The sequence below is a fragment of the Sebastes umbrosus genome, chromosome 21, assembly GCF_015220745.1.
Source record: "Sebastes umbrosus isolate fSebUmb1 chromosome 21, fSebUmb1.pri, whole genome shotgun sequence".
In the NCBI taxonomy this organism is placed as follows: Eukaryota; Metazoa; Chordata; class Actinopteri; order Perciformes; family Sebastidae; genus Sebastes; species Sebastes umbrosus.
The window spans coordinates 3,935,462-4,079,640 of record NC_051289.1 but is presented as its reverse complement, the minus strand read 5'-3'; the positions used below and the strand labels follow the sequence as shown (position 1 = coordinate 4,079,640).

General features: G+C 40.5%; 1 protein-coding gene across 1 annotated transcript; it reads right to left on the bottom strand.

Annotated features, from left to right (window-relative positions):
* Positions 1–31,141: 31,141 nt before the first annotated feature.
* LOC119480787 (cadherin-18) lies at positions 31,142–122,863 on the bottom strand. Its single transcript, XM_037757351.1, has 12 exons — positions 122,504–122,863; positions 101,881–102,445; positions 86,534–86,828; positions 79,074–79,193; positions 67,352–67,519; positions 65,971–66,158; positions 64,063–64,316; positions 59,262–59,398; positions 54,469–54,590; positions 51,202–51,319; positions 39,284–39,535; positions 31,142–31,965 (listed from the first exon to the last, which is right to left on the bottom strand). The coding sequence occupies exons 2-12, from the start codon at positions 102,109–102,111 to the stop codon at positions 31,469–31,471; spliced, it is 2,382 nt and encodes a 793-aa protein (XP_037613279.1). The 5' UTR covers positions 102,112–102,445; positions 122,504–122,863; the 3' UTR covers positions 31,142–31,468.
* Between the last annotated feature and the right edge of the window lie 21,316 nt (positions 122,864–144,179).

The window sequence follows — 144,179 nt, the reverse complement described above, 5'->3', positions numbered from 1 at the left end:
ACACACAAACAGACTGATTTTAGAGCTTCCTCCATTGTTTAGAAAGAGTTTGGAAACCTTTCTCCAATTTCTGCTGACTGGGGGATATTCAAGCAGAATTCTATGTTTTGTATGCAGACAAGAAATGTAAAGCTAGCTGCTGCCAGCTTGTCAAGTCAGGATGGATGCACATGGTACATGCCAAATGGAAATGACTAAACAATAGTCAGTAATTATCCTCTGCATGCTGTTCCCAGACATACAGTACATACATATGTAGTGGGCATGTTAGTGCAAAACTCTGCATAATGCAGACAAAAAAAATCAATAATCCACTCTGATTAAAAGTTGTAACACATGAAAAAGGCCAAAGGGTGAAGAATACTTTTTTTTTTATGAGCATCGTACTGTACATTCAGTATGATTAATCCATTATGAAAGCATCCATAGGTGAAGCAACTATTACCATTTTCTATTAATTCATATGTCTCAGCTGCAACCAGTGGAATGTCTGTCTGTACATTAAAAGACTGTCTTAATTATCCAAGGTGATTAAACACTGTGAAAGCCTTTCAAAACCCGGTCATTATGGCACATTCAAATTCAATCTACCAGCAGGCAAAGGCTATTACAGCCAGCGTGGCCTTTGATTACTGATTATATGCTTTGATGACTTCAAACCTTTTTCCCTCTGCACATTACTTCACACAACTGGAAAGAAATCCACCTTTCATAGCCATACATTCATTGTTACTGCTCCCTTTTTCACCTGCTGGAGCAAATCTCTCCTGTCAACCTTTAACTTTGTGATAATGGACTGCATGGGGTTGTGCTGTTTTTGCTTATGGATGATGTGGGATGATCAGTTTCCTGCTCAGTAGAGCTTTCCTAATATGGAAGCCATCCTATCATTGCGTCTCCAGTCTTGAGGAATACAAGGAAAGCCAGGTGATACTGGACATTATGTGGCAGCCCGAGACTGTGAAATAGAGAAAGGCTGACAAAACAACCACAGGGGGAATGGAATCGTTAGGATTGACCATTGCTATAGTCACAAATAATGACTGCTGACCATGTTAGTTTAGATACTGGTGTGAAGAGAACACTGGCAAAGTCATGGTCAGCCAGCAATAATCAAATGAGAAGTGGTTTCATGGTCTAGCAGTGTGCGATTTTAGATAAACTCTCCAGAAGTCATTTTTTATCAAAATGCCTCATCTGCGGCGAGGCCGATTTCCACTTCGCAATTCTTACTGCATTTGATGAAACTGTGTCAATTACATTCTGATCTAATCAAGAAACAAGTTAGAGGCTACCTTTCATTTGGGTTGATAACCTTCCTGGAAGGATACACACAAAGACACAGTTGTTATCAGCCACATCTACTACACGCTTTCTCTGTAACTCAGAAGCCCCGCTTGTCTTTGATGTGCTACAAGAAATAGGTTCCTAATAAAAGGAATTTCATGCTCATTTATAATTACTCTTGTCCTGCAGTATGTGAAGGTTATTCAGGGATGAATGTGATAGAAAGAAGAAAAAAAAAGAGAACGACAATGTCAGTGTGCTTTTCTGTAGATCTAGGCTAGCGACACACTCCGGCTCCAGCTGTGTTAGTGCAGCCTAAGCATAAAAGTGTCCTACTATTATTGCCATTTTCTCCCGTCAGGACACACAGCTACTGAATAGCACTTGAATACGACACAATAAGGTGACAAAAACCTTGAGGAATCTATTGAGAAAGTAGTGGGCGGTAATTATTTGCAGAAATGTGTGTGTGTGCGCCCTAATCTTATGTAATCTACGCTGCAGTGCTACACAGCAGTTCTCTTTATCCCGGGCTTTAGCAGGCCCGCACCGTGTTGTCAGAGTCACATGGAAACAAGGAATGGAGAGCACTGCGCTAATCCCATTTTTGCATTTAATTACCCGCTACTTCAGAATGCTCACTGCACCCTGGCTGCAGAGCTGTTTGCAAAACCTAGGAACACCACTCTGCAGCACACTCTCCCCAGGGGAGAAGGGCTTGGCTGAGCAATTGTTCATACTCCTCACATACGTGTCACATTAGCATATCTGGCTGCCTGCACAGACATTAAATGCAGGTGAAGCACAGCCAGGGTATTATCACTTTGTTTATAACACAAAGGCGAGTGTGTGCGTGCTCTTCCTCTCACTTCATTTCCCACAGACAACATCAGGCAGCACGCTTTGCATACTTTTTTTTTTTTAATTTCCTGCTCGGATTCTGGATTCTGACCCATAATCTCTGTTCTCAGCTGCTTATAAGCCATTTCTTCTTTTGTGCCGTCTTTTATACGGACGTGTTGTTTTCGCTGTTGCTCGTCAAAAGCGCTCGCAGAACAATCGACTGCACAATGAACGGAGATGTTTACGTGCCAGAGTATCATGTTAAATTCAATGCTGAGTCAATGACTGAATGAATGAATAGCATTAATGGTGTTATGTGTTTATTCTGAAGACCATATCTAACAACACATATTTCATCATGAGCACAAAACCAACAATAATGACAGCATTATTCCAAAAAAAAGCATTTGTGTCCTCGGAAAATAAGTAATACACCTCCACGGAAAATCATATTTCTTTCACCGTGCTGAAACCACAAAAGCTGCCAACTTGTACCTGAAAAGAAGGAAAAGAAACAGCAATGTTCAGTATATTGACTCAAAAAGGCAAATGGCTAATTTGACAGTTGGGAAATTACCTCTACGGACAACAAAGAGACCCAAGACGGGGATTGAATAACACATCAAAAGCGTGGAGAAATGGTCGGTGCATTACGGATAACAATTTCGTATCATACAACGATCCAATTACATAGCCAACAAAGTAAGGAACAATGCTCAACTTGAGGCAATTATTAATTCAGGACAACATTTCAGGGAAAGAAATAGGCTCCCTTTCCACACTGCATGTGTAAACACCGACTAATATCCATCCATGCCAAAAAAAAAAGAGGGAAATCTTTCTTCTGCCTCCTTAAAACCAACAGACATTCACAACGTTAGCAGAGTGACGAGGCTATTTGCAATTCACAGCGGTGGCAGTCAGACTATACCAACAATTGAAGCTGGAAAGATCTAATTAGTGGTGACACCTCTAAACACACAGCCTGTGTGATAGCATCCTGATTACCGCACCATCGAGATAGTGCAGTCAGGCTTCTCTCCGCCTGCTGTGTTCCCTCGCTTTGACACCTACCTCATAAAGTGATGAATCATTCATTCATTCATAGCCAACACATGTAAACACCAGGCCGTTGCAACGTGCTTCTTCCTCCTCATTTAGTCAGGTTTCACCCAGGTTTATCCACCGAGGGGGTTTTGCTGAGAAGCTGAAGGCTTGTAATAGGATCTGGGAGAGCATCTGGATGAACACGGTTAGCTCTTAACTTGTATGAAGCAGGGCGTACCTCAGCAAATCGTCTTATGGATGATACTGGATAAAGAAAGGGATAATAATTTCTTGTAACTTATACTGAAAGTCAAATTTAATTGGATCAGCTGCTGTATTTGATGTTAAAAGAAATTCCACCCTTGGATTTTTCCACAGAGTTAATCTGAAACGGACAAATCCCAGAGAACAAGGTGTATACTATAGGGATGTGAAGTATCTTTATTCTAGGCAAGAAGAAGTGTCAATGGAAAGAAAGCAAAACACAGTCTTGTGATGGGATCACACGTAAGTATAAGTGGACGTAGTCACTGTGACATCACTCATTGTTTCTCTTCAATCGTCATCTTAGTTCTTTGCATCCAGAAATGAACGTTGAAATAGGCATTTTTAAGCGACCAAACACTTCCGGCGCCTCTGCTAGGACCACGGCCATCACGAAATTTTGATCTCAATACACACTTGTAATGTTTTGTGACTTCAACTTATATCGCGGTGACAACATCTGTTCACAGAGAGACAGAGATATAAACACCTGGCTCACACGCTGACTCACAAGGTGAAAACAATACCAGCATCACGGTGGGTTATTATGATGTGACATTCCTGGTTGCTGACCATTTTATTTCATGCAATACCAATGAAAAGCATGTGGCTGCCTTGGATTCTGGACTTCTTAGGCTGTTGTCTGTAGGACAGGCCTGTCTTTCTTCTCCTTTTGCCTTCTTGTCCTCCTTTTTCATCATCATCATTCTCCTCCCTCCCTTTCTTCTCCTTCTTCAGTGGAATAAAGAACACAGAAGAATTTAAACAACATGCAATGTGTCTTATCTACCAGTCCAAGTGTTGTTGCTGATGTTCAAAAGTCTGTCCCCAGTCTGTCTGAACACACATGTGGCCATTTCTTCTCTGTGCCTGACCAAGAGAAAAAAGAAAAGCTGTAGTTCAAAGGAGAGGTTCCATCACACACCTACAAGTTTTCACTCATGATGTCATGCTGTGTGTATTCAGGAGGCTGTGCTTGCTATGGATCCCTACATGGCAATATGTGAAGGCCATCATGGTAAACATCTCCCACTGCAGTCTCTTTCTCACACACTCACTCACACAAAGCATTATTAGTACCTTGCACTTTTGTTATACTGGTATATGAATGTTATATGGGAATTGCACGCAGTAAAATGTTATTTCTTATAGATTAACGATGCAAAAATGTATATAGCACTTTTCAAATCAAAAGTTACAAAGTGCTTCACAATAAAAGCATTGGGTTTCAGACAGACAGGATAGTAAACACGAAAACAACAGAATAGAATTTGTGGTTGACAGTACTTGTAATGTCATTTAAAGTTTTGTCAACATAAGGACATTGTTCCTAATTAACTTCAATATTGTTTATTTTGATCATATCCCTTTAATATAGCAAGGATATCATTGTTACAACCTACAATTTAGATCGTAGATTTGCCAAATAAACACATTGAGGTCATTTTAAATGTTTGTTCTTTAATTAATAAAACATGAACATAAAATTGATTCAAATATAATACAACCAAAGGCTTATATGCGGTGAGAAACATTTTTAAAAATCCCACCAAAAAAATCACGCTTACACGCTGCTTGAACTAAAGTGACCACTTTTTTTTTAGGAATATGTGGAATTTCATTTCACTTGATTCATGCAGAGGAAACTATCATTCATATTAAAGACCTCTGGATTTTTGTATTGCTTGGAAATGTATTCATAAAATCTAGTATTGCCATGCAAAGCAGGCGTATAGTCTGCTCACCTAGCTTTCAGAACAGCAACCTCTCCATCCTCCAGCCTGAGTGTATTCTAAGGTATGCTGAGTTTATCAATTACTGTAGACTCAGGTAGCTGTCTAGACGGGGCCAGTAGGGCCCTGCAACATACTGACATTAACGATGTAATTATTCCTTAGCTGGATAATGGTTTATTTACAAAACCCAGCCATTGGTGGGGTCACGTTCATTCCAGATAAAGCAATTTGCTTTGATAGACCCTCAGAAGCTGCTTGTGCATGCAAATGGCAGCATTCATTAATATGTGGCTGCTCTCTGCGTGGCAGAGAGAGCCTATTACTACCAGACACTGGGTGCCATTACCAGACAGAAGAAAGTGAGATGGATAGACCTTTGTCTTCACACTATACATGGTTAATGTTATTAATTTGGGTCCTTGCCTGTGGGAGTGGTGTGTTTTTCTAACAACCCCCTCCAAGTTGGTAATTGGCCAGGACATGCACTGCAGACGAGTTCCTCCGCTGGACTGTGATGTTTGGACTGTGCAGCCAGCGAAGACTGGGCTAATGTGTGATGGAGTGCTCGGAGCGCACAGCACAAACACAAACACACACACACACACACGCACAGTCGGTGCCGTTGACGTGAGCTGAGACGCCCCCCAGGACACACTGACTCATTAATCATAGAATGTGCTGAAAGTGGGATGTCAGGCAGCTAAGAGTGTACACATGCAGAATCAACAGTGTAATGACATGGATTCCACAGGAACGCCTTGACACTATGCTCCGGTTGATAATGTAGCAGCTCGAGTGTAAACAAGCTGAAATCTACGTGATAACTCCAGTCGGCCTATTGGGGGTTCACGTTGGTATCACACTCTCACTAATTATGTGACTGTGTTCCTGAATCTGGTGACACTTTACAGTGCGTAGGTGGAAGACAAGTGTGCTATACAGCGGATATATTCAACACATTCTCACTCCCAACTCGTCAAAACCCGTGCGTCGGTTTCCCTCTTGCATTACTTTTGGACGGGCCAGGGATGGCGTGCAAATGTACGCTAGTTACATGCATAGTGTCCTTTCAAAAATAAACGTCCGGTTTCACAGGAAGTTAGATTTAGGCAACACAACCATTTAGTTAAGTTTAGGAAATGGTCATGGATTTACGTTAACGTCACTGACTAGCGACTCACGTGACTCATGGGGCTGACGATACTAAACAACTCACGTGATTAAAGACCGACATGACAAAACGAGTCAACGTTTCACACGTCTCATGGTTGAAAGTCTTGGGTTTGTTTGACCCATCCACCAAGACTCCAACCCGCCCTTAGCGGACTCTCACGCTATTAATACTACGACGCTTGCTCTGACCGTCGAATAACACCGTGGGTGGGTTTACATTGGAGTTAGTTGAAAGCCCAGTTCATCACATACTGTTGCTGAAAGGTACCTCTGTGCGTCGGTTTGGTCTGATGCCGAGGGGCGCTGACCAAAACGGAGGCATTTGACGAGTTGGGAGTGAGACTTGGTTGATATATTCGGTGTTCTGTTATTAATAACCTCGTGCAAATGTTGTGATACTGTAAACAGCAGTCCAGAGGAGACTGCAGACTCAGGTGAAGGTTAATTGACATGACAAAACAATATACTTGTCAGCCAACAAGGATGTAGAGACAGTCACTCCAGGGTGCGAAAAACAGAACATGATAGGTGAAATCAGTGATTGGAGCAGCTCTGTTGCCGCTGACAGCTGCAGCATCAGGACCTTGGTCAGCGCTGCAGTGTGCAGTCCTGACAGATACATGCTCTATATGCTATACAACTCAGGCAAAACTGTATCCTTCCTTTTCTATAACATTTTTTTTTCCCTCTCTGGAACTGGCAGTTCATCCTTTTATGTCTCTTTAATATTTGAATGAGGTCAAAGATGTTGTGTGTTCAAAAGGTTCAGACTATTATACACTTTGTTTCATCTCAGTTGTCTTTCTAAAGCCGTGTTCAGGCTGACATTAGCATGCATAAAAAAATGCACCCTCTTCATGCATTCCAATATGGGGATGTATCCAATAAGGGTTGTCTGGCATAAACGTTAAACCCACTCAACATTTGCTGCAACAGATTGCAGCGTCAATCCTTTGTCCCATCAAATACTGAGTTACTCAGCTACACCTTAATCATTCCTGGTATCATCTGGAGCATATTGCAGACCTGAATCATAAAACCATTGTTGTCTATAGTCGTTTTTTTTTTTTATTTGGCTTGATATGACTCTCTCTTACCACATGACTAAAACAAATATTGCCAACAAACATCTCAGGATTGGCGAGTCGCTCGGTAAATCTCGGTGATCTGTCATCCTGCCAGGTTACGGGTGTCGTCGGCAGGGGTGTGTCACAACAAGTCTGATTGCAGCCTCTGTAACTACAGCTAAACGTGATGGAGTGTCTGCTGCTCTTTGCAGTGATTTACCTTCTTCGCTGCTCGTGCCAATTAAGAACACATTAATCAAAACCGTGTTTGACCTTGGTTGATTTCGTTATGTCGTGAGCAGGTGTTCAAGTCTTATAATCGTAAAATTGGTAGTAAATGTCATTTGGAAGAGGAGTTTTTTTTTCCACTTAATCATGTCTTAAAACATTCACAAGAAGAATTGAATGCAGTTTAGTTTTCCTGAAAGTTTAGTTGTTTAATGACAAGCTGTTCAATAGCATACCAGACGACACTGACATGCATGATAGCTGGTATTTTTACAGTTGTTTCATCACTTAAGGTTGTCACATGGAAAACGTGTAACACTGTTCCTGCCCTTTCCCACTCTTGTATATAAGTATCTCCCCCATGCTGCATTCCATTGCAGAATATACTGTACTGTAAGTCAGCAATCTCCAAGGACTGTGCAGGTGGGGAGCCAGACAGCTTTAGCTTCGCAGGAAGGGTGATAGAGGAGACAGAGGAGTGTATGTGTGTGTGTGTTAAAGTCGAGAGAGGGGAGGGAGGAAGTACTTAAGAGAAGATGAGAGACACGCTTGCATCGGAGGGGGGTAGAAGAGACGGGTATTTCCAGACGAGAAGTCCGAGAATGAATTGGGGGAGAAAAGCAAAGAGGCAAAAATAAGAGCCTGCGAAACCAGAGGGAATATATAAAGACGGTCAGGGGTAAGAAAAATAATAATGGGGAAAAATGTTGAGCCCATCTATTGGTGTCGAGAGCTAGAAAAAAAAAAAGAAAGCAGAGACGGGATAAAGAGAGGAGAGCGAGTTCAGGGAGGCAGGTGAGACAGAATACCTGTTTTGGGAGAGATCACAGCGCCAGACCTTGTCACAGGCGGCCAGTGTGCAGATGTTACAATGTACAAAAGGTCCCAGTCCCCCATGATCTGGAACAGCTTGACTACGGCTGCCAGGAGTGGTCAGGTGGGCGAGAGATAGATATAATAAGATGGGCTATTGTGTTTGGATGGGACTGCGGCGAGCCAGGGCACTAAAGGTCTAATGAGGCATCGTGTTCCTACAATCACACATAAATACACTACAATGTGGCCACCTGATCGCTGCAGCAGCATGGCCTGCAGAAATTGAACAGCCCGTTGGAAATAATGGAGTGTGAAAACCTTTGCCCTTGGACATAAATAATGATAGCATAAAAACGAATCTTAAAAAAAACTGACAGATGTAAAAACTCCTGTGTGTGTGTGTGTCTCAGTGGGGTTTGTATACATGTCCAAATGTGTGTTATGAGAATTCACATCCTGCAGTGTTGTAGTGTTGGCAACCAAGCTGTTATTAGAGCATTATGGGCGTTTGGATCCACATAACTCAACCCGTCTGTATTATCAGTTTGTTACCATAATATAGTCTGTGCTGCCAAGTGTGTTGTTGGACATTGTTTTGCAATCTAACACAAGGCTATGTTAATATTATTTTTTTAAAGAACAAGACATTTCAATAATATCCAGCATATTTAGGCAACATTCAATTTGGAGCATGTCTGCACATGATTTCATTTCATAGGAAAACACATTCAGTACCGTGATTGACAAGGTCAACCCTATGTATTTTAAACACAGTATCTTTCACACAATGCTCTGCCCAGTTAGCATTTAGTTGGACATTTGTGGGTCAAAAGACAAAATTTGGTATTTGGTAAAGTGAGCATTTTAAGACATCAAGGTTACCTGGTTTCAACAGAATTTCAATGACTTTATTTCAACATGTAATTCAGACTTAACCTGACCCGCCAGATGGTTTGTTTCACAGAACCGTCTGAGAAGCCGTCATTGAAAACTGTTTGGAAAAGGGCAGGCACTTTCAAAACTACTTGGCAGGTGATTGGATGAACCATCTGTCAATCAAACTCTTGCCAAAGCCAGTCGGGAGAAGAGCGAAAACATCTTCTCCATTGAGAAAAGCCTTCAGTGCTGTTCTTTGCTCTCCAGTTCTGAAATAACTGAAGCTATTGCAGCAGCTATGCTAACCTCTTCAGGCAAACAAACCAAATTTAGACTGCTTTACCCTAGATATCTAAATGTCTCACCAAATTAAAGGTGAACCAGGTGAATAAGAGCGAGGACTGCAAGTAATAGCTGCATCTGGGAAGCTGGATCATACGGTTTTCTGTTTCAGATAAAAAGCAAAATAGTTCTCCTTTTGTTCTCAGCTTGTGATCAGTGTATGTATTATTACAAGAAACATTAAAAGGGGTGATGTAAAGTTCATCATTCTCTGTCGCTATCAAAAAGAGTCTGATCAGAAAGAGTCAACCGAGGCCTTAAAAACAAGCACCCTGTGGGATTTTCACCACTAATGATGTTATTGAGCAATAGTTTTGATGCACATGTACAAGTATGTGGGTGATGTAGTGCACATCTGTGTCCTCTGCAGCGGTCACTGGACTGTAATAGAAATATATGGTGCATGTAGAGTACATTTCTGATGTGTTGCGGTCATATAGCTCACATGTGTGGCGGTACAGTTTTTGTAGGAAACTCATACATGTTATAAACCGTTCTGCTCTCGGCTGTATAGGTGATCCGTCATGCAATGATGAGTCTGGCAACAGGGGCTCAAATGTGCTCCTCCCATACGTCTCATCATAACAGCACCATTAAGAAGCTACATGTCACAAAGTGCGACCATCGGCCTTTTTTATATTGAAGTGCCGGGCTAAGAGTCACTGCTGGTATTTTCAATCTTGCTGCAATGAGGGCCCATGGGTATTTGAACACATTAGTGCTTTAGAGGGTAGCTCCAAGCCGTTACCATGCCACTGTGTTTGAACTCAGCAGAAGTAAGGTATTTCTCTCTGTAGTCATTATTGGATCCATTTTTTTTGTAGATATGGTAATATTTCTGGACCGCGCCGAGCTTTGATGGCTTCAAAGAGGTGTGATGGAATGTAAGGGTCAGGCGTAATACACTCGGAGGTAAAAGGGTTTAGTGTCGGAGCGTAGGAAATAAAACACTATTTTGCATTGATGTCTTACATTAATGTACTGTAGTTCTGTCATTCACAGGAACGGCCATTAATGTTAAAGCCTGACATTTACAATTTATCTCTTCCACCGTGACGTACAATCGGTGACTTGTTAGTTTAATGTCTTTACTTCCAGAGGAAAATGTCGCAGGGGTCGCAACTAAGAGCTCAAGGAGCCTCATCTCGAGGTACAGAAGGTTAGCATTGTAAAGGTTTTTTTTTTTCATGTGCATAGAAATACATATGACGACACTTTTGATCAGTTCCAAAAGAGAGAAAAAAGGCAAGAATACAAGGAATGGACAAGATGCAGATGAGGCAGAGCTGTTGAGAGCTAATGATCGTTTTAATTGAGTGTAACCTAAATGGAATGAGAACAAAGAGGTACTGTGTATCTAGTCCTTTTCTAGTAATATTACACTCTAGCCAAGTATATCCCGTGTCATCAAGCTCATCAAAGTCCGGAGAAATCTTGGCACAGGCATTTGACCCTCCTGGTTTTCCTGAAGAATTCATGGGGCATCACAATATTGTCCACCCTCTATTGGTGTCATCTCAGGGAGGAAATTCTCCAGATTTTCATGTATTATAGAACATATTCATTAATATATATGTGTCTTTTTGTGGATGTTAGTGCATGTGAGCGTGCCCCTCTGGCTAGCTCACGGGCGCCACTCTGCACTGCTCTCATACGGCGGTTACAGCTGATAACGCCGTCCCAACAGACAGCGTCACTGTTGTCGTTGCTTGCACAGTTAGCGCCATTAGCAACATTAGCCATTAACATCAGCCATCGCCATGTTGAGAGCCATGTGGAGGCAACAGATATGCTCAGAATTTTGTATTAAGCACCTTTAATTGTTTTTGTCCTTGTCCAAGCCCTTTTTTGTTTTGCTTGCCTGATCTAACTACCTTCCCACTAGCGCTGTATGAAAGAATCTGGCAATATGATATGTATCATGAGACAGGGGTTACAATTAAATATATTGTGATATATTGTGATGCTGTAAGCAAGGTGATATATTGCAATTTTTTAAATCTAATTTAGGAAAACTGTCATAGTATAAAGAAGACAATGTGCAATCTGTGCAAAGGAATTAGTATTTGCCTAGATCAGTAAAAAAAATACATGAAAGTGCTTGCAGGATTCTTTAGGTGACTAATTAAATAAATAAAAAATGCAAACAGACATCGATACAGTAACATAATATTGGGTTACTTAAGTGTACCCCTATCTCTCACTGCCTTTCGACTGAGTAAAAACTTAACTTCATTAACAATTTGCATTATATACACTAAGGGGAAATTCCATTGTTTTTAGGGAATTCAAACCAGGATTCCTGTTTTCAAAGTACCCACTCAAAAACAGAACAAAAGGTACCTACCAATCTGTAATAAATACAGATATATGAGGAAACACTGCAGCTGAGTGCACTGTTGTATATCCAGCTTTACAGCCCTATATAAAGCTTCTCTGAAATGTTTCTACTGTGTTGGTAGATAAAATACAGGTTTTGTGTTCTCTTGGTTTGTTTGTTTCTCCGATGCGTTCACCCAACCATACTTAGAGTATAGCCATCACCACTGAACACCAGCTGTAACATGTGGATGTTATTTATATAGCACAGATGGCAAGGCATAGAACACTACCGGTCTTACTTAATGAATGTTGGCAGTAATAAATGAGTCAATTCTTCGTGTTTTTAGCCAAGAGGAAGTGTGTCAATATTCCAAAGAAACTGACGTGAGAAGAAAAAGGATAAGAAGAAGATTACTTCTTCAGTGCACGGCGATGCTGTGATCAGTCATGATAAGTTATGTCACGGTGAAAAAAAACAACTCGGTTGGGGATCATTATAGAGCAAACAACCAGCAGCATGGATTCAGCCTGCTGTGAGGAGTCACATGAAGGCCAGAGCTCAGTTTATTGTTTTGTCAGGCGCATGATGGGGGTGTTTTATTTGCCCTTTGTGAGTCGGCAGCCAGCGTGATTATTTTCTTAACAGCCTGTAATAGATTTTAAAGCATTTTAACAGGTATTAAAATGATTTTTATTGAATTTTAGAGGGTTTTAAACATATTTCAAGCTGTTTTACCAGAGTGTCAGGGGATGCAACATGGTCAAAAATATGTGGACACCCAAGCATTACACACGTTAATGAATCTTTGACGGCTCATTTAAAACTCATGTGCATAAATCTTTTGGCATAACAGCCTCCACTCTTCTAGGAAGGCCCTGGCTGCAGGGATCTGCTCCTGTTCGGCCACAAGAGCATTAGTGAGGTCAGGCACTGATGTTAGGTGATGAGGTCTGGCTCACAGTTGGTCAGTTCATCCCAAAAGGTGTATTGATGGGGTTGAGGTCAAGGCTCCGTACAGGCCAGTCAAGTTTTTTCCGACCAAACTGGGAAAGCTGAAAGTATACCATCGCCAAAATTACCACTGTATGGTGTCAAGAACTCTGTGGTGCCCAAACCAAATGTACTTAAGTTTGTAGATAGGCGTGTCCACATACTTTTGGCCATGTAGTGTACTGTATGTGCTAAAGGCCCATTCATACTTTCCTCATCTGCGTCTGCGTTACGTAAATGTTGCCATCCGCCCATGTCCGCGAGGGTCCATGAGGACACTATGTGGACGTCTGCGTGCAGCCCAAAATGTGGGACCACTCAGACTGTACGTATAGCAATCGTACAATCATGCCGACTGTGCATGCTCCACAGTCCAGTCCAGTTGTTGGTGCATGCACTTCTAGCTGGTTTGCCAAGAAGAAGAAGAAGATAAAGTGTTGTAAAGAGATGTGTGCAAGGAGATCTGACCCACATTTCTATAATTTAAGGCGGCCAAATAGCGTTCAACTCCTGGTAAACAATGTATGATGCGTTACTTCTACCAACTGGAATGTAGTGTGGATCAGGAAATGCTCTTGTGTGGAACGCCAGACCGATGACGACCCTCAACTGTAGTATGAATGGAACCGCGTGGTTGTCCGCACAACTGGTACAAGTACACAGCTGTCTGCGGACTTGGAATGCAGAAAGCGTATGTCCGAGGCTTAAATGTGGCTTAATAGAGCTATGGATATAAGATGACACAGCCTCATATTTTCTATAATATTTTATATTAGAATTGTTTGCAGCAGAGTGTATTGCATTTTTACAGACTTCTCACAGATAAACATTTTTTTTTAAATATATTTCAAAGCTTTTATCTTCATGTGGCGCACCTCGGCTTGATTCTGCTCTGTTTTGAATACAACAAATTTCTGTTGTACAGATTTATTTCAACCTTACAATCGTGGATTAACTTCTCTATACCTAGATGTGGGTGGGTTTGAAAGCAACCATTTCCCTGGTACTGATATTGAACATCTTATTTTCTCCAGTGAATGATACTGATGAAGGCTACACAACTAAAACAGGTTCCCTGTAAGTGCTACCAATCATATTTCCAGACTTCGAGCTGTTAGTTCAGTTTTTGCTCATATTCAAACTCATTCCGCCTCAATTTAGTCTTTATTTGGTCTGTGAATAGAGTTTGAATGCGCTGCCTCAGTGCATGTGTTTGACGGCGCTCGATGAGAGATTAGTTTCTCAGACACGTCGAGTTGTGAAGAACTCTGAGTGGGAGGCCTCCATCCTGCAGTAGAGGTTTCATGCAGCAGGAGGAAATGACTTAGCTTCCTAATGAAGTAATCAGACCAGGGACGATGTTTATCACTCCAGCAATCACAGTCTGAAATCCTCTGAAAGAAAGCCAGATGAGTTACATGAAACAGCCAACCATATCAACAGCGTTTAGATTGACTTTCTCTGGTTGCTTTTTATCAATCCAGGATGTCTCAGAGCTTCTTTTTCATAATATGCTAATATTGCCTTAAAAACTATGCTACCAACTCAGATATGTAAAGTCAATATTTTACAACTTGTCTTTTTTCTGATGTTCCAAAATAGGCCTTGCATTTTAATCTACAAAGAAGTATAAATTTCCTTTGTGGCTGGAAGATTTCTTTATTTAATAACGCAAAATGGATGGGAAGTAACAACTTACAGCTGCAATTAATTAGAGTTTAATCCACATGCAGATCATATTGTGATTTGTTTTCATCAAATTTTGAACCTGATTTTAAAAAACTTGAAAATAAAACAGGTTTCCTTGAATTGAAACCATTGCACCCAGTCAATTAACAAATCATTGAATGTCCAAGTTTTACACTTCCTGCCACATTCCTATGACGTGTCAAAACCATTTTCAGTTCATGTAACACAATTTTAGCTCAAAGGGGTCCACTTAATAGCTATTGGAGCTTGCTACCACATTTCATGGTCTTTATATAGCAGACGGAGCTGGCTCACTCTAAGTATGTCACATGGGGTGGTTGTAATTGGGGGGGGACGATCGTAACCCCTCGTCTCTGTTCAAAGATGGTCTCTTGGCATCGGATGGCATCCTTGATTGGTCTCCGCCTTCCACTGACTACCAGTCAATGACTGTGACCCGTTTTGGTTTAGTGTTCACAGAGAGCCTCTCTGGGGGGGTTCATGTCTTTAGGGTTTACAAGTGAAGACTGTAGATACCCACTGGGATGTTCCTGGTGGTCTCCTTTGAGTCACCGAGTCAGTCCTGGTCTCCTGAGGACACTGTGCCCCCTGGACATGTCGCACTTTCCCGTCTCTATACTCCTCCTCTCTGACAAGAAGCTCTGTGTTGGAGGCTCCTCACCACTCACTGGTGTTATGTTGTAAGTGGTGGTTAAGAGTTAAGATTGAGATATTGATTTGTGCGGTCAATGGGGTTTTAATAATCCCATCAGCCTTCTCATGAACGAGGGTTAAGGAACGGAAGCTTGATAGTGTTGAAGCTCTGGAGCAGTGCTGTCTGGTAAATGTGTCATCCACGTATTGGTATGAGATTTCGCCAAGCGGCAGCCTCCGGTGATGAGAAATGAAGACAACGCGGAAGTGACAAAAACTATAGTTCCTCATATTGCCACTTGAGGCTGGTTCCAAAAGCAAAAAATGTAGTTTTAAAGGTGCAGTGTGTAGGATCTGTTGGCATCTTCTGGTGAGGTTGCAGATTGCAACCAAGGGAAACTTCTCCCGTGTGTTAAGCATGTAGGAGAACTATAGTGGCCAATGCAAATGGTCATATCTAGAGCCAGTGTTTGGTTTGTCCATTCTGGGCTACTATAGAAACATGTTGTCGGACTCCATGGAGAGGACTCGCTCCATATGTAGATATAAACGGCTCATTCTAAGGTAACAAAAACACAACAATTATTTTTTTCAGGTGATTATACACTAAAAAAACATACTTATTAATATATTCCATTTCTGCCAATAGATTCCCCCAAAACTACACACTGTTCTATATTATTTCAAATATTGTGTTTATATGGTGCACTTTATTCCAAAAATGTGTACTTAAGCAATAAAATGAGCGCTAATGTCTACAGTACTTTTTAATTGCTACATGCACAATGCACAGAAATAAAAGGGAAGTGGTATGGGTAAGGTTGATTTTGCCAGGAGCATCATAGTGTCAGGGGAACAGGGAGAGGGATGCAATTGCAGACCAGGGGAATCTAAAAGTTAATCCCGAAGGTTAACCACAAAAATCGCAAGCGATTTAAGGGGAGAGGGGAAACACCAAATGAAAAGGAAGGCTCCCTACACTCAATATATCTTGAAAAGACTAAAACTAAAACCCTGCTGCCAAGCAGCTGACTAGAACATAAATGAAATAAGAAAGAACCAGCGAAGGCAGGCCTCACAGACCTAACCCATTCTAAAAGAGACTCCAGAGAACAGAAGAAGCTAAATGGTGAGCAAATCCCACAGATAGGTTCACATGGTACTTTTACAGATTCACACACTCCTATACAGCAAAAAACAGGACAGCAACTCTCACCACCTCTGACAAAGAGACAATGAGTCAGCACCCGAGCACTGAAACCAGGGGTAGATATAAGCTTCAATCACCTGATCCTCATCAGGGACAATCAGGCTCCACAGCTGCCTCTCCTCAGAGATCATTAACCCAACCAGCCTGCTGAGTGGCAAGTGACCCTCACAACACAGTTCCTTAAAGCCTATATTATTTCAAATATTGTGTTTATATGGTGCATTTTATTACATACATTTGTACTTAAGCAATCAAATAAGCACTAAAGTCTTCATACTTTACATGAACAATGCACAGAAATAAAAGGCAGGTTGATTTTGCCAGGAGCATCACGGTGGATTAATCGGACTGGTTACAGTTGAAAGCTATAATAAAAAGAGAGAATTGTGGAGCTTTGACTTTAGATCATTTTGTTCTATATATTGTCCCCTAAGGTTGATAATAAACTTTAATTCTCATATTTTCATTTTGCTGCAAACTTTGCTTTGTTTAATGAGAGTAGAGCCAACCCTCCAAACTGTCCGCATTCACATTTTCAAAAGGCTCAAAAGTTAAATGGTCACATTGAGGCAGTTTTATTCTGTGAAATGTAAAGGGTTTTTTTTTTGTTTTTTTTTGGAGAGAATATCAAAGACAATCTGGAGACTCTGGCTGCTCTCATCATCAATTGGCTACTTGTTTCTTTTGCCCCTTTTGTTGTTGTTCTTGTTTTGGTTGCATCACTGAGGGAATACAATTAAGTGGGAATGGTAATAAAAGTGTTCTATAGCCGGGTTTCATTTATTTGTTTATTCCTTCTCAAGCATCATATTAAATAAACTTCCCTTGGAGACTTGCCTCGTCAGCTGGGACACAACTGCGCTACGAGGCAGCCGCCGTGCCGGCTCCACATATTAGCTTTGGAGTAACTGGGACAGGATTCAACGCTGCCGTATGATTTCAATATGTCATCCACACATGTGGGTCGCAAACATTTCCCCAGAGCCTCGGAATTGGAGTGTGGAGAACCAATTGTGTTCCTCGCACAACACATGCTAATGAAAAATGATCTTGCCCGGTTCTCCACAGGGAAATCTCCCACTTATTCTTTGTCCACGTCTGTTTGTTTTTGAACATATTTTTTAAGCTGCTTTTTTTTGGGTTGTAAGTTTTTGCAAAAATATTCTAAGAAATGCTTGAAACACTGATGTGAGAGCATTGTTTGTGTGATGTTCCCATGACAGATGCCTCAGGCAAAAGAAGAAAAAGCCTAGTGAACAAAATCCTCAAAACAGTTTCGTAAACAATTTCTCAAAGCACAACAAAAATCACCATCCCATTTCTAACCATTTGATGTACCTTCTTAATCTCCGTATATGTTATGCTTTTCACCTTGTGAGGCAGAGAGAAGGTATTTAGCACACAGAGCGTGTGAGTTCTGCATGCAAACGCCACAGGAAACACAGACAATGGCGGCAAAAAAGACATCCCGAGAGGTTTTTTTTCAGGCTGGCTTTTTATCTGCAGATCAATAATAATACGGGATAATGGCGGGACCCCAACATGATTATACATAATCATGAGACTGCAAACAGCGATGAACACGAGTCCTTTGCATTACCTATGGCATGTTGTTGCTGCTCCCAGCAGGTTTTCACAGATCGCTCTGCATGTCGCCGCTACACTTCTCAACTCTACAAACAACGTCACCGCTGTGCAAACATTGCTTCGGGGGGATCTGTCACCCAAAGGAATATTCTGCCATGCATTTTCATTCCTAACGCTGCTGTGTATATTGTACTTGTATGAAAAATGGTGTTGTTGACCAACCATGTGCATGGAGGTTATAAAGTATTAAATAAAAATGTAAGTTCTGTTTCAATCCCTTACAACTATGAAAATATACAGGTTTTATGGTTAGAATACAATAAATCAATGTACTCTATTGTTTTGTAATGACAGGAAATGACTTTGGAAGACCAATTAAAGGACTAATATGTAATATATTTACTGTAACAAATCATAAAATGACCTTGATATATCATCAGAGATTAAGGAAACATGCTGAATTGAAACACTGACTTCTCAGACAACAATGCTACAGCCAGTATGTTCTCCTTTGAAATTCCCATTCTGGTACAGAACATCTGTTTTTGTTGGTTGTTGGTGTGATCCCGTCCACGACCCATTTCAACACCCCGTTGCCACATATGAAACAAATTGGCACACTAACATATCCTTCTGCAGCCATGGAAGCAAGCAAACAAACTAGATCAACAGAGATAACGTTAAAGTTAAAGTTGAAAAGCCTCGGCACATCTCTCTGTGGTCCGTGTGTTATCAATGCAGCGAGTATTTGAGACAAACAGCGGGTGAAGTGATTCCGTCTACTGCTGCTGGTCAGAGGCTAACACGGTCGTGTCTAGAAGGTAACCCTCAAATTGAAAATGTGTGCCAACTGCTCTCAGTCACTATCGCAGCTCCAGTGCTTTTAATTTGGACTGCTTTTACCCATTTTAAACGCTAGCTGTCTGTTCTACATATTGTTCCTTTAAAGTTCACAAGGATAAATTAAATCTGTTGCCAAAGATGTTATAACATCCCCAAAATTGTACTGGTATTATCACCATCCACTTTTAATTTCTGGGAGTAGCTCCTCTGGTGTCTCTGTGTAGCATTTAATGGTGAGACAATAGGCCTTTTCTTTTTTTTTTTTTACAGCAGACATTTTTGACATGTAGCAGAAAGATCTCAGGCGTAATTAATATCATTAATGATGGTTGAATCCTATTTTTGGTATGGTTTCAGCGCCCCGCTGCTGCGCCTCCCTGCTGCTCACCGACACGGCTTACTGGGACACTCGGAATAGAGTGGAGAAATTATTTATTTCATTAGTTCCACCTGTGATTTTTCCTGCTCTGAAAAAGTCAAAAGTGAAAGTAGCATAAGAATGCACTAAGGCCACCAGGAACTGTCAAACCAAATGTAGTTTACTACTGTCGTTGTTATGCAGGCTCACAAACAAAGTAGGCCAGTGTAGGAGAAACATACAATATTATGTTGTGATTATTTTCAATGAATAATGAACTGAGTAACCGAGTTGGCTTTGTCGGCTCCTTTCTGCTCACATTTCCTTCATTTATTCATTAATTTGAAATATATGGCATATATAATAGTCTCTGCAAGGGATTTGCCATCATCATAGAACATGAGTGGGAGCTGGTTGCTCCACCCAGCTCAAAGCAACTAGTGCGTTTCCACTGTTAATGACAGTCTGCGGGGCTCAGGGGCCTGCTGGTTAATGTTGGAGCTATATCTCATCAGTGAATCATTTCCACCTGGGACACCAGGTGAAGGCAATTAACTGTTAACTAGCTGGTAGGACAGAAAAACAGCACGAGGAGCAGCAATGGAAGCCACTTCTCTGACTGCTTGATGTGGGAACACTCATACTTCAACACTTCTTTTCTTTAAAAAGGCAAAGGGAATCTTAAATTAAAACAAGGAATTAGGCCTATAATAAAGTGGATTCTTTTTATCAACCCGCGTTGATTCAACCAGAACACTTAATGCTGCCAAAAGAGAAAATATTCAATTCACATCCAACTTCACAGTGCACTGAATTACTTGACCGTTCAGTATCTGTTATCATCTATTATTGTCATCACAAGTGAAGTGCTGCAGTGCTCTCTTTTCACAAGCATCAGCTTGAGAAAACTCAACGGTTTTGTCTCTTGTGAAGGCAAATCAAAGTGGTATATATATCCTGTCCCTCATTCAGCTGAATGTCAGAAACACTCATCGGTGTCTCCCCAAAGACCTCATTATCCTCTTAATTTCCAATTATTTCAAAGACAAATGAGTACACCTGGCATCCAAGCAAACCTGTCAATGATGAACACTGGAGACTGTGCCATCCTCGCTTCTCTCACTGGAGATAAATGGGCTGACGATCAAACCCTTTTTATTTCTTTCTTTCTTTTTTTTTCATATTCCAACTAGGCTACAATTCAAGTAGGACTTTCGTCTCATAGCAGCAATTTTCCTTTTTATTCACATTCACGAGAACGTTTCCATGCCGTCTGCCGTCTCCTGCCGTTATGTTGTGGCGCAGCTAATTTGTGGTTGACATTGAAAGGGGATCTCCCCAGTGTTTCCTAACATGTGTGCAGACGTCCTTGTGGCTCAGCTGTTTGGGGCTGTTATACTGTGTTCAGCTTTGACCCGGAACCTCCTCTATCAGTTAACACCCTCCAGTAAACGCAGTTATGCCAATACAGTTCTATAAGTACTTATGTGCAAATGGGTCTTGGATAAAGAGTGAATAACAGCTGGAGAATTTACATGTTTGGCCGTTGCATTTGGCCTAAACATCTCTTTTAAAGTAAGTCAAAATGAGGTTAAATATGCACATAAATATTCTGCAGTTTAAATGTGAGAGATTGATTGTTTCTAATTTCTCTACCAAGACAAGTTCTCCCAGAATGCTTATGTTACAAAACTTCAGCATCAAAGTTGTGCATCAAATGAGTGGGAGAGAGGATAACATCTAACATTTTGGCCTCAAGATAACAAATTAGCCATTTTTTTTTTTTCTGAATAAATCTTGTAAACTCAAACTTGCAAATGAGATCAATTTACAGATCATAATTTGTAAGACATGTAGGTATTAGTGAGAGTAAAAATTATATTTAAGATGTCACAAGTATCTTGTTTTTCGGCGTTTCCATCATTACAAGCTAGCAAAGAAGGTGAATTTGCTTGTGACTTGACTTTTATTTGCAGTCCGGTCCCACCAAATAGAGTATGAATGACACGGCAATTTGAAAATCATTTTGCAATAACCACACCATTCTAGCTTTTGGCGTGCCATTTCACGCCATGTAGTCTGTACTAACTCCAATGCAAACGCATTGATGATGGACGATGAGTCCAACAAACACAGGACTTTCAACCAGAAGACTGGTGTTCGTGTCACTAACTGTTTATGTGTTTACGTGTTTTCCGTACTTATGTTTGCATACTTAAAGCCCAACCATGATGTTTTTCCTAAACCTAAGTGGTTGCCTCAACATAACTGCGGCCGTTTTGTTTCCTAAACATAACCACGACCGTCTAATGACGTGGAATGTCCTTAAAAATGTGCTAATTTTATGCCTCTCCATGAAATCAAGTTGTTAATTTGACTTGTATGTAAAATGTATTCTGAATTGGACTATTTTTTTGGATTGGAAAACATTCTTCCAGTTTGTTGTCTTCAGAAAATAGTGATGGAATTTGAGTTAATTCTTCTAATTGCAAGATAGTGAATACCAGGAGAGACGGCCTGAACCTAAATCTCATACCATGCCTCGAGTACACACTAATCTAGTGTGCTTTTCCTTAGATGAGGCTCCGATTTGCTCGGTCGGGATGCTATTCATATTTGATTAAGTTTTGATATGTTACCGCCTGTGGGCCACAGGAGTGTGAAGGCCAGTAGGTAATGGGGGGTACATTTTTTCATCATGCCTGCACCCACATTAGTAATTCACTCCTTCAAATGAATAATTTCTGGCCGAACCCCAGGCTTCAAAACGTCTTTCAGAAACCTGGAAGTGATGTCACAGATTACTTACTGCATGAATCACTTTTTGCACGATTCACTGCATACATTATTTATTTAGTAGGTCGCATAAAACTTTTAGCTAGTGTTGCTTTTAAGGAATTTAAGGAGTGGGGGAGAGACGGCATGTGTAGCCTACTTGCGGGTAGCAAGTGTGAATCTCCCATCACAGATGTTTAATTGAATTAAGCCCGCGAACACTGATCAAACCTTCGACACACTCATACTGTGCTGACGGTGCACCGGCTTATATTAAGCCCACAAGAGGCCAAATTATTATTATCAAGTTAAAAACACACCTCATTTGAAATCAGTGCAGTAAAGCATGAGTCCACCCACTGAGCACTGGGAATAATGTTCTAAAACATTAGTGATGCCATGTGTGCGCTACATGTGGCTTGCTTCACACTTAATCATTCAAGCCGCTGTGACTTCCGACTGTCAGAACAGCGGGGAGCAACGGAGCACCTAGATGAATTTTAAATGTTCGTAATGCATTCACAGTAATCATTTGTTTTGTTTATGGGGTTGTTGACAGTAGGGAAGATATCACCACACTCTTATTAGTGGAGAGCTGTGAAAATTGCTTGCAGCTGCAGACGCCACTCGCGTATTAGCAATTTTCATATCTAACATGCTCTTTCAGAAGATGATAAACTCATGGAGTAACTTCAACTACAGGTTCCCGCTATAGAGCAGGTGATCAAATTCACATATTAAAGCTTCAGTAGGCAACAAGGTTTTGGCATCATTGGGCAAAAGATCCATAATAACCTTTCAGCATATTGTAATTCAAGTGTTCTGAGAGATAACTAGACTACTGAGCCTCCTCATGGCTCTGTCTTCAGGCTTTAGAAATTTATGGGCTATAGGCTTTGACCAATCACAGGTCATTTCAGAGAGAGAGCGTTCCTATTGGCTGTGCTCCGGCTGGTGGGCGGTGCTTGGTATTTCCTCAACAGATCTCAACATTGCTGCTGGGTCAGAAACTCTTATTTTACAGCTAAACAACACACTACAAGATGTTTCTGAAAACGTTTGAGGTGAGAAATAAGGCATTACAGTAACAGAATATTGATTAATATTTGATCAGCGCTGCCTAGTTTGACCTGTCTCATGCACTACTGTCATTTTCAATCATATTTGCTCCATTTCTACCCACTGCAGCTTTAATGGAGGGATATTTGATCATTAGTAGACTAATGCTTCAACATATGGAGTATAAAGTAATAATTTGCATGAGTTATGAGAGGACAAACACAGCACAGGGACCAAAAGCCTGACTCCACAACAGCGATCGCATCCAAAAACAAGACAAATGAACAAACACATCATCATAAAGACATTTAAAAAAAAAAAAAAAAAAACTATTGGCAGACTGCATCCTCAACTAGAGAGTTTACAAAGTACATCTTCAGTGACAAAAACACCGCAAAACTTTACTGCTGAGAACCGATAGAAAGTCCTGTTTTCGTAGATGAATCAAAGTTTGAACTTTCCGCTTTCAATTGGGACGCTTATGTGAGGAGAAACCCACATCAGGGACTAATTAGTGCATTAAACCCACGATGTATATAAGGAGATTAAACCATAATGTTGGTGGAAAGATTCAGGTATATGTGATTGTTTTACCGATTCGCACAGAATCAGTCCTCGCTCCAGAGAGAATTGTCCCTTCATTCTGCAGCGGCCCATCATCCCCGGAGGCGCAAAGCTGTGTGAAAGAACATTCATTCTCCAGGAGGACAGTGACTGTAAACTTGCACTGAAGCCATGCCACATGTATTGAGAGGCTAAAGAAGAGTAAGGACTTCTGACTTGCATATCTTTCTTGTTGGATGGGAACCTTGGGGACCAGGTCAAGCCAACATATAATAACTGTGCACAGGTGGAGGATAAAAAACAGTCCACAGCCACACGGATCAGTCCCCAGCTACCGTGCTTTGAGCTTAGCGCTCCATCAAAACAGACTGGCAGTGTCTGTGGGTGTGAAGCCACTGAGGATCCTCGCCGGGGCCTTAACAAATCTCCCAGGGCACCTGTAGGGTGAGGGATGGTAACTACAGTGGGTGAAACATGAATCTTTGAACATGTTATACCCTCACAGTGCAAAGTCCTCAACCTCAGATTAAAAGACTTTCTGCATATCAGAGGAGGCACATGGCGGTCTGCAGCCATCTCTGAGCAAACAGGCTTCAGATGCCAGACAGTCTTCAAGCTATAATGAAGGAAAACTGTGAATGTATCACATGCCAAGGCTGACTCTCACTAAATACTAAATTAACTGATTTTAACTATGGAAAAAGGAGTTCTTGTAAGTCTAAAGGCGTATTCAGACTGAACATGAAGTGAATTTTGGAGGCAGTGCAAATGCTTAGTCAATGAAAAGATGAAGTGAATTCCATCCGGAGGCTCAGGTTGGAGTTATTCACCACTAATGGCGCTATAAAGTAACATTTTTATGAGTGGGTCCCCATCTTTTGTAGCTTGCATTTGAGCTGACAATTTCATGCTCTTCCACTACTTGACGGTTGGTGGCGGTAAAGCAAAAACTAACATAGTAACGAGCTAGAAAAGGTAAGGAAGAATATTGCTAGCTATCAAACCTGAATGTAGACGAAGCAGGTTTTAAATAAATGCATAAATAAATAGGTAAATAAATTAAAAACAAAACTACAATAATCTTGTTCAACATGGTTCAGGCCTCCAGGAAGTCAGCCTAGTCGCCCAGAAAAAAACAAAATTGGCATTGTATGTTTGTGAAACCATGCATATGTTGAATGATGATGTTTCTGCATTCGGTGAGAGCAAGAAACGTAATATATCGAGTGACCGTTATTGAAAGATATATATGGTATAACGAATGAGAAAAATCCACAGAGTTCTGCTGGGAGAGGTTGTTGATGGGTCCAACAAACACAGGACTTTCACCCAGGAGACTGCTGTTGGTTTCACCTGTAAAACCAAAAGTAAACGTTGACTTTACGTTTGTTACGTAACGTTAGGCTGCATTGGCATAGCTGGTTATCTTTAATACTGTATATATTGGGGGATTATGGTGGGAAATTAGCCAGGCCAAATGTGAATAACTACAAAATTGGTGAGAAAGGATTTCCACTATTCATTTAACTTCTAGAGTTTTCTAAAATAAATCAATACAATTCTGAAGGCAAATGCAATTATCGAAGTCGAGCTAACATACGGGCTGAATTATATTTTGAGACAGAGAATTTGTAGTTCATTCCATGTGCATTAAGCAGCACATGAATCCGTCTCATATTCATGAAGAGGTTTCAATTTCATGATGTAGCTTTATATTAGTCACACGCTGGTGAAGAAAGTCTGCAGCAGCCTGTCCCCACTCCTCCCCTGCATAACTTTTCAAGGCTATGTAGGTCAGCTGTCTCACTGAATGGTGCTGTTTTGAACCATGATTTTTTTAAATTCTTCATTGTTTATTCTCTCATGTCATTGGAAATTATGTATTACCGCCGAGGTGACGTGCTGGGGAGACGAATGCTAATCAACACATTTATAGCCTTATTTCCCCTTTCCCTTGGAAGCAGTGGAGGCATAAAAGCTCCAGCAATCAGCATTATGTAATTGTGCTTTCTAAATAGACTCATTTTCAAAGCCTGAATTCACAGGCAGTACAGTTTTCCCATTATGGCCTCTCAACCGACATAAACATCAGTGGAAGAAGATGTGACACTGATGAAGTCCTTTTTGCATCTTAAAGTTGAAACTTCTACAAAGAACTTTTTAACAGCAAACAAACCTCTGCTTCTTCCCCAAACTTTGGGGTAAAACAACTTTAATGATCGCGAGCTTGAATTTGAAAGGATTTTTAGTCTCTTTGATCTTTTATTTCCAATTCACCTTCACATACTCCAGAGTCATGAACATTTATAATATGCAAAGCTCTCCTCCATTAAATCACACTCTATGTGAAAGCTTCAAACCTTCTTAGAAGCCTCTGACCTCAAACGGTATGAAAAGTAGCACCGGCTGGCTCTGCCGGCCCCGAGGTCTTAGCTTACACAACCCACTGAAAAACAAAAAAAAATGAAGAAAATTACCCTACACACATACAACCCTTACCTCTCAGGCATTCAGATACATAAATGCACATCCATCCTTGACCTGATATGCAAAGTGCAATTAAGGCTGTTTTGGTATGCAAGCATGCTCTGTCAACAAAGTCCACTGTATGATGCATGGCTGCTCATCTAAAAGATATGAGGGTGTAAAGGGTGAAGGAGGCAGTAAAACATCATAGAAGCCATCACCACTTGCAATAGGGCTGCTATTTTCTTAGATAATCCATTCTGCTTCTTTTGACAAAAGATAAAACCTCGGGAGCTATTTCCCCAACACATATCCTCACACGCCTGTGAGATATTACCCTAGCCTTATCTGGGGAACATATGGGGAGAGCTTTGATAGATTGTGGCTCTAAAAGGAAGAAATCTTTATTCAGGGAGTGACGGTTTAATCCATGTAAACCCCCTCTCGGTGTCTAACACTTATCTCGCCATTCATTTTCTGCACAAAAGCGCAATTTGGCACTCTGGAAACTTTAACACCACTTTTTAATTAATTAATATTTGGGTTAATTTCTCCGCTAAAAACTTGTTCTATAAGTCTCACATACGCTTAATTACGTAACAAGTAACTTAATTGCCTCGAGATTAGTTTTTACAGTCATGGATGAAGCCCCTCCAACCCCCCTGTTAAAAAAGCTTTATTCTCCACAAGGTTTATCTTCTACGAAAATTGCATGCTATATGGTTGTGATAAGAAAACGCTGTGTACAATAGAGCGGCGCCGCAACCGCCGAGGAAATTATGTTGATTCCATGTCATTAACGGATACTACACTGTAGTGGGCAGACCGCGGCTTCCATTAGGGGTCAAATTCAGTGCCTTCAAATCGAATGGGATCCTTTAATTACACGTAGTAAAATTGGCTAATTGCACAACTAAACCATTTAGAGGTCGTTAATGATTTCCTGCTCCAGGGCTGTTTATTGACTTGAACATCATCAACTGTACAAAAAAATCGTGTAGGAGTTTTGAAATTATGAGCTACAAAATTTAAATTCCTGTTGGATACTTGTGGGTGAATTGGTCAAAAATAAAGCTTAATTTTCTGTATAACTATTAAAAAAATACAGAAACTGAATATTGTAAATAAGAAAATCAGCGCTGATAATACAGATTATTTCAATTATTGATCTGTTTCTTTTTTCTTTCAATAAAATCTTGGGAAATAGTGAGAAATTTCCATAACAAGTGCTCAAAATTTAAGGTTATGCCTTTTTTAAAATTCCTTGGTTTGTTCACCCAACAGTCCAAAACCAAACATATTCATTGATACCATATAAAACAGACAAACATCCTCACACTTGAGAATATTTGGCATGTTCGCCTGAACTCAAATGATTAATTGACGATCAAAATTGTCAATCAACAAACTCCAACTCTATGGTTTGTAAAGCAGGGTCTGTTAATATATCTGTTATTTAAAAAAAAAAAAAAAAAAAGCCCTTAACAAAAACAAGCCAGTGCTTTGATTAAGGTCACAATAATTGAATAATTGTCTGTATTTTCTAGCTTACAGACAGTGTTACCTTTAGAGCCCTCTCCTGCTGTATGGAGGCAGCTCTCCGTCTTCCACAGTGAAACTATCTTTGTCCAAAACTGCCTTAAAAATGTGCAGTTTTCACTTGTTTACTAACCCAGCCCTCCAGGGCAGCTACTCGGATATCTGTTGCCTGAGGGGAAAAAAAGACACTTAAGGAGCCTGGAAGTCATCAGAAAGTTGGTATTCCCCTTGGAAAGCACACTAAGAGAGAATGATTTTGTGAAGAATGGGGGAATAAATACTGGATGAAAAGGAGGGGGGATGAGTTTGACTGACTGCCTGCTGCATTCATCTAATAATTAATTCATTTAGATTCAAATCAAAGACAATTCATGCACTTTAAAACTTCAAATGCCTCAAAAGAAACATAAACACAAAGAAATATACTGACTGAGTTTGAGAACTTCCATGCTTGACTTTGGCTAACTTATATGACCTTTGCCGTGGGCCAGCCCTCGGGCTCCTCACACATGTTGGAAGAATTTCTGCTCCTTGTTTCTATCCAATTGTGAAAAGACAAAAAACACAGTCATTCAGTGAGCAGAGGAAAATAATGAGCAAGCAAACGAGGAAGAAGAATGAAACGGAGGATTGTTATGTAGAGAAGACCGTTGTTATGTCAGGAGGTACGAGTGGAGGGTCTAAAATATTCATCATCTTCTCCTTTGTCTTTCTTAAGACCATCGTCAGCGTTTCTGATGCAAACAACACGGAACAAGGGCATGACAGGACAGAAGATTCAAGGCTGGGTTGGACATAACTAATCAGCATGTACAAAACCACCATGTATAATTGATACCGTGTCTGTGAGTTAGTGCCCGAGCACTTCTTGTTTCCCGTCATCGTTACACAGAGAGCCGGAGAGTTCTGTTGCAAAATGAGACACTCACCATTTGTGGCAGCTGCTGAACTTTCCAGACATGACCCCGTTTTACAAAAAGCTTAATAGCCCAAAATGAAAGCACATCGTACTGGATGGAAGGGAACTGGCTACTTTAACTCCCCGCTGAGAAAATTACAGCACTTTGAAGTTTTAGTTTTCTTAGACATTACGTAATAAATGTGAGATGGTTCTTTGTTCCCTAATGGATGGGAGGGACGGTGATGCTCCTTCCATTTAATGTCATATAAAGTATCGTTAAGATGTCACTGTATGGTACTTTGAATAGGATATCTCAGACAAGATATCTTACAGAGAAGGCAAGACTTCACTATCACACAGACAAGAAATCATATAAAATAAAATGTAATGAATGTTCTTACTTGGCGGGTACCAAAAGAATTAAGACTCTTTTGAAACAAATCACTCAATGAATGTTAAACGGCTATATCAATGTTTTTATATTAACAATGGATCATATGAATACTTGTCTGTGAAAAGGGTCACTTGCAGTGATGGAACCCAACTCTGCAGTTCCCCTCAGCTCTATAGACCTTTATAGCACCTTTCAGCTCATTGTTTTGGTATTATGGTCCATTACTTTGCTGTTTTCAGTTTTTTTTTGTGAAAAACTTAGCTCTAACAACCCACTGCATGCAACCTTCCCAGCATCAGATGGCAGGGAGACAAAGTTAGCAACCAGCTGGTGAACATAGTAGATCATTTGGCAGCTAAAGAGCCAGAAATATCCCTCAGGAGCTGGTGGAGACCAAAACAGAGCAAAAAAAGTGGCCTTACATATATCAAGAGGCCAGACACACGGCTCCAAATGAATAATAATGTTGCTCTGTATCTCCTGAATGTGGGGAAAGTGTTTGCTAACATGTTTGCTATATGTCAAGTGGTGATAAAATGTTCACAATGGGGAAAAATGATTTAATACACACTAACTTAGCCATTGCAGGTAGACAATAAGAGTCCTAGATCTTGGTGAAGTATGATGCACTAACCTACATGTATGTGACTTGGGTTTCGTATAGAAGTGCACACTGTTTTCCCCTAATGCATGACCCAAAAGAACACAACATACTATGCAGTATTCACAGAATACAAATTTTGTAATTTCAATCTGATCTCATGGGAAGGCGTATAAATAGCAAAATATGTTAAAGACATTCCGTGAAAAGGTTGCGGTTATGTTAAAGCAAAAAAAAACAACTTAGTTTGGTTTAGGAAAAACATCGGGCTTAAAATAAGTATGTAAACTAAGTAAAATATATACATAAACAACGTAACTTAAGTACGGAAAACTCATCACCAACGTAACTCAACAACAGTTTGGGACACAAACACTGGTTTGCTGGTTGCAAGTCCTGTGTTTGTTGGACCCGCCCACTATAAGCAGTCTTTCGCACTTTTTATTCTATGCCACTAGCTCTGAGCGTAGCACATTATCATGGATGTGTTTACATTGCCGTCAATACAGACTACATTCCGTGAAATGACACACCAAAAGCAACAACGGTGTTGTTATTGAATGCAAAATGACTTAGAAATTGCTGTGTCATTCATACTCCATTTGGTCGGTAGCTCGCAATTTGTATGCCAGAAATCATTTCACATAATTATTTTTTACTGTACTAACAAGAAATGATACAAGATGTGCGCTTAAGAATGTCAAACTATTGCTAGTTTGAACGTGAATAGTGAACATCAGCACTTAAAGACCAAACAAGTTCATTATGCAAACTGAGTATGTACTCTCTTTCACACTTCTCCAGCGTCAACACTTCACACTGAAAAGCTTGTTTGAATTAGTATGATGTGCTAAACTTGGGACACAGCATCGAAGTTCCTCTGCACCATCTGCAGAGTGTCTCCCTACGCGGTCCCATTGCAAAAAGCGTCACGCACCAACAAATTAATGAACCAGTGCAGAGAGACCGGCTCCTATAGAGGGGCTCACGGACACCTAATGAATTGGAAAGCTGACCATGAGGAGATCCTGGGGGAACTTTGGGATACCATGTGGTACAAGCAAAATGTTCTCTTGATGGGATCACAGGTTAAAGCATTGGCTAAAAGATTTTGGCTTTGGGGAAAAAAAATCAACTATTCATTGTTCTCTTTGCCTTAACTGATGACTTTAATCCTGTAAAGATCCTAGTTGTGATAATAGTATCCCCTTAAAGTTGTATTTTATAAAAGTAATTCTATGTTGCCTTGCCTCCCTTAAGTTCACATGAAAGATGCTTGGGAAAATGTACATATGTTAACAAATATGGCTGATTTCAATGAGCAACATGGAAGAATTGGCACGAAACATATTGCAAGACTGGAGGTGTCATTATTGTGTGCATATGGCTGGCTCAGCATCATCCTCTGCTTGGTGAATCATAAACACCTTATGCCTCCCACCATGATAATCTTTACTGCATGCTCTACTGTACATCCACTCTTGGAGGAAGAAGACAAATGTACAATTCTTTTTCTCACATATCCACTCATATGGATTTCAGGACTTTATTGAGCAATAAAAAATATACACCAAGGAAAAATATCATTTTCCTTTTTCCTCATATTGTTGTTCTTCCATCTCAAAATCTGATTTAATACTTCCAGATGAGCGACCCACGATCCAAAGCGACAAAATGAAAAGAAAAAAAGAAATAAAAATAGAGCAGTCTTTAGTTCAACAGTAGAAGTTGTAAACCACCGGGACAGTTTGAAAGCATCTCTGTCTATATTGTTCACTGAAAATTTGAAAAACGGGTTTCAAACAGATTTAGTTTGAACGGGAGTGAAATCACAGACTAGGTCGTCACATCTGAATCTGCCTCTCCGTAGAGTTCTGCCAGTTTCTGGAACTCAGGCCCCCAGTCGTCCAGGTAGTTATAATCCTGCTCTGATTGCGTGCCGGGAGTTTCTAAAGGGCTGACGGATCCCGTGGGCGAGCCCTGACCCTCGTAGGCGTAGGTCTGGAGGGAGTCGTAGGGCGGCCCGCTGGTGTCCATGTCGGCCTCCACCAGTCTCTGCTTGATGAACTCGTGCACATCCACCTCGTCCGGCTCCTCCGACGCGCTCCGGCGGCTGCGGGGCTGTTTTCTCTTCTCAGGGCGAATGTCCCGTCGGAACTTGAGCTCTTCGGCGGCGGCTGGGTTACGGAGGGCGATGATGTCGAAGGCCTCGGTGTCCTCCTCGCCTCCGCCCTCGTCGTCGTAGGTGACCACGTTCTCCCGGATGTCCTCTTCGGAGATAATAAGGGGCTCTTTCTTGCTCCGCCTCAGTGTGATGAAGAGAACCACGATGGCTGCAAGACAGAAGAAGAATTTTACATTTATAAAAAAAAAAAAGAGAAGTGTCGAAATGATACCCAGAAAAAACAAACATATGTTACAATATATAACTTCATATAATAAACTGACATATTTAAAAACACAATGTCTAGGATTTGGCGACATCTAGTGGTGTGGTTGCAGATTGCAACCACCTGAGTAACCCTCCGCTCACTCCTCCCTTTTTAAGACTGCAGTGACATGAGTTGCCGCGTGCAAAACCAACCAAACATGGCAGACTCCTATGTAGATATGAAGGGCTCATTCAGATGATTATACACTAATGAAAACATAGTTATGAATATCACATCCCATCTCTGCTGATAGATCCCCTGAAATGCTACAAACTGTTCCTTTAATAGTTGTAGACAAAAGTCAGACAGAAAGAAAATTGCTTTTCTAAACAATTCAAATGACAAACCGCTTAACAGAAGAACATCCCATAACACAGAACAGCTGCATGTGGTTACAGTACTCAGCCATGTTTTCGTAAACAGCCAACCAAATGAACACAATGTGCATATTTATCCCGATTTTCCATCAGGACAATAAAACTAGCCAAGCGTTGAAGAGTTGTAAATCAATAACACGCATTAGCCGACATTGGCTGTGATGCTACTTTGAATGCAAGCTGTTGGGAGATGATGACAATACAAACATTATCATCATTTGTGGAGCAAATTTGATCTCAGATGATCCAGCCAAAACATGCAAAACAGCCTGTAAATACAAAGCGAACATGTGTCAACACATGGAGGTCATGTAATCATCTTTTAGTTTGAGGTGAAGCCATTGAGAAAGAATGAGACACTTGTGCCACATTAAAGTTCCAACGTGTCTCTGCAGATAAGTAGCTTGCAGTGTGAAATATCCTCTCCAACTGTTAATGAAGTCATGAAGCCGAGTAATATTTGATGACATGCTACAGCTTGGAACTTGTTACTACAACTAATGAGAGTTATACTTCTTTGGGTTAATGATGACCTCTCTGCAAGATGTTAACACTAACATCTATTTAATAAAACGGCGTGAGCAAGGGAAGTGCATTTGTGCAGCAGTGCAATATCTAAAAGGAGTTCATTATACTGCATTAACGGAGACGAGCGAGCTAGATTGGTGCTCCTGCAGAGGCTTCTTTGCTTCACAACGGAACCGCATTGATTATTAGTAGAATAAACCTTTTTTTCAAGGTGATACAAATGTTTTCATCATCTTGGCGTGCCACATCAAACTGTTAAATGCTATATATAACTAACCAGCAACACGCTACTGTGTTAGATCGGCCTCTCGGGACTCCTTATAACACATACGAGGTGAGAGCTCCAGGAAGGAGGTGGTGGTGGTGGATTAAGAGCAGGTAGAGGTTTCAGCTTTCATAATGTCAAGGATGCAATGATGCATTTGGCTAATCTACTGTATTTACTCAAGCATTAAATTTTTTTGTATACATATTGTGGCGACTACGGCAGGCTGTAGACAGACTATAAAGCAATTTTCAAAGAGAAGATTTAAGCCTCAGAGCCGACTAAAGGTGCGCTGACACCAAGCTTCAGCTGTTTAGTCAAACGCCGGAGCTTTGACTCCTTCAGTTCACTCGGGCAGGTGAGAATAATCCCATTCAAACTGCGGTAGCACTGAATAAGTGGACCAAAGCAGACTGAAAATGCCAGACCTCTTCCAGTTTTTGTCACAACTGGGAACCTGAGCCAACTACAGTAGAAGAAATCCCTCTTTTATGGGGGTAATCATGGACATATGAACTCGTCAGGGAGCCCTCATGAACAAAAATGAGATGAAGTCCCCTACTACTGTGTGGTCACATCCATTTGAATTAGGCCACTGCGCTGACACAGTGTGGGGATGCCAACACAGAGGGGCTCCGGGATAAAACGCAGGATCGGCTCAACTATTTTACAATGTAACCTTGCAAAAATGATGGATAAAATGATTGCCACTGTGATTGGCCTTCAAACTCATGGATGTGTTACTTAAAGAGTAACTTAACACCCGGTTTAAAAGCAGTGTTTTGCTGCCTTCTCTGGTTGCGATTTCCAAGTCTATTTAACCATTGAACACACTCCTCAGTCACGTTGGGTGTGTTCAGAGGTGAAACACACATGAAAATTGATTTGTGCTTTGTTGCACTTGTAGCCACACCCAGCAGTGATGTCGCAGCGTCCTGGTGTACACCTGTGCATCACCGCAGCAAGGTGAGAAGTGAAACCACTGGAGGTCAGCAAAGACGATATTTTCAGGGGGTGGTATTCTTTAAGATACTTAAGATATTTACAATGGGCTTCTGTACAAGACAAGTGGACAGGTAATAACATCCTTACATTTCTGTTGATTTTGTGCATATTCTCCCCCAAGAAATAATCAATTAATGAAGTTCCCTTAAAGCAAATAACAAGTTATGAAGGTGGGTCTGAGACCTCAGGGCATTCTCTCGCTATGTCCAGCTGATAATCCAGCCCCGGGTATATGAGCAGACGGATATTGTCCTTGGAGCCTAAAATAATGGAATTAATTAATGCAGTCTGGATTCATACTCCTACAGCTATTTCCCCTTTATGTTTTAACTCCAGGGCGGATCACTAAAACTCACTCTGAACTACCTGTGAGGCCACGAGGCATTTTCCCTCAAGCCCTGATTGAGTTGCAGTTGGATAATGTGAAAAACTAAAATGTCGAATGCAACAAAGTAAACTTTTCCATTATGGACTAAAAATGTGTTTGACAGTAAGACACCTCATGACTAAAATAATTATGCACAGATTCATCTATCTACATAAATTTCATTGTTCAGTGCCGTTCCTTGCCCGTGTGTTTTAATGAAATGTCCCCTAACCGGTATGCGATTAATCTCTGCAAAAAAATCACTTTACTCCACCTGGTGCACTGGCACTGCCCAAGTGGGGTTAGAGAGGGTGGAAATGCAATTTTTGTGGGACAGTGCTTATCGCTCGACTTGTTTAAAGCAACCAATTACACAATGCAAGGATGTGAGAGTGTGCGAGGTGAGCCGGGTCATTCACTGTGAGCAGAACTAGGAAATAAAGAATTTTACTTTTGTTATTTACTGCCACATGTATATGTTTTTGGCCGCTCTCACTATCTACAGTTTATGACCTCGCTGTTGCTTAGAGGTAAACAACCTGAATATAATGACTCAGTTAACGCACCTTTATTATTTACCAGCAGTTCATACATTAGACTGCACTTTCCGCAGTTCGTGATCTACTTGTATTTGTATATTCCTATCCACTGAACACACCATATTGTATTACCTCCCCACATTAATGCTCCCTCAATGGTCCATTCAGGTCATTTCATTTGCCTAGCCAAGGCTGGTTGAGGTCTAACTGTTGCTCAGTACACCACTTATAGCACCGGGGAGCATTACCCCGGTCTACAGATATCTATTTGCTGCAGCAGAAGCCATTGCAGAAGTCTCATTTATGCAGCATTTATCCTGGTTATGGAAGATTACACTGGACGACTAGGGGACTGTATCGTAGAAATGATGTCTCTAATCCAAACCAAAGGCCATTCCATGAAACCTCTGAAGGCACAAACCTCTGCTCAAAGAGAGCAGAACTTATAAGACATAAGTAAAAACACTGACAAGTCACAATTGCAATATTTAAAGTCAATCTGTCTTGTTTTTATTTTAACCCCCCTGGGACGACGGTTGGACTCAGAGAAAATGTACTAATCTGTCTGCTACTTCAGCACCACGGACAGCGCCATGGATTCATCAATACACATTACATTTAAACGAATATAATATACTCCGGCGCGCTGGTGGAGACTACTAACTTGCACAAACCTCAGTCAGATAAAGGATCAATGAGTCAGGCAGACTAGACAGAGATATTGAACTAAACAACCGCTCCGCCCCTGTGCTCTCTCTGCTACTAAGGGATGGAGAGCGGGGATTGCAGGTTAATAAGAGGAATGCATTTTGGTTATTTTGCTAACAAGGTGGATGGCATCCCCTCTCAAATCACTACTAGCCCTTTAACTTGTTGCTGAGGCACTGGACTGGAGGAACTACGAAGGATTATTATTATAAATCCTAAAATTAACAATAAATGTTATATTTTACCAAAGATATGGTGTTCAAATTGCCATTAGTATTTTGTTCTGTTTTGATACGTCACTTGAGTTCATTCTACATAGTTGTATTTCTAATCCCATTCCTCTTTTAACCCAATTAGTACTGTAATACTGTACCATTTCCTTGAAACTAAATTATTAAAACCCCAAAAATGATCTACTTATGAATATTTTATGTTATTTAAGTCATGTGTAAAAGGCCGTAATCAACAGAGTCAGCCGAGGGATAGTTTGCATCCCTTTCTGGTTTCGCTGCGGGCTTAATTAGGAAGGCTTATTAGAGGGCACGGAGATAAAACATGGGCATTAATCGGACAGACAGAAAACAATCAGACACAAACAAATCACACTGACGAGCAACAATTAAAAATGTGAGTCACGTCTGTGTAAGTGCTATAGACACTGATGCGCTGGCTCTCACCACTTTAGTCTGTCAGCCAATCAACTTTAGTTTGCGTTTCTAAAACCGGCTTGGCACTCGTTCACTCTTTGTTCAGCCTTGAGCAGTTTGCTCTTCAAGTTCATTTTGGCCAACAATGCTATTTAAACACAAACTATCTCAAGGTTTTGTGAGTGCAAGGAGATGGATTTGGACAGTTTCTTGGTAAGAAGCTGGTACATGTACTCTGGCTTACATTAAATATTTGTTAGTTTGTTGTAAGGTTTTTGGAGGCATTTTGGGACTTGTTTGACAGTATATCACCTCTGGAGGTGCTCTGGCTCGCACTGTGTTGTGTAGATGGTGTGTTCCATCCAGGAAGTTGAAAGATAACCTAACTTCACCTCTTCCCTCTCATAGCTTAAAGCTGCAGTGGGTAGACATGGAGCAAATGTCCTCCAGTGCTTCTAATGGCATCTGTAAGATTTTACAAACCGGAGGAAAACCGGAGGAGCCTGCCGTCTCATAGTAGCTGTCAACACTCGCAAACTCCGGTCAAACTAACCAGCGCTGATCAAATGTGAATCAATATTTTGTTACTGTAATGCATATTTCTCTCCTCAAATGTTTTCAGAAACATCTAGTAGTGTACTGTTAAGCTGTAAAATGAGAAAGTTTGTGACCCGGCAGCCATGTTGAGATATGTTGAGGAAATCCAAGCACCGCCCACCAGCCGGAGAACAGCCAATAGGAACGCTCTCTCTCTTCTGTCACAGGCTTTGTTGAAGCCTGAAAACAGAGCCATGAGGAGGTGCAGAAGTCTAGCTTTCTCTCAGAACACTTGAATTACAATATGCTGCAAGGTTATTATGGAATGTTTGCCCAATGATGCCAAAAACCTCATACTCGAGCTTTAAGCAAACCCGACAAAAGCTAAAAGTATAGCGATAGTTATCAAGTCTTCCCTCGTATAAAGTGATTTGAAAATAAATGATGCCCACTCTTATTAATGCCAGATATAAATGCAAAGGATGTCATTATATAGTATAAGATGACATGTTAATACCAGGTGTAAATGGGGCCAATAAGTATTTACTATGCCTTACAGTTCAGAGAAACAAACAACATATGGAGAGAGAGGTGCCTGATATGCAACAAAAGTCCCCAGTGAGATTTAAACTGGGGATATTGCAGTTACTTAGCATACAGTGTGTCTTAGACCACTACTCCACCAGGACACCCACATTTCTTCATTGCAACTGCTATGAACACCAGAGATGGCGAATTATGGAAAAATGGTGCAAATGGTCGGCTGTTAAATGGAGTGGAATCTGATTTATTTTGACCGCGACCCACTGACAAAGTCTCTAATCTCTCGGGGTGACGGGGTGACCAAACCTCTGTCCCGTAGGGTGAGCTATGTGAGAGACACTTCACTTGTAGCTGGAAAGTGTGAACCCAAAATGCAACACGGGTCAGGAAAAAAGAAATAGGTGTGATCTGTCTTTCGGTGCTGTTCCTCTTTCTCTCTCTCTCTCTCTCTCTAGTATCTGCCTTGTGCTTATGATTAGGGATTCAGCGAGCGTCTCTCACTCAAGCTCCAAACAGTGGTGATGGCCTTTTGTTCGCCTCAGCCAGAGGCTTTGGCATAGAGGAGGAAGACAGCCAGTATGAATATGCATAACCTTCACGCACTAATGTCCACAGACAATCACCGAGGAGAGGAGGGGAGAGCAGCAACGGTGAAGCCGTGTTATTAGACGGTTTTGTCTAATCGTGTCTGTACGAGGAAGGAATCTGTCTGAGACATCTCTCACGCCCTGTTGTTGACTTTGGTATATTTGATTTAAGATTTTGCGTCATCTTTCAGACATTTTCCAGCCATAAAGTTGACTGTCCACATTCATAACTCAAAGATCATATTTGAAAGTTTATATATAATCATGTGCTGTCACTGCAAAGACCAGTTGCTATAGTAACAAGGCACGCATTGACTCAGGACATGGTCTCAGGGTGCTGCAACGTGCTGGGAACGCGGACGCAGCCCTGTTTATTTTCACCGTATTCCTGATGGAGTTTTATATTCATGCCGTAGAGCCCCGTCCGTCACACATGAACTCAACAAGAATGGTATCTATGTCGGCTGTCACCACATCCCTCCACGCTTGTCCTCTGCTCCTCTAGTCACAACATGTGATGTCAGACATGCGCCGGGCAGGGAGTGGTGCGGAGGAGGGAGATTCATAGTAAAAGAGCAGATTTGAATTGAATTTCAAAGCGTCAACAAATGTGATTTAGGTCTAATCTGATTTTCTGATTCGAGCTACCTGCCTCGACGTGAATCCAAGCTGCTCGAGGATTCAAGTCCTACTCTCCAGCCACTGTGGGTTTTATTCTCAGTATTCTTTCAGTTGTATACACCTCCTCCCTGAATCACTCTGACCCTGAATCACGCTGACCCTGCATCTCTATTCCACTCTTCTTTGCCGTCTTTGTCCTCACCAATCTCCTTTCTAGTCACCTCTCCTCCAGCCTCCTCTGTGTCCTTCTTCGCATTCCGTCCTTCATATCCTTTTCTTTTGCTTCCACCTCTGCCCTCTCCAACTCATTCTTAATTCTCCCTGTGCCCCCGCATGTCTTTTCATCCCTCTCTCCTCGTCCTGCCCTTGTCAAACCCTTCCACCCTTCCCTGCTCCTCTATGGTTCATCTCCTCTGTCCATGCCCTCAGGATATTTGCCCCCGGGCAGCTCCCCCCCCCGCTGCTGCAGTCCCCACAGCGGCTGTCCTAACTTACCCAGCAGGATGACGATGCACAGCAGGATGGCAATCAGAGCCCCCGTGCTGAGACCCGCCGAGGAGAGGAACGCCTCGCCTTGGCACATCCGGATCCTGCCGTGGCGCTGGCACGGGCACACCCGCAGGGTCAAGGTGCTGGTGCCGCTCAGCGACGGCTCCCCACCGTCCCACACCACGATGGGCAGCTCGTACAGCTCCTGGATCAGGTGGTTGAAACGCCGCCGCCTGGCAATGATGCTCGCCGTGCTGTCTTTAATGAAAAAAAAAAACATGTTTAGGAAAATTAGACCCCTCGACTGAAAAGACTAATTGATACTTTCCTCTTTCTTCTCAATTGCTTCACTCTTTCAGCAAAGCCTGCAATCACCTATTTATACAGACAGACATTTAGGTTAAGGGTAAGAATAGTCAGCTAAACAGAAAAAAGAAACAACAACCCACAGCATTTCCCATTGTGAATTGGATCTTTGGCTTTTGAAGTTCTCTCAAGCTGCTACATTTCTTACGGTGTCTGACTGCGGCTTCCCTGTGCGTGCCAAGGCTAATTAATTTCAAAGGTGTTTGTTTAATATTTAAATGTGTTGAAAAAGAGCGGTTCACCTTGGCCTCTACAGAAACACTTCTGTTAATGGAACATGTTATGTAGATAAACAGAAATAAAAAAAAGGCTGAATTTGTAAAGAAGAAAAAGCAAACAAGAAAAGACCTCGAGAGGAAGGTTTTATGAAAAGATTCAGCAAAGAGGAGGAAGCAAATAAGCTCACAGATGCAACACAAAAACAGGTGGATTGAAAAGGAGCTTGTGGTGTTACTTTTTATTCCAGTACTCTTTTCTGGGTGGACTTTAACCAGGCGGCTTGCTACGGTTCTGCCTTAGACTTGCAAGCAGGGGGAAACTCCTCTGGTTGCAAAAAAAGAAGTCTGATTGTATAGAAGTCTATGAGAAAATGAGCCTACTTCTCTCTTGATTTATTACCTCAGTAAACATTGTAAACATGAGTTTATGGTCTCAATCGCTAGTTTCAAGTCTTCTTCAATACAGCATGATGTTCATTTAGTAAATTATGGTCCCATTTAGAGTCAAATAGACCATAAAGCAGGGGATGCTTTAGGGCGGGGCTACCTTGTGATTGACAGGTCGCTACCACGGCGTTGTCCGGTCTGGGAGTCATCCATGCTTTCTTCAACTTTAACCCTTTCACAGTGTGTTTTTAGTTCATGAAAGTTAATTGTAACATTTGGTCGCACAGAAATGTCTTTTTTAGCGTTGGGTTGTACTTAGGTACGCCCTATCTAGTCACTTCTGGTTGCAAAAAAAGGTCAGAAACCAAGATGGTGGCGGCCAACATGCTGAACTCGAAGCTTCAAAACCATAACCAATGGGTGACGTCACGGTGACAACAATCACTTCTTATAAACAGTCTATAACTTTAAGCTTTTACCTGAATGACATAACCACAACAATGACAGTGATGAAACAACTCTAATTGGCTGCAACTCTTTGTTGTAGCAGGCAGGCTGTGTAGAACCACTCCACACCAATATTATTGATGCAATAAATAACATTCATCTTGAAACATTCTTCTAAATGATTGTAGACGAGCCACCAGATGCATTCCCTGTGTCCGTGTCTGTTATGTTGTTTATGTCGGGATATCTATAACATGCACAGCAGGCACCATGCCAATTGCTGTAGCCAACTGAAGCAGCCTTGTTTACTTCAGCCAAATTCATGTTGACAGTGCATTGTGGACCTACAGGGAGATTGTATAACTAAGGAGCTCTATTAATATGTACATATTAATTATGTATATGCTAAAAAAACAATCCGACAGCGAGAAGCACATAGAGCTCCTGCATGGCTTGGAACATCGCTGACAGAGCCGCCGTTAGCCATCCGGTGGCATTTATGGTCCAGTTGACCACCGATTGCAACCGAAACCGCCGAGCTGACTTCCACCATGGACTGTTTTCATTCATACTGTTTTTGGCACAATGAGTGCCAGCAGAGAAACTTTATTGAAGGACAAACCAAAGACACTGCCAATGCCAACAGGAACAGGAGAACAGCTGACTACTGGTTCAGTGCACCTGGAACTTAATCTACACAAACAGCTATAGAATATGAGCTAACATGAGAGTCATTTTTCTGAGCTTGAAATGAGCTGTAAGTGAGTGCTCAGCCTCACAGAATGTTATAATGCCCATTCCTAGTCAGCTTTACAATATCATTTGGTGTGGTTGGATGGCTAGCATACCTGCCAATGCCAGTTCGCTAGCCAAACTGACACACAATTTCACCCGCATCTTTCTATCTGCACAAAAATAGCCGGCGCTCAGTTGTTTTCTTTTTGCAACAGCACAGACGAAGCTCATTTTACATTTGTTAGTAATGTTAAACTCTTCTTTTTCAAAAGATATGCGTGCTAAGAAGCTTACACCAACACGTAAACCATCGCACAACCACTTCACATGCTGAGCTGGACTGAGAGTTTACCATTCAGAATCTAACATGCAAGCTTACTGGTGTGTGCAGGCTCTGTGAGAGAGGTTATCTCAGCAGGTCTGTAATATGAGGGGCGTTCAAGTAGCCATAGTTTTTAAAGCACTTATAAAGCATCTGCAAAATTGAAGGTCCCTTGTTAAATAGCTGTATTAAGAGATGAAGATTCACATAATGTTTACAGTATGATCATTCCTCCCTGTTCATTCAAAGCATATGGCTAGGTGAACCAGGCACCTGGATGACTAACTTGGGCCTCACATGACTGACAAACTAGAAACTTGCAGATGACACGTTGATATATATTCACAAGATATTCTAAGTTCAGAAAAATGCTGAATCGTGCACACGGGGCAACCTTTTTTCCTTTCCACCCAGCGAAAAACACCTCCGCCGTGCTGTACTACCGTGCTGCTGCTGCTCTGAGACCTCGCCTCCCACTCCAATCTCTGCTCCATCTATGAATAATTACAATGATCGACAGTTGGAATGACAACACGTACTTCAAGCTTTATTAAGTCAGACTCGCAGTATCACCGTATCAGCAAGCAGATGGGTGGGTGGGGTGGGGTGGAGGTTGAGAGTGGAGTGTGAGAGATGCAAATAACAAGGAAGAGAGATGGGGAGTTGGAAGATGAGAGGAGGAGGAGGCGAGAGGGGGGGTGAATGGAGGAGGTTGTGTGCACCAAAGAGAGAGCAGAGTAGACGTAGGCAGAGAGAGAGAGACAAACAAGGCGTGTGCACGTGTGTGGTGTCCGCCGCCACAGCCTTTCCACTTTGAAGCACAGACCCACGGCAGCAGGGTCCTTGTAAGGACCACAACGAGGAAGTGCACATCAATTACGGCATGCAAATTCCACATTAGACCGTCTCTCGTCGCAGGCGGGTGCAGGAGAGCTGTGCGTTTGCTGATTAACGCCGCAGTGAGACGGGCCATCTGCAGCCACGTGGTACCCACATAATAGGAGAGACTGCGGGAGTTAGCTGGCTAACCATGTTGTGACAGCTCTCGCTATGGGACGCTACCTGCAGCGCGAGGCAGGTGACCACAAAGGAAAGATATCCTTTAAAGAGCATTTCACACTTCATTGAAAACGATCCTGAACATTTTTGATCTGTGTTATTTTTCACATCACGTGGAAGCAATTTTCCTTTTTCCACATAAAATAAGACATTAATATGCATGTGTTCAAGGTTCTACACAACCCTGTGGAATTCCCCCTGCACTGGGTTCGTTAAGCCAGAAGTACGAGCCACTAACTGGAAAATCGCCTCATTTCTTTTTTCTTCTTCACTTTTCCAAAAGCATTAGCATGATAGGCCAAGTATCACTTACATAACTTTTGTATCACATCTGCATTCCTGTCTCTCCATCTCAAGAAGTTAAGTGAGATTTCAGAGCAGCGGATAAAAAAAGTTAGCAGAGGAACACTTGCCCTAATAGGACTCCGCTCCAGTTGGATCTCTGGGGTCACCTCTCAACCCTTTCTGAGGGTTTGTTTACCTCATTGAAAACATTTTATGACTTTCATGAAAAGCCAATGACGCCATTTAAACGTTACCATGTGGAAAGTGCATATAAAACCACAATAAACCTGATTTACGGTATAAATTGATACAATAAAAGTTGCCCCGTTATATTTATATTTAAGGTATTTACCGTACAGTAAATGCAAATATCTTTTGTCAAAGACCTGACTCACCGCATGAAGTGTGATTAAAAAAAGCAAACCAAAAATACACCAACAATAGACGTGCGACGCAACCACATCTCTACAGACTTCACACTTGCCTACACATGCACTTAGCTGGATTCCTTGTGAACTTTGGTGGGTGTGTGTAGGTGCTGCTTATGGGATTCGGCACGAACCTTCTCCCCAGTCGCCACTTGGAGCACGACATACATCGTGGTGGCACTATTCTGGGCCGAATATATATATTTGGTCAAATTCTAGAGGTGGGTACTTCATGTTGGGGATGGATCAAGTTTTTACAAGCTGCAAATGTCAAAAAAATATGTAGACATACATTGTGTAGGTGCTGCAGGTATTTTTAGTCCGCACCATTGTTCTTTCTGCGAACAGAAGTGGCAATATATAGTTTTGTTAGAATCTTCTAAGTTTGTAAGTTTAAAGAATTTGCAATTGTTGCAATTCATTTGGGATCCTCTTATTTATCTACAACGCTTTGTACTGACTGGGCTGCATCAGTGAACCCACCATTATCATCAATCCTAATATCAGGGTTTTTGCTATACCAATAATCAATTTAAATATATTTAAATACAGTCTAAAAACAACTGTTTTTAATGTGGTTTTTCATTAAAGCCCACAGCTGTTGTAGGAGTCAAATCTAGTTGATGCACATATTTTATTCTTACTTCAACAATGAAAGTTAAATCTGACTCCTCTGGGGGAGATCACATCGGAGATTAAGGATGCTGGCTCAGTATCAACTGAGCATGGTAATATATCCACAATGACAAGCACTCTCGGGCTGCAACTAACGATTATTTTCATTGTCAGTTGATGTGACAATTATTTTCTAGATTAATCGATTAATCATTTGGTCTATAAAATGTCAGAAAATAGAGAAAAAATATCCATCCTAGTTTCTCAAAATCCAAGGTGATGTTTTTAAATGTCTTGTTTTGTCAGTCCAAAACTCAACGATGTTCAGTTTAATGTGATATAAAACTGAGGAAATCAGGAAAATCTCCATATTTGAGAAGCTGACGACAGCTTTTTCTGCCATTTTTACATGAAAAATTACTTCAACAATTAATCGATCATTAAAATGTAGACTATTCGATTAGTCAACTAATTGTTGTAGTTCTAAAGCACTCACTGCATCCTTGTATCCTGCTATAGACATATCAAGGTGATGTTATTGCGCATGACTTGTTGTTTGATGAAGCTATTTTTAAAGTGTAAATTGATTGTTGACTGATTGTGGTGATGGGCCTAACTATTACAATACAAGTCCAAGATAAATACATTAGCATCTGCTAGCCAACAGTTAACCACCAACATACTGACACAGCCTACTGGGTGGAACATGATAAGATGTAGAATGCAAATAGTCTGTATTAGACTAATTAAATAATAATAATAATGATAATGTGTAATTATTTTGTTGATAGGGGCTTACACCAATCATACACCAAACAGAACCTTCTGTACCAAAAATAACTGGGCAAATACATATACCGCTACACGTCAAGGTATTATTATTATAGGACATCTCTGAATATTGATTAATGGCTCAGTGTTGTTCAAACACTAATATCATTTTTGTGTAGAAATAAAAGGCCCTCCATGCAGAATAACAAACAGCAGATCAAGAGACAAACGTAACAATCTCCTTTAAAAGAAGCCCCTGCATTCAATAAGGATTAGTCTGACTCAGTAAGGCTCAGCTTAACAAAACATGCCCGGCAGTGACTACAGATGGCAGGTAGTGATCGGGCTGCTTGTAAAAAAACAACATTTGTTTCGGCATATTCCCACTGTCACAGTATGGTATGTTTGTTCCATAGGGTAGTGTTTTGTGTATTTGAGTTAATTATGGGTTGGGCTGTACGTTTCTGCAGTAACAATCAAAGGGGACCGCAGAGTACTATTATTATGTTCCTCTGTTACGCAGGAACAAATTGGTTTACAGCTCCGATGTGGCACCAACGGCTGCTGAGGCCTTTACTGCACATACATTAATAAATATTAATTTTTTCATAACTCATTCTTAAATGATAAACACTGAGTAATTAGGGAAATATCTGCTTGAATAATAGGAAAGCCTATCAAATATTCCAATGTGAGATTGTGACAATTTTCAGCTGTTTTTTTTTGTGCAAGTTTCGACAAAACCAGCATGAGACTAGCGGCTCTGCCCTCTTTGCACAAATCACGCTGTTTCAGCAGATAATGGGTGTTTGGGAATCTCGAAGTACAACACCCAAGTGTGAATGACATAAAAGCTAATTAAACGTCCCACATATCAATGGCTTGGCAGCGCTTCTTTCAACACAGCTGATTAAGTGTAATATTATAAGGTCTTCTGGAAGAACATGCCTTCAGAAATCAATTGATCTATTTCAGTATGTGGGTTATTTAGAGATCATAGCCTCTGTTTAATTGCCTTTTTAGAGGCAAATGTCACCACAATGTGACAGATAACGAGATCAGAGAGTTATTCAGTTTTCAGTCATTGTAAAGTAGGCATAGTTGAGTTGAATACATTTAAAGGGGCTTTTAACGGAACAGGTTTGTCACAAAGTGCTTTCCTGGAGCAGCTGAGCAGAAGCATCCCCCTTGTTTTTCAGCTTTAATGGTGCCTAATACACAGTAGGAGTTTGACCTGCATTTAATGTAGCACATCCAGCACTTCAACTGCATCAACACGTCTGCAAGACAACGAAGGAGCCTTGGCTTATCTCTGATCTCCGCAAACAAAAACTCCACAGCGAGAGAAAGACCTCGATCTAAATCTAAAAGTGTTTTCTTTTAAGCTAAAAAACTGACACTGATTTGACTTTGTTAAACAGAACTGGAGCTGCTACAGGTCTCCGTAGGTAAAGCACCAATTGTAACAAGATTATAGCATTTAACAATTCTGATTTGGTGGCAAGTACGGGAAATAGCTTACTGAAAATAATTATCTAGTTAATGGGTTCTATTAAAAGTCCTGATTGTTAAATTTCCTGAAATGAGTGAGGGATCAATTGCAGATATTGTTCAACTAAAAAAAGTCGTCATTAAACATATCAGAGTGACTCAAACTAAATCCATTTTTTCCTTCTGCAGAAACTGCACAAAAAAGAAAAAAGAAAATCCAAGTTTCAGGAGGATCCATTGTGAGCAAACTGTAAGTGAGGAGGAAAGGAGGTCATGAGAGAGTTAGTCGTGTGAGTGACTGAGAGGGATTTTCGTCAGTCTCTCAACAACAGAGGGAGGTATTAGGAGCTGGCACAGAGCAGCTACCAACTGTTGGTCTGCTACAACAGCAATGGGAGAAGCTGCTTCGAGTGTGAAGAGCTTACTTTAATTATCAGACACAGGAGTCAACAGTATGCTGCATTGTGCCTCTCTGTCTCTCTCTCTCGCTCTCTCTCTCACTCAGATACTGTGAACACAGCAAATAACTTCTAATGCACAGTGGCAGTAGAACGCTATGTGACTCCGACACCTCCTTTTGAGTGCGAGTTCAAATGCAGGCTCCGAGTGACTGGAGATGACTGAACTCAGGGTGCAGCGGCTTAACATTAAGAGGGAGGTTGGCGTTCTGAAAGCGAGGATGAGCTGGGAGGAATTTAGAGTAAAAAAAAAAAAGTGATATGAATCATTCTAGGAGGACAAGGAATTGTAATAGAAATGAGTAAGCAAGGAAATTACACAGCAGAACAAATCAGAATATAGCGGAAATGTAAACACTGTAATATATAATGCTTTGTCAGTGGAGTTTTTGGCCTGAGAATGGCACTTTCCTTCATTGATAAGCTGCTGACTATAACAGATAGTATGTGTGTGTTTGATGGTGTGCAGTAGGAGTGGGCAGTACAGCGGTTTCATCACCGTTACCGGTGTCAAGTTCGTCAACGACATTGATTTTTGCAATACCGTCATTGCCGCGATAAACACATGCACGTCCACACAGGTTGGCTACCGCTGTTTCGTCGTGGAGCCTTTTACTTTTCATTTCGGCGCCCATGTTAATAGCTTAGAGCAGCCACACAGACCGGGTGAGCAGCCACTCATACATGCGTTGCGTCCACACATACAGCATTGCTGCTGCGGAGCTGCTACTGCAGCCCTCAGCAGATCGTTTTCACCGTCAATTTTGGCTGAGAACTGCGCGCATCACTCGGAAAAATTAGGCTGCTCACGGTCCACGCGTCTTCTGTACAGTACTGGTCCGACAGCGTGACTCTACATTGGATATTTTCAATTCTTTCTTCATGACGTTTAAGATGTTAAAAGGTTATGTCAGCTTTCTGTGGTGAAACAACTTTGAATTAATAAAACAACAGTAGGCTAACTATATGAAAAAACAACATTTTTTCCAAATATTCTTTATTGCTGAGATCCAGTTTGCTCGCCAGTCGGCTACAGTTCATTCACGATTGAAACCAGCAGCATAGCTGTTACTCATTAGTATGAGTAGTATAACTCATTTTCAATTTGGAGCCAATAAACACATTTCTTTCTTAAGATATGTCCCCTGACATAGCCAATAAAGAAAAGAAAAGAGGTAGAATCATGTTTTGAGTGGAGTATTCCTTTCAATTTTGTAATGCCGTGACCGCAAAAACCAAAAGAAATACCGTGATATACATTTTGTGGTCATATCGCCCACCCTTAGTGTGCAGTTCTGGAAACAAGAATCACTTTCCTCGTCTAAAAGCTAGTTTTGAAGAGTGCACTTGATCAAACCATTTAACTGCTCCAGTGCAGCTTCTCTGTGGTCAACAGAACAAGTCGGAGGCTTTGCTGGGCGGCTGCCTCCCTTTCATCTGGTCAACTAACCATCCAAAGTTGTTGCTCTGAATCAGAACATGCTCTTTAACAGCTTTGCTGGTTAAAGAGAGGAAGCTGAATGAGGAAACAGAAGTATTTCAGAATCTGTTAGTTCCGTGACCTATTTATTCCAGGGGGATAATTTATCCTTCAGGGAATCATTTCTACCACTCTGTCCTTCATAAAGTTCACTTCTCTTTCAAGTTTCTCTCTGACAAATGAGTGAAATATGAATAATTTCTTATTTCCATGTCATGACACATAATCGGCCCATCCCACACGGGATTATATCACAGATATAGTGGGGGGAAACAAACAAGATCCTGTGGGATGGTATGCAGCAGGAGCTAAATCCAAATTGAAAGGCACCATTATTCAAACAGCATGAACCAAAAAACTGCTATCAATCCTTCAAGAAAGAAAGGGTTTCCTTCCTGAATGCTTTGGGAATATTTTGCTGCAGATGGCTCTGATGTAGTAAATCTAACAACTTTTGAGAGACTCGCTTTGCAAGAGTGGGGGATCTTTTTTTGGGGGGTTGGAAATCTAGTGATTTTTCAGAGTTTAATTTGCTCTACGCACTCAAAGAAGACCAAGCCCAACCTGTCCAAATGTATAAACCTGCCCTGGTTCCCTTGATCCAACCAAACCTTTAAAAAGACACTGATCCATAGAGAGCTCCTCTGGTCCCACATGGGCACCAATTTGTCCTGGAAGATCCTAGCAGGAGCGATTACACCCAACAAAAACCTGCCAAGATCACAAGGTCTGTAATTTATTATATTAAAATATAATTTTAATACAGTTAAAAATCTATGTGAATGTTGGCTACCCCATGCCTTTACATAAAGTACTAGTATGTGTGGCCTTGGAGGACATAATTTACATTGTACTGTTCACAACTGATATGCTCACAGACTGTAAAGAAGAAGTGGACCCTGTGACGTCATCCATTGGTTTGTGGACTGCCGTTTTGAAGCCTTTAGTTCGGCATTTTGGCCATCGCCATCTTGGTTTCTTGCAACCACGAGAGTTTGGAGCAAAGTACAACTGAACGCTGAAAAATTTTGAAAACACGGACAACTCCCAGACATGACAACACCGTGGTAACGACCTGTCAATCACAAGGTAGTCACACCCTAAAGCATCCCCTGCTTTATGGTCTATTCGACTCTAAATGGGACCATAATTTACCAAATGAACATCATGCTGTATTGAAGACTATTGATTGGAGACTAGTGATTGAGACCATAAACTCATGGTTACAATGTTTACTGAGGTAATAAATCAAGTGAAATTTCCTCATAGACTTCTTTACAATGAGACTTCTTTTTGCAACCAGAGGAGTCGCCCCCTGCTGGCTGTTAGAGAGAATGCAAGTTTAAGACACTTCAGCATTGGCTTCACTTTTCAGAACCGGAGGTCGCCGCCTTTATATTCTTCACATTATCTGGCAGACATATACTATACAGAAAGAAAGTAGAACAGGAGCAATAGCAGCAAATAACAACTGCATTGCTGTGGGCAGCTTGTTGTTGGTTAACAAGTAATTTTTCAGTATTAGCTTCCATCAGCTTTCCGTCAAGTCCACACTGTGATTCCCTAACACAGCATATGGCAAATCAGCGAGAGGTGTTTTGCAGGCGATAGTGAAGGTGTACCACTGTAAGTTTCTCAGAAACACTAGAGAAATAAAGTGACAAATATAAAAAATATATTCAATACGTGTTTTTCACAACTTATAAGACATAGTCGCACCCAAAGAGAGGTGTCACAATAACAGTCCTCAAATAGTTGTTGTGAAAAGGCTGCCTATCTTCCTCATCGTGGCTTCAGGGCTTATACCGAGTTTTCAATTTTCGATTGGGTAAAAACTGTTTTGGCTTACATGGGGAATAAGGGCTTCTGCAGTAGACAGTAATATATATAAAATCAAAGAAAACTGATCGAGCAAATATTCTGTCCTCCCAGCTACTTCAGATTCTTGGAAGTATTCAGCATTTGACTTCAGAGCTGCTCTACTCGGTCAATATGTGTAAAAGGGAAGCAAACTACTGCAAAATAAACTAGTTATACCACGTTCGCACTCTTAAAAAATGATAATGTATTGTCCTGCAGGAGATGCGGGTCTTTGGAGCGGTGTTGCACTCGATCTTTGCTTTGTTTGATTCATCCGCCCCTTAGGAGTGGAGGTGGGCAGGAGGTGAGGGATGTCTCTAAGTGCCACTTACATGAATGCAGCAAAACTTTCCTCTGTAAGTCAATGTAGTTGAAGTAGAAAAGGGAGGGCTTGTGGTGGGAAGCAACTGGACCAAGGGCTAAACAGACTTATCTCCTATTATCACATCGATTTTTTTGATCTCTCTTGCGCTCCCTTCCTCTCTGTTTTCATGCCTCTCTCTGGCTCAGACATTCATCTGGAGTGCTGTGAACTCCTCCTCTCTGTGGGCAACTGTGAGATCTTCTGGCTGAGAGCTTTTAAAAGCCCTGTGATTGCAGACCAACCTAGTGCTAGGTATTCACCTGAGACTGAGATGGTTGCCATGGTAACACCCACTGTTGGCCGTGCGCCGGCACAAAATAATGCACGCAGGAGGAGGGGGGTAGAGGGAGCGCCGGAACGGGTAATCCATTTGACAACACAATGCGCAAACATGCCAAACCTCTATGATTCGTATGTTTATGAGGCCGGACTCGGAGGAGATCCCGGCGGTATTTGGATCTCTAGACGTCTACCGCACCCGGTTGACATCATATTTTCATCGCACCTCCAAGGTATGAGGAAATCAGTACAGCTTATTGGATCTTAAGAATATAAGCAATGAGGATGGAGTCCTGCCCTAGAGGCAGAGTGCAAAGCTCATAAGAAATGCAAACAAACATATTGATCACTTTAATTACCTTTATTGTCCGTCAGGGTGAAGTTGGGATTAACTGGTAGATGGCTCGGCAATGCGAAGGAGAACCGCTGTCCGTTGGCAAAGTCATCCTTATCCACTGCTGTGACAGTCTGGATCACCTGTTTTTCAGAGGATAACACACGTTTAATCAGCCGCTGCACCATTTCCAATCACTTTCCACTCTAATTGCATGCAGGACAAGGAGCTGATGTCGTGTCTGATGCATGTCTCATGATTTGTTGATCATAATTGGTCAGAGTCAGAGTTCCTCCTCATATACAGCCAACTGCTCTTGTAGCATTCTCTCCTCTACCTGTGTGCTGCCTGAGAAAGAGCGGCTGGTTGTGATAGTAGGATTTCAGGCTTGTGCCACGGGGGGAGCTGGCATCTAACAATGACATGGGTGCTCTCAGGGCAACCACACTGCCACTTTTGTCAGCTTGTTACCCCTAATTGGTAAAAGACACAGTGAGAGCGGGGAGAGAGGAAAAACGACCTGATAGCCCCTGTCACCACGGGGAGTTCTTATCTTCAATGTGAGATTCGGGGTGTTGTTGTGCTCAGGGCAGGAATTTCACCGGCGGCCACGGCCACAGTGCCTTGATGCTCCGCCCGCACTGCCTCAGCTGATTTTGCCATTTTCTCCTCTGCCTCTTTCCTGTCGAGACGTTTTTTAGACACCAGTGTCTTTTGTTGAGATTCTGACTTCTTGTAGGGCAACATCAAGTGAAACGCTGTGCACATAACTAGTGGTGGGTTTAACGCAAACAATCAAGGTTATTTCGGGCTCAGTTTTAAAGTTATATACCTAGAAGATGCCTGCTTTATATAACTAGAAACTAGAAAACCTAAGGAATCCATTGGTACCAACCATGTCATACTAGCCTGTCGCAAAGCAGGTTTAATAACGCTAAGGTTTGGCAAGGAAAAACTGTCATGGCCATTTTCAAAGGGATCCATTGACCTCTGACCTCCAGATATGTGAATGAAAATGGGTTCTATGGGTACCCACGAGTCTCCTATTTACAGACATGCCCACTTTATGATAATCACATGCAGTTTGGGGCAAGTCATAGTCAAGTCAGCACACTGACACACTGACAGCTGTTTATTGAGTTTGCCATGTTATGATTTGAGTACATTTTATGCTAAATGCAGTACCTGTGAGGGTTTCTGGACAATATTTGTCATTGTTTTATGTTGTTAATTGATTTCTAATTATAAATATATACAGATATTTGCACAAAGCAGCATATTTGCCCACTCCCATGTTGATAAGCGTATTAAATACTTGACAAATCTCACTTTAAAGTACATTTTTAACTGATAAAATATGTGTGATTAATTTTAAATTAAATATTTGAATCGATTGACAGCCCTTTCCTCAACCCTTAAGTTAAATTCATTATTCCCATGGCGTTCAAATCATTGTTTTATTTGATGGCTTTGCTGCTCTGGCATTTAAGTGGCCTTGCCCATAAAATGATTGAATTCCAGACCTGGTTGTTCTCCTGGGATACTTGCACAAGGCTCCGTCTTTAACTGTGCAGTATTAGGATGTACTATGTGGCTGCTTGAGTTTACTTATGTGGATGTCATGGCTGACAGGGTGCCACTGAGGGGAGCTTTTAGCTGAGAAGAGCAGGGCTCTCTTTCTTCTAGTGTCAGTGGCTCCAACGTTAAGTTGTGATCATTTTGTTTTCCATCAGTGTGAAAAAGCAGCTAACTGCCACTTGATTAGTCTTAAAAATCAAGATAATGGGATGTCTGGAAAACCAGAGGAAGCAATACGATTGTCTGCTAACTTGTAAATGGGCGCCTGAGGAAACATCAGCCCATGGTTGTTTTTTTTGTGGGTGCAAATTTATTCAATTTTGGTTTTTAAAGCATAATAACAGTCTAATGTGTCCCTGCTTTTTCTTCAGAAATCTGTGAGCTTGACGAAAGGTTCTGTATCGTATCTCAAATACATACCTGAAGGAATTAACAATTTCAAATTGTTGAGCAGTACAGTGTTGTGATTGTTGATTTGACAACATTCCACCTCTCACTGTAAGCACATCTTGGTGTTTTTGTATTTCCACAAGTCTTCTGATCCAAAAAATCTGTTTATTTTATGGTTTATTGGCAGACACGGCAGACAACACCTGCTGTTCTCAACGCCATTTACAAATCTTGAACCTTGATTTTTTTTTTTTTCACTTGAGAATACCACCTGCTAAATTTGAATTAAGTCAAAATGTGAATATTGCGAGTCATTATACCCCCACTAGTAACATAGTAACACTGAAGCCATGCTTATGGGGACCGATGATGTATGCTAATTAGGATAACAGCGCGCCCTGGAGTGCATTAATGCATTTCACCCAGGCCACTAACTAAAGACAAAGAGAAGCTGTGTTAAAGTGTGTTTGTGGTCATTTTAATTAATGAGTATAGGTCCATTTTACTGGTGTACTGTTGCCATGGCTGCCTGCAGTTTAATATGCCTGGAGCACTGATTTAGAAAAGACATTTAACTCTTAATTGGACCTAGGTGTGCTGTTACAATTCTGATGGACACCTGCTAACCAATCAGAAGTGAATGTCTGCGCCATAAAAACTGAAACGCAGACAGATTCTTAAACATTAATGAGCAGCTCTACCCGTTCACACGTGTTGTCATTTGAATGGTGGTGTGCCACTGTCTCATTCAACACATTATAATTCTTCCCACTTAATCCCCTGGGCCGAGAAACCCTGAGGCTGTAAATGCAACCTTAATTCAAATTTAATGCAAACCTTAATTCAAACTTTTCTTCCACTAGCTTGAAACTATTAAAAATGTATTTAGTTGTGTCTTCTCGCTCTTTACTCCATCATCCTTTGCCGAACCGCCCTTTCAGCCATTTCCATGCTGCTGATTGCTCTATATCGCAAAAAAACCTTCTTAATTTGAATGAATCAAAGACTACTGAGAGCAAACTGGAATGAGCTTCGATTTAGAGCTGTCATGGTTTGCTGCTGAGATACTCATTCTGAATGAGGGATGATTAAGCAGCTCTCTGCATTGCCTCCACAGTTTCTTACTGCTCAGCTCTCAGTGAGCAACCCAAACTGCTGAGGGGAAACAATAGTTCAGTGCAGAATGCGTGTAATCAGGGGGGGCGACTGGGGTTAATGCACAGTCTGTCAGCGGTGTAGAAAGATTTGAATGTGTGAGGAGATATAGGAAGAGAAATAGAACACATATAAGTGTTGTATATCTAGGCGAATCCTAGACGCTCACCTGAGCCGGCCTTGAGCTCTCGCACACAATGACCTCCTCGTCCGTGGCTATTTCCGGCGGATTGTCGTTCACGTCCAGCACCTGGACGGTAACCGGAACGTGGCTGAGGAGGCTGGGGTTGTCTGTAGCAGAGAGAGAGAGAGAGAGAGAGAGAGAACACGTGACAAAGGAGATGAAAGTCAAATGTAAGCCTTAATAACAAAGTAGAGCATCAACGGTGTAATTTTAAACTGGGACACACTGTGCTCTTCTTTGTTAGACTGCTTATGGGTTTTGTCTTAGGCTGTGCCTCTATAAAAGCACTGAGGGATGCAACGTTGCAGAAGGTAATTTTGTATATTAAAGCACATCTGATCATCTTTATGCAGCATTTTTTTTCGTCCCAGTCGGTGTGCTCGGTTGTGATGCATTATTTGCCCCCATGCGCTGCATGAGCAACTCATGAAGCATGTACGTAATTTAAATATCCACCCATGCCACCGAAACACATGAGAATAGTTTGGAATACATTATTTAATACTTCAATTATGATTTGCACTATTGAATTAAGATTTGTATATGGCATGCGGTGGACACCTATAACCATACAGCATTATTGTGCCATAAGCGCAGAAATATCAACCTAAAGTGTTTAGTTTTTAGTAATTATGAGGCCTGTATGAAGCAACAAAAGAACTGAGCAAAATAGATTGATGTTCAATATCGGGAGGTTAGGCAAGTCTTTCCTCAGAACACATCGGCTAAAAACACACAGGGGGAAAAAAGGTTTCCTGTGATTTTTGTGCCCTTGAACAAGGCCTTCAACCCTCAACACGTGGAGCACCTCGGCCCCCAAGAGAAGAAGACTGGTTCTACTGGGTAGCTTCCAGGTGTTTTACTGTATACAGTAGGAGCGTGTAGCAGGACAGTGCTGAATAAGAGCATGCTCGCTCAGCAAAACCTTCCTTGAATAGGAAAAGAAGTCATGCAAGTGCAGCAGTCTTTCTATTAAATTAATGTTTCCAGATTTGTGTTTACTTTATCTTGTGCATAAAGGTTTCCATGCATGGCGTTTCTTCAGCGCCTAAAGAAGGTACAGCATTGCACCTATGAGACAGCTCTTTGTGCTTTTAGATGTAAAGTACCATGTCATCCAAAAACCAACAATAAAGTTCAATCATACATTTATTGTCTAATCCACTCACTCACTGTGGTCTATCTACATTAGAAGGCGGGGTAAAGTCTGCAGGATGGTTTGCAGCAGACTTTGCAGACTGTCTGTGCATCTTTGCTCATTCAAAGTGGGTAAAAAACGTATCATTGTGCTTTTTGACAGTGCCTTGGCATGTAACCGTATCCTTGAATACTAAGGAGAGGTGAAGCGATAAAGGAACATTAGCATGCGTCACCTCTGTCGGTTGGCAAGAGATTTGCCTAATTGTGATTACAAATTACCCAAGTTACCTGATAGCAATTCTTGAAGTTAGCGGGGCCTGCATTGATTTAATTAATTTTCAATGTAGGGAAGGACATTGAAACAATTGGGACTAATTTGATTTTGTAGTTAATTATAAGAAAAATACACTCTTTGAATACATTCTAATCAATATGCAAATGATCTCCTTCATCCTTGTTTTCTCCAGACTTTAATTGTTACTTTCACTATTAACTCATCTGGCATTTGGCTGGTGTTTAAACACTGTTGATAATTCTATTAAAACATTTTGCTGCTGTGAAAACTGGACGCGTATAGGGATGTAAACAGAGCAAATAAATGCACTTATTGATCATGGATGGACATTTTAAACAATTTCCTTGGATTGACCATATTAGTGATCAAGAATTATGATACAAAACAAATACTTTTTCTTGTTGAAAGCTTTATTTTACCATTTGAAGTGGGGTATTTTAACAACATAACCCACATAAATAAGGTATTTTAAGTAATTCTCTGACAAAGACTTGAGTCTTACAGCTTTTTAGTCAAGATAATAAGCCAAATATAAGTACTTATGTGGACCGGACTCTATTCAGTCTCTTCACTATGATCCTTAAATACAATTTAGCAGACTAGTTAGAGTTAGAAGAATGATCAAAGTCGTGACACTAAGCTGTTTAGCTGAATAGCTGCAGGTGACAGCTGCTTATTGCAGTTGTTGTGAACCCTTATAGCCTTGTTTTCGTGCATTCTTTCCAGATGTGTAATTGTGGACTGATTGTTAGGCTAACCTCGAGGGGCCAAATCACAAAAGGAAAGCACAACGTTTGCAGCAGCTAAAGGGTGAAATGCATCCCTAACTGCGCTGCCAAGCAAATACCAAGTAGGTGCTCCTGTGCTATTTGCACGTATTTCAGCGAGGTAATATATATACATACCTTTGGCGCAAAATTGGCCCCATTTCCATGCAAATGAGCCTCATTACAAAAATAGCCACACACAGTTACAGTGAAGATATTAGCATCTTCAGAGAGATGGTGGTAACTGAAGCACATTTATACTGACACACTGGGATATTACATCCCAAGTACGGTTTCTCTCTGTCAAGTTTAAATCCCTAGCCTGAGGTTTCGAGGAATGCCTCTGCACCTCGTCGGTCAGGACCTGTGGCAAGGTCTGAAAATTAAATTTTTTTCTTTTTCTCTCTGCCGTTGTTCTGCCTTTTGTATTCTTTGTGCAAAGGCCACATGGCAATCAGATGCAAAAAAAGGCAAATTGCACTCATCTTCAAAACTTTATTGGCGTGTTTGCGCTGTTATATAACTAGCTGGATATCTTTTGTGAATCGGACCTTGAGATGGGGAAGATAGCGGTTGCAAGTGATGCGCAATTCAGCGGCCAAAATGAATGTTTATCATAGTTGGGTGATTTAAATGTTACCTACGGAACAAAACTGATATCTAATTTGTATTTTAGTGTCCTGTATAAAGCTACATTCCAATGCAATGACCCTTTAAGCACCCATTGAAATCAAAAAAGAACCACTAAGTACAGCAGATTGTGCAGAAATATTGTTCATTTCCTGTTCTCCGTGAAACTGCACAGGACGAGCAGCTGTGATGAAACAGCCGTGCCCTCTGTGTACTTTTGCCCTCTGTTAAACTTGGCAATGAGCAGCGCTTTCAAGTCTGCCGAATGTGGGTCACACAGCGCTCTGCTTGTGGTCTCTGTGGTCTTGTGTTTCTCTTGACATGTACACAGTATCCTGTTGAAGTGTCTTTGATCGAAACATCGAGGTGAACACCTGAATATTACTGTTCAGAGTGCTCCTGATTTCATTCTGTAGGTAAAGGCCGAGTGTGCCGTGCAGATTCATAGAGTCATTCCTTTTTATGGAACGTTCATTTTGAAAGTATTGATTTTTACACGCCGTGATTTTGAACCTGGACCGCTTCTCTGACTATATGATCCCCTCAGGGTGTCTTGTTATCTTGTGGGAAAGGCCTCAGGTTAGAACTATATAGCACCTACTATTATTTTTTAATTTATATTCCTTAAATCATGCTGTCGTAACACATAGCTCAGCCGCGATTTCAATGCAATTCTGATAAGGATTTACAATGTCTCCTATTAGCTTGGGGCTAAACAAGATGAGTGTGGAAAGAAGGAGCAATCTCTTTTAACTGCTTCTTGCAGGCAACTGGATAATAGCATTTCATGTGTTTACTACAGTGCCCCAAGGTGTCGAACATGGGAGACATACTGTATGTTATTTAGATATTTGTTACCGCTGTCAAAGTTAACGCGATAATAACGTGTTAATGCAAAATGTGTTAATGCAAAAGATACTGCTATCATGTGAAACTAGAAAACCTATGGAATCCATTGATACCAACCACGGCAAACTAGCTTGTCGCTCCAAACTTGCGCTAAATTTTGGTGAGGAAAAACCATCATGGCCATTTTCAAAGGGGTCCCTCCAGATATGTGAATGGAAATGGGTTCTATGGGTACCCACGAGTCTCCCCTTTACAGACATGCCCACTTTATGATAATCACATGCAGTTTGGGGCAAGTCATAGTCAAGTCAGCACACTGACACACTGACAGCTGTTGTTGCCTGTTGGGCTGCAGTTTGCCATGTTATGATTTGAGCATATTTTGTATGCTAAATGCAGTACCTGTGAGGGTTTCTGGACAATATGTGTCAATGTTTTGTGTTGTTAATTGATTTCCAATAATAAATATACACATACATTTGCATAAAGCAGTATATTTTCCCACTCCCATGTTGATAAGAGTATTAAATACTTGATAAATCTCCCTTAAAGTACATTTTGAGCAGATAAAAAAATGAGATTAATTTGCAATTAATCATGATTAACTATGGACAATCATGCGATTAATTGCGGTTAAATATTTGTTTGACAGCCCTAATATTTGCGTCAGAAGGTGAAGAGAATATTATGTGCAGTACTGTACGTGTTTACCTCCATATCTGCTCACTTACCTATTACAAAATTGTTAAATGAATCTTGAATATCGACATAAATGCCAAAATATGTAGAAAATTCAAAGATAAAGTGCCTTTTAACCTGATGAAATTGTACGTCTTCAAATACTACTACTATTAAAATTGTGATTTCATAATAGCACTGAGAGAACTAGAAGTCTCCAGACAGATGAAAATGAAATCAGAGTCTGTTTGTACAACAGGAAGTAAGAGCCATGTCAACATGACAAGACATTCAGAACTCCTTCATCCATCAATCTTCATCTGCTCGCTCGCATAAGAGTAAACAGACGCAGCAGATGCATTACGTTTACTCGCCCACTTGCAAACAGTCTGTTTATGGAAAGCAACCTGGGTACCTACCAACCTCCGAGGCCATCACAGTGATGTTGTGCCAAGCCATGTCTTCTCTGTCCAGAGGCTGCGTCGTCCGTATGAGTCCGCTGCTTTCATCGATTCTGAAGTGCCTTACTCCTTCCTCTTTGCTGTCCAAGAAGTACCTATTAGGAAAGGAAGATACACACTTATGTATCCACTCCAGATGCATTCGTCAGGGTTGTTTTCTTCAAACTTTGGAAAGCTCCCTTTAGAGCCACAGAGGACATTATACAACTGTTTTCACAGACTGACAATTACTGCTTATAACAAATAAAATCCCTGCTGTGTAAAATCGGTGGAATGCCCCTTTAAGCCAAATACTTCAGAACACTATGCAGGTACTTCAGCCCTGGCTTTAGTTCAACAATACTACTGAGGCCTTAGCAAACACATATTTACTTACTTTTGTTTATGTCATATTTGGAAACAAAATACATCAAACCAGAAAACAAAACCTTCCAGTAATGATAAGAGATTCAGTCGACCAAAACCACGCAGTTAAATGAATGAAGTGCAGATGCAGCACGAGCCGAAGGGGATGTTCTTATGCTTCTACGATTTCCAAAATCTTATAGCATATGGGTATAAAACATTCCTACTGCTTTTAAATGGACTTTAGGTCTTGAAAGAATGTTCTGAAAATACATATTTCTAAGTCAAGAACAATTATCTTCAATATTTAACAATGACAAAGGCAATGTTCTGCTGGCAGTGTTTACACTGTTGTAATGGCTTTCTAGCAACGCTGTTATCAAACTAGAAGCAAAGCAGCCTGTAGAATACAAAGCAGAAACGGGCTCAGCTGCTCCCCTCATGAGTTCAAGCACGAAATGAGCATTGACTGTGTATTCCCTAATTTATCTCCTAATGACCTATTTACACCTTTAATCCAAGCATTCATTCATTCTCCCGAGTAATATAGCTAAGTCGACCGTTTTCAATTGGCATGAGGAATAGAAATGGTATAGGGATATTAATGCCAGGATTGCATTTATTTTGAAATAATGAAATATTTTCCATTTTTAGCTTGGATTGCTTGCGAGTGTAAGCAGCACCCTCGGTAGAAATGCTGTCATGATTTATTAAACGCTCAGGCTCATAAGAGCATGAAGGCTTTTCAGCAGTAAAAAGTGTGAGTGTAGGTGCTAAGCATTTGCTTTGTCAAGAAGAAAAACATGTTATTTTATGGCTGGAAAAATCCACTGAAAAGCACATTTTAATTACTGCTACTGGTGATTACTCTTGGTTGTTGTGAAGTTTTTTTTTGTGGTTTATTTTCAATTTCCTGCAGATAACTACCCAAAAGTACAAGATGTTACATTGTGTAATGATTATTTTCCAGAACAGCTTGATAGCAGAACAACTGTGTCTTTCCTTCAGGTAGTATCAGATTTTAGTATCAGACCCCCTGAATCAAACAACAAGACCTGTTGCATTATATATTTCCATATCTACGGTAATAGACCCCTTCTCTGGCATTCTGGGAAATGTAGGGAATTCAAACTGAAATAGAGTAATTGTAAGTCCACAGTAAAAGCCTTGGAGTGCACTGAACATCAACAAGACTAAAAGCCCATAGTACTGCAGCCCAGTGAGGTGCTAATGTTAGTTACACAACACAAAAAAACAAACTTGTTAGATGGATGAAAAACTGAAAGGCAACTTTGCTGGAGCCTTTCCAACTCTCAACAACACGCCATGCAGCCCCTATACGCATCAAACAAGCCGACTGGTTGATCTAACCTCCTGTCAGGAGGTGGGTGTAAGACGCAGATATAACAAAATGTATTTACTTTGGTACAAGTGTAAACTTATGTGAAGCCTGGAGAAGCGTGTTTAAGCCTTAAGGCCTTTGATACAGTTTGTTGTTTTGGTCGGGACTACAGAGCCTCTGTGTTGTTGTTTCATAAACATAGACGCAACTCAACCCGTTCTGCACAACTTGACTGGTTGATGCTTTTTTTCGTAGTGCGAAAAATCAACCTTGTTCCGAAAAAAAGGGTTGCTTTTTTGCCGCATAATAATTGCGTTCTGTGTGAAAGTATTCATGACAAAAACAACAGTTCGAAAAATATATATTGACGTGCAAATTAATCACACAACAGTGTGTAAAGGCCTTACATCTGTATCTGAATTGAATAGTTTAAGATTGGCTTGTTAGCATGCTAGGCTGACATCTCAACATGTAGCTCAGGATGATGGAAATACACTCATTAGTATTAGATGTAGAGTTGGACAAGTGTGCATTTTGACCTGTTGGTGGGGCTAGATAAGAAGTACCAATCTCCAAAGTCATTAGGTTTTACAATATCCTAGTAAAACTTTTCCTTTAAATGACAAATCTTCTTTTAAGAGTAGATTGTTACTACATTTACATGCACAAAATATTTCAGTTTTTGCTCTTATTCTGAAACCCCCCCCCCAAAATTGTTTTGATATTTGCGCATATCCAAAAACCTGTTGATGTCCAAGTATTTCATAGTGTTTAGAAATAGGTGTGTTTCTCCTTCCGACCAGAAATGTGGGCCTTTCTTTTGGGCATGCATCTCTGCAAACTGTCGGCTAGTTGGTTTGTGTGCAACGCTCAAAGCTGGACGTAAACATTGTGTGTCGCAAATTGCCGTAAAAACCCCAATTGAGACCGAATGTGCTGTTCACATGTCCAAATAATGCTCCTAAAACCTGAATTATACCATTTGGAATAAGTGCCTAAAAGTGGAATATTAGTGTGCATGTAAAAATGGCCATTGTTATCTATTCAAAATGCACTACTTTCATCGGTTTATATGATATTATAGCCGTTTCCTCTTGAATACAAGCTGAAGACGGGGCTGACTTGAATCCATGCAGAGCTTAAAAGTAACAAGGCCAAGAAGTTTCCACAGCCGCTCTGATGATAATGTCACCCAGAGGTAATGAGCCATCAAGGCTTTCTTCGGGCTTTAGACGTCAATTTTCAGACCAACATTTGAAATGTCACTTCAATGACGTTTATTTCATGTTTATTTCATTGCATGCATGGGCAGACTTGAGATGATCAAAGAGAGCCAAATACTGATGCCGGCTGTATTCGACATTCTGATACCGACACGGGGAGCGGTTCACAGTTGTTTAGCTTTTTTTTTTTTTTTTTCTGGGTTCAAGTGGCTGTCACGGAGATACCTCCCGCTGCCTTCTTCTTTATGTGGTGAACATTGGGAGTGATGTACTGAAGGAATGGTCGAGGAGGAGGTATCCCACAAGGAGAGCAAGGGAACTCTTTCATATGTAGATTACCTTCTTGTTTACAACACATCTTTCACAAAGTCTTAAGATTCCAGTGCGAATCAAAGAATCATTTTCACTCCGTTTCTTCCTCCCATTTTGAAATTGAATCTCATCCATCAGGAGCCGCGGGGCTCACCTCTCCAAAACGGGGAGGACAGTAGTAGGGTCATAAGTCACTGTGCTTAATGCCGTTTAGAACCCCTCCGGGCTGCAGCCTATGGCGGGGTTTAACCCGTGATCCTAAAACATGCAGAAAAAATAGCAACGTATCATTGCGTCTTATTGATACATCACCAAAACTTGATCTCATGAGGAGATCCGTGTTTACAGCCGCTCCATCATTTACGCCGAGGCGTATAGAGGGAATTCAAAATTAATACAAGCAGTGCAGAGCTGCTTGAGTGTAATGTCACGAAGCGAGGTACCTGTGCAGAGCTAAAACCCAGGATTAGTCCACAGCCTAAGGGTAACATCAATCTTTTTTCAACAGCTCACAAGCATGTGTTTAGAGCGCATACTAATATGCTAAGCAGTTGTATTGCCTCGGGTTACTTTACCGACTTAAAATACACAAACAAACAATATCACCATCTATCTAATGATGCTAAAAAATGAGATATATACACAATGCATGGTGTTGATTTTTAGAGGGCATGTGGAACATGAAGGGGATGTATAGGAGCAGGGACACACAGGGAGCTACTAAACAAGATGCAGTACATATTACAATCTATTTAACACTATGCTCTATAGTGGGAGTTCAAAACCACCTGAAAAATCCTCAGTTTGGCATACTTCATATTTAGAAAACGGTCACTGTTACTACACATTAGTTCATAAGTGCACATTGACATATACATGTGCAAACTACAGTGTCAAGTCATAGCTTCAAATACTTATCTACAAAAAAGTACAATAATTTGGGGCAGAGATATGACATGCAAATTGGAGTTTTAGTTAGACAAACATTTCTCGGAGGCAGAAATTATCTTATCAGTTAGACTTAAACCTCGAGGGGCAATTCAAAGCACCTCACTTTTTTTGCAGCAAAAGATATCTGACTGGTGAACCTGAATGCCAAACAAGAAACTGATCAAAAGATGAATAAATAAGCAAGCAATTCCTCATAAGCTGTGGCCAGTTTGGCAAACAAATCCTTTACCAACTAAGCTAATCTGAAGAGATATGCTAACCAGCCTTTTTGGGAATTTCTAGATGTCCATCTTGCAAAAAAATATTAAGTTTTTGGCAACCAATTAGTTGACAAAGTGAGTTCAATTGGCTGTCGGTCACATCTGAAAGAGCACTGAGCCTCAAAATAAGCCTCATAATACTAGCCACCTCCTCTCTTACCCTTTGCTTTTTGCAGTGGGCTTGTCTGATACTTCTTAACAAGAGCAACTGTAGATCTTCAATTACATCCAATGGTGCACAACTAATAAGACAGTCGAGCTGATCTGCCTCTGAATATTTGTAATCGTGTCTGCAGATTGTATACGTAGGAGTTAAAGCGTCTTACCTGACAGGACTGTTCCTGCTGTCAGGATCTCGAGCCGTCACGACGCCCACCTCGGTGCCACTCGGCGAGTTCTCATACACGTCCATGATGTAATGATCTATCGAGAACACGGGGGCTTCGTCCACATCCCCGACTGTGATTTTAAGGGTGGCGGTGTCTTTGAAAGAGCCGAGATAGGAAAAGCGAGGATCCATGTGTGTGTTCGTTCCCTCGATGTGGAGAGTGTAGGTCTTCTTTCTCTCGTAGTTCAGAGGCTGTTGGGGGGGAATGTTATTAGCACACTTATAGTACAACTTAGTTCCACTTTATGAAGAAGTGAATGATAACTCAGGGCTCACTTAAATACAGTATTTGTGTCAGTTAAACTAACTGCACAAAAATAAGCATAATTTTAAGTTTGTAGAACTCAAGTTATGTTTTTCGTATTTTCCTCTCTTGGGGGTAACGCTATTATAACACAAATGTGTTTAACTGCAAATATAGAGTTAGAATCCTGCGCAGTTTTCATTGTAAACAAAATGATTTGATTTAAACTCAACACTACTACTAAACTGTAAGCCTCTTAGACCTATATTTCAAATGCATCTCCTACCTCATAAACCCCTAACAAAGCCTATTTGTTTAGAATTAATTGGAACTTTTGGAACAGTGTACATCCGCTGGCGTTCTTCTTCTTCTACTCCTCTTTTATTGGAGCATTGCTACCTTTTAAAGTACATCACTTTACACTGTTACCACTGGCAGAATTGTGTCTGCATGAGTGTCCTCATATGCTAGTAAATCATTTGCACCACTTGTGGTGCAAATGACCACTTGTGGTATAAAACTCTCCACAGTACATATTTAAAGGAGACATATGAAAACTCTTTTTCAGTACTTGTGTACATACATTTGGGTATCTGGAGTGCATACCAACCCATAAATTGTGAAATAAGAAAACCCAGTCAGTTTTTTGTGGGCTGTCTGGATCAATGAACATGTGATTCAACAAGCCATCACAATCAGATTTGTCACAGTCAGGCTCATTAGAATATACCGCCAACAGCTTGAGAACTACTTTTGCAAAGGTTCACCATATTTTTCTTGCAAGCCAATCAGAGCAGACTGGGCTTTCTAAAATGGAGCGTTTCAGACAGAGCATGAATACAGGTACATTCAGACAATATGAGAAAAATAATGTGTTTTTATAACATTAAAGGATGTGAACATGCAACGTATTATCATACAACGGTTTGTATGATATGTTACCAAAAAGTTATTCCTCCTTTTTCGTTAATTTTCCTACGAATGTCCAGCAACACGTGCTAATTTCTGCTCGTTACATGCATACAGTCTTTTCAAAATAAACTTCCATATTCATAGGAACCAACCTCCTTAGGTTTAGGCAACAAAAATACTTAGTTAGGTTTAGGAAAAGATCAACTTGGTTCAGATTAGACAACATGACTACTGTGTTAGGTTTAGGCAAGACAACTACTTAGGTTTAGGAGAACATTGTGGTTTGGCTTAAAATAACTCTGGAAGTGGTGTTACTTAAGTACATAAGTTACGCGACAAATAAATCTACGTTGACTTCTGGTTTCACATGGGACACGAACGTCTGTCTCCTGGTTGAAAGTCCGGTATTTTTTGACCCAACCATCGATTACGTGAATAACACACAAATAATTCCGCGGGATATACATGAAATAAAATGCATTACTTTTCGTTGGTATAGCTATGACAGCGTATGCAACCAGCCTGAAACATGCCCTAGTAGAAACCCAAAATACAAGTGTGAACCTGAAAATGAGCCTGATATGTCCCCTTTAAGTCAGTGCCCACGCAAAAAAACTGATACACATGGCTATTTCCTCATATGTTTTCCTGGGAAGTCACATTTCTGTCTTGTTGACAGCATAATCTTACCTTTTTGAGGCTGATGATCCCCTCTCTCGTGTCCCTTTCCGTGGATATGGAGAAGGTGTTGGCCCCCTCTGAGTTAATGATGCTGTACTTAATGTCTGCATTGATGCCAAGGTCTTCATCATTGGCTTTGATCTTCCCCACCGGTTTCCCGACTTGAGCTGATTCAGGGACGTACAGCTGGTAATTTTCTGGGGATGAACATTGATGCGTACTCATTTAGAGACAGCAAAAAAATAATCTGTTAAACAGAAGCTGACCTGCCCCACATCGTTGTCTGGGTGTTCTCTTAAAAGGGCTTAGCTAAGCATTTTGATTCTGCCACCATTTGTTCCTGAGGGAATGTCATTAAAAATACTCCGCAGTGCCTCGATTGACATTAAATGCTAAACCGAGGTTCAGAGCGCCGCAATGGAGCAGATCAAACTCTGAGGCAGATGATTATTCAGACATTGTTGATGGTTTTGAAATAGTTTTTCACTGCAGCACAGAATGAGAAAACTCCGAGCCGTGGGGGAAGACAACGAATCACAACTTTATCATTACTTAAATTTATCATTCAAATTGAAAAAATTCAGACTGCAAATCAGAGGATGAATGCTAGTCTAATTTAGCTAATTATGGGAAATTTAACTACAAAATGAGTCACACAATAATGAAGTATAATACATCACAGTGAGGGATGCTGAATAGATGAGGGGAAGCCTCAATAATCCATGATTTGCTCTCTAAACCCTCCAGTATTGATATATGGTTTATCATTGCATGCATGAACAAATTATAATTAAAACACTGCAAACACTGAAATGTTGATGTTTCTTCTTTCCATTCAAGCAGCAAGAAGCAGCGAGCACACTGTAAAGGATAATCTGCTTGTCTTTCATGTGCAGATGCATTAGGACTTTTTTTGCTCTACAGCGTGAATGATTTTTAAAAATAGCTTTTCTTACAGTTGCTTGCTATCTTTCCACTTCCACGATGGGAAATACAGTGCATAACTCCCTTTTTGAAATGCTGCTCAGGTACCGTAACTGCCTCGGGCGTCTGTAGTAGAGGTCTTGTGCTCAAGGCCAAAAATGCTGAAAAACGGCTGATTAGATTTCCAGCCACGGCTTGGCCATTTAATGTAATATAAAATATGTATTCAGGTCAGTAGTAGTACTGTAACACATTAACATTGCCATTGTGAAATTGGGGCTTAAAATGGCTAAATTAGCCTTCTGGCTAGTTAGTAAGCAAAGACGCCAAAAGGCACAATTTTCAGAGTTTTCAAGTATGACCAAATCATCCTACTTGTTATTCATTTAACTGTTGTTTTTTTTACTGTTTTGTTCTGCAAAATAGTGAACTTAGGCATGTGTTTTGTTTGTCGATGTATACACACTTTGAGGAAACATGGGCGGGTTGTCGTTGACGTCTGTCAGAGTGATGTTGATGGTGGTGGAGCCGGAGAGGCCTCCGACCTGGCCTGCCATGTCTTTGGCTTGGATAACGACGGTGTAGTGTTCTCTGGCTTCCCGGTCCATTTCAGATAAGGCAGTCCTGATGATTCCTGCATGGGTGGGGGGAAAAACAAACCATTTGAGCTCAAATAGGTGTCTCTCGACACGGCACCAGACAGAGTTACACACTGCAAAAGCAACAAGACAGTGGTAAAGCAAAACAGTTTGAAAATCTGTTGAGAGAGCGAAGATAACACAGTAACTAATGTCAAGATGTTACTATCATTGTGCTGATATTTTCCGTTTATGGACTACTCATACGGCATTGTATCACACGTTCCTTTAAAAGATAAACAACACAAAACTGTACTTCTCTCATCTTTGATTCTCCTGGTCTCTCATTGTCAAGGTTAGCCTTTCCTCACTTTTCATTATATCTGAAATGACTACGCAACCTTGGATCGGGGCGGAAAGCAACTTTCTAAAGCACCCCCCTCGATCACATTTATTACTACAATAACACCGCAAACACAACCATGAACTTTCACAATGCTAACTCAGTGATATATGACTGCACCTCTGCCCACTACAGAGAAAACTGCACACAGGTAAATTGCAACACAGTGAGAAGCCGAAAAGTCAGACGATGTTTTTCCTTTGTGTAGGCGATTTATTGGATGTAATAGCTGCATGTCTTGCACATACAGTATATGTGTGTGTGTGTGTTTGTGTGAAGTCCTAACATGTCTGTTTGTCTATATTAGTTTTTGTTGTGTGTCCATATCTGTGCTGGAGGGTTAATTCGCCATCTGAGCTGCTGAAAACAACATCACCACATGGAGCCTGATTTAATAAGTTCTACCAGTTACATCAGTGTTCGTTGTAAATCGGGCTTGTCCCCAGAGACAAGACCCTCTGGCGACCATTGAACATGTTCTTGTGAACTTGTGAACCCTGCAATAATACACACACAAAAAAAAAAAACAGCTGACAGCGAGCAGTGAGACCTGGGAGGAAAATAGGATGGTGTTGATCATGACGGTAGACTAAATGGACTGCTGTTTGCCTCATGTTGTGTGTGGAAATCACAACAGCGGGCGATATTTGATAAGATGGCTGTAGAGAATGAATCAAGTCATCACTAACATCACTGGAGCCAGGTGAAAACGTATTATTTAGACTATTATTTACACCAGATTTGGTTTGTGGCACGTTCTCCACTCACGCTGTTTAGTTTCATTCTACTCTGGGAAGCAAGATGAATATAATTAACTGCAATTGGCCCTGTTCAAAAACATGACTGCAGGCAAATGATCACTCTCACTATTAAATGGACTCATGTTACAAGCCCCCCCCCAATTCAGACTGTCAATTATTTTTAAAGTCAAACTCCCAAAAAGTGCTCTAATATACCATATCACATCATGCAGGTGCTGTCACAGCCACATCTCTCTGTTGTCTCGGAGACTTAAAGGGGAACTATGAGATCATTTTCAGGATCCATGGTCTTGGGCTTTTGTTTAGTCTGTTTCCTGTTTTATTTTGAAAGTTCACTCCTCATGTGTCATGTTTGGTTTTACTTCCTGTCTATGTGTGTTTTCCCGCCTTTTTGATTGTATGCCCCGCCCAGATCAGTTTCACCTGTCCCTCCTTAGTCCTGCTCTCACCTCACCTGCTGCTCACCTGTTCTCCCTTCCCCAGTTAGTCAGTCACTATTTCTACCACCTCAGCCGTGTGAGTTTTGTTTGCCTGTATCTGCCAGCTGTACCTGCCTGTCTTTTGAACCTAAAAGACCTTTTGTTAAATCAATATATTTCCGTTGAATCAGCCCGTCTCGGAGTCTGCATCCTGCCCGTTCTGCTCCCTGCACCACGACAATAAAAAAAAGAAAACAAACATTATGCGGCTCCACAAAATTAGTCTCTCGTACATTGTCTGTGGAGCAGCTCCAGACTTTATACTTGATGACATGACAAGTTTGAGACTAAAGGCATTTACACACCAGGAGCATTTCTTCCCGTGCGATTATGTAGTCTATATATTTTTTCCAACTGTTGTTTTTGTCATGAATACTTTCACACAGAACATGACTATTATGTGGCGAATAGGAATATTAATAGCTTTAACAGTCCACTACCTGCCCTGCACGTAATGACAGACAGGTGCATTTGGAGACTAGCTGGCCAACTTTGAGTAACTGTTATTGTGAATACAAAAAAAACCCATCTATAAATAGTGAAATGACTAGACCTAATCCACTAGCATGTGTTCTCCTTACAGTTATGGTGATGGTCTTTAAAGTTCCCTAAGTATAGATGAGTGAAGCAGAATCTATATGTGACAACTGCATTTAACATTTTTCAAAAAAAAAAATTGTGTAAAAACTGTATTGGCATTGAAAATGCAGAGTATATCTACATTTCTAAAAAATGCATTTGAAGTTAACTCAGATGTCTGATCCAGTAAACGATCATTCATACCAAATATTCTAATGCTCCATTTGCAGTTGAAACCCTAACAGCTTGAATTTCCCCCCAAAAAAATCATTTCAGAGTGAATTAATGTAGTTTTATGATTTCCTAATTTCACCAAAGAGTCAGCTAGCTGTGTTATACAATAGGTCAATTTCCTCTTCCTTTCTTCCAGACTCTATAGACAGAGACTAATCCACTCGCCTAAGGCAGAATAATCATTAAAAGTGGGTCAAGGAGCAAGGCAGCCAACAGTATTAAGATCCAGGGGATCTTAGGTTACACATCATCTGTCACACTGAGCCGTGGCTGAGGTCCCACACACTTCTCGTGAACCTGAACTCATCAGTAGCGAATCAACAAAAAGGGGAATTATATAAGGCTATAAATAGCATGATAGACAATAATGGGATAGTGATATCTAACTATAGGAGTTGCACAGGGAGTCTGCTGAAAATTGCGTTTGAGAGTAGACCTACAGTAATGTGAGCTGATTTTGTGATTTCCACAATGTAACCTTTAAAGAAATAACCTTGACACGGGGATGACGTTTCTATAAATGAGCAGTGAATAGAGTCTCTACCGCTGCATCCACAGTAGTGTGGATGAACTGTAACCTATTGATTCCTCTTGTTCATATTTCTCTCGCGGCTGATGCTTCTAGACTTGTTTTCCATAAAAGAAGACAGAATCAGTTGACTGGTTAAGAATGAGTTTTTCAATGTAAAATGTCAGTAAACTGTGTCCTCAAATTCCCCTTTAAGGCTACACAGAAACGCTCCCTAGTTGGATGCTGTGAGATAAAGCAAAACAAGATTGAGACACTTTTTGTACGGTACTTTAAAAGCATATTGCAGTGATTCAGTCTGTTTTATGCAGCATCTCTGATAGCGTCTACTACTCGTGCGGTGTGATTTCATGTGTATTAGTTCTGCTTGCAAAAGAACAACCGTTAAGTGGGGCAGCAAGCTAGACAGACACTAATGTGTTGCTGGGCTTTATTCCAGAGGAAATCAAAGCAAAGAGATTTACTTTGACTGCCAGGTAGATTCTTCTCTCACACGATATAAGAAAATATATATTTTACACCAGCTGCATTTGCATTTTGTTCCCTCTGCACTTTTCATTTATTCCTTTAATTGCTCAATATTATAATTAGTTCTTGATTTAATAGTGGTTATATATTGTAACTCTAGTTCTAGTTGAATGATTAGCCTAATTAAATGGGAGCCGACTGACCTGTGAGGTGGTGGTGAATTATACTTTGGTACATTCTGCCTTTCAATGTGAAGCCGACCGTGACAGACCAGCCCAGTTGCACAGAAGTTCGTGAAATAGTCACAACATATAATGTATTGATTTGTGTACATAGACAAAATTTAAATTTTTCAGCACGGAATCAAGGAGGTCAGGGTGGATGGGTGAGTCAAAAAACACCAGACTTTCACCCGGGAGACAGGTGTTTGTGTCCCGTGTGAAACTAAACATCAAAGTAAATTTATTTGTCAACTTCCAAACTCAAGTTACAGCACTTCCGGAGTCATTTTAACCCAAACCATGATCTTTTCCTGAAGTTAACAAAATAGTTTTTGTCACGTAACATCTGTACTTCATTTACGCCACTTCCGGTGTTATTTAAACCCAAACAGCAATCTTTTCCTACACCTAACTAAGTACTTTTTTTTTGCCTAAACCTAACCAAGTCAATCTTTTCCCAAACCTAACTAAGTCGTTTTTGTCACGTAACGTCTGCACTAAAGTGACGGCACTTCTGGTGTTATTTAAACCCAAACCACAATATTTTCCTAAACCTAACTAAGTAGTTTTGTTGCATAAGCCTAACAAGTCAATCTATTCCTAAACATAACTAAGTTGTTTTATTTTGAAAAGACTGGAGTGGAAATTGACATGTGTCACATGTTGCTGGACATTTGTAGGAAAACGCACAAAAAAAAAAGTCTTGCTGGGCGTCACAAAAAAAGGGAAATATGTGTCTATGTACACAAATCAAATAGATTATAACTGACGTGAGACTGCGTTGGACAGGCTGTGTTGTAACATGCTGTATCCCTACGTGTTGGAAATGCCAGAGATATGAGTTAAATGCACATAAATAATAAATACCAGTGTTCATATTGGGACTATTGGGATTCTCTGTGATCTCAAAGATTCCAAGATGTCGATATGTGTCCAGTGTTTGACTACACTCTGGAATATCTGCGTTCTTGTTGCAGGAAAAATAAAACAATAAAAGCCGTTTCTTGATAATAGATCAAATGCAAGAGGTTTAAAATGTGCATTTAAATACAAACACAGCTTCGGTCATCAGTTGCTGACTCTTCTCATTGAAACCTTAAAATATTTTATACAAATAGGCATAACGATTTTTTTACTTGTCCAAACTGGCTTATGAATAGAAAAAATATAATCAAACTCATGAAAGAAAACATACAATGCCTGTCTTTTAGAAGTTTCATTACGACAACTAAAACGTTTCCAAGAATCAAAGCACAAGCATTTTATTTTAGCCACGCTGCTTTTTTTCTATACCAAATGTCAGGTCTCAGCATGGATCCACTGCTTCTCTTGGTTTCTAAACTAATCAAAGTGCTTGCAGCCACTTTCCTGTAATGATGCGCGCTCTGCAAACTCTATTGGAAGTCCTTTGTTATTAACTGGAGTCTTAGCATTACTTTACCTGGGGTCCTTGAGACACACCAGACCTTGGCAAGTGGCCACACTTTCCATTAAAACAACACAAAGACAGACGATCTGACCTTTCTCTTCTCTTATTACGCCTTTACTCATGAAGCCGCATCGCTCCCGAGCAATATTTCACGGCAGCAGCGGGTTTAGGAACAATGAGCACACTAGAAGTAGGTTTTCTATTTTTTTTGGGGCATTGGGAATTCCACTGCTGTCCACACCAGTTGCGGATGATCTACTGTCAATCATTTGTCGTTAAACTAACAAAAGATCTGCTGTTTTGGACCATCCGAAAACAAAGCACTCAATGGGAAGAGAGATTTGAGACCACCTGCTGTAGGAATGAGTGTGGACACATACTGAGCCAATGCAGCTGCTTGAGTAAACGTACAATCTGCACCGCATTCATGCTTGAATGAAATTCTTTAACAATACAGAAAATGCCACAAGGGTATCCTTTGGCAAGTATCTGAGAGGTATGTCAGTTCTTTGACATGGAGGATCACACCCCCGAACTCCCTTCCCTGACCATTTCGGAGCCGTAATACCTGAGATAGTCCCGGCTGAATCTCTACGGAGCTCGTGAGTTAATTTAGAAAATAATTGAGAAAGAGCTGACTTCCTTGAACCTGGGCCTATTTGACACAGTGAGGTGGCTGGCCTTTTCCTCAACCTCCCCAGTCTATTAGAGTTGATACCATCACACTATCCACCTCTTTGTCTGGCTGGAAACTTCTAAAGGAGGACAATCTCCTGGGTGAACAAAAAGGATTAGAGGAGATTACTAAAGCGCTCTTCAATCTCCAGCTTCAGGAATCTCGCTTTTTTCGGCTCATCCAATACGATGTTATCCCCGTGTGTCTGCACTCTTACAGTCTTTCTGGAGGAAAAAGGTAGATAACACAAACAAAAGCAGCTATAAAAAAATCATAGAAATCATAATAGCGCACCTCTTCTTTTTCTTTCATCATACATCTGATTGAGGATAATTGGTTGGACTGCTCAAGACCACTGATTGTGAAAAGCGTCTTTGATTTTACCAGAGGTAAGACTTAATCCGTGAACCTCAAAAAAAACATCTTGATCTGTGTCAGCTCCTTCAATAAACTCTAGCTCTCCCAAATCCCAGATCAGCAGAGAAATTAGCCTATTTAGAATGCAAAAGGGACTTAGGGGTTGTGCAGTGTGTGTGTGTGAGTGAGTAGTACAGATGTGAGGTGGGGTTGGTGGGGTTGGGGGGGCATTCGACTATGAGACTCAGGAGGAACAACCTTGATGTCTCTGCGGGTAAGTGACAGATGCACAGTAGTGGTGGGGGAGACAGGAGTTACGACCCGACTATAAAAAGGATAAATGCAGCGCACCGTCTCAGATGTACTTTTGCTGAGATATGGAAAGCCCTTATTAAAACCGCTTCGCTTGCAGTTTTGAGATTTGCAAACCATGTAATCAAGTAAATCCATTACAGCGAATGCTCCTAACACCGTTAGTAAGTCACTTAGCTAATCTAACTAGTCTGGTGATGTGGCAGAGCTGAGGGCACTCTGAGAAAAAGTGACAGAGCGTTCCCACAGTGGATCTGTCAAATGTACATCCAGGCACCATTTATACCTTTTATGCTGTAGGTTTTACATTCAGTGAGCAGATGGAGGTTCAGTCAGTCTAATGCTCCGTTGTCCTTGTGCTCTTGTTATTGACCAAAATCCCCAGAGAAGTCACAACACAAGCAGCAGGTAGGAGGTTCAGGGTCCTTCTTTAAGGACACCTTGCCAGGATTTGTGCTCCCGTTGGAGCTCTTGACTGTAGCAAACCTCCGTCACCCTCCAGCTTCTTTGTAAAACAACATGTTAAAACTCTAGAGGGATATTTTGACATTTTTGGGTAATACACTTATATATAATACATGTTTTAACCTTTGGACAGAGGGTTCTTTCTGCTACGCTAAGCTAATCACCTGCTTGCTCTAACTTCATATTCAGCATACAAACACGAGAGTGCTATGAATCTTCTCAGCTAACTCTCGGCAACCAAACGAATCAGCATATTTCCCCAAATACATTCCTCTAAATCCATTTCTAGGGAACCACAAATTAATTTCTGTTTATTGGTGATGAATATTAAAAAAAACTAGATTTGCTTCTAAACTGCTGCCTCCACATGCAGTGCAGGAACTCCGGCTACAAAGGGAGTGCAATAAATAGTATTGAATTAAGAGTTTGGAAGTTTTCACTCCAGCCGTACACGTCGCACCTGGTGATTTCATTGATTAAGCTCTTCAATCTTTTTGAATGTGTGACCTTGAGTGGCCTTTGCTGCTGTAGCGTGCAGTTGGAACGGAAACCTGCAGAGTCTCAGAGTGCTTCACCAGCCAACAAGTGGATAATGTGGACACACCTCTAAACTACATCTCACTGTGCTCACTGTGGACGTCATCCAATTTTGGATTTGCACGAAAGTGCACATGATTTGAGAGGTTTGAACAAATGTGTTCATGTATTTTTAGCCCCTTTCCCACTGGACAAAAAACCTAAAACAAGGTAACAATCATAAATAATAAAAAAAAAAGAGGTAACCACCGTTACGTTTTCACTGGCCGCCGCCGCGTCTGTGACGTTGAATGTGACACACCAGGAATTAAAACAGAAAGCATACTCGCAATGGAACGGGAGTCTATTGCCTATTTTCTACAGGTTTTCCCGTGTTTAAAAAAAACACATATATGCACTAATTTTGATGGAAAAAGGGTATTTGTGGCATTTTTGAGCGTAATATTTAAGTCTTAATCATGTGGCATACATATTGTGTATGATTTCTGACGAGAGGCTTTAATAGATTGAAACAATTCAACCATTCATTTATTAATCCTCATATTAACACTCTTGTGAAAGCTCATTGCTGGAAAGTTGGTTTAGTAAATAAATCATGTCATAATACACAGCTACTTCATTTAAATGCATAATTGTTTGCCTTAACCAGCACCTATACTTTGGCGTTTACATTAACTAATGATTTCAACAACAACAACAACACGAGTAGTTGAAGGAGTGGCTATGCTTAAAATGTAACTCTCTCACGTCACCACATAATATGTTTATGACACAATGAATCATTGGAATTGCACTTTGTAATGCCAGGATGAGCAACAATTGTATTAGCTATCCGAATGTCCATCATACATACTTGCAGACATTCTACAGTCATTCTACGTTCAACTTTGGAGACATTATTCACGAACGAGAGCTGCGAGGCCATACAAAATATTTTTGGAATGTCAAATTATTATAACGCAGTACAAAGCTGACACATTTGTTTTTCTTCTGCCCACATTTCTCCCCTCAGGCCTTCCATCATTATCAGCTGCATCAGTTACATTTCTGTATTTACAAACTCTGTGTCATGCTCATTTATTTCTTCAGCCAAGTAAATCTAATCCAAAGTCCCTATCTCTTCCTTGTTTTCATGCCGCATGACACCGCCATAGATGCATCAATTACAATTTCACATCCATGATTGAATCTTATTTCCAGCGGAGACGAGCAGCTGCCTTAATGTTGTTCTCTGAGTTAATTAGTTGAGTTAAGAAGTATGAACTCAGTGTTATTTTTCGCATTGAGCTATTACAATGTCTGTCTTAGTTATCTGACTTTGAAATGCAGAATGTCCATTGGGATTCGTCTCTAGTTTGGTAAACTATTTCAGAGGGCTCAGTTTGGCAAATAAACCTGAAAATCACTATTCAGTTGGATCAGCAGGGTAAGATGTACGGTCATGAGCTGCCAAAGTTAACACAATCAAATTTTAATGCCACTAGTTTCTTTCACGCATTAACTTAACTTGCAATTTTTAGGTTGTAGCGGGCTCAGTTTTAAAGCTAAAGGGATCCATTGGTACCAATCATGTCATACTAGCTTGTTGCAAAGGAGGCTAAATAACGCTCCAAACTTAAAAACTGTCATGGGCATTTCCAAAGGGCCATTTCCCTTGACCTCTGACCTCAAGATATGTGAGTGAAAATGGGTTCTATGGGTACCCACGAGTCTCCCCTTTACAGACATGCCCACTTTATGATAATCACATGCAGTTTTGGGGCAAGTCATAGTCAAGTCAGCACACTGACACACTGACAGCTGTTGTTGCCTGTTGGGCTGCAGTTTGCCATGTTATAATTTGAGTATATTTTGTATGCTAAATGCAGTACCTGTGAGGGATTCTGGACAATATTTGGCGTTGTTTTGTGGTATTAATTGATTTCCAGTAATGCGTACATTTGCATAAAGCAAGCATATTCGCTGACTCCCGTGTTGATATTAAATACATGACAAATCTCCCGTTAAGGTTAATTTTAAACAGATAAATAATGTGTCATTAATCAGTTTACTTGTCAAGTAAAGTGCATGCTTTATTTTTCAAAATAAACCAATAAAGGTTCCTAATTTAGTTATAGAGTGGCAACACAGCCATACAGTATTTCAGGCATAAAGTCATGATACCCGCAGATGTTTGATCAGGGACATTAATGTACAGTGGTGTAATTCAAACAGCTATCACAAATACTTAACGGCATATTTGGTGTCAGGAGCTGAAACACAAGCACATGATTGCTTTGCCAAGGCAGCCTGTTATATCTAAGCCATTTGTCCTGTTGGAAGGTTGAAAAGTGAGGTGTACTGTAACTGTGGTCAATTTACAATTTAATACAATTTCCAAACAGTCAGACAGGCCTGTCATTTCAGTGGCTGGCGGGTCTGAGATGATGCTATCAAAGTCTCTAAGCCAGGGGGAAGACACAGGTATAAACTGTTCACTTTGTCGCTTGCTGAGGATTTGGGTCAAGTCTGAGGCGGTCCTTTGGGGATTCCTTCGGCACCATATGTGCAGGCCAAATGCTATCATTACCCTCTGTCCTTAAATGGTCTTAGCGTCTACCTCATGGGTCTTGTAAAATCTGTCACTGTTGTATCAGGCCACCAGACTAAGGTCAAAATGGAGAAAGAGGTGGGTTTGTCTGTGTGTTTGCGAGTGTATGTGTGTGTATGTTTAATCCTAATAATAATATATGAATTCCCTAAGATGGTGTCTCTACAGTTTAAGCGCAGTGGGAGCCAGGTACATGTGGATATAAGGAGGTGTAAGCAGGCTAATGCACTGTCAGACAGTGCAGGAGCTCCCCAGTGTTGTGCTCAAATGTGGCAGTGTGCCAGCACCACTGCTTTAAGACTTAGCATATTACAGATCACATGCAAGTGCAGCTTCCTCCATGTGCACTTTTTTTTCCCACTGACCGCTGGAGTTCCTTGTCCTAATTCGAGGGAGGAGGGTGGTTCGCCCGCGGCAAAAACAACAGCCGCCTTGTATAAATTAATACATGTGGGCGGAACAGCGCTGCGCAGAGAGTGCAGCTGGCCAGGCCTTCGATCACCTCCCCACTCCTCTGCACGCCCCACGCTGAATTACAATTCAGACAAGATGCCGAGTCAGCTCAAGCAACACAAGCCCTTCTGATGGAAAATGGAAAGCAAATGAGCGCAGAATAATCATTTTTTTTTACAGTCAAAACTTGATTTTCAAATAGATTTCAGCCAAAATAACGCATATTTGATGGAACCAAATATGCGGCGTCGAGTGAGAAAGCCCAGTTTTCATTCCAAAATCGGCATTGCTTCTGCCTCGCACACACCGCTGTGAAATTGCGACATCAATCCCCACAACCATTTTCCCCCCCGAGGTAAAGTCAAGATATTCAGCAATTCATTTGTGTTGCTCATTCAGCAAAGAATTCATGTTTTACATTGGCGGTATAGTCTCAAAGGGGCCAATAGTTGTTCCAGACAGCAATGAATCAATTCATACAAGTGGATTGTTGTTCAGTTTAACCAACAGCAGCGGCAGCAGCAAGCATGCGAGACTTCACACACAAGCACACACTCTTTTGTGAGACAAAGAGAGATTTGAAATAAACAGACATGCACACACTCACAACAGCACATATTTCACATCATATAAAAGTTATATGTCCTGCACTTTAGAAGGTTTATAAACATTTAATAGATTCCAGCCAAGGCCTCTCAGACAAAGGATGGAATTTGAAAACATTGCCTGTTGCGGCTTTTTTTCCTTCCTTTCAAAAGGTAGGAAACGATGGCTTTCTGAAGGCATCTCTACAAATGTCTTCTTTGACCCCTGAGGACTTAGTTATGGCCCACAAAGAGTGGGCTGCGTGTTCAACAATAGAGCATCTTATGAGTAGTCCATAACTCTACACTGGCTGCTTTTATATCAGACAATGCTGCAATAACAGAACAGGATGTTCACTGAAAGAAACATATGGTGCACATATTTCACAGCATGATACACACATCACTTTAGGAGATCAACAACAGAGATTATAACAAAATTATTGTTACCATTTATAGTTACCGTGCTTGCAAGAGCAGGGGGTGCTCACTTTGTCTAAGCGTTTTTTCGCAAGCATGCAGTAATACCACACCTGTTTTGGGGTCGACGGAGAAATATGGCTGTCCTTGTAGAATACTGTAGACTATTCTGGCACTGTTTCCGTAGGTGGGGTCGTCAGCATCAGACGCTGTGACTTGCAACACAGAAGTGCCTAAAAAAAGAACACAGCAGCATTATTTCCTGGTATTTACGGTCTCTCTTAAAGCTGGGGTGGGCAGTATATTGTTGGCGTCACTGATTATAACCTTTCAGCGTATTGTAATTCAATATATACCCCAGGGTAGGCAGTTTTCTGGAAAAGTGAAAAAAAAACAGAATTGGAGGCAAGGACTGTCTGAGCAGAGCAAATCAATTGCAGCAATACAATGACATATAGATTGTGTCATGTTATTTTACACTTATCTCTTATCCTTCTTATGTTAAACAAACAATTAAGCGGATAAAAAAATTGGCTTACAAGATTTATTAAAAACAATCACAGTGGTCTGGATGGGAATGAACCTCGTGTGTCACTAGAAGCCTGTCAGTCCAATGAGGGGTGGCGCAGCACCCGGCACGTCACAGTGGGAACATCCTCCATGCCGTGCCCTCCCGTGCAGCAGTCTGTCACCCATACCGGGATGAGCAGAGTGCAGCAACCTGTCGGCCCGTCGCATGCCACCGTTGTCCCGCTGTGGGTCCAGCCTGTGGGCAGCGAGGCCCGAGGCTGCGCCAGTAGAGCAAAGCCCTCCCTCCAATCCCCAGCGGCATCCTGCTGCCACTAGTTAATCGATCGCAGATGGATTCACACAGATAAAATGGGTCACCAAATATACTTAGGCGGCCCACTCAAGTAAAGTCTATGTGTGGGTAACACTGCCTAGTCATTCATTTCAAACACCATCCTGATCGTGATGGTGATCCTGATGCCGTTATATAGCGGCGATTCTATGGGAACTACTGTCCTGTTTTCTTTGTAAATGTGTGGGCCTGTAAAGCCCTTTGAGATGCCATTCTGTATTAACATCTTTTTCTCTCCATCTGTGAGAAGCTTCGCCGATATTGTCAGACTCTCTTTTTGATGAGTCAGTCTTTCTTTTTTGGGTAGCTTTGTAGTGTATGCAGTTGATGCCAATGCTGGAATAGCAACTTTTTTCTGCAGGATGTTGCGTCATTGAATCAGGTTTTCACCATCTGAAGGGACGTGCACGCGCTTCTGCATTTGTAGAACAGCCAATAAGAACGCCCTCTCTGTGGAATGACCTGTGATTGTCTCCCTTCAGGGGCTACATTTGTTAAAGCCTGGAAACAGAGCCAAGAGGAGGTACAGAAGTCTTGTTTCCTCTCAGACCACTTGAATTACAATATGTGTTTTTGCCCAATAACACCAGAAATATACTGCCTACCCCAGCTTTAAAGGCTTTCACATGTGAATAGAAGTACATTGATGTGATTGAACTGTTTAAAGGCTACCATGTCTGGTGCCTTTAGATCCAAGGAGAATTATAGTGCATAAATAATAATATAAAAAACAAATATGATAGCAGGACTAGAAAGAGAGAGATATTTAAAATGCTGGACACATCCTCGCTAAAAACAGATGTTTAGTTAGTTTAACCCAAAGAAACAGCTAGCTAACTAACAACATAGCATGCTTTACTAACACAATGCTTCAGAAGACATGATGTCCACTGCACAAAACATATCTCTGAAATAATGAAAATAATTTTAATGTTACAAATACATTCACTTATTCACAGGCACTGTTGCACAAAAGAGGACTGCACTGTGCATGTCACATGTTTCAGCTGAGAATCGGGGGAATATGAGTACAAGCCCTAGTCGTAGTTTTCATGCATTTGTCATTGCACAAGATGACAAAAACAAAGACAAATGACTTGGAAACTTAGAGGGATGCCTCATTATGAACACTGTTATTTAAAAATTGGGTGTAAAAGCCATTGTGGTTCAATTTACCACTTGAAGTGTTGCTCAAACAGCATTACAGGCTTCATTAACCCATTATAATTGCATGATGATGAGTGCATTGCAATTGCACTACAAGCTTATATAATGCATGAGTATACGGATCATAGTATGACTATGTTAGGAGACATATGAGCTGTATGTTACATCCTAAGGCCTGTACATCTTCTGGACACTCGTGTTCTTGTTTTCCTCTGAGAATAAAACAAAATGAAACAAATGAAACTCCACCAGATATGAGTTTTTTTTTTTTAAATGCCACCCATAATGAACCATGTACTCCACAGTATGCTTGGGAACTCTGAATGTCTGTCAACCTTGCAGCGAAAATTGAACTGGGAATTATTTGGACTTAATCAATTCTGGGATTGCTTTGGAAGCCGAGTCGGTTCCAAATCATCTGTCCAGGAAAACGTGTTAGATAGTACATAATTTAATTTATGAACCTGGAATTGTTTTGTGTTAATGGCTGAAGTAAAGAAAATGTTCATATGTGACCTTCCATGATTAATATTCCTGTACAGCATGATGCAAAATGTTCTTTATAACTATCACTATATATATATATTTTCTATCTTCTTGGTTTTTCAAACTGTGGAAACAGATTCATATTGCATATTCGGACTGATAATGCACTCATTATGCTCTCCTAAAAGACTGCACAATGTGCTTTCTAGTGCTCACAATGCACTTCAGGTTAAGTGTCCAAGGCTAACTATATATTTTGACCTATTAAGGTGATGAGTGCAACATTAAAAGGTCTGACTGTACTCAATACAGAGTGAACACTCAAGAGTCAGTACATGCACATGTTTGCTGAACATTAACTTTTAAACTCTGCTTGGAATATGGTCACAAAGGTCAGGTTTTAAGTTCACAGTACCTTTTCTTTTCATGTTACAGGCTTCCTGGAGAGTAAAAACATTTTACAATACAACCACTTTGAGACAAATGCTCTCATAAAAGGACCACCACCTAACAAGACTTTGAAAGCTCAATGCTAACGTCTAGCAACTGAAACAACTATTCAAAACGTTGCTAACCCAAGAGTTGTTGGACTCATCCCACTTAAATGTCCAGTGTGTAGGATATAGTGGCATCTAGCGGTGACGATGCAGGTTGCAACCTCAGTGCAAAACCTCTCTAGAGCCAGTGTTTGGTTTGTCTTTTCTGGGCTACTGTAGAAACATGGAGGTGCAACACGGCGGACCCTATGAAGAGGATCCGCTATGTAGATATGAAGGGCTCATGCTAAGCTAATGAAAACACATTAATTCTTAGTTTTAGGTGATTATACACCAATGAAAACATAGTTATGGGTATTATATTCCATTTATGCCAATAGATCCCCCTACAGCCTACACACTGGGCTTTTAAGGAGTTGTTGGTTTTGCCAAATTTGACATGAAGTCCTCAAGGATATATGACATTGTTGGTATACCAAACTGATTTAAAGGCAGGGAGGCACCATATATTTAAGATTTCAGTTGTACAGTACCCCAGTTTGCATTGTACCTTGAATTAGGGCTGTCCCCTAGTTGTTTTGGTCTTATAGTCGACTAAGATTTCTTTAGTCGATTAGTCATTTTTTTAAGCTTTTTTCATGCTGAATGACTTATTTCCAGAAAGTGGTGTTTTTTTGTGATTTGTTTTTGTGAAACTCATGGGATAAAATCAACTAATCGATTAGTGAACAAAATTGTATGAGTGTAAGTCAACTAAGAATGTATTTGCTCAAGGACATCCCTACTCATATGTATATATAACAATGGGGGTGTTCTGCTAGTGCTATCATCCTGCAGTAGGAACACCAAGTAAGGGTAATTCAGAAATATACCATGCTAGAAAATGGTAGAGAAAAAGAGAAATCTGTACTTGGTTCAACATATAGAGTTCATCCTTTCCATTATAAACCACAGTCACATAATGTTTCCCGTTTTACACCCACTTTCATCACCTCCTTTAGGTTTCTCTCCATCTGTCTCTACTGACCTCACTGCACTCATTGCCACGACCGTGAGACCTAATGTACTTTTAAAAGATCAAGGGTGATATCTGAAGGTGGATTACAACCAACAGCTTCCCTTCATCCTCCCTCAGTCTGAGTCAAGGAGTCATGTGCCATTTGCGTCATCACCACTTTCATGGAATGAAAACATCCTCAATATGTAGTATAGTGTAATGAAGCAGAAATTAGTTAGCAAGATCTTGGTTGAGACTTAATGGGTTGAAGTAAGATGTCATCTTAATGGCATAAAATATGTCAATACACAGGCAAGTGTAAGTTTTTAGAGAGGCCGGCCATCATATATGGAAGTCAAAAACAAAAATTGATCTGTGTTTTATGATGGATAGCAGCATCTACTGGAAACAACACCTGAGAGAGGCAAATAGGGGAATATAAATCAAAAAAGTATGTGTTCAGTTCTTTGAATGCAACGCTGAATCCCTTTAGTTTATAAAGGGTTGGACACATGTGTTCTATTTGGCTCAATTTCCATACATTGGTTCCGATAACAAGCAACCACCTCTCCCTCTGGGTTTTGAAACCACTATTAACCAGTGCTTTTCCCAGAAGTGTAATGGTTGACAGGAAATCAGAGATACCATCTCCAGTATATCCATTTAGAGACATCTCAACTGGGAGATTTATAGTTGTTTGAAATTGATACTCCTTTTATCTAGCACTCTCAAAAATATTTTTGTATGAATTGCAGGTATGAAACAGTAACGTTGTCGGACTAGCTGGCACCTGCCCAGCTAATCAATTTAGACAGGAAAGAAGAACATCACAACCAATTAGATGCCACACACCCAGACAGCCCCTTCCTGCACTCGGGAGCACCAGTATTGACAAATGCTGGGGGATTAGTGCTCTGGAGTGTGAGGACAGTTGATTGTTACAGCCGATTTGACGCTGCAGATGCCGAACCAAAGAGGAATTACTTTAATGGACACGAGATAAAGAGGGGGCGGGAAAAAAGGCTAATTATTTTCCCCTTCACAGTCCTTGATTTCCTCCCTTGGGTCATCGATGGTGATTGATTCTTTTTTTTTGCAACCGATGATGAAGTTTGCATCCAACATTGAAACTTTGAAATGAGTAGTCTCGTTAGAACTAAGCGAAGGATGCCAATACACAGATTAGGGCTCTCAATACCCTATCATGCATTCATTCAGAGATAAAGATTACATCAACTTATTTATCTGATAATCATTTTATGTGGGATTTAATACTTCTTTTTGTCTTACAGTAGCAACAGCATCTTTCTAATAAAATATTGAGCTTGTGGCAATAAATATTATTCCACATATAAGGCATTCGAACATACAGCGAAGTACTCTCAGAGGGAGATTAAGACATGTACTTGACGTATCCAATTTAGGAACATACTGACTGGCAAAGTTATATGTGTGTCAGGACCGTCTGGGTTCATGAATATTCATGTCTGCAACCGGGGAGATATTGACTGTTTATAAAGAGGCCGCCTACAGGTCTATTGGGGTTTGCATATTTAATCGTTTTTGCACATTTCCATCTTCTTACTGCAAGAAGCTGATGAAGCTGTTCATTTTCTCCTTGAGGTATTTTTTTAATAGTATAGTGCAGTGCCTGTTCAAAACGTGCCTGTTCGGAGCGGGCCTCCGGTATTGCTGCTTGCAGCTTTCTGGAGAACCGCTCACCCAAACGATTTCACATTTGACTCTACGCTTCCGTGGTTCCTGAGCAATACACCTGTCGTGACAGAGTTGCATCCCATTGGCGTCATTTGGGTGCAAAAGCTCACAACAGAGAGCGAGCTGTACCCAAAACGAGTCCCCCCTCAATACCCTACACTGTGTGTAAATAACACTAAGGATGTCACAATACCAGAATTTTAGTAGTCATTACCAATACCAGTGAATTTCCACAATTCTCGATACCAAATTCGATACCACGGTTAAAAAATAAATAAATAAATCCCATGTAATGTGTACATGTGTCTATATATATCCTCAGATTCCAAGCAGTAGTTTAAATTCACTGACATGGTGACATTTCACTGGGTATTGGCTACCAGAGGTGGGACCAAGTCATTGTTTTGCAAGTCACAAGTAAGTCTCAAGTCTGTGACTCAAGTCCCAAGTCAAGTCCAAACTCAGGTCTCGAGTCCTAAACAAACCTTATGCGCTCTTGACCAAATGTAACGTCATTTTAAAAGCAGAGTAATTGGATCCAATTGGTGCTCAGTAATGTGACGTTAGTTCTTCATGGTTTGTAAGTGTAAGATAATCAAATGCAAGTTCCAATAACATTCACCGAAAATAAAGAGTCCAGAGTTCAACAAAAGATGGAAATGGTTGGAGATGGTTAATTTCGGACCCTGCAGGCATCGTACGGTACCTTCGGTACTGTAGAAAACGAGTACCTTCACGTTTTTAGAATATTGGCATCGACTTGGTACCGAAGTATCGATCCTTGTGACATCCCTAAATAACACACTACTAATAAACATGTCCCGTAGATCTAAGGGGCTCCCACTCGACACTGTGCTTCCTCGAGTCCTCAGCAATACACCCACTAAGTGTAAAGTCGATCGGATGAATGGTTGTCGAGAAAATCGAAGGACGAACAGAAATGCATACGTACATACAGACAGAGACTCCTTCTATTTTAGTTAGAAGTAGTTCAAATTCTTTCCAGCAGCTGAAGGGATTATTTTAGAAAGACAGATATATATATATATGGAATCTTTTCAACAGCGTCAGCGTCACAGATCCACCACCTTATAGTAGAGTTGAAGGGGAATTGCTCTGACAGCAGTTTGGCCACCATTTATGTTTGGCCACAACCTACACATGTTTTTGAAGGAGTGCTGTGAAATATTTGAGCACCATACTTTGGAGACATTGTGCTGAGAGGCAGAATCCACTGGACAGAGAAAAGGGGGGGGGGCTTTTGTTCGCCCGAGCTAAAAACAGAACAGTACAATAAAGAAATAAAAAATAGATGTTTGCCACATGATGCTGGGCAGGAGCAGCTGTCTCAGAGGAGGTGGATAGAGGCTTTTCTTTCCTCTATGATGTGGAGGACTCCACGGTCTCGATGGCGGGGATTGCTGTGGAGGCACTATTGAGTGCTTTATAAAGACCTGCCCACCCGGGAAACCATCACAGCAACCAGAGAACAAAGATGAAAAAGAGGACTCGGCTGGCTTACACAAGATCAAACATTCTGGAGAACATTATCACAGAGAGGACAAACCAGAATGCAGCACAGGGCAATAACATGTTTGATCGGGAGCGTCTTTTAAAGCATCTTGGAGCAGCATTGGTCACGAGTCTATTTGAAATGTACACAAAATGTAAATAGTTCTCTCTTTACAGAGGGGATAAAAGGGATTATAAACATGAAGAATATATAAAAAGCAACAAAAATATCACTCAAGTTCAGACAGTTTTTTTTTTCCATCTTTCAACCCATTCAAACAAAGCCTTACTGACAATCATGTGATGGTCCAGTTTATTTTGTAGCACTGTACTCACCCAATTCAGACATCTCTGGCACCGTAGCTACAAAGGGTCCATCTGGAAATTTGGGTGCATTGTCATTGATGTCTTGTACTTTGATGATGAATTCAGATTTTGGTTCCAGCGCCTCCTCTGTGTTGCGGTCCAAGGCTTGTGCATGCAGGACATAATGTGTTTTCCTTTCGCGATCCAGGCTCTTAGTGGCATGAATATCTCCTGTCACTTCGTCGATGATAAATATATTCCCAGCTCCTTCCCCGCTCAGAATGTACCTGACGGATCCGTCGCCTTTATCCGAGTTTGAGTGAAGCTGCAAGGCAAACCAGACACAGGGTGTGTGAATACCGAGAACAGAACGTTGCCACAATCACTTTTTGAGAAGTTGTTTTTGATTCACGGTTTCAAAATGTGATTCATGGTTGTAAAATAACAATGGCCACAGTGCAATGCTGTAGAATGGCTGCAGAAGAAATGCATGAAGAGGGACCACTATAATGTCCACATTGATGCTGAAATGATTGTTTGATTAGTCAATTGTAGAACTGAAAATAATCAATGGATTATCAACAAAATAATTACAATATCGATGGAAATGATCAACAGTTACAGCAGAGCCCTAGTCCATACGAAGGCATGGATCAGGGCTTTATAAGAATACATTATACTACATATCTAAAGCACTTTAAAGCACACTAATCTCTACCACGGAGGCCATATAAAACATCTGTGCTTCATATAGCAGTGAGCTTTGCAGTATTACTGCACTGCATGGTGGTCCTCAGCCCATGTTTCAGATTCAGAAAACTCCCAACATCTAAGTTTAACATTACATTATTCAATATTCTCTCTCAGGCTCCACTCTACCCGAGCATCGCTGAAGAAATTCATCTTTAGAGATTAAAGTTTTGGGGGAAATCCTTACAAGACTGTTGAAGGCGGGAAAAGCACTGCCTTTCTTACCAGGAGAGGGGAATAAGGGAAGACCGAGCCACTTTTTTCAGCCATAATTGATACCAAGAGGATTAAGACTTTCATGCCAATTGCTCAGCTGGGTTTGTAGTTGTAGAGTTTTATAAATATATTTTACAATACCACTGGATTTCCAAACCAGGGCGCCATGGTAACATCATCATTTAAAGAACTTCATTTTCACCCATGAATAAAATATATTAAGAATCACAGACTTCTTTTTTGCTTTTTTTCCTCAGGGTAGTGTCACAGCTGAACATAACAGAACAATCCATTTTCATTGTGCATTGGCCACGCTTCACATACTGGTGGTACTGCTGGTATTTCTGTATTTCATATTTTTAAATGCACATCAGTGCGCTGTGAACACAACCTTTGAATTCCAACTCTCATCTCAAACAAGATTTATGCGAGTCTTTGGAGAACACAAGATACACATACAGCAAATAAATAATGCATGCTCTGTTTGTTTGGAGGTAATATGTTACTCTTCCTAACATTATTATATACACATAGTATGGATAGGAATGGATATCGGGCGCCAACATGTAGAACGGGAGACAAAATAACAAAATAATATAAAATGGCATGTAAAGGGACTTTAGCTTTGAAATGATAAATCACAATTACAACCCAACTACAAAGGTGGGTCATGATCTGTTTAATGCCAATTAGCAGCATCTGTCAGATGTAACAGAGGTGTTAAACTCAGCGCTTTGATATGTGCATTTTCACAACAACATCTGACAACTAACTCCATGGGGGCCAAATTGTCTGTCCCTGAACTGCTGGTGCATCAGTCAAATCTAACAATAATACAATTTAAAAAAAAGTATATTTCAAGTTGAGTTGTTTAAATACGATGTCAAAAACGGACAAATTGGAACCGCAGTCACAAATTGAGACAAATCAACAGGTGCTTTAAATTGACTGGTGAAAATTAAAATATGTGCTCATTATGTAATAAATTACCACCATGCAAGGCAAAATAAAAGTTTTTACAAGTTAACACACTCTCTAAAAGCCTTAATGAAGGTGTAGGTGTTGTACATCTAACTGACTTTCTAAATATTCAAACTTAGATGCCTCAACACAAGGCCTGACACGATAGCGTTCATCGGACGATATATTGTCCCTGAAATAATTCCGTTAAACGATATTATTGTCATTTTATGCCAATGGTATGATGATAATATAATAGCATAATAATGCAAGTACACCCTTTCAAAAAGCAATGAACTTCAAATCATTAAGAATATCCCAACATTGAAATGACAATGTGAAAAAAAAAAATTAAAATATTCTAAATAAATAAAACAAATAAAATAATACCACACAACCAAAACAATGAATGACATGGACTCTTGGGCTCTGTTAATACAAATGTGCAATGTCTGTGCAAGTCTTATAACAGTAGGGAAATCCCTGCTATTTATTTGTTTATTCTGGCATCAAAAAACGTTGGTGAAGATCTTATGTATACAAACACAACGGTCAATATCAAGGTCAGCAAAAATGATCGATGTTATGTTAATACTTTGTACGATAAGAAGATAATGTAATTATCGTGGTAGGCCTACTCAACATATGATTCAGCAAAAAGTAATATGTAACTTCTTCAATGTGAATAACTTTAATGTTGTAATTTCACTGCTGATACATCTGATTATGGCCTTGGAGAACGGACACGGATTGGTATAGACATTTTTCTAGGCAAATTAGAAACTACTGTTGATAAGTTACATTGTTTGATAATGTACCTACAACCAATCGCATCACAGAAACAAAGCTATTTCTAACAAGTCATACAGTATGATTTTCTAAAATAGGCACAGCTGGGTTGGTAAACTAAACACACGCCATGGTTTAGTAGCAGAAGTTGGATAGTTAGACGGGGGAAAAGCATTCCTTCTCAGGGAACTTTTTCATGCCACGAAAGAAAATGACAACTCAACCGTCACAAACATCTTAAATGTAAGGAGCTGTTGTGGATAAATGATGCAAGAAAAGACATAAGTGGTTTGGTAACACTTCTGCAACTAAAAGCCCTGTTCGGCGTTGAAGTGGATGAAACACTCCGAAACAAGGCGAGGCTACATAATGTCTGACACGAAACACATGTACTGAATGTACATTCACTAAGCCAAAAACATGTGCTAACAAAGTCTATAACCTGAAGCGTCACCACCATAAAGCACACAGAAGAAGTGCACACAGTCTTAAACAGCAGCCGACCTCTGGCTGGAACACACAGCGGAGCTCTCAGAGAAACAAAGCAGCTACAGACTGCAACACTGCAGGTTTACATAACTGACCCGAGGCTTTCTGGAATGTAAACATTTCAGTGTTTGGACTGACAAAGAGTGAAGAATTGCTCTGTATAATGTACTCATTTAAATAGATACAACGTACTACTAGTGAATTTTAAGGTGAAGGGAAGCTAAGTCAAATAGTGACATAATAATATACTGTGCTATAGTGTATATCAACTGACATGAAATATATTTATATATATATATATATATATATATATATATCATGATGAATTATTTTGCCACATCACCCAGCCCTACATCTAAGGATTTGCATAATGTTCCCCTGCAAAGCCTGCAAAAATAACTGGCCAACCAACTGCAGTGTTTTTGCTGTAAACACATTTAACTGGTGCAGTGCCTGAATTAGGGCACAGCTAAATTGTTTTGGAGTTCGAGCTGAAGACAACACCGTCTACTTTCACAGTGACCCAAATGTAGAAACAATCAATCATCATACTGTTCAATTTTATTGAGTGCATTCAACTTTGCAACCACTATTGACTGATTTGTTGATTGACTGTCTGTTTGTTACATGATTAATTACTATTTCAGCACTGCTAATCCCCAACTTGATGACCATCTGACATCTCTGCTGGGAGATAAGACGTGATTGGACAGCCTGTATACCCGTAGAGTGTATCCGTAGCTTGTGTTACCTTACTGATCCTGAGGCTCAGTTTTGGTCAACCTGGGTGTATTTCCCAATCACTTAAAGGGAATATAATGTGAAAAACTCACATACATTTGGGTATCTGGAGTGCCTACCAACACACAAACTGAGAAAAAAGACAACCTAGTACGTTTTTTTGTGGGCTGCCTAGATCAGAAAACGCTAGGAAATACACGCATATCCAGTGTACGATAGGTGGGTGCTGGATCAACTAGATAATAACCAATTAAAACGGATTTGCACACCAAATAACTCCTGTGAGTATTTCCTTGCTTGAGAACTATCTTTGCAAAGGTGCACTATATCTTTCTCGCAAACCAATCAGAGCATACTGGGCTTTTTCAGGAGGGGGTTTAAGGAGACAGGCGCTTAAACGGAGCGTTTCAGACAGAAGGTGAATACAGGTATATTCAGACAGACAGGATGATAAAAATAATGTCTTTTTTTAACATTACAGCATGCAAACATATTCTACTAAAAACCCCAAATGAACTAAAAAATGAGCATGGTATGTCCCCTTTACCAACGAGTCCAACCACAGAGGTACACATTTTTTAAAAAAACAACACTACTAGTATAAATGCACAACCATTAACAGAGACAAGTTATTTATCAAGTTGAACGGCGGAGGTCCTCAGACCACTTCTAATCAAAACCTGGACTAGCGAATAAATTACTAATTAGAAAGCCGCTGTTGATTGCAGGCCTGACTGTTGATGAGAGCCGCCCGTCCTTCCCGTGGAAAATATCAAGCCTGTAATTAGATAAGGAGTCAAAGATCCTGTTGAATCAGGTAGTTAATCAGTTGCTAGATTGTACTAATATGAAACACAACCTCCATGGGAAGAAATCAGGACACGTTTACACATCAATGGCAGCCTGGACGGTCAGGAACAATTACTTTGTTAGCCTATTTCTGCTCTCTTTGCTTTATAATGTGAAAGACATTTAGACATCGTAGATTCCAGTGATGGCTCTAGTTTGATGATCAATTCCTACATATAAATTTAAATCATTTAAATGCAGAGAACCAGAGTTATTACTTAAGGACAGACCGCTTCCATAACTACTACAAGGACATATCCACTTCTGTCCAGCAGCACTCTACAACTGCTGCTCATAAATGTAATTTTGCCTCCAGTCAGAGTGCTAATTTAGCCATTGACTTCCTTTGCAGGAGCCAATAAATCATGCTCGGCAAAGAGGGAACCAATGATGCATATGGCGACTGCTGCCTTCCAAAATCCATGGGTGATAAAAGTGTCAACAGGTTGCGGGCCATTACACAAACATCACAAGCTAAAAGTACAGCGGTGTCTGGCCAGCTGGGAGTGAAACAATATGAAGATACTCAACATTCAAATCTGAAAAAAGCAATAAGGATTCATGCTTGAATGAGTATCTTCAGGTGTTCTCAGTGTGTAACGTGGTCTTGATTGGTTTTAAAATCACCCTCATTTTCCATAAAACCCCATCATGGTCCATTGTGTACTCATGACAGATGAGTACATACTGAATGAATGATATAGTATATATTCCAACCTTTTTAATCATCAATACATTATAGAATCCAGGACCCAGAAACAGATATCTTTAGGAGACAATTAGGTCTCTTAAGCATTACACTTTCTCAAATAAATAGTTAAGTTGTCTCCTCCAATGGTATATGGACATAATATTGAGTATTCTGCTAAAAATGCTATAAACAGCAACATAAAATTGCATATCTGAGGTTTGATTTACCACTAAACACTCTCCAGCTGACACAATTCAGATGCGTAACACTCTAAGTTGATAACAATTTTGATTTACTCATTTAGGTCACGTTCAATTATTATCATACCCCCAGAGCAATAGAGTGCTACAGGAATGAGTCCTAAAACCTGTAAATGAGTTAGTATTTGAGCACTTCTGGTTCCCTCGTCTGGAAGTCAATGGGTTTTTTTGAATGGGTTTTGAGTTAGAAGTCTGAAATAAGGTCTGTGGTTAACACAAGCTTAAGAAACTTTAAACATGTTGTTCTAAAATATAAAATGTTAGTAAATATCCAACCTGTGAATTTTGAAGCTTTTATATGTCTTAAAAAAGGCGGTTGCTAACAAGTAGCTAAATGATGCTACTTAACGTCACCCCGCCAACTCGTCCGCCTTTACAGCCTCGCCCTCAAGCAACCGTGTTGTAGTTAATTTATAGCCTAACGTTAGCTTTTTACCTCTTGCAACTGCATTCATTTGTGAAGATTATCTCACGGAACAAAACGTGTAAGTATCACGAACATGTGTTCGCCACAGAGTTCATTTTCTGCATTAATCCAAAACCCAATGGAAAAATCCCATTGGCTGTTTGTCGAGGGAACCAGAGTGATGCTAACTTCCTGGTTGGTCATCCCTGGAGCACTCTATAAGGTTTATGAGCTGTGGGCTTTTTTTCTGATTTATGGAGCTTGTTGTGGCCACAGGGGAAAAACAAATCCATAACTACTGTGATCTAACCTTGCATTTTTAAGAAACAATCATGTAGTCCTTGTTTTGATTGGGCGCTAAATACATCAATTATATTATATGAATCAAACATACTTCCTTTTAATCATTTAATAATATTTGAAGTATTTTGGATGGCTATGGTCATGAAAAACATTTATTGTGTTGAAACAGTGAAGTAAATACAGCCTAAAGGACCAGAAAAACACCACACAACAACCTATAATGATAGACCTTACACTGATACGGTTTAAACTGCACACTTCTTCATGTTTACTAACCATCTGTGACTGCTTGATGATACCAAAGAGGGGAGAAGAGGCAAAGAAAAGACAGTTGGAGCGTCCAAATATCTCTGGACGGAGACCTCCCTCACTGCTGTTCAGGGGACAGTTTGTATTTCACATATTTCCCTTCGTAGTCAAAGCTGGTTGTACTAAACTGGGCTCGGGGCGAATTTCTGTCACATGATTTCAAAAACAGGGCTCCATTTCTCTGCAGAGGGTGCAGCATATTGCACTTCGACTTCAGCGTTGGGATATTTTATTCATACTTCATTTATTTTGATCACACAGAAAATTTCATGAAAACCGCCCCTAACGTAATTAGTGTCAGTTTTGTTACAACGCAGAGCAAGCCTGATGTGAGCTTAACATATCAGCTCTGTGTGTGGCCATTTGAAAGAGGAGGGGAAAGAAAATGGCAGTGATGTCCAGTCCATGCAATATATAATGAATGGAAATGTATGGAAATCTCTCATACACACGGATCGGTGAAGACATTATGAGAAAGGTGAATTTTGACCTCTGCAACCTTGTTGTTCTGCCGTCTCCCCCATCAAAGACTTACTGTAGAGGAATCCTTTTCCTCCACAGGTCATCAAAACAAGGGATTGCGTTTATCTCTCGGTCTCTACGGGCGACTTTATTAAAGACTAGTGGAATAGATGACTGGCATGTGGCTGGCGGCGGGCAGCTGGCAATGCATTTCAGAGGAATTTAAAGAGATCAACAGAGTCTGGGGCTCTGAAGTCGCTGGCGGAAAAACACTCCAATCTCAAGGAGAAGCTCACTTATGATTTCATCATATGCCCGTAAGGAGCAACCCGAGAGAAAGTGTATCTTTCACTTTCTTTTGTCAACAAGCTGCGTGTTTTTTTTTTGGGCTCTGCATATGTCGAGAGGAGCCTTAAATTGTTTGTGTTCACAAGCTAATTGGCGCTCACAGTCAGTCAAACAGTGTACTTTTGAATCTGTCGTAGCGCCTGTCAGGTGTCTCAGTCAATTAAGGGGAGAAGAGATTTGAGCAACAAAGCAATCCTCTAACCTGACAGATATCTGCCACTACAACAGCATTCCTGCAACATTAAATAGTATTTTTCTACTCGTGTAGTAGTGCTGGGTAATATTATAATATAAAATATGAATGTGTAACAAATGTAATCAAACTAACCTATGATTATAGTTATGCAGTCATTCATTTAGTCAGTCAGAGTTGATGAACAATGAAGTCACAAATTATAAGTTACTAGAGCGCGGGGTGAAAATTGGACTGAATAAAAAGAGAAGTTGTAAGCAGCACCTGTACAAGCACAATTATAAGCAATTAATTTGTTTTCTGACTGACTGATTAAGCATCAACTAATCTTTTCACCTCAACAAATTCAAAAAGCTTCCAGGAAATGACTATAAGAGGGCTGGTTCATATAATAAGCTACTGTACACTTGTACTAGGATATATTTTTAACAATTTTAACTTACTTAATAAAGACACTGGCCTATGAATTAATAAGCAGATTTACATATATTCTGATACATTATTAGTTGAAATCAGTTCATATTCTTAAATGAAAATTACGAGACAATGTTGATAGAATAATAATAAAATAATATTAGAATAATAAAGTACATTGTAGGACTGAATACTGGAATTGCATGTTATTATTATTATTCTTTTATATATACATCAGTAGATGACATATTTTCTTGTGTTGGTTAATTGTTTATCGATGTTTATCTGGATTAATTACAATATTTGACCAGTTAAAGATTCTGGACTTATGGGTTGATTGAACATCTGGTTAGATGACACTGGTTGTTGTGGCTACTCTCATCTTAATTATGTACAATCCAGATTATTTATTCATTGAACAAAACTGCAATGAGAATAAATTTGGTTTTGCAAGAGATTCACAATGTCTGTAAGTTGATGGTTTGTCGTCTCGCCCTTTTAGATAATGTAATATTGTGATGATATTGTATCTGTAACAACATTTCTTCAACATGTTTCATCACATTTTAAACCCAATCAAAGGGATGTTCTAGTACATATTAACTAGGGCTGCAACTAATGACTCATTATTGATTAATATGCCTATTACTCTCTTAATTACTTCTTTGTTATGGCTGCAAAATGTCAGTAAATAGCCAAAAATGGGTATTACAATTTCCCAGAGCCCAAGGTAAAACCTTCACATTGCTTGTGTTATCCAACAAAAAGCCCAAAACTCAGTTATTCAATTCATCATATAAAGAAAAGCATCAAAACATCACATTTGATGAATTTGTACCATGCATTTTTGCTTGAAAAACTGACTCCAAATTGCTGATTCATGTTAATTACATTACCCTGAAGCTATTTAGACCACCAACAGAGCTACCTTGCAACCAACTCTATACAACAGAATATCTTTAAAAACATTTATGAATGGATTATTGGACAAAACTTCTGAAAAGATGGCAACCACCAATAAACCTGTTCACCCTTAGTAGATAAAAGAAGATTCAAATTCTCCATTTCTGGGCAACATGCACAATCACAGGGATCCAGTCTTGGTTGCCGCCGTGCCAATTATTCTATTCCTGCCAATGTTTCTGCTGAACAAATATAGAGCCGACTGGCCACATGGTCCTGCGATAATCATCCAAAAATGCTTCAAAGAGGCTGTAAATCAAACATACATAACTCATGTCCCATTTCAGGTAGAGTCAAGAAAACAGACTTAATCTTATGTGAGTTTAATGAAGCATGGAAAATATCAGCTTTTTTCGAAAAAAGAGCACACGACACGTAACCCAATCTGCACAATTACATAGCAGCGGCAGAGGATACGCTCTGTTAAGTGCTATCTTGATACATTACACAGCTTGACCTTCATCTGTTTTGCTCCTCCACCTCTTTCCTATTCTGCTTTTTCCTTTTTTTTCATTTCGCGGATCCTGATAATGTATGTGCCCAGTTGGATTGCATTATTGGTGAATGCCATTTGTAATGGCTTGGTCGTACTCAGTGTACAGATCCACATAATGTATGTGCTTGCTAGTCTTGTTTACTCTCTGCTTGTATAAAAGGATGTTGCTTGTCCACTCATTATGAACTGTGTGGAACGAGAACAACGAGGCAAACAAGAAAAATGTCTCTCCGGTGCAGGCGGAAAAAGAAATAAGTACGACATAAAACTCTGAAATATGAAATCCAGAATAACATTTTATACCAGGCGCCAAGCATAAAATATGTCAAAATACAACCACTTTGGTTACATTTCAGCTGATTGATCCCATGCTGATTTATAATCGATTTTCCAGCGAGTTAAACTTTCAGTGAGACATCAACACATTTGTGTAGACGCACCGAGGCTACAAATAGCTGCAAATGCATCCCTGCAAAGCTCAGCATCTTTGTTTATCTGCGTTGTTTTTTTGTTGTTGTGATTTTGCAACTCTTGTAATCAGACTGGCACCGGACAAACAACATTTACTTCATGTTGGAAAGATTCATTAAAACTGCATCGCTTTGATGTTGAAAGCAAATGTTGAAGGTGGGAGTCAGGTTGTGGAGTTTTTTATTCCATCAACAATGTGCACGGTGAGGGGAGCAGAGAGGAGGGGCGAAGAGAAGGAGAAATGAACAGGCTGCGTGCCCTATAGCTGATGATCCGTGCCTTGGCTTCATATTTGCAATTAGCGAAGGGGGGTGGGCTCGTTTTTGATTAAATCTCGGCTCTTATACTTCACTCAAGAGGACTTAATCACTTTCTATGTGGGCGTGCTTGATTGTCTGATTATCACCACATTTTGACCATGCTCCCTCCCAATCAACTCCTCTGAGCGTCCCCCCCTTCTCTTTCGATTGATTTGTAACAGTCACAGTAAACCCTGATGATGGAGCGCCCGCCTAATGACCATACATCAAGAGACAGTGATGAGGGGCGCGCTGGAGACGTGCCTTTGATGCACATCACGGAGATCCGCCCTCATAGTTGTCCTCTATTTTGACATCTGCGGGGAGAAACAGAATGAATCGTTGTCTTCCCAGCAGGATGGTTGACTTCTTGATGTACAGTAATGAGATTATTAGAGTCCCGGAAGCAACTCTGACACTCATTTAATGGCTCTGCCTCTAACTGCTGCTAAAATTTGATATTTGGATGAGACAGATATGAAAGCGTCAGCAGATCGGCTCTAGAAAACATGACGTTTTCTGCCTTCTGCTGGCAGCGGGCGAGGGCAAATGGCTTTAGTCTCAAGTGTCTAAACGGTGCTAATATGTTTGAACGTTTCAGCCAGAGGACAGGGGAATGCACTTAGGATATTAGGCATGCCTGCACAGACAGCAGACATAAGCTTTAAGAGTTATTTTCTGCAGTTGGTGAATCAATGGAAGTTGAGCCTGTAATTCACTGGGGTGGCTTAATTTGTTTTATCATCTTTTGTTTGGTGAAAATGTGACTGTTTCAAGGACACGACGCCGCAGGTACATTTCTATGCCTGACCAGATAACAATGAGGCTTTCCAAACAAAAGACTGGTGATCCAAATTGCCTTAAAGGGGACGTATCATGCTCATTTCCAGGTTCATACTTGTATTTTGGGTTTCTACTAGAACATGTTTACATGCTTTAATGTTCCAAAAACACATTATTTTTCTCATACTGTCTCTCTGAATATACCTGTATTCACCCTCTGTCTGAAACGCTCCATTATAGCTTCTGTCTCTTTAAGACCCCGTCTTGAAAAAAAGGCTTGTTGAATCACATGTTTTCTGATCTAGACAGCCCACAGACAATGTACTGGGTTGTCTTATTTCATAGTTTGTGGGTTGGTAGGCACTCCAGATTCTCAAATGTATTGTATGTGCACAAGCACTGAAGAAGTGAGTTTTTCTTGATATGTACCCTTTAAACACAGATGAGAAAAATCAATCAATCACAGGTCCAGACACACTACTCTTACTGAATGTACATGTTTGTGCATGCACTTAATGTACAATCAACAATCATCATTAATTGTTTAACGATGCATCAATCAATATTTTTGTATTAACAATGGATTAAATAATGACTAATGATGTGTATTGTGGAAGATGTCACTGTTGGTGACAAACCCACAGAGATTTATCACCTAACTCTGCTGTCCCTTTCTCTACGAGGCTCTACAAGACCTTTTTTATGGTCTTTCAGCGTATTGTTTTGTTTTGAAAGCCCGCTACTTTACTGTTTGTTTCAGTTTGGATTAATCAACGTCATTTCCAGATGCAGCAGGCAGCTGTTTTCAGCAAAGAAAAAAACTCTGATTAACCTACTGCACACTACATGTCCAGCACCAAACAGCAAACAGGCAACATTAGCAACTAGCTGCTGAACATAGAGGAGCATGTAGAAGCTAAAGAGACAGATATTTCCCTCAGGGGTTGGTGGAGACCAAAGCAGAGCTAAAATGAGGGTAAATATTGTATTGTAAAAAAATCAATGAATCCACTGTTTTCGGTTTTGTAACGTTGTAGATAGAAAATCTTTAGGTTTTTGACTGACGGTCAAATATAAAAAGCAATCTGTAGACATCATTTTGAGGTCTCGAAAACTGCTGAAGGCTTTTTTTCAATATAATAATAATAATAATATATTCAAAACTGTGATTAAAAGAGTACACAATAATGAAAAATCTTTAGTTGTAGCCCTACAACATATAGAAACACAGAAGCACTTACGCAATGCCTCAGTGTCAGAAAAAATTCTCAGTGGTTGATAATATTATTTCTGCCATTGTCAGGATGTTTCTCTTTCCAACAAGGCAGACTAATAATGTGACATCGACTGTGAAATGTTCCTTGTTATTTCACGTAACACCTCACTGGTTTAATACAGAAAACATTCCAATCTGCATGCACTTGTTTCCTGCATTGCAAAAGAGTGGGTGAAAAGCAATTTTATGTTAAGACCTCGCTTTTTTCCTTTTTTTTTATTCTTCCCACAGTTGAGCTATTACTGTACATGCAACAAGACAGTTGCCTGATTCTGTCACAGCACGATCCATTTTTAGATGTATGAATAAAACATTTAGGCACCTTTTCGTAGAGGTTGCTACTTTGCTCTGCAAATAAGACAGGGGGTATTCCTCCCGGTCGTGGCTGAAGCACCGATTCTGTCAAATCTCACAGTATTTACTGTATATTTTAGCGGCGGGCAGCGTCGATGATGCTTCCATTCAAGGATATCTGACTATGTCTTTTCATCCAACAGCTGCACCACGTCCTCCAACTAAGATACAGCAGACAGTTCACTGAAGTCCATATTCATTCAGTGCTCGGGGATTCAAATCGTCTTCTAAAAATTACCATCCAGTCTGTAACCTGCACGATGACTTCAGAGAACCACGCTGAGCTGATTGACACGAAGGCATCCACACCTCCCATCGGGAGAATGGGTTGTCTCCCGTCTCGTATCTGGACAAGCCCTGTCCCCTACCAAAGCATTTGCGTCTCACTCATGCACAAAGCTGTCATTTCCCAAATGCATCAGCCCCCCAGAAAGGTGTCACTGGGGATTATGGAATACCTCAAGGGGATTAAAAATGTTCTTGACAGACTGGCCGCTTCACTTATTCCCAAAAGTCATTCTATTGCTGTCCTTTATGTGAGAGTAGTAGAAAGTACACACAACATTACCAACTACGAAGGCCAAGTCTTACATTACGGTATGCTCGAGTCATGTCTGACCTTGCACATTTCTCAGCACGCATCTGCTTTTTATGTCGACCTCGCAATAATTAGAATTCCATTTCTGTACGCGATATTCCCTGCACCTTATCATGAAACGTCTGTTTCAAAACTTCACATTTTTTCGATGAAAGCAATTATCGACAAAGACTGTGTTGGCAATTCCCTGGTGGAACTGCTCATTTGCTGCACGCTAATGTCCAGAGTTTTTAATCAAGCAAAGGGAGGAAGGAAAAAAAAACACAATACAGCGCAGTACGTGCTGAGTGCATTAATCATCCTCCTCCTCCTCCTCTCCTGTCTTCGTCTAATTAAGGGTCATTCTGTCTCCTGGCCACATTAGGACACTGCACACCAGTCCCAACCCACATAATTAAATGTTTTTTTGTGCGAACCATCTGGAGACCTCATCTCTTTAAACATGCATGTCAAATTGATTCCTTAATAATGTTTATGTGTCTTCTCAGTGCTTTATTATCATCCAGGATTAGCTGTTTATGTTTGTTTTGCTTTCATCAGCATCACCCACCACACACACACACACATATTAACACAGAACAACAACACCCTTAAGGTAGGAGTGGAACTAGCACATCAGCCAACCAGCCAGCAAACCAAACAATCATGAACTTCAAAGCAGTGGACGAATTTAATGTGTACATGAGGAAACGCGTCCTTGTGCATCGACAAACTGATGTTTTGAATGCGCTGCACATATCTTTGATATTGTCTAATACCGGGGACACAGCGCCTCAAATGCTGAGGGATTGTTTTTGTTGGCACTGTGGGATTTTATGGTTCATTCATGCGTCAAATAATATTAGCAAAAACATGTTTCACCAATAAATAACCTTTCTTTCCTGCTTTGCCGGCTTCGCAAGGACATTTGTGATTAAAACCCCGGGTTGATTCAATAAACAGAGGTGGAAAGTGATATTTACTGCTTTTTTTCCCCCCCTTTCACCCTATTTTCCGAGCTTGTCGTCCCTGTTTTCTTTCATTTTCCCTTCAAATGGCACCGTTGTTGAAATACAGACATATGTGCAGTCAGAGGAGCGTTCTGCCTTTCTCATTCTCTTTCTCTCGGAGTGCAGTTGAGGGGATTAGTCTGTGCCTGAGTGCCTAGAATAATGATCACTGCAGCGGAGAAACACATTTTAACATTTCAGGAGATAAGGGCAGGCAATCTGCAAAGCAGAGGACTTAACCAGCTCCCTGTGGCTTATTGTGGAGCTAACAGAAAAGTCACCACCAACAACCGGGGCTACGCCGAACCCTATATGCACAAGCAGGAAGAATAGCCGCTACTATCTGTTCCACTGTAAAGGGACATCAGTCACTCTGGAATTACATTCATAAAATGTTCTAGCTATGAGGCGCCCTGGATTACTATGTCCCTATTGCACTACTGTCCAATTTCGTACTGCGGTGGATCATTTCCCACCAAGAGATCAAATCTGGGTTCAATTCCCGCTGAGAAGCCAAATCTGATATTTCAGTTCAAAGATAGCTTCATGTAGAGAGGGGCTATTCTCACTTTCAAACTTCATCCACTCTCGCATCGCTGGCTTCCCCGAGTGGCAGACGTGCTGAGAGGCGCTCCTTAATTACAGAGAATAAAACATTTTTTTTGGACATTATCATGAGAGGAATTCACTCCAACATCGTAATGACGGAAAAAAAAAAACCCCACACACCTTCACAAATGAGCCCTGGATTTACACATCAGAGGATAAAAAAGAGAGCGTGTACAATGCCGACGTGGCAGTCTACCTCAATAGAACAGCTTGGTCCTGCTGTAACCCATTTCTCAATAAACAAGAGGAAGGAGAAAAATGCCAAGTAAGCTGTTAAAAACCAAGTTGCCTGGGATCAAAAGATTTCTTTTTTTGTTTACAGTTGCAGTCAGTTCAATAAAAAAAATAAAAAATCCTACCTTTCCCACATACTGTGCTTCTGGTCCCAAGTGTTCTTCTAAAACAAAGAACTGGTTCCAGATCCATCCACGCTTAGGCCTGTGGTGCACCTCCAACTCCCCGTTGGCCAGTTTGGTCTGGTTCCTGGAGGGCACTTTGGCGGGGAGGTGGTGGCTCGCCCCGTAGCACCTCTGGATGAAACAGAGGCAGACCAGAAAGGGACAGAGACAGGAGGTGGTGGATATCCTCATGGTGGCGCGTGCTTTTGTAAAGTGATCCCCGTGTTCCAAGGTGGTAAGGTCCTCCCACCGCCGCCGCCGCAGCCGCCACAACTAGCCACCGCTGCGAGGCCCGTGCAGTAGTCCCAGCAAAAGACGAAGCTAAATCCAAACTGAGGAAATGGCGGTCCCGGTAGATCCTCCAAGGTTCATGGCCCAAAGCCGAAGGTTTAATGAAAAAAAAAAAGGGCGAGATACGTTTACATTATGGAATTTCCCAGACCGTGAGATGCTGTGCAAACGGACGTGAACTTCTGGGTAGTTCTACCGAGAGCAGAGGTTAATCCCGGAAGCCATTCTGGATTTCCTGGGAGAGAGAGAGGAAGGGGGGAGAGAAACACAGAGTTAGAGATTAATTTGATGGATATTAGAAGCTAAATGTCCACTAATTCCCTCCAATTAAATTGCAACTCATAAATCCTTACAGATGAGGACATGCACTTCAAACTGGTCGACTGTGAAAAGTACAAACAGGCAACATGGAATCTAGTTTCAGTATTCCAGACATTTTTTTTGCCATTATGCAGACGGTACAAACAAGTTTGGACTTGAGGAGTCAGAGCGCTATTAAAAGGTTGTCCATGCCTATGAGGTCAGAGCGCTGAGTGGTGACTGATACAGCCCTGTGAGGTCGGAGCCGTGTATCAGAGCAGAGCAGCGCCGGCCCCGTGACTCGAAGGATGAGTTGGCTTTATTAAAACCACATCCGAAAAAAAGGGTTTGATTTGGATGTTTTAACACGACCGGGGCACACTGTGAGGCTTACTGTGTGCCTCAGCGCGGTGAATAATAATGTGTGGCAGGAAGAAATACATTTACTATGATAAGGACAGACATCAAGCCACTCAGACGTAAGGCAGAGGGGGATTTTTAAAAGGCAGTGGAATGGAAAAGACAGAGGGAAATAGTTTTTTATTTATTGAAAATGCCATTGAAGTAGTAAAAAATAACTGCAAGCTTTGTTGAATTTCTATGTATACTGAGCATTCAAGTGAAGCTCTGCTAGTCTTTTGAAAGAACGTGCATTACACCTGCATCTGCAGCTCTGTGATCTTTAAAGAGGAGGTATTATGGAGAATCGTCCGGTCTTGAGGTGGATTTTAAAGTTAGATTTATTGTTTAAGTTCTGGTGAAGCATGAAATCGGTCCTCACTGCTCACATTTTTTTTTTTGGATGAGAGGAAATGCAGGGTTTGACCTTGTTGTTGTGAGATGCCCTTCGGTGTGATGTCACAACTAAAGAAAATCATGATTTCAGAATCTCATTTATGTTTCTATACAGTGAGATATGAGGCATTTGAGTCAAGTTGAGCTTGCCCTGGGAGAACGGGAGGGCGCAAATTGCAAACGAAACAAACGCGTTGGTGTTCACATCGCCAGCTGTGCCAGGCTCTGGTGATCACACTTCAGCACCACTAATTTACACCTGCTGTGTGACACAATATTCTCAGCTCAAAGGTCGCCTCAACTAGCTCTATTTTAAGCTTCCGACCCTGTTGCCTGCATGCATGGTTAACATTTATTATTACATTGCATTATTATCTCTGCAAAGTACATTTGAAATAAAACTAAATTTGATAAATACAGAGCTGCCGCTGGTTGTTTTTCTATTTTTTAATCAAAGCGTGGCGAGATCTGTACAGCCAACATTACCCAGAGGCAGGAGTACTGACCACTGTTAACAGCTTAAGAAAAACATGAATCTTAAATTTACCTCGGGCCAACACAATCTGACCAGCAACAAATATTAGATTTCGACATTGAGACCGAAGTTTAGCCTCTTAAAGGAATTAAATAATATGTTTGAAACTCTTATGCAGACATATCTGCCTCTGATAAATTACCAAAGGGCTTGCCAAGGTAAGGGAAATGTTGGAGGACATTTTTCAAGTAGGCTTTCTTTTGATAGATAAACCACATATTCAAAATCAAAATACCTCCTTTGTCTCAAAATGAAATTTTCTGACAAGGTATCAGATGTAGAATTTTAAAAGTTTGACTCATATTCTCTGCCATGGCCACTTGGCTACTCCATTTTCACACAAAGCTCCCAAAACATCCTCGATAAAAGGGATGAAGGAAGAACACTGATCACTGAAAACAGATGCACACTTTGAATTAGGACAACACTCAGGCTTTTAGACTGACAGTAAATCCAGACAAGAATGCAATATCAGACAGACCTATAGTGATTTAGTATGACAAGGGTCAGGGGTCAGGTCAGTATTAATGCCAGTCAGTCTGTGAGGTGGATTATGCATAAATGTAGTATACAAATAAACTGTTTCAGCATCCGCTTCAAATGGTATCAGCCAATTGAATGGCCATTATCAGTGGTTATCAGTCTCATAGATATGAATTAGAAGGGACTAAAAGGCAGATATCATCTATTCACATGGTTTATCACCGAAACGAATAAAAGAAGACAAAGTCAGGCGGCAACCTCTTGTGGCCAGAGTCCCCCTGTGAAAGTTAACTTACATAATGTACATAACGTAACTTATCTTAATATAAATATGTAACTTAACTTAACGTATATAACGTTATGTAACGTAACTTAACTCACAAATGTAAGTAACAAACATATTTAACCCAAACCATTTTCCTAAACCTAACCAAGTAGTTTTGTTTCAATTCACAATATTAACCATGTGCCACTTCTACAATGTTCGGTATAGGTGCAGCTTCCCCCATCTGAAGCATTAGAGTGGTAGTGATAACAGCTGAAAGAAGCCATTTAATGGGCTGTTAACATTCGTAATGGGTGGTTTCAGAAGAGGCTGGTGAGGAACTCTTTTACTTTTAGTGAAAAAAAATTGTCACCGATGTGTTTCTTAGACACGTAGTCACACTGAGTTGTCACAAAAATGCACCCCTTTTAAATGAAAGCCAACTACCTGCATTAACAAGTGAAACTCTAAGTGAATTATCTGAGAAATATGAGTCAACACGATAAAACAAACACAAAAAAGTACAAAGAAATGTAGGCACTTTCCCATAAATAATAATAATAATAATATGATGTGCCAAAGTCTCAAAAAAGGACTTAAAGCAGGAGAGTTGGTCCAATATTCAAAGTGCTTCAGTAGAATCGCAGCTTTGTGGGGATTATCTGGAGGACAAATACATGCATTTGATATTTAATAGGATATAGGAGCTGACAGACTTCAAAGGCTGCTGCTCTCTATCTCTCACAAAGCACGTGACGACGTTAGAGAGAAACGCTAAAACGAGACATTAATGCAACTTATGACTGCCACATACTTTGAAGGATAATCACGGAATTATTTTTTTTTTATAAATATAAATATTTATACATATATATATGGATTAAGATTTGCTCAGAAGCCTTGACTAATCCCCATGTTTCAAATATCTCTACATGCAAATTACGCAGCTCAACTATAGTTGGTGATGTTGACTATAAGTGCAGTGGTTGTAATACCTACTGCCAGCCCCGGCAGTGAAAGGGAAAGCAAAGTCTGATCCACATCGACTTGGATTAAAGCAGCAGAGGATAAATACTCAGCCGCACACTAAACACATGTAATCTGAGAAAAGATTCTCATCTGCATAGGTAGAGCTACGTCCAAATCCTGCTTCCCCTGCTCTTTTCCAATAACTGAGAGAATGAAATCGAGCCCTGCAAAGAATACCGATGGAGTTCTTTTGAAAAGCCGTTTCAGAGATTTTAAGGGTTTTCCTTCTCGGTTCGATGTGATTGAATAACGTCACAATTCAAACACAAATCTCCCTACATAGTCGAAGCATCTGTGAGGCAAACGTGGTACCTGAGTGAGTGAGACTGAGAATATATTTTCCAGTAGTTTCACTTTCACCTCCTGGGGCTCTATTCAATCAGTCTTTTAATTGTCTGATTATCATGCTGATTCCAAGCAAAAAAAAAAAGAAAAACATTCCAGGGAGCCATGAAATCAACAGCATCTGGCTCTGTCAATGGAAATAATTCCCCCATTTTTATGATGATGATATTGTTTTGTGCAGCCTTCTGCCCATGGCATGTTTATATATGTGCAGCGTTTAACAGGATGGGTTATGCACAGCGGCAGCCACAGGGATTTTGGCAGGATGCATGCAAAAGTGGCTATGTTTACACGCACATGCAATTCTGTTTTGATCTGGTTTCATTAATGGGCCACATAATTGCACCGGATGACATGTTACACAAAGGGCCTGTATAGTTTACTTTCATGTTAACCGATCTGCTACTGGAAACACTCATTAGAGCACCAAATGTGTATTAATCCGCCGCTGAAAACGAACCCCAACAAATGCATTATTTACTGCTGTTTCAGCAATGTTTGCATAAAGCGCCCAGCTGTTGTAAAGAATGAGCTTTTTTAAAAACGTTTTACATCTATAGGAACCAATGGGCTTTGATTGAGAGTCACAGATGGGGTAGGGAAATCAGAAAATATTGAGAGACGGTCTAACTTCTCTCATTTTATAGTCATTGTTTTGCATCATTATCATAAGTATTCAATCATCTACCAAATACTGTTGCTTATATGGACTGTTGATTAGTCAAAAAGCAATTCATAGATGTTGTGATGTGCATTTCTAACTTAATTCTTTTACATTTCATTAACTAAATGATTTATCAACTCCTCACAATAAACTAATCAATAATGAAAAATGTTAATTAGATGCAACCCTTACTCAAGACTTCCACTGCAAAGCTGCTGGATCATTTGTTTCCCAGAACGCACTGCTCAGTTGACAAAGATATCCATTACACCTTTTGGAACCATTTTTTTTTGTATGTACTAAATTATTGAATATCTTTGAGAAGGTTACAACGCATGATTTATCTCATCTGTCCAGCACACTTGCACAAAAACACCAGCCCTTGTGATTTTTCCCAGAGAACCCTTCCCAGCATCATACCTTTCCCTCTCCTCTTCCTGTCACCCCCATAGTACGCTGAACCTTTTCATGCATTACTTTTGTTTGCTGGTGGACTGCTCAACCTGTGGCTGGGACACCATAGACAGACAGAAATGTCTTAGTCTCCTTATTTATTCATGAAAAAAAGGAAAAGTCAATAGCGGGGAATCAGCTGGTAACGTAAACAACTCAGTAAGACCTCAGCCGGAGTAGAGCCAGCAGCTCTTGCATGTTACCACGGCCGCTGATGACACCGCGGGAGACAAAAACGCTTAAAAGGGCAGAAAGATAAAGTAAAATGAAAGACAGCAAGAGAGAGGAGGAGAGGAGAAAAAATGTTGAGAGAGCAACACCTCAATCCAAAAAACAGGCTCCTGTCGCCTGCCGCTAATAGCTAATGTTTTTGGGCTCCTGCTGAGAGTTCACCCGCTGCATTCGATTTCACAGCATCAGCTTTCTGTCGGTGTCAAACACCAGATAGCAGAAGACTGGGGCAGGTCAAAACACATATCACTGAACCACTGTTCTATCCTCAGAACAAAGAGGGCCAGCCGGAGAGAGACCACAGCGAAACAGACTCTTGACTTTTTCACCCTCGCCTGTGAAAGGAACAAATACAAACATGTTCTACCCGTTTATAGGGCCTGTATGTTGCCTGTAGTCTCAGGCTGTGTTTCACTGAGTGGAGGTAGAATAAACAAGAGGGTTAAAAGTAAGTACAGCACAGGAGAAAATTAGTGACACAGCAATGTGCTTATGTGAAATCAGACTGTTACACTGCTGTGAAATGTTCCTGAGGCCTGAACATGAATTTGGTTTTTATTCTCCGTTGTTCCTGCCGAATCAAAAGGAGCTCTCTGTGAACCTTAAATGGAAGGCAAGCTTATAAAATATCCTCTGCACCAATAGACGAAATATGTGTTCTGGCATCTTGTCTAAAGCCATTAATAAGCTTTTATTGCTCATACCGTGTGGCTTTGTACCGACTGAACTGTAACAGGGAAAGGCAACATCAGGGGTTGGCTGGTACAACCACACATACAAGGAGATAATATACATTTGTCCAGATCAAATATTGGTGGCTATTATTTCTCTAGGTGTATTTTGTTATTTCAGGCAATGTTGCAGATTAATGAGCAGGATTGCTTCATGAGAAAAAAACGATTTTTATATGATTTCTGCATTAATTTGATGAAGCGCATTACATTTTCAGGTGTTTTGGGATTAGCCAAATATAAATGTGTATATAACGTAAGCATATTTCATCCCTATAACCCACTCCTATGGGGCAATACTTTACAGAGGAAAGTGTCTGTTCCATCAGAAATCTAAATCTATGTTAGAGCTGTGTTGTATAAGACACAGTAGAGACAGTAGAGAGGCTGAGTTCCATTATTAGTCCTAAAGGAAGTCCCTTTTGTTCACAGAGACTTCATCAAGCACAAATGTGTTTGTCTATAAAGTTTTTCTTTTCTTCTATTGTTTAAATCCTGTGTGTGTGTGAAACTTGTTTCCGTGTAAAAGCATTACAGCATTCTGCATTGACCTAAACAATGACTTTTGATGAATCTATTTCGGCCCCTTGCCAGCTAGAAATTGTTCTTGTTTCTAAGCATTGACTGTATATAAGAAGTGGACATAGTCACAAGGACATCACCCATTGGTTTGTGGACTACGGTTTCAAAATCTTTTGATGGCCGAATGCTGAACAAGACATTTTCAGGTGACCAAAATGTTACAATTAACTTTCATGAACTGAAAAAAACACTATGAAAGGGTTAAAGACACAGACAGTTTCCAGACCGGACAACACCGTGGTAGCAACCTGTCAATCACAAGGTAGCCTCGCCCTGAAGCATCCCCTGCTTTATGGTCTATTTGACTCTAAATGGAACCATCATTTACTAAATGAACATCATGCTGTATTGAAGAAGACTTTAAACTAGCGATTGAGACCATAAACTCATGTTTACAATGTTTACTGAGGTAATAAACCAAGTGAGAAGTAGGCTCATTTTCTCATAGACTTCTATACAACCAGACTTATTTTTGCAAGTTCATCCAACTCCGATATCACAGAACTTCTACTAATATTAAGATTATATGTAGTTTTACATTTTGTTTACTTTTTTTCTAGGTTTTCTACTTAATATTGGGACCATATAGATCAAACCTCCCATCATGGTTTGGCTCTTCGTATCATTAAAAATGATTACACTATCATCCAGTCCATTAAATATAAAAGCAGCTATACCTTTGATATACCTTTAGTGTGGAACTGTGAATATAATAATATATAAATACACAAGGACTGCATGCATCACATAATGTGCTTTTGATCTAAATGCTGTATAAAACAATATTTTCAGAGCGATAACAGACACTTTTGTCAAAACTGCAAACATGCATTTGATTGATCTCTACCTGTTCTAAAAATACGAGTGGTTTGCCTTGAGTCTATTGGGTGATTTGACCCAGCTCATTGTTTGTGAAAGGAAGCAGATTAGTCTGATCTTCACAAGCGGGGCAATCCTCTGAATGTGCGGCACACCCTGGAGGTTCCACGAAATTGGAGGAGACAAATAGGTTGGAGGGAGGTGCCAGCAATTCAGGGGTTTAGCCAAGCAGACTGTAGTATTTCCACAATGCCATCTTACTGGGAAACACGCAGGGAATCATGGCTGAACGACTTGTGTTAGTGGCTTGTTGTTCTACAAGAAAAAAACTTTCTTCTGAGCCATTTTCCACTCTGGTCTAGCTTGGGGTTTACATGATTTAGTGACAAATTAGCATCACCCACTCTTGATGTGATGACAGTTTTGTCCACACAGCCACATAACAGATGTAAGCTGTCTGGAACATCACAGTTTCTCTGCCTGGAGGAGACATTAAATGCCGTTCTCACCTTGAGAGTAGGTGGTGAGCCAGAAATATGTCTCGAGATTCAGACACGGCATGGTCACAACATGGTCCCTAACCTTCCGGCTTCACAAGCCCAACATTAATTGCAATCATCGTCACTGCAACTCTCTTGCTTGTAATAACAAATCCATCAATTTGAGTATATATTCCACAAGCGAATGATTCATAGTTTGTTCTGCAAGTTAACTTGAGCACATATTCCAACACCTGCAAGAATAAAATCTCTATAAACAGATTCTGCATTTGTATGTAGAATCTGTAGGCAACGGGACAATATTGTGGTTCTGTTTTCAGCTTGTAGTCGGAGCAGTATCGACCAATCAGGTTCAAGCAGGCTTTGTTGAATGCAGGTGAATTTTCCGTGTGGGGAGCAAAAGAGGCGGAATACTTTAGTGGAACCCTGCGGCTACCGTTTGACAATGATTTAGCCTTTTTTAGTTTAAAATTACCTTGGGGAATGGCTACTTTGTAGACATTGTCTCTCAACTCCAACTCCAGTGTCGCATCTGAAGTTGCTAATCGGACTGTAAATAATGATCTGCACACATGAAAAGGAAGTCTTGGCCCGGATATCCGCTGGCTACACTGGAACCAGAAAAATAACCCCTTGCCCCCAGAGGCTTATCCGTCATCAGACCGATAGCCGATGGGCTCTGAGATTGGCAAGAATACAACTTTGATCACATTACATAACCCAAGGATGGAGATCAGAAGACCTTAAAATCATCTAATAATCGTGACCTGGTTCAATAGTTAATATTTCCCTCGACTCGTCCGAGATCTGAAGGTCTGAGAATCAACTCTCGTTCTCAAGTGATGAGGCTGAGAGTAATTTAGTTTTCAAGCAGTGCAGTTGTCTGAGTAACATTTTAAATGAAGGTATAAGCTGCGGAAAAACAGAAAGAAAATAAATTGGCTGTCAAACACTCTTGTCCTGGAGAGTACGAGGACATTAAAAGCCCTCAGTGTAAACAGTCCAGGAAATACAGCATGACACTGACGCTACAATTAGCTATCTGAAGCTTGAGGATATGACATATTGTAACAATCCCTGCATCTATTTCCTCTCCTTCAAATGTAGAAAACGAAACAAACGCTCCTACCTTGCATTTCAATCTTTTTTTCCCCCAACATTTGTTGTGGGTAATTAAAAGCAATAAGCAGCAGGTTTTTAAACACAGATTAGGCCTGAAGGTAATTAGGCCCATTGCAGTAATGACTCCCACTGAGTCATGTGGGCTGGATGGTGTGTCAGTCACCCCCTCCCACCACGTCTCCCAAAGTCAACAGCGACTTGTCCTTCCAGTACACTACCCTCCGAACACCATCTGTCCTAACCCTCAGCTTTGATTACCTCAAACCCAAACGCACCACTCCTCACACGGCTCGGCGAGGCAAAGGTTGCCCGAGATGAGAGCGGGGGGGGGGGGCCTCTGATGGTTCCATCTCCTCATGTTTACATGCCAAGTTAAACAACCTTAATTATATCTGCGAAGGAGGAGATCTTTTCTTGGTGTCAAATTAGAAAACATGCCTGCACTCGTCAACCCCACTATATGTTGTTTGGCTGCTTAATGAGAGCTGGGTGGAAGATGGAAAATGTCCCATCTGCCGCGTGTTTAATGGCTGGATTCTTGAGCTCTAATCATACAGCGGGAGTGCCAGGATGGAGCAGACAGCACCCATCTGCTGGCCACTGCAGGGAAAAAAACAACACAGTTTTTCAACTCGCATCATCATCATCTTCTTCGCGCTCTTCCTCTCGCTGCCGCACAACCTCCACACAAGGGTCCATCAGCATTATGCACATAAGACGCGGGAGGCTGGCATATGCTTGGCTGTAGGGCTCCAACTCATGGTTATTCATGATCTATTGATTCATCTGTTGATTGTTTTTCCTAATAAAGCAATTAATTGTCTCGATAAATGACTTGAATGTTTAATCAATTATGAAAAGTCTTGATACATTTTCCGTCAGTCGCTTAATCAATGGATTGGCTAATCATTTCAGCCCTACGTCTTATGCTTTTGGGATTTAAGTCGTCCTCTGGCAGAACAGAACGAGAGAAAAAGACACAAGGTAGGATTCAGAATGGAAATATATTCATAGCACCTACAGCACTTGGTTCTCTTCATGTCTGAGAAGTCTAAATTCAGGTTGAGGCTACCGGAGTTTGGCAGGCTTCGCCGTTTCACACATGCTAAAACACACAGAGAGCAGGTGGGTTTTACAACAAGGAGAGGGCTCTGTGTGTTCTCATCCACAAAGTAGGGCCGGGGCTATTCACATTAGCATTTCATACACAGATAAGCTTGCTTTCTCGCTGCCAGGTAGATTCCCTCGTGAGAGGATGAAGTGCGAGAGATTTGGGGGGTTCGCAGATGCTCGCCACGCTGCTTTTCAAGTGCCTGCAGAGACTCGTGGGGGGTGTTAGGAGCCGCAACAGACAAATATGCCATCTCACCGTCCAAATAAAGAATAATCTGGCGATGTAGACTGCGGAGTCGGAGGGTCGGTGTGAGGAGGGAGGTGTGCAGTGTGTTGTGTGGGCTGGGGGCACAAAAGTGTTTTCACGCTGACATTATTTTCTTTTAACATCATTACAAGTGCTGTTATACGATAAAAAAGTACTGCAGTACCTTGAAAAACAAAGAGAATATAATCAATGAAGAGCATATTTGCGGGCAAAATGGGAATCACAACTTCCTCTCTTGAATTGAGAGTATTCTCTCACAATTTATTTCCTTTTTCTCGAAATCACCAGCGGGGTTTCCTTGATTCTGACTCAGTCCGACCCATTGCGCCCCCTCCACTTTACGCCCCTGCGGCAAGACGGTCTGGAGTTTTATTCTTGTTTTTATTCTTTTTCTTTCACTGTGTTACTTTGAGAAATTGATTTGGGAGATTTGAAAAGACAAGTTTGCTCTGAGTGCCTGTGCATAGGCATCATACTGTATGGTGCAATGCAGTTTGTCATCTGTTGATCTGACTTAAGGCAGAACACTTATTTTAAATTTGGTGAATTGCTGTTGATGTTCAGTCACTCTTTTATACAATCCGTCCCAGGCTATAGTGACGTGAACTTAAATAAACACAGTTCTGGTATTAGCTGGGTGTTAAGCTTGAAATTGGGCTCCTGGCGCGGGGTGGTCGACTTGTTTAGGCGGCGCTGAGATTCATTTCAATACGCGGAGAGCTGTCTGACACTTTGGCACATGCTTTGACAGTTTGGCAACAGTGCACCAGCTTACAAGCGCACTCCTTGGGGCGAGGAAGCAGGCAGATGTTGCTACAAAGTGAATGATTCAATCACAGTTCTGGAGACGGTTCTAAGAAAATCTGCTTACACACTGCTGCGAATGCAATGGTAGCGACGGAGTACACAGTCGGTGCTGACTGACAGTATCAATTAGACAAGATTTTCCAACACTTCAGAAATATTGTGTAAATGTATCAAAATAGAAGCAAAGGCTCGAAAAATGGGGGAAAAGTCAGAGGCTTTTATACCATTCTTGTTTCTACATCTATACATCATCCACATGTACATATACACCGATGGGATAGATAGGATTTAAACTTCAAAAAAGGTTAACTATTGTATAAAACACAGCTTTGAATTCAACCTTTTGCAGAGCTATTCAAGCAGCATTAAAATTCCAGCTGTCGTCTTCACTCTGGCGGACGGCCCCCCCGCAGCTCGCCTCTCATCCACCTCAGATCTGTGAATCAGTAGGGACGCCCTGTCCATTCCCCCCCACCACTCTCACTCTCACTCTCATAAAGCGTTGGTCCAATTAACATCTCTCTCACATCTCAACGTCCCGGCGTTGCATGTGAAAGGTGAGCGGGTCTGACAGGCGCGCAGCACACTAATGTTTTATCAGTGCCACACATCAGGGTTTCTCTTCGCACCGGGACACTGACAACTAACTGACGTGACTCGCCTTTTCTATCTGTCACGACACCACATGGTTTTTGAGTTAGAGTCCATCCGTATTCTACCGAAAGCGCTATTTTCAGGTAGTAAAGGTAATATTTCACAACACTGAATGAGTACAATATGAACAATACTGCAGGTGTACACACTATGAGTTATCATTTCTGATTTTTCATGCCATTTTAGGGTAAAACTAGTAGAAACTGCCCCGTCACCTGAAGTTTAATCTCTCCTTGAGCAAGATGCTGAATGTCTACCAGTTTACACTGTTGAGTATAACAGTGTTTGAAATGCCTAAAGCTTAGAATGTAAATCTAGAGGGGGATAAGTATGATAAAGGATGTGCCCAGGTGAATAAAACACAGGCTTTCCCTTGAAGAAGCTGAAACTTCCCGAATGTGACCGAAGGCGTACCCACCACCCTGACGCTTTTGAGCAGAGAACAAAATAAAATACTCGGAGGCTGCCCCCAGGATCCCAGACAGAAACGCGCAGCGATTACATAACAGCAGTTCATCCTTAAGAGCTATTTAAAAAAGGGAAAGTCTCTGAGCAAACACTTGCAAACATGAGATGGAAACCCAACCCCTGAATAGTACATTAACTATTCATGCAGCATTATGGCAATCAAATGACTCTGTTTTCATGGTTTTCAAAGATATTCTTCCCATAAAACAGTGAACAGGTTTTTTTTTTATGCAACATCACACTTTGAAGCCTCTGCATATTTGTATTACATTTAAATAAAACATCCAGCAAAAACATATTGTAGTTGATAATTGCTTTATTTGTATTTTTATGCAAGTCACATACCGCATTATGCTATCTCAGACTCAACCCAAAGCCTTCATGTCCAGCCCAGTCACACACTTGTGAAATACTCCTGAAATTAATTTCATTGATTTGTGTACATAGACATGAATTAATTTTGTGCTGACCATCACAACAAAAATGTGAAATCCATATGTAATCCACATAATTGTGGCACTTCCAGAGTTATTTTTACCCAAACAGGGACCTTTTCCTAAACCTAACTAAGTAGTTTGTTGCCTAAGCCTCACCAAATTGATCTTTTACTGAACCTAACTAAGTAGTTTGTTGCCTAAGCCTCACCAAGTTGATCTCTTCCTAAACCTAACTAAGTAGTTTGTTGCCTAAGCCTCACCAAATTGATCTATTGCTAAACCTAAGTAGTTTTATTTTGAAGAGACTGGAGCGGAAATTCGTATGAAACAGAACAAAAAATATGTTGTTGAAAGTCGTGCTGAGCCTCACCAAAAAAAGGGGAAATTCGCGTCTATGTATACAAATCCAATAGATTACATTTCGTGACTATTTGACGAACTGCCGTGAGACTGTGTTGTCATGTCTAATACGTCAGAGCAGTGTTTCTACTAAATCCTTTACCAGCGATGTGTTGCAGTCTTTGCTGACGTGTGATGTTTGGTGTTTTTTTCAATGCCTGGAAATTTGTGACTGCCCTCTATCAGAAGTTAAGAGGAGCGCAAATGGATTAGGCTGCATTAACACCAGATCCGGAGGTGTGGCAAAAATGTCAGTTCTCCCATTCAATTTGAATGTGGGTAATGCATTTGGTCTGCGGCGGTGGGGGTCGCAGGGGGTGCAGAAAAAAATAATGCAGTGGCCTGCAGTGGAAAAGTGGAAATAGAATCAACTTTTGGAGAAATGCAACCTGACGTCACGCTGCGGTAGCCAATCACTAGCTGGCGATCCAGAGCTGTACAACCCAGCCATGAAGGAACAAAGGATGTTAATCGACGTGCAGTCAATGGGTCATTAGTGACACTCTCACACCGCTGCATTACCCTGCGGCAAATCGCCGCAACGCCTGATCTGGTGTGAATGCAGCCTTAGCAGGAATGACATATTTTGACAAATCTATCCTCAAGTCTTGAAAAAAAAACACATAAATTCAATATTATATCATGAAAGGCCAACAAAAAATAGTAGTCAGGACACATTGAAAATTAAGAAATCTTAAAACTCTGTTTAGTTTATTTTAACCAATTAGGGACAGCTTTATCATTTGTTTTACTGAGGTCAAAATTACATGGCCTTATAAATATGCTCTGCCACGATCAAACTCAGACTTCCTCTCACAGTGCTGAGTGTTCTTTAAGGAAACACTTTGCTGCCCATTTGTCACTGACAGTGAGAGCAGGAGATGAATCATTCTAATGTTGCTTTCACCCATACTGAAGAAACCCGGAGTGCAATAATGTCAGCATGATGCAGACTGCTCTGTGTCCCACAGTAAGAAATGAAAGTCTAAATCAGAAAAAGGACAAGCTAGATGACAGAAATGGTGAGTTAAACGTACAGCACCCTGATGTTTTCTCTCCCTGATATTGATGAGCCAGGTTTTCAATGTTTGGTTTCAATCAAGATAAAAAAACTCTCTTTTCCTGAATGTCTTTTGTTCTCCTCAAAGCAGGAGAAGCCAAATGCCTCCAAGATGTTCTCACTTTCTGCATGATTGCCGTGGGCGTTTTGACCAAACCTACCTAGCTGATGAGTTCATGGAGAACATCTTCTACCTCTTACCACCTGTCACCTGATTGGCCATTGCTTGCATTTGTTTGGGGCCTATTTAAGCCTCTAGAACCACATGGTCTGTAAGCTGTGCTGATGATGGTCTGAAGACCAAAGCTTTCACTTCTCATTTTTACACTGAGACTTTTTAATGTAGAAACTCAACCCTTTTTGCATTAAAGAAAAAAAGAAAATGTCAGAATGTGGGCCACCATTTTCCAATATAATGGGGCTTAATGGAAAAACTGCAAAAAACCCCGTTTCGGGAGCAAGAAAATTGTTAAATCTTTCATTTGACCCATGAAAGAAATGCCCCAATTGAAAGGCAATACTCTTTGCCGTGTTTGACATCCAGAATGTGTCGATGATTTCTATTTGGATAAATATGATGGCGACGAGTCCACTTTATTGATAATTGGATAACAGACCATTGCAATAGCAGACAAGATTTGCCACAGTGTGATCAATGCCGGTACTTCACTCAAAGCAATAATGTCACTGAAAATCTTTACTGGAATCACTTTAACTGGACACCCGGTCATGTGGAACATATAAAAGGTGCACGCAGGAGAATAATATAATAAAAGATTGCAGGAAATTGGACTTGAATGTCAATACCATTGAATCTTTAAGTCTTAAATGGCAAGGCACAGCAGTTTTTATCCATTTATGCTATTCCCTAAGAGATGCTGTAAGAGAAGTAATGCTTTTGTATCAGGATGCAATTGGTGAATACTATCTAAAGCCCTAACAGCACAGGACTAGTTTTACCAGGGGACCTCATGTGATTTAGAAATCACCCCACACGTCTGTGTTTTGTACGGCACATTCACATGGGATAAGCTTAATCTGTATTTTATTCAAATTCAATGACATTATCCCCTTGATCTGTCAAGGCCCTGTGTAACATCTGCTTATATTAAAAAAGAAGTATACTATTTATATTTCATATTCATGTTTACATAAAATTCACAAAGACCACTTGCTCTGGTGCCCGTGCAAATGGGTCTGTATTCGGGCTGTACCAAATAGTCTGAAGCTTTAAAACGTATTCAAACATTGACATTTAGATTGTTATTAATAAAAGAAACATTGCATCCAGCAGTCCCCTAGCTTCCACTTTGGCACCTTCTGTAATAATTTTCTAAACTTCACAACATGTTTTTGTTGTTTTAAGGAAATATTCTGCTTCAATCCATATTTGTTGGCATTTAGCCTTTCAACAACATTTTCACTGCAATCTAACAGCACCATAAATTACATTTACATGAACACAATAACACAAAAACATAGTTTTCCCTTTATTTTTAGGCTGATAATGTCATAACATTTGAAGCTTTATTCAAAAACCTCAATCAAAGCTTTGAATGTAAAATTGACATTTGATACTGCCCTAGGCTCCATGCTGTGAAACAAATCACCGAACATCCCAATTTGCATGGGGCTAATATTATCACATGACTTCTGTGTTTGGTGAAATATGGTAGGTAATCTACGGTGGATTTTTTACTCGACAAAGTACGGACATGGCAGACGGGTGCCTCGCAATCATTTTAAATTACTAGAGGTCCCCAGGTAATACTAGTCCTGTGTGAATAGTTTTTTTTTTAACCTTTTTTCTCGTGTACACTGGCAGTCATACATTGTCTGTGAAGCTGTTTCACTGTAGGTTGAACCAGCAACAAAGGTAGATGAAAGTCCCAACAGTAAGTGTGTCCCTTTATTTTCTGTCAATAACTTCACAAGGTGGCGCTCTTTTTTCCCCCTCAATCAGCCCTGTTCATGCCAGCTTTTGGGTTTGTCTTCAACAGTGTGTGTGTGTGTGTGTGTGTGTGTGTGAGTGTGTTTGTGTATACATTCCCGTCAGGGAAGCATGTCTGATAAGAAATTTAATGACACAATTCATCTGTCATTTATCTTTGTCAGCCACACAATAACATCACACTGCAGCATTAAAAGCAGGGGATTATTTTTACCTTGTCGCATCCTGGATTTAGAAGGAGATGGCATCGCTGACAAGACCCATCAACGCTCGCCTTTTTAATTCCTACTTGCAGAAAACCCCTACATTGTCAGCCTGGGTTGGCAGACAGAGACAGTGTATGACCACTCTTTGTTTGCTATCTGTGAAGACTGTTAATGTTTGGAGGAAGGAATGATTCATCTTTTGAATGGCCCTTCGACTGAGCTGTTGGAACAATAATCCACTGTTCTTTTGGCTGTCTAGTCTGCTAGTGATATGATTGAAAACACTATGGCGCCCATCACACTGTAGCCCCCTGGGGTGAATAATTTCTGCATGGACCATGACTTCTTGATGCATCTTGCTTGCCTTTAAGATTGATTTGGCACGATCTAGCGAAAGCATTACTGTGGGGTGCTCCAACGATTTAGTATTCCGCATCCATGATGTTATTTATGAGAGAAATCCAAGCATCAGATGCAGAGATTCCCTGACATTTAATCCCTAGTATGGATCAACTCCAAAAATACTGAGTCCTACAATTCCCATACTGCAACTTCATAGCATCTTTTGTCAGAGCCTCCCTCCACTCCACTCCTCCGGTTAGCAACAGAGGATCCCTGTTAGTCACCAAGCCTAAGGCAAGACAAAGAATAACCCTGATGATATCATCAAATTCGTGTTAATATGAACCCATGTGTCCATTTTGAGCCTTGATGACCAAGGCAGCAAACTTTTCTGATCAAAAACAGTCAAAATTTAGCCTTTCAGAATCAAAACATTAGCTGTAAGAGACTAAATGCACATGCTTTTTACAATGACTATTAATGTGTGGTCTCAAAATTAGCAACATTTGACAAATATTTACTGATGTTGCACCTTGCCACCATGCTGAGCAATACACACCATTTAAGGTGTCTGTTCTGCTGCAAGCACACGGTCATGGGTGACTGATAATTGCACAATTGTTCACACTTGAGTCGCCACAACACTTCAGGGTTGGGTTTGCATAACAGACGTCAAATCAGGGATTCAAGTGATTAGCTTGGCCTTTATGCAGTTATCATGATGTTGATACACAGTGTGGTCTGACTCACTGGATGTAGACTGTTCTGTATAGACCTTTTCAAACTTGACAACATTAATATTCTAAATGACCCCCTTTTGTATTTCCTGTTGCCATATTTGTTAATGCAGCAGCTGACAGGAAGTAAAGTTGGACCAAAGCTGTTGCCCTAGCAACAGAATGCCAATGAAAAGGTCTATAAGCCTGCCATTGGTGCTGTGTATTTCACAGGGTATTTTCCTCCCCTTCCGCTATCTGCGCTAGCTTTATTTTGCAAGGGACCACCGCTGGAGCCTGTGCTTAGCGCCGCCCAAGACGATTGCGAATGGTTTAAAGAAATACAAACAATCCAGAGCGTTTTGACCCCCTTATACCAGAGTGATAATGGGTGCAGACAGACCTTTCATTAGCGCTGACACAGCGCTGTGTGGTCTGGCTGTGCGAGACCACACAAAGCGTGATATTCAAACGCCGGAGTCTGTTAGTAAGTAAAACAGACATTTTCCTGCGTCGCTGTCTTCAGTTAGCTTAATGATGGTGTAATTAGCTCAGTGCCCTTTTCAAACAAGGAAACATCCACAGGCTGGGGAAACACACATTATACCAACAGAGTATCTAATAAAGGGTAGCGAGGCCACCTTTGTCCTTTCAGAACATTTGCAGTTGGCTTTGGATTGCTTTCAGGCAGGTGCTGACCTGCGTGTAGTGGGATAGCCTCCGTGTCACTCATGCAAGAAGGAAGTGGAAAATCCAAACTTCCCATATAGGTTAAATGATCATATGGTCTGGTGATAGCTGGGAAAACATGCATTTTTTATGTTGTTGCACTTCACAAAGCTAGTTAATCATTCGACTGACTGATTATCCAGAAAATCAATCTCAATTTCTATAATTTAACATTCATGTCATTTATCAAGTCAGAATTATTATGTGAGGGTTTTCTGATTGATTAGCGTTATATGATTGTAAATCTAAGTTGTTTTTTCTCTTTTGTTCAGACTGACTAGGCAATTTGAAGACCTGTCTTTATGCTCTGCTAGCTTGTCATTGTTTTTTGTCATATTTATTAAAATCAGATCACTTCATAACAAAAAGAATCATTACTTGCATCCAGTGCAGCTTGCTGGGCTATGTTTATCATATGTTTTCATACAATTCCAGAGTATTCCCCTTGCAATATTAAATATTGAATAATTTTACGACCACTAAATCTCAAATTCAAGCTATTAGACTTCTCTGGAACTCAGTCAGCCGCCTCGTTTTGCTTTAACAACGTTTGTGGAAGTAATGATATTCGGACTGCTTCCAAAGCTAACACATACTGCGTTCTGGCTTTAAATATTACATGACTTCGCCTCTGTTAATGTGTTGGCACTTGCGATGGTTAATTCAAAGTTTAGGTCGGTAATTATGTAGTGCTGCTGTTACAGCATGTCTTCCAACCATGCACATTTCAAATGGTGGGAAAAGTGAGTGATAATGGCTCATACATGGGAACTGAAAGGATGGATGAGGCAGCAGGGGGGCCTTGTGAGGCTGATGCATTCAGTGCATGTCACAAAAGCCTATGTGATGCATTGCATAATACATATTGTATGTCATTCTGTTGAAAACAAATCACCAATGATTCATGACTGCTTAATCATTTAAGGAATTTATCAAAGGAAAAATGCAAAAAATTGCTGGATAGAGCTTCTCGAATGTGACGGTTTGATGATTTTCTTCTGTTTACATTATTGAAAATGGACTCTGGAACTTTGTGAAGGACATTATTATTAATTTGACATGGTATGGACTAAGTAATCAATTATCTGAAAAAATAATGGACAGAATCAGAATCAGAAATACTTTATTGATCCCAGGGGAAGAATTGGGGCTCAGATTAAGTGATGATGAATATAATAATTTGTTGTTGCCCTATACATATAGTCCACATGGTTAAAGAATAACTGCTACAACTATCCCCAGGCCCCAATTAAAGACATAATATCATGAAAACATCTCGCTAAGCACAGTGTTTCTGATCATACATGTAAATAACATGTATTTATTCACGTTGCCTGCATCAATGTCAGATCCCATGATGATTCTGTGAACTATTCAGCTATATGGGAAAAACAAAAAACACATCATCCACTGCATGTTAACACACTGCATGCTGCTGAATCACATGACACTTGCCATGTTTACCCTAAATATTTGCACACACACCAGCGAGGTGATCACCTTGCAACAAAAAAAAAAATGCAATGCTGAAGATTGGCAGCCACATACAGCTCAGCAGAAGCCAATCAATGCAACATTAACAGGGACAGCTAAGCATCTGGCACTTGGCTCATGCATCTCTTTCTACACGACTGTCAAAGCATTCAGATGACTGAGGCTTTTCAACTCAAAGACTGCCTTTATGTTATGTCTCTATAGACAGAGATGGAGATCTGGTGGTGCAGATAGAGAGGGACAAAGCTCCTACTTGTATAGAGAGAGGCTGCAGTCAGAGTCAGAGTGGACTCCTTGTTTCCTGCAGTGCGCGTAAAATGTCAGTCTGGCTACACTGGTGCATCGGATAGCCTCCAACTCCCACTCTGTTCTAGCAGCCTGTCTGTCATTCAGAAGTCCACCGAGGCGCTGTGTGCAACAACACCCCACGAGAGAGGAGACTGAGATGCCAAATGCACTCATTATAGTCAGAACATGGAGTGCGCGCTCCTTCTTGCTTCTTCTTTTTCACCTCGCCTCTTTTCTTTTCTTCCTTTTCTTGCTGCTTTAATGCGTAATAACGCCACGGGGGCGCATATTGCATGAATGCAGACACAGTCCAAATAAAAAACTCACCACTTACGAGCACGCGCACACGCACCATTCATTTGCACAGCTCATTTGTCAACCACAACACCACAGTATGTATAGGTGTGCCCGCGCCTCTGTCACGCGCGCAGGTGCAAAAAAAAATGGTACAAAACTTGAACACACAGATTACAGCAGCTCTTAAACTTATTTTCTCCATCTTCTTACCTGTCCGCGTGACACCTGTCCTCGAGCACACAGGATTAACAGCTGATTAAAGGTGAAAAAGATGCACGAGTTTGTTCCTCATGTTTCTCTCTCTATTCCTCTCCTCCGTGTCTCCTTCAGTTGCAAAGTAATGCTGCCATCCTCTCCAGGGCAGAGCTCGACTGTTCAGCTTGCAGAGAGCCGATACTCTCCCTCTCTCCCAGTGTGTGCATGTGTGTGTGTGTGTGTGTGTGAGCCGAGCCGGTGTGTGCATGTGTGCGCATCTCTCCTCCAGAAGCATCCTCCAATCCTGCCCGGCTACTGCGGCGGATCAGGCCGAGGAAGGCGCCCGATTGGTCGGTTCTCAGATCAATCCACGGCTCTCAGGCTCGGACCAGCCTCCTCCTCACACACTGCCTCTCTCTCTCTCTCTCTCTCTCTCCATTATCTCTCCCTCTCTCCCTGCTCTGCTCCTCTATTCCTCTGTTAACACGTGCTTATATAAGATAGTGATCAGGAAGCGATACGTTATCCCTATCTCATTTTCTTACACACACACACACACACAGTGCTCCAGACGCAGCCTATACCTTCCCTGACTGTCCCAGTGGGATAGAGCTTCAGCTGTGAAGAAAACTGTGCATATATAGCCGGCTCAAACTCACATTGACGCTGCAGACTCAGTAGTTGCACTGATTTCTCTCATTTTAAAACAATAAATAATCATTTTAAACTCTTTCAGGACTGTTTTGGATTCAAGATTCATGATGTCATGTCAGTCTCTTGGACCCCCCACGGGTCACAGGTCAACATCTCGGATGTGAATAACATAACAACTATTTGGTGAACTCTTTACAGCGTTGCATGGATCTCCATAACATCATACAAGGAGGGGATATAACCAAGTGTGATTTTGCTCAAAAGGACCTGGTATATGATAGTATGCTGACTGACAGAGAGGTACACCAATTACAGTTTTTCTCAATTGTTTACACACAAATACTGGTACTTGACACACAATGACCACAACATGTAACTCATGCACCAACCCCCTGAACCAATTCTGCTAAACTACAAGCACAATTCCTGCTTTACACTCAAATTGCAGTTCTAAAACACACTTTTTTCAAAACACTACACACAATTCTCTGCATTTGGCACAATTTTCATGAAGAAAATCTCGTTTTCACAAGGAACACACTGTCATTCAAAATTCTAAAATCAATTGCCCTACTATGCACACTGACTCATCACATGGGCAAACACCTGTCACACAGTGTTACAATTAGCAATCAGAGCTTTAGCATAAAAGGGCAAACATTGCTTGTGATGTGGATGAGGTGCTGTGGCCAGACCGAAACAGAAGAGAGGATGCAGCATCGTTTTTTTTACTGTAACTGTATACAGTAAATTCCTCTGTTGTTTTGTATGTAGACCACTGTATGTGCAACTTTGTGTTGGTTGGGATATACACTGTGTACATTGTTTTTGTGGGGAAAATAAAATATATTTGTTACCGTGTATTTGTGTGTTCTGAGTATAAAAACAATATTCTAAAGTATTTTACAACACACTTATGTGTGTACTGTCTGTAGTAAGTGTAACACTGAACAAAAAAAAGGCCTAAGTCATCATGATGAATGGAGAAGAAGTGTTTTCCATTCATCATAGTGTTTTACATTGAGCACATCAGTGTTCAACTGGTTCTTATAAATGTCTATTCATATGATGGTTTGTGTGTGTCATTTGAAAACAAAATACCATTTTGAGAAGAAATAACATTGATTTGAATGTAAAGTTTCATTTTGCAGGAGAATTGAGGGGTTTTGCCCATTGTGTGTGTGTTTTTTGATTTGTGTGTAGAGTTCTGAGAGTATGAGGCATGCTTTCAGAAAATGTGTGTAAACAATCGAGAAAAACTGTAATACATGTGCAAGCCTTACTCAAGGAATGCTTGCTCTCATTTTAAAACAAGAAATAATCATTTAAAACTTTTTAAGGACTGTTTTCAATCAAAGAAAGAGTTGGATTCAAGAGTCATGATGTCATGTCAACCTCTTGGACCTCCCACAGGACACAGGTCAACGTCTACAACGTGAATAACATAACTATTTAGTGAAGTCTGATCTCCATAACAACACACAAGGAGGGGATAAAACCAAGTGTGATTTTGCCCATAAGGACCTGGCATATGATTGTATGTTGACTGACGGAGAGGTGCACCAATCAATTCTATTCAATAATAGAGCTTCAGCAGTGAATAAAAGTGTGCATATATAGCCAGCTCAAACTCACACTGATGCTGCAGACTCAGTAGTTGCACTGATTTCTATCATTTTGAAACAATAAATAATAATTTTAAACTCTTTCAGGACTGTTTTGGATTCAAGATAGCAAGAGAGCATCTCCACTCACAACAGCTTCTTCCCAGCTACAATAAGACTGGTGGCAAAGGACGTTAAAGAAGGACACACATACCCTTATTGACACGCAGTACACCTGAACTGAATGGACTGTAATGCTGTGCAATATGCTGCCTTCCACTGTGTAAAAGTCTGAAATATATTAATTATTTCTTTTTTTTAAATATTTTTATGAGAGCTACAAGTTCTTTTAACATGGTCATAGAGCATATATACTGTATATTTGTATTCTGGGGGTATCGTTCCTATGCAGAGGGTAGTTTAGTTTATTTATTGACTACACTGAGGATGTTTTATATTTTAATAATTTATTTATTTATTGTGTTGAGTTGAATGTGCTGCTTATTTTGTACTGTAATTACCTTGTGCCTTTTCTACCTTTTTTTTCTTTTCTTAAAGCTGACTCGGTGTAAACTGCTCAGAACTCCAATGTACTTATAGGTGCAAATGGCAAATAAAACTCTTGAATCTTGAATCTTGAAGATTCATGATGTCATGTCAGTCTCTTCGACTCCCCATGGGTCACAGGTCAACATCTAGGATGTGAATAACATAACTATTTAGTGAACTCTTTACAGCATTGCATGGATCTCCATAACAACATACAAGGAGGGGATATAACCAAGTGTGATTTTGCTCATAGGACCTGGCATATCTTGACTGATGGAGAGGTTACACCAATTAATTCATGTGCAAGCCTTACTCAAGGAGAGGGACCGCTGGCACTAATAGGGTTAAAGATATAGTGCAGGTGTTGCACACATGTGGGAGTACAGAGTTAAATAATAAGCATGGGGAAGACCTCAACTTTTTATGAGGGGGAAGGATGTTATTTTTCAGTATTTCTTTTTAAAAGAAAAGGTCCCGATTACAAAAATAATGAAGAATGTGTGTGGAAAAAAATAATTGGGCCAAGACAATTCCCCCAAACCATGTTTTTTTTGTATCGCTCCAAATCTGCACCTTTGAGGTTGAGGCAGTGACATCCACGTTTTTTTTTAGTTGGAAATCTGTGATTCTATTTGAAAAGCTTTAAACATGAAATAGTCTCCAATATTTTTTTCTAAAAACATGGAGTGTCTTTTAGGTTATCTGGTTGATTTTGCAATCATGAAGTGTTGAGACTTACTTTCATCCCCCAGAATCTTAATAGCGCCATCAGCGGGGCACGGCTACCAATTACTCCAGTGGGTTCAGAAGAGTTAGGAGAGCGAGGTCAACATTGAAAGCAGTGGAAAGAAAATAGTCTGAAGATTCATAAAGTTTAATTTGCTCGTCTGGCCCTTGCCTAAGAAGAAGAAAATGTGTAGCTGTTTAATTTTGCATAGTGTTTTGGGATTTTTGAGAGGCTTAGACAATCGTCATTATCAGAAATGATTTGTGCACAACAAGCTCTTTATCAGGTCAACCTCATAAAGACACAGAATATACTGTAGGGATGCTAGTGGAGCACATGCATTGATTAATCTGTTTCAATTGGATGGTAATGAGTTTCTCTTTTGTCTAATAATGTAAGCTTTTTATGAAAAATCATGAAACATTTAAACCAAAATAAGTAGAGAAACTAATGAGCTTTGCATAGATAATAACATTTACCTCAACTGTCCTGTTGTCGTGGAACATCAGTCTCCTTGCAACCACTTATCCCATTAAATTAACACCTCTGCCAACAATACAGCTTCTGGTTCCAGACAACAGGGTGCATCAGTAGTCGGCTGTTTCTTTTGAGTTGTATAAGTAATGCACTGAGGCGTTCAATAACGAATGACATTTTGTTTTGAACCATGTTTCGAAAATACTTTGCACTGCTCTGTGAAGTCCAAAGCTGTATCTGCAGCCATGTGTGCATCTTTAAAAACACTTTCCTTCTCAAGTGTGTACACATCTGGTGTCACTGAGTGTGTCACAGGGTCGGTTCCCCTGGGGCTTTTTCAATGATGTTCTGTGTCTGGCCATAATCTGACCGGGGACCTGTGAATGCACGGACTCAAAATCGTAGCATGGACAAGCAATACCACAGAGTGCCCAAACCTTGTTTTTACAGATGTTCTTCTGCAGGCAAAAACATAAAGGCGTGATCCACAATAACATGTTTGTCTCACAAAGTTCTCTAAAAAACTCTATACTTTTTCACTCGTACTGCACGCCCACATACAACTGCCCCCCGATATTCATGCACAATATTCAGCACCTGAATATTATCACTTGCCTCTATAATTATGTGCAGTACACCATTAAATACCAACACATCCTGTACCTGAACGACAGAATAGGTTGTTTGACAAAGACTCCCAAATCAACACATCTGACCGTTGGAGAGTACCAGTGACAGACACACGTTGTGAAACAATTTTTACTTTTAAACACATGGTTAGTGCTGTGAATCAAAACAAGACTACATGGTTAGGTTTAGGCAGCAAGACTACACGATGAAGTTTAGGAAAAGTTCATGATTTGGGTTAAAATAAGTATGTTTGTTATGTAACTTAGGTCACTTACGTAAGTTAAATACTTTACATAAGTGACGTAAGTTAACGTTATGTATGTATACAGAAGTTAAAATAAGTCATGTTTCACACGGGTCACGAACAGTGGTCTCCTGGGTCAATGTGTTCTCATACAACGGTTCGTATGAAATCTTACTTAAAGTTATTCATCATTTTTTTGTGCATTTTCCCATGAATGTCCAGCGTCAACTTCCATCTTCACAGGAAACAACTTTGTAAGGTTTAGGAAGGAAAACTACTCAGTTAGGTTTAGGAAAGTTTGTAGTTAAGCCATACCAGAACTGGTTACGCAACACTGAAACTGAAGTAACTTAAGTACAGAAGTTACGTGACAAAATCTATTTATCTAGGTTAAGGAAAATATATTTTTTTGGGGGGGAAGGACGGTCTGTTAAATACAGATGTCAGTCAATGAAGATTATTATGCAATTATACGATGCTTATGAAAAATATTTGTTGGCCGGTGTCCAGTAAAATTGTATAACCGGAGACCTCAAAGTGCATTGAACAGCATATATAAACAGTACTTCTTTAACGTTACATGTTAACTCCAACGGTGAAACAGATACCATCATTTAAACAAATCAAAACAGGAGATGATGTTTAGATGACATGGTGGAATAATGATGGCACCATGAGCAATAACGCACATCTAATGATATCAGTGTCACATTATGTCCAGGATGGATGACTTCATGACACCAACTTAACAATTCATTAACCACTTTTTGGAATAATTACAAAATTGAATACAACTAAAGTAACCTCTTGATGCACCTAAATCCTACAGTGTCCATATCAAACTGAGATATGTCCCACTTAACCAGTCTTCCACAAAACATTACTTTTTAAACACATTCATCAGCAGTGACGTTTTTTGGTTTCAAAATACAATCCCCTCCTTCAACCAGCACTTCTGAGGTTGGCTGCACCGCGATTCCTGATTTAAAAGGACAATTACACCGTTTTGTACTCATTTTTTTCAGCAGGACGCTCTTATTCTTTGACTTTCACTCTCTCTATTTGTTCCCTGTCAATCACTTAGTCAGTCTGTCAGTCAGTCATTCTCTTTCAACCTCTCCTCCTCCTCCCTCTCTTCCACACACACACATTAATTTCGCTCAGGTACCCTTGGGCCGGCTGTTGAGTCTGCCCATGAATTCAGCCGTGCTTTTGCTCTCTCTGGATCCAAAGGGAAACTTAATGAATAATGAACAGAGCAGTGAAAGGGGCGGATGGGGGTGTAGGATGAGGAGATGGACAGAGAGAGAGAGAGCGAGAGAGAGAGAGAGAGAGAGAGAGAGAGAGAGAGAGAGAGAGAGAGGTCCTTCAGGACCAGGACACGATGGAGAGATGGAGGGAGGGCAACTTGTTAGTGTTCACCCATCAATTAGGCCGCAGAGGAGACATGAAGAGAATGGAGGGTGATGCGTCATGGAGGAGATGAGGAGGAGGAGGAGGGGGGTGAAGGTCTATAAACTAAAGAGTGTGCTTGCTGAGGAGACAGATTAGGCATCAGAGACGAGGAGGCGAGCAGCGGGATGAGAGGTAGAAGGAAGTGGACATGGAGAGGCAGGGGTCTCGGAGACGTCACATGCTCCTCAGCACACTGCCTCCAGCTTCATCTATCATCCAGGCCTAGTTCTTCCTGCCAATACAACTGTGTCTCTGGTCCCCATCCAGAGCTGGCAAACGTCTTCAAACACGCTCTAAAGTGGATGTGCTCAGTGTATTCAAAAAAAAAAAAAAGTAATGACTCTCCTTGAAACTGCAGATAGGTATTTCCATTCTCAGCACTAACAGAGAAAAAGAATCACACTTCCTGATATTCAGAGTCGACATTACTGCCAAATGTCACGGTGTGACTGGTGAGTAGTGGCATGTTCTGTTCAGGGTTTGTGTCACATCTCAGACCAACAATCAATCATGACCATAACCTTTCTCAAACCATAATCAAGCGTGTGTGTTGACTAACCTTAGCACTACCTTAGCCAAACTGCCACCACGTTCTCATCCAAACTCATCAGATACTGACGCTCTGTCAAGGCCGTCTGCGTCTCTTTTTTAGTGGCAGTAAATGCATGCTTATTGTTGTGAATTAAACAAAAAACTCTTGCATAGGTTTAGGCAACAAAACCACTCAGTTATGTTTTGGAAAAAAACAACATTGAGCTTAAAATTACTACGTTTGTACCGTAAACATGCGACTTTACGCTGTGAACACGGGACAGAAACAGCGGTTTCCTGGATGAAAGCCCTGTGTTGTCGGACCCATCCACCCTCCCCTCTCGCCCGCCCTATTGGTCTCTTTCACTCACTTTCTCTGAGCGTCTTCTGTTGCTGTGGATGGGTTTACCTTGTAGTTAATAGAAAGACTGGTGTGTCTCGTACTGCTGCGAAAGGGGCCTTGTGCGGCGGTATCGAACGGCAATGGCCATGACAAAGAGCCAATATTTTACGCCCTGGGAATGAGAACGGGCTGAAACTGTCATGTGCCAATATTGTAGGAATAATTAAACATATTCTAAACATTTAATTTAATACGGGACTGAAGAACTGTTCATTATCAACGTTAATTGTGTTGGGGGGGGGAAACATATGGCTAGCTTGACATTGCATGAGCTAAATAATCTTTCACTTTTTTCAGATTTTGTCAGGGTCTGATCATCATGTCAGAATATGAGTTTTCATACCAGTGCAAGCTTTCAGACACATCAGAAAATACAATAAAATCTTTGACTGGATGAGTACGGTTCGGGTGTGTCTCTGGTTAACTGTATCCTCTCTGTCTGAGAAATCCCAATCGGTATTCTGCCAGCCGCTGCACGTTCAAGAGCTTTGATTGGTTCTCGTATCTGAACATTTCTTGCCTGTGGTTACCAGCGCACAAGTGAGGCATATTGACTGTTTATTTCAAAAGAGACATATCCAAGTGCCTAGAACCTCCCGTTAAGGTGCGAGGCCGCAGCTCCTTCCTTATTCCGTTTAATGCTGCAGTCCATCAAAGAATGCTTACCAGACTCTGGACATCATCCAGAAACAATGCATTAGACCGACTATGAAGATGTATGTGTCACAGCGGAGACATCCCATACAGGTAGATGACAGAACCTTGCACTAATAGCTGACATCCTTTGTGTGTCACACTCAACTTCCTGTCAACCACCCGACACTATTCACCTTACGAACCTCCACGTTCTTCAGTGTCTTTATTAGCTAAAACAGCATTTCACTTCACTCAGGGTTTGATGCTGTATGAATTTATGAATAGTAGTAAAAATACTAGTAAACAGGCTATAAACCTGTATGACGCTAAGTGCATAGACTTCACTGATGGTTTATTAATGAGGACCAGGAGAGCCTTCTTGCACATACAGTATATGAGTGTGAAACTCTGTAAACACAAATGCCTCTCTAACAACAAGCCGCACAGTGCTTTAAGGGTTACTCAGGTATCGATCCAAAGGGCCATTTCTCTGCATGATGTCTATTTCCTTGACGCGTTTTTAATGACAGGTCAGTGAATCATTTTGCCGGGGGGGCTAATTGCTGAGGAAGCTTTAACGATACACCGAGATTACAATGTGTTCCCTGGACACGTTTGCAAGCGTTTTTAACTTGCGAGGACATTTCTGCGGTTTACAGAACAGCCAATGTGTGGGCTTTGGTTTTGTTTTTTTATAAATGGTGCAAGCTGGTTCTGCGGACCCTCCATATATAAGAGATATTTGGTCAATTAATCACAGCTAAGCAGAACTGAGGGATTACGCACTTGAGTGAATCTCATTTCAAGCTGCTGGTTCGGGTGGGTGTGTGCACGGGAAGCGCCGTGGACACAGACAAATGGCGGAGGCAGCGGGCTCTGCTGGAGCTGGGAGACACATATCAGCAGGGTAGGACTGGGAATTTGTTTGCCTCCCGCAACACATCTAATTTATATGTGGTTGACGAGCATCAAGGTTGAGCCGCACCCCGCCATTAAAAATCCATATACTACTCTCCCCCCAGTGCAGAATTCTGCGAGTACAGTTACCCATGAGCACTTACCCAGCCAAAACAAATTGCTGCTCAGGAATCAAACAAATAGTTGTTTTTGCTGCCGACTCTGAAAACATATTGTATCCTCGTTAGAATGCACAATAGGTCTTGCTGAAGAATATGCAACCTCTCAAAGGGAGGTAGTCTCTCTAATGCACGATGATGCAGTAGTTACAGATATGAACACTGAGGATTTCTACTGTTAACATTCTAGGAAATTTGCTGCGAGTGGGTAGATGATTTACAAGAGAACGCATACTGGAGATATAGTTTTGAATATTAGACTTCATATTTCAGCATTTACTGTCTTTAAAACACAACGGGTTTCATATTCCCAAACCATATTATATACTCATTAATTATGAATTCTCAAGATCTGATTTACAATACAAACACAGGCACTGCCTGGTGGGAAGGAGGGGGAGAATGTCAAGAGTCAATCTGTTTTACACAGGGGGGAGTTTATATGCAGCTTATTTGCATCCAGCTCATATTAAAAATAGAAAGAGTGGAACTGTTAGAGTATCTGGAAGTAGCTGCAAATCCTATCTGACACTAAATAAAAGCTGTGTAATTGGAAATATGACAACTGGAACAACTGACCAAAAAAAAGAAATCAATGCTATGACAGAACAAAGTCATTGACTTTCAAATCCATGCGTCTTTGCACTCATGTATCGAGAGGCACCATGTGGCTCGGCTCCGTTGCTCTGAGTGATGACTAAACACAGGAAACGGTGTGAGTAGGGAGAGGCTGTCAAGAGTTATAACTCCTAATGGGCACTATGACTGAACGTTGGAGCTGCTGCTAATGAAAACAAGAAGTACCATTATAGAAGTGGGTCAAGACATTTAATTCCTTATCTAAGTATGGAAAACTCTCAGACTAGAAAAGTGCACTCGGCGGAGAGCAGATCGCCGCCAGGTGCGTCTGCAATGACCACTGCTGTAATGTTTGATTGAATGAATACAAACCACAATTACCCATCAATCTTGACTGTTTTTCACTTGCACGTCTCGCATAACGGATACACTCTCATCTTAATCTACGCAGCTGTCTGCATGGCTCTGTGCAGCTAAACTGCAGTTCACAATGTAACACTTCACGGAGACTGTTTTAACGCTTCCTCTGAAGAGCAACTGTCAGTCCTGCTCATGTTTAGTTCTGTTAGCTTTTAGCTCTGTTAGCCAAACACACCGTAGGACTCCCACAAGCTGCAACATCTTCACAAGCTCTCCTCCTAACGACATAAGAAGACATGCTCCATTAGAGACCTTTCAGACTTGACATAAACATTCTAAATGGGCACCTTTGTATTTCCTGTTGCAATGTTTGTTAATGCAGTAGCTGACAGGAAGTAACATTGGACCAAAGCTGTTGCCCTAGCAGCAGAATGGCACTGAAAAGGTCTATAGTGAGTGCTCGGTTCAGTTTGTCTCTTTGGCTAAGCAATAGTTAGACATACATACATCCATCCATACATACATGCACACACACATACATGCAATTGTCTTACCTAGGCATGCAAATCAGGAGAGGAACAATTCGTAATCCTACCGGCGGTTTAGAGTAATGAGTGGTCAGCAGTCAATGATGGTATAAAACAGTCAATATAATACATTGTCAATAAAATATGTTTTCAGGAATGGTGAATCACTGCAACCATAAGAGGTCCTTGTGCATACAGTCCTAAATGAGCACAACAAATATTAGGCTGATGGGTCTAGCAGTATGCAAGATTAGCCGTGGACAGACAGACACAGGGATCAACACAGATACATACTCTCCTGGCGGAGATAATAAACTGCTGATTGGTTTAAAGTAGGGCTGCAACCAATGATGTCTTTTCATTGTTGAATGTGTTGATTTATCATAAAATAAAATAAAATAAAAATAGTGAAAAAAATGCAACCACTTCTCCTTAAAGATATGTTTATATACAATTAATTTGCAACAACATATATGTTTTGAAAAAAAACCTGAATGCCACACGGATTCAGATTCTTATCAACATAATGAGGAAACTTTTTTAATTAATGTAGTGTCTGACACAAATTCCTTTACTAAAAGTATCTGCAAAACAATCCCTCACAACATATTTCATTTGTTTTTTCTCTACAATATCTGCTCCTGGCAACTGAAGTATAATCAACGGCGTTGAGGCAACTAAAAAAATCTCTTGGATGAGGTTAGGGGAAGATGGTGATCTTTGTTGAATACTGAAAAGTCGACAAGAAAGGAGATGTTTTTAGTATATATATAACCAAAACCACAGTTTCTCTCTAACCTTAGTGTCAAAGTCCTGTATTTATATGCCCACCATTCGTTCATCACCGCCAACTCCTTACAAACTCTGTCTGGTACAAGAATGTGACACTTTAGAAAGATACATTGCTAGGGAACATGAATGCAGCAATTATGTTTCTCTCAAAATAAAGAGTCAAACAGTCAAAAGCATTCAGTCCCACATCAACAACATTTTAAGGACACAAGGTTGAGAATTTTCCCAGTCTAAGGTGGCACCTTCAAATTGCTTGTTTTGTCTAACCAACAGTCCAATACCCAAGATGTTCAATTTACAAGTATATAAAACTGAAAATCAGCAAATGCTCACATTTGAGAAGCTCGGAGTGGCAAATATTTAGCATGTTTGCATCATAAACAGATTGAATGAATAGTCAATAAAAATAGTGTATGTTAAAGAGACATTGTGCATTTACTAAATTGTTGATTCAAATATATATTTATATGATGCAGTGTGGAAAATGAGACTATTGATGGTTTGCAACGACCTTGAAAACCTCTATAATGCACAATAATGAGTCAGGCTCCAGCGCACTCATTTCCATCATACCTGAAGGCTTAACCGGGCGGTCGAAGGTCTCTCTGTAGGATACCGTCATCCTCACCTCAGAAATATTTTGGCAACCTTGATGAGTGTCTTTGAGCTGTGAAAGAACAGCAGATATTCCTGGCATGCTGTTATTGTCCTTCTTTCCACTGCTTACCTCCTACAGTGGAGTTTCTTCACATCTTATGAAGCTCCAATCAGTGGAGACTTTGTGAAAAATCGACATGTGAAGACGTCAATAATCACTGTAGGGGCTGTAGGAATATGAAAGGAGACTGTATGTTTACATAAGAACTGTACTTACTTTCACAAGTACTATACTAAATACAATTTTGAGTTACTTTATGCTACTTCATACTTTTTCTCAAATATATTGATTTGACAAATATAGCCAAAAGTGTATGGACACCCATGCATTTGTGTGCTTTTGGTCTGGAGCTGATTTTCATGGTTTGGGCTTGGCCCCTTTAAGGAAGAAAAGTCTTAACACTACAGCATACGATGGTATATTAGACGACAGTGTGATTCCAACTTTATGGACCTGGCTTTCCTATAGTGTGGAAGAACCATTCTGTCTTACGCAGAACTTCAACCTCAATGCAATCAAACACGTTTGGGATGAACTAGAACACAGACTGCGAGCCAGACCTTATCGCAGTGGCTGACCTCACTAACTTTTGGCTGAATGGGAGTTAATGCAGCCAGGTTCCCAAAATCGTGTTGAAAGACTTCCCAGAAGAGTGGAGTCTACTGTAGTGGCATGTGAATGCATCATTTTGGGTTGGCACGTTGAAGAATCAAATTAGGGTGTAACATTCTTACTTTGTTTTGGTGTCCATATACGTTTCGCCACGTGGTTATTAGTTTACCCCTTTATCCAAAAGGTATCAGCTCTCACTAATGCCAAAGTAATAATAATATAACATAAAACATAGAATATATTATAACACTCTGAGAGGGGAAAATCTGCACAATCAGTACGTTTGATACAGAGGGATATTTTGCTAATAATACATACACACTTTCACATAAGTGCTTGTACTAAAGCCTTTCTTTTCATTGTAGTACTTCCAAAACTTTTTTTTAGATCCATTTTTATTCTGTCTTCTTGTAATTGCAATTGTGGTGTTTTTCTGTGTCTTACTCCAATTGAAAGGTCACGTTGTTATTTCTGTAACATGGTATCTCAAACCCTTACCCATTGATTTGTTGAAGAAAACGTACTCGTTTCGGTTATAGTTTCTGTCTGACAAGACTGAAATGTAGCTGTGAATGAATTATTTAACATTTCACATGGCGAGGTATACACCATTAGATAGGCACTGTTGTGTGAAGCATGTTTGTGTGACATTGCAGGCGGGAGCGACTTGCTTTTCTTGCAGTCGTGCTTACATGAGAGTGAATAATGGTACATTTGCAGCCAGATGATAAAATGATAACGGTATGTCACAAAGTACACATGTTTTGCAGGTTAATGTTGGAAACTCTCCACCACTGTGTGCTCCCGCCTCTGGCAGCGCCCCGAGGATTTCTGTCCTCCCATGCATAGAGATCTCATTTATAGACCCACAGTAACAATCAGGACTGACTCAAAGAGTTCTGTTTCCCACCGAGACACTCGGCATGTGAAAAAAAAAGTGACACTCGCTTGTCAAAAAATAAATCAAATTCTGGAAAGTTTTAGATGACAGATGGCAATTTATGTGCTTATTTGACAAAATGACCTAAATACACATTTAATACTTTATGGCAAAATAAGCACTTTCAGGTATTTAATTCACTGGATTAGCCTAAAATATATAGCATCTGGTCTTTTAGCTGTAAATGGTAAAGGTCCAGAAAATGTATTGCTATGATATGAATTATATCTGCAACTTCAAGATCATTCTCAATAATTGTTCTCTTCCTAACTGATGCTTTCTCTGAGCTTATACCTTGTTTATTGTCTGTTTTCTGCTTTATTAATGACTTAGTATTGTGTTTGTTATTCTATTAACTGTTACAGTTACTGTTGTAAAAGAGCATCCGTACTCAGCCAACCTACTTTGCATGAATAAAGATTATATAATAAAGAAAAATATTGACATTGCAATGCAAAATTACTGATGAATACAATGTTTTATGTCGCTGATCTATAAATGGCATTATGCTAATTGTGTACAATTTGTATATAGTTTTTTTTCTTTGCAAAAAGACACAGTGGTCCAAAGACAGCAATAAACCAAACAATGTTGATGTTCCCAAAACAATGGGTTTATAAATGACCAAGAATGTAATCAACAATCTCAACTACATCGTGCAGTAAGGTGGTATTAATAGCAGGGCTGCCATCAGTAGATTGTTTGTTATCAAGGCAAATGCACAATGAATAGGGAACTCCTCCTATTATGCTTGGCAAACTTGATTGCTGAACAACTGAGGTTTGATAAGTAACCCTTTTCCTACAAATTATCTGCATAAGACCAAAATCTACTCGCTAACACGGTGATGAGCACGGCTGTGAATTTGTATTGGTATGGCACTTATTCTTAAGGGGCCTCATTATATGTAGAGTAATGAGTCTGAATGGTCATGTAAGGTACCCTAAACCACAGTGTTACAGTGTGACAAGCACATAATATGAGACCATTTTACACAACATAAGCACCCCATTGTGCAAACAGTGCTGCCTCGAAGTGTTCCCATATGTTAGAAATTGGGCCACTTACAGTAAATACCTGACTGTTAATGTTTCAGTTAACCGTCTCAAAAACAAATCCCAATGGTGAGTACCATTTTGTCATAATTACTACAGTCGCTAGAGGTCGCTGTCGTGTTCTTTTATACCTTTATCTACCATGTGAATAGATGATAAAACCTACTAGTGGGTGTAATAGGCCCCTATTGACCCACATCTATGGGGCGTATAGCAACTGATAACGCCTATTTAACAGGAAACTCATATGTTTGAAATAATGAATGATGTATAATAGTTTCTTCTCCAAATAAACATGTATTTTTATTTTGTTATATGAATTGCTGTGCAGTACAACTGACTACTTTCTGCTCATAACAGTTGAGGAGATGGAGGCCATTTAGCGGGATAAAGGGGCTTACAACTCCATCTCAAATATTGTGGGTAGTGTTTTTTTAGGTCAGTCGTCTTCCAAAAACACACAGAACTTATGTGAGCTACTGGAGGACGGTTGACACGGTGCTGTAGTTATTTGATGATGGAATTGGACAAACTTGCTGTTTGTACAAAGCCAGTCACTTTTTCCTGAGAAGTCACAGCCCCAGCAAACAGCACAAAAACCCCATTTGGCCTTTGCAATGATCCACTCCACTCCAATTAATCCTTTTGTGGAGTAAGTAAGACAGTGTATAGATATTTTTGTCCTTGCTGACAGCTCCAAATAAAAAAAGAAAATGGCTCCCTAAATTTAAATACAATTAATAATAGTGTGTTTGTTTGTTATTGTCATTCCATGGCTGCTGGTGACTCACTTTGCCCTTTGAATCATTGATGTGATCAATACTGGGTCCGAGCACTGCAGCTGTGGATGAAATCCAAGTCGGAACTTTAATATCAGGACAGGCACCGAGACCACAAGGCATTGAATCATCCATAATAATAGCTGGATGAGAGACTGCATGGCGGATGATGGTCAACATGTGATGCATTAGGAAGGATGCAGCAGAATAAGTTATGGCTGGGAACATGGATTCATTTCATCTTTTTCGGTTCAACAACCTTGTGGTGCCGCCAATAATAGTGGATATCTATGACTAAGTGACTCCACGTTGTTGAAACGCACATGCACGAGAGGTGACTCCAAACATGCATTATTGTTTGTGTATAAAAAGCTGTGTAATAACTCATTTATTGCTTAACCTGATGCTGCACCTCTATAACAAATAGGAGAACTGGGTTAGTGCTAGCCAATGAGGGTGGAAAAGAACATTTATGACTAAATACGCATAAAAAAAACGCTTCCTCAAGAGGATTGTGTGTGAGGACTGAAATCAGACATGAACTCAAGAGAGATGAAGGTCACAGATTTACAGAATGAAAATTACTTTTACAGAGTTTCTGCCAAGGTTGCACAATGAAATAGGAAGATGGAGCTATACATCATCAGAACTACGCCTTTATGAGTGCGGTGCTGGTACACAGCATGAACAACATGTACTATAACGTCAGATGATGTGAACTCAGATGATCTACCGGCACAGACAGGAAAATCTTACTTATCTGGCAAACTTGCCTGAAGTATGTAAGAGAGTGATGATGTTATTTATGACAGAATTGTACGTACAGTATATGGGCTATTGCTTGGATCCAATTTTTTTGATCACTTAATGGTATTTCAGTGAGGACAGTCAAGACACACCTACATTTTAACCACGTAATGTAAAAATAAGCAATTTAGTTTGGCGGTGGCTTCGTTCATGTGATGTTCTGGAACAAATCTGAGCAAGACTGAATCAATTTCAATCAAGAGAGACTGCATTTACAGTGAACAGATAATATTATTACATGGTGCACAATGAAGTTAGAATTGTGGAGAGTCTTGTCTTGATGTGATGAAGACTAGAGGTGAATGGGGTGGAGGAGGGTCATGGCCATTTGTACTTAAACAACAACAGACGGCAGAAAGGAGAACAGTTTTAATTTAAAATTTGACGGCAACGATATGATTGGCTTTGGGAGATTGTGGCAAAATCTGGTTGGTTTAACTTAGAGTGAACCCCCAAAGTGCAGGACGGAGTAGAAACCTCAGAGCGAGAGACCGTCAGATTTGTGTATGGATGAGAGTGTGAAAAGAGTCTTCTGACTGAACTTCCGCTATAATTGTCAATCGATTAAAATAGGTAATCATGATTAATTGCAAATTAATCATAATTTTTCTGTTAAAAATGTACCTTAAAGGGAGATTTGTCAAGTATGAAGGACTCTTATCAACATGGGAGTGGACAAATATGCTTGCTATATGCAAATGTATGTATATATTTATTATTGGAATTCATTTAACAACACAAAACAATGACAAATATTGTCCAGAAATACTCGCAGGTACTGCATTTAACGTAAAACATATGCTCAAATTACAACATGGTAAACTGCAGCCCAACAGGTAACAACAGCCGTCAGTGTGCTGACTTGACTATTACTTGCATTAGCAGGTTATTATTGTGTTAACTTTGACAGCCCTAATTTGGAACATTTTGAGAGTATAGCAAAAACGCAATTTGGTTGGAGTATAGCATACAGTAATACAACTTGTAATACATTTTTTCTAGGACCTATCTCTTTTTAACAGACACTTTCTGTAATTAGAGACTGCAGGTGTGAAAAACTGGCGCTGACATTTTCAGTAATAAATTCTGATGTCATGTCTACGTCTGCAAACGTAGCTAGTTATAATGTGCTTAGCAATGTGCCTGCATGGACACTAGATATTTGGAGAATCAGTTATATGTGTAGATTCAGATTAGAGTCTACTGGATTTAAAGGGCGTCACGATGATCTAAGACGGATCAAATCCAGCCGGGGACCTTTGTTGCATGTCACCCTCTTCTTTCCATCTCTCCTCATTGCCTTTTGCTTTGCAACTGTACTCTTATCAAATAAAGGCAAACATAACAACAAAAAAAGAGTCAACTCAGAGATTTGATGCCAGACAATAGAGTTTAAAATGTTACCCTACATCTTTCAGACTCTCAGTTTGGAGGAAAAAAGATCTGCAGGGACCTATGTGAGAAAAAGGTCCAGTGATATTTATGGATGGATTTATGGATGGTGGAAAGTCATGGGTCAAAAGGTTTCACTTTCTGGCAGACAGTGTTCGCCACAGGCTCTGTCTGCAGATCAGCTTTACTAGGCTATACTATTTTTTAACCCCTGACCGTTCTTGATAGATATATAAGCTCGGTGAAATAGATGTTATATTGCAGCCAAGATTATAGACCATTTTTTTACTGTTCATGAAATATGTTTTAACTCAAGAAAATGGTTTAGAGATGGGCTTATTTTAGGCAAGGACGACAGATATCCAACACTTAAATATATCATGCTAGTCATTATAATAAAACATAATTTGCTACGTTTTAGATGGGAGGACATGCAGATAAAATGACTTCCTAAAAGGATATCCTCCCTGCTAAAAAAGCACTCTGAAGCTTTAAGTGGGTGCTGTGTACAATTAAAAAAAGATTGTTAATATTAAGTGACAGTTGGATTTGCAATATTTTCTCAGAATTGCAAGGATACGTGATTGTACCATGCAAGGGACCAATTAGAATAATGTCCTTTTACCACTGAAGTCCCAGTAAATCTCAGTCACAGCAGCAAACCAGTGTGAACGCCGATAGGCCTGAGGATCTATTTCAATATCTTTTACACCCTCTCAGATGGTTAAACACAGTTAGTTCGGAGGCATCACTGGCGTGGGTACAAGTTACATTTTGGTAGTGGCTTTAAGAGCTTCTCTTATTATGTCGAGTCAACAGCATTTGATAAAACGCGAAGTGACAAGCGTGTTTTTCTACAGCGACAACACCTAAATGTCTGAAAGGGATTTGCTGCAGACGAGACGAGGAGAAAGGTGCCTGGAGCCCCGAAACCACGCCGTTGAGTGGAAATCGACACTGTCAGATGTCATTCACATGAGGACGAGGCAATGTAGAGACACCTGCGTCACTCACAGGGCCGCACACGGGAAATAGTGACAGAAATTGATCATACAGAAACTCACGTAATGCAGGAGAGGACTGAATTCCTTTGAGCAGACCTGATTTTTAGTTGCACAAACACCATACAAAGTTATATTTTTAAGAACCACAATTTTATTGGACTGAAGCCAATTGAATAAAACAAAATAAAAAAAGTAACTAACTGAAAAAAATGTCACTTATTAAGTCTTCTGTTGCCGTAGGTTATGATTGAAATAAAAAAAAGTCATTTATATTCTAATTAATTAGTTTATAAGAGTTCCTGCTTTCAAATTTGTTGAATAACAGACTCAACTAATTAAATTATTTCTGCAGCTCTGCCTCTATGAAATGTTCATATTAATCCAGCCTGCCTCATTTGGAGTACACATTGTACAAGCTCAAATTATTTTATAACCGGTAAAAGAACTACCTTGTGTTTATAAAGAGAGGTGGGTGATTTATTTTGGGTGGGTTTTTTTACCTTTTGTCTGGTGTCTGCTGGGAGAGAATCCAGCACATCCATGACCCTGAAGAGAAATAAGCAGCGAGTAAGTGGGGCATACTGTAGGTGTCTGTATTTACAGAACATAAAAGAGTTTGGCCCACACAATCGAGTCTCATTACCAGCCGCGTCCAGACAAGTGGCTGGTATTGTTTTCACTTTGTGAGTCTGTGTGTGTGTCATCACGGCAAAATGTGGTCCTGGAAACACCGACTGTAGCGGGAACTACCACAGAGGAGGTTTGGAGGACCAAGTGTGAAACCAGCCGATTAGACTGTTGTCAGGCTATTAAATAGGTGTTATCAGTTGCTATAAGCCCCATAGATGTTGGTCAATAGCAGCTTACTACACCCACTAGTAGGTTTATCACCTATTTACATGGTAGATCACCGAAAGAAGGTGTAAAAGAACACGACAGCGACCGTAGTAATTGTGACAGCAGAGGCGGAGGTCAGACGCTGTAGTATAGACAGCGTGAAACTCCATCATAGGTGGAGGTTGGGATGGTGTATGGGACACAAAACACAGCGTTTTCACCCAGGAGACTATTTGCATCCTGTTTGAAACCAGGAATGTGTAGTTGTCTTTTTGTTCATAGTTATTTTAACCCAAATCACGATGTTTTTCCCTAAACTTAACTGTTGTTTTTTTTGCCTAAACCTAAAGAAACCTTTTTGATTGTGTTACAAACGTAACATTTCATTCAGTTTTACAACGTGTTAGAACGTGTTCACTTTCACTTTTACAATGTAGTAGGCGTAGTAGGCCCCTAATGACCCACATATATGGTGCTTATAGTGACTGATAACACCTATTTAATGGTCTGAAAACAGTCAATTTGGGTGCAGAAATGGACTTAATTGACATAATTTAAAGCGGTAAGCACCCACCACATGAAGTCAGCTGTCCTTTCTGCACTTGGCAGTTTAAACTGTTGTTTTTAGCCTGGATTATGACTATAACTTCTTTGTATTTGTGTAATTTTATCAGACGATCTGCGCACCGAACTCTGATTGGTCAGTAGGCAGTGCTTTAATATGAGTTGATCTCTTATCTCGACTTATCTATAACCTGCTCCGAAGCAGTTTAAGTGTGCAGCATAAGTTTCCGTGGTAGTTTGCGCTACAGTAGGTTTCTCCACGGCACCATTTTGCTATGATGACAAACACACAAATACACAGACTCACGAGTTGAAAACAATACCAGTGTCGCTGTCGCGGCTGGCAAAAATAATGAGCTCTGACCATAATGACGGAACAATATATTGAAGCTATAGATGCAAGAAGTTCAGATGTCAGAAATAATGATTTCCCACCGACGGCAACTATAGAACACATTTTCACTCCTCCATGAATGTATGTATCACATGTCTGCCAATTAACACCATTCATCTGCACCTCACTGACAATGTAATAGAGCTGCATGTTCTGTCTCTGAGGTTTTGGCACAAGTGTGAAACAATCCCAGAACCTCACGACACCTTCAGAATCAGGATCAGTCGTGTTTTCTGACCTTGTGCCTCCTATATGATTATCCCTATAGCGTCCAACACCACAAAGGTATGAGTTACAACAACAATATAAGCGGAATATCTGGCTCTACTGACTTGTAACTAACAACTACCAACAGTTGAAGCCTGTTTGCACGAGACAGCGCGCTCAGCAGATTAGAAACTGAACTGTGTCAGCTTGCAAATGCAGAAAAATATTTTTTTTTATCAATTTAGGAATCCTGTTTTCACAGAAGATATATATAAAAACTTGTACTAGATAGCAATAACTCTGTCTTCATTCAGTGGAGACAAATTTGCATTTTGAGCAAAAGTCTGAATCCAAGAAAACATCATTACACAAAAGTTATCTTTTAAAAAAAAAAGAAGTTTACTTCACTCTGCAACATTTACTGTGCGGATCAGGCACGGTTTAAATCTGCAATGTAACTGTGACTACACAAAGATTCCTTTTCCTCTTCAGTCATGGCTGCTTTGGCACAATACATCAATCCTTTCCTTTGAGAGTGAGGCTCCATAATCTTGGAGCAACAAGATGCTCTCCCACTGAGAAGTGAGACTGTTCACAAATGTTTCAAGCTCCTTGATCTGTTCGGGTCCTGCTTTTAGTTCCCCGTTTCCCACACAGTGCGTTCGTCAGGAGGCAGCACTCATTATGTTCTATAAAACCAAAGTACACTCTAAATGCATGGGACATGTGTCACATTTACAAGCGGAACCAGCACATTAGCTGTGACTGTGTTGTATCTCAAATGTTAAAAGACAATGTAACCATACATTTTGAACAATATTAATAATAAATATATATATTTAAAGTATTATTTGCCAAACCAATGAGATTATTTATGCATTAGGGGGAATATTTTTCTGCATGAATGCATCTTTAACTGCAAGAGATTATAATCATTCCAAGAATGTGTCAAACAAGCTTTACTGATCTGCAACCTCCAAGGTCTGCTAAAGTTTAGTTTAACTCAAAATATATAGTTAAGTGGAAATATACAAGTTTAAAATACACCAGTGTTGACATTGAAGAACATGGTTTATGTTCCATATCCTACTAACAATACTTTGTCAGCCCAACCCTCAATCACATCCTGCTCCCTTTGGATGTTTTTGTGGTGATGCCACATTACTGCTCTCCAATGTGCCAGGTACTTAAACATGTC

Excerpts from the sequence above, each read along its gene's own strand:
- LOC119480787 (XM_037757351.1), bottom strand. The coding sequence starts at position 102,111 with ATGAGGATATCCACCACCTCCTGTCTCTGTCCCTTTCTGGTCTGCCTC. Across the intron at positions 59,399-64,062 it reads AGCAGGAACAGTCCTGTCAG|GTACTTCTTGGACAGCAAAG; the intron begins GTAAGACGCTTT and ends CTTTCCTAATAG. Across the intron at positions 54,591-59,261 it reads TGTGATGGCCTCGGAGGTTG|ACAACCCCAGCCTCCTCAGC; the intron begins GTAGGTACCCAG and ends TCTCTGCTACAG.